Consider the following 118,816-nt stretch of genomic DNA (forward strand, 5'->3'; position numbering starts at 1 on the left):
AAGTAGCGGGACAAATACGGGAATTGGAGCATGGGAAACTGAAAATTAAGTTCGGAGATAGGACAATTGGAATTTCAAATAGCTAAATTTAGAAATCGGAATTTTGAAGAATTAGACTTTAATGATTGAAATTTTTAAGAGAAATAAATGGGTAAGTATGGAATAATGTTACTAATTAATCAAAACGATATTTGGACGGATGAATTAGTGAATAGTGAGATTTGTGAGATTAAAAATTAAATTGGAAAATCGGATTTTGAAGAAAGTGATATTTGAACGGATGAAAGTGAATAGCGGGATTTTGAAAATTAAGTTTGAAAGTCGGACCTTTGAATAATTGAACTCTAATTATTGGAATTTTTAGAAGAAAGAAATAAGTAAACGTGGAATTTACAATAATGATAACAAAGATGATATTGAAATGAATAAAAGTGAATGGTGGAAATTTTTTAGTCTAAAGGTTAAATTTGGAAATCCGGTTTTGAATAGTTAAATTTTAATGATTGAAATAAATAAATAAACAAATAAACACGGAATAATGATACTAATTAACAAAAATAATGTTTAAAAAAAGAGAATAGTGGAATTTTTCTAATTGAGAATTTGAATTAGGACGTTGTTTTATAAAGGATATGACTTTGAATAAATAGGTAGGTATGGGATTATAATACTAATTAGCGAGAATAATATTTAGGCGAATAAGGATGGATAGTAGAATTTTTGGGATTGAAGTTTTAATTAAGGCATGGGGTTTTCAGAAGATTGGACTTTGAATAGACATGAAATAATGATTCTAATTGATGAGGATAAAATTTAGACGAACTGTAGAATTTTTAGGATTTGAAAAATTGAGTTAAGACAAGAGATTTTTGAAGAACTAGGTTTTAAATAAATAGACGAATATGAGATAATAAACCTAATTAACGAAAACAAGATTTAAACGAATTACTGAGAAACTAAATTAAGACAGTGGATTTTTGAAGGATTAGACTTTGAATAACTAAATAAACATGGGATAATAATTCGATTTATGAAAATATAATTTAAACAAGAATTTGAAGAATTAAATTAAAAACATGGGATTTTTGAAGGGTTAGGCTAGATAATAAATGAATGTATAAGATAATAATTCCCATTGATGGACATAAGATTTAAACGAGTATTTGAAGAATTAAATTACGGCATGGGATTTTCTTAATGGATTAGACTTCGAACAACCAATAATGCGGGATGATGATTCGATTTATGAGATTAAGATTTAAACAAGTACTTGAAGAATTAAATTAAAGCGTTAGATTTTAGAAGGATTGGCATAGATAGATAGGAGAATATATGATAATAATTCTAGTTGATAAATATGAGATTTAAAAGAGTATTTGAAAAATTAAATTAAAACACGTGACTTTTTTGGTAGATTGGATTTTGAATAAATAATAAATACGGGATAATGATTTGATTTATGAAAATATGATTTATACAATAATTAAATTAAAACCTAGGATTTTTTAAGGATTAATATAGATAGATAGGAGAATATAAGATAATAATTCTAATTGATGAACAAAAGGTTTAAAAAAGTATTTGAAGAATTAAATTAAGACATGTGATGATTTTTTTTTTGATAGCTTGGACTTTGAATAAATAATAAATAAGGGATAATGATTTGATTTATAAAAATATGATTTAAACAAGTATTTTGAAGTATTAAATTAAACTTAGGATTTTTTTGAAGGATTGACATGGATAGATAGGTGAATATAGAATAATAATTCTAGTTGATGAACATAAGGTTTAAAAGAGTATTTGAAGAATTAAATTAAGACATGTGATGATTTTTTTTTTATAGCTTGGACTTTGAATAAATAATAAATAAGGGATAATGATTTGATTTATAAAAATATGATTTAAACAAGTATTTTGAAGTATTAAATTAAACTTAGGATTTTTTTGAAGGATTGGCATGGAGCCTATCACCCACACGAACTGGGCTTGGGCTCCAACTCAAGCCCAAGTCCAATGTCTTCATTGGGCAAGCCTAATACAATAACCCATCACCAACTTGGGCCTAGTGCCCCAATCCAAGCCAAAGTCCAAAGATGTCAATGGGCAAGCCCAAGGCAATTAAAGCCTTCACAAACTTGGGCTTCTCTTTTGGGCTCAACCCACTAAAATCCAAATCCATACCCATCTTCTCTTTGGGCCTTTCAGCCACGTGCTCTTAAAGCGGAGGTGAGAGAGGCATCGCCGGAGGTCCTGGAAGGTGGTCCAAGCTGCAACCGCTCCGCGCCGTTTCGCCGTGTCGCGCTGCCTCCTCCGCCGTCGAACACGTCCAACTACAGCGGCTTGGTGTCGGTGTGGAGCCTGCTGCTGCAGCCTTCATGGCATGGAGAGCTTCGTCGGCGGACATCACCCTCGACGTCGCCGCCGAGGAGCCCCTATAGCATGCGAGCCGTGCGGAGGATTTGAACCCGGCGCTAGTGGATGACGAGGCTACGGCGAAAGCTGACGGCGACGACGTTACGCGAAGTGCGAAAGTGCATGGGGCTCGTCGGAGTGCTGTAGAAGAAAACCACCGCTTCTAGAGCCGCGTCCTAGGCTGGAGAGAGTACAGACGTAGGGGGTGTGCATGAGAGATGATGGGCGTGTACATGGCTTCCAGAGGTGAGACATGGTGGGTAGAATCACATACAGGGTTGCAAGCATGAGGATATGAAATGCATGACTGCACAAGCCTCTCTTTCATGTGACACTCATGGGTTCAAAGCGAGGGGGACTCACGAAACTAAAAGAAACCCAAGTTTAGAACACGCATACAGGGGGTTCAGCTTAACGAAAGTGAATAATGGACCTTGTCTACCTTCACCAGAATAACAAATCAATACTCAAAATAGAACCAAAAACACCAAGAGGAGTTTAAATGTGAGTTAAACTTGGCTCCTCAAACATCACTTAAAAAAACAATATTCAGGAATCAATGGAAATAACTGAACGATGTTTAACATCTAATAGCCAAAATGATGAGAAAGTGATGGAGTACGAAATGTCTGGGGATCTAACATGCAAGTTGCCTCTGTTTTCCTTTTCTTCCTCCAAAAAAAACTATCTCCTCCTTGACCCCCCCCCCCCCCCTCCCCCCCTCTGGCAGCCGGTGCTATCTTCCTTTTCAAGCCATCTCCCCCCTCTTTCCTGTTCATGCCCTCAGCAGCATGGCCTCCTAACCACCTTCATGGCTGCCCGTCCCATCTAGCCAGGATTCATGGTAAGAGAGGGGGGTCCCCCTCACACTTCAAAAGGAATGCCATGAAAAATAATAAAAAGAAAAACCAAACTCTACTCCCCCCGGGTCTTCACCCTAACAAGGGTCTACAATATGATATTTTGTTTTGTAAGTTTGAATTAATGAAATAAAGTATTTGACTTTGAATTATATGGTCTTAGTCAACGGATTATAATTGTTGACATTTTCGGGCCTAATCAATGGGTTATAATAGTTGATATTATATGGTCATAGTCAACGGGTTATAATAGTTGACCTTATAGTCCTAGTCAACGGGATATAATTGTTAACATTTGGTTTTGTTTACCTTAACTAGAACAAATTTGAAACTAGTCACTCATTTGTGAAGTTCCATCTAATCGAGCACCATTTGCTATTTGATAACCAGTAAAGATATTTTGAATGTATTTTATTTGGTTTTGATGATAAATTGTTTTGAATTGGATATAAGAAAGTTTTATTGAAAAGTTTTGAATATATTAGCATGTTTAACTCAAAAGTTTTTATGAAAATGAATATATGTTATATCTCCTGTTTGTAATTATAATTAAAAATGTTTGATCCATGAAATTGTATTGATGTTCCTTATTGAGCTTTAAACTCATAGCCCTTCGTTGATATTTTTTTTTTAAATACTCTCAGTTTGGACGAGGAGTGATGGCTAGGCTGGAGAATTTTTATTTGTTAGGATTTGGTTCAAACTTTATTTTGGATATTATTTAGATGCTAAAATTTAATTCCTGTTTAAATTATTTGAATCTGGAGTTATTTGGACAATAACACTCTGGTTGATGTGTTAGTTTTTTTTAAAGTTGATACTTGAAGATTTTAGAATTTTGTCCTACTACTCTGAACAGGAATTTGGTAATTGGTAAAATTTCAGTTACAATATGAATGTTTATGTCGTTTCCAATTTGAGCCTTTGGGCTTGAGGTGTGAAATGACCTTCATGCCCTTGGAGTGGGTTTTGGGGCGTGACATGTATGGTCAATTTTGAGTCTTTATTTTTGAACTAGTATATTTAGGTTATAGGTTCGTAAATATGCTACAATTGTCATATGCGTTTTGAAAAGTCAATATATATAGAATGAGAGAGAAAATAAAAGAATTATAATTAATATTCTTTTTATTAATTTCATTTTAAATTTATGAGAAGTTGTTATAAAATATCAAAATTGAGATAATCTCTAAGAGTATTTTGTAATGTTTTTAACATTAGATCGAACATTGAATTGAAAAAGTTAATGATTCACCATTCACTAATTGGGTTGATGGTTGAATTATAGTCAAACCAGTGAAGTCATAAATATATAATTTATATTTTATTTAAATTAAAAATAATTATAAAAAATTTAAAATATATATATAATTCAAATTATTAATAATGTGTCATTTTGTATATTTGATATTTGAAATTAAATAATAAAGATAAATACAAATGTATTAATATATTGAATTTTATTAAATAGAATATGTATAATATGAAGATATATTTAAGATGAAAATAATATAAATATTTATGGATTTTTTTATTTTAAAATTTAAAATTTTATTATATATAATTAATTTATATTATTTTCATATTTATTATTTATCATTGATAATTACTATAAAAATAAACATAGATATAAATATTTATATTTTTTTAAAAGCTTTATATAATAAATATTTATCAACCTATATAGCACACTTGGTCCTCATCACCTTTTGTTAAACATTGGCTTGAGTTCCTATCATGCAAAATTCTCTTTTATTAAAGACAAAATCTATCCCACATCATAAAATGGCAAAGCAAATGTGTGATATAAATACAAATGTACAACTCAAAGGGTAATTAATTGTGATGGTGAGCTTTGGAGGGAAACAGAGAAAGTCCACCTAGGTTTTGGTCAAACAAGGGTTGATTGATTCATATGAAACTAGACAATCCATCCGACTCGGTGGTTCAAAGACGGCCCAACCCTTGGACGTTTCACCAACCAAACCGGATCGGAAATGTTGTTGGTCGACCATTGGATCGACTTCTGATTTTTAAAACAGTATTATTTTGTCATCTTTTTGGAATCTTCAGTAATTGATCTTACTGTTATCATCGATATGGACACTCCACTAAACAACATAAATTATTTGCATCTTCATGGTTTTGTTTGAATTCTTTTTTTATGTATCATATTTTGGATAAATTTCCCTATCAATTTCACAAATCCATTTACTTTCATATAACAAATTGGTATTAGAGTACACAACAACAAATTGGTATTAGAATGCATAACGAGGTTAAAGATCGATTGATCCAACATGATTTAAATGTGGCATTAGAATAGGAGAAACTTGTTGAGGATAGAAGAAATTGAATAGTTACACTTGTAGCACTATTATATCATATCTAACCAAGGATGTGAAGGCTTATATCTATATATATATATATATATATATAAGTTCAATATAAAGAAGGTATGATTATGACAACTCATTTAAAATGAATTTGATAAAATTCTTATTGACAGTAAAACTTTTGGATGTTAAAATTGATGATGAAGTTAAAGGTGTTATTGTTTCTAAATTCATCATCAAACTTATATGATCACTTGACTACGACCTTACTTTATGAGAGAGAAAAATGTTAAATTCAAAGATATCTCAAATACATTAACAAATAATGAATATAGAAAATCAGATGTTGAGAAACAAAATAACTATTTCTTAGAAGGTTAAACTATATGAAGTAGATTTGAGTAGAAAAAAATATATGGAAAAAAAAGAAAAATCTCATTCAAATTCAAAGGTCATTACAATAAATGAATTTTTATTTTTCCATAATAAGAGGTATTGGAAGAAAGATTCTCATAAACTAAAAATAAATAAAATAAAAAAGCTAGTGTTCCATGTGATGAAAATTTTAATGATTCAAATTTTGCCTTGGTGGAACTTCCACCTCATTGTCACATAGATGAGTAAGTCTTGGACTCAAGATATATTCACCATATGTGTCTCAATAGGGATTGGTTTTCTAGTTCTAAAAGACTAGATGGAAGAACTTTGTTGATGGGTAATGATAATGCCTATAAAATACATAAAGTAACATTAAGTTATATTTACATAATAGTATCATAAGGTGTTTGATTAATGTCCAATATGTGAAGAATGAAATTAGTTCTATTTCCCTTCAGGAAGAAGGTTGTTGGATGTAAGTTGGTATATGTATAGAATGAAATCTAATCAATAAGGAAAGATTGTATAGATATCTAGGCTAAATTGTTTACAAAATGATATATACAATAGAAATGCGACATTGACAATAAAGAAGTGTTCTCTCCTATAGTTAACCATTTTTCTATTAGATTGTTGCTAGCCCTTGTTGCTTAGTATGATCTAGAGTTGTCTCAATTAAATGTGAAAATTGTCTTTTTCCACGATGATTTAGATGAAAATATATATGTCTTAATGGAAGGATTATAAAGAATTTGAAAAAGAATAATAAATTAACCAAATAGTTAAAATAATCTCCTCAACAATGGCACACACGATTTGACCAATTTATGGTAAAAAAAAAAAAACATTAAAAACCAATTCGATTATTGTGTTTATTTTAGCATATTATCTTTTAGAAACTTTATGTATTTGTTAATATATGCTGATGATATATTAATTGTGTGAAACAGCATGACAAGAATTGAGATGTTGAAAAATCAATTAAGGATTGAGTTTGCAATTACGGATCTTGGAAATGAGCGAAATATTCTCTAAATAAATATAATAAGGAACAAAAGAAAGGGGCTTATTATAAAAACAACATTTTTTTTTTGTTGAGAACCTTGGATTACTCCGTTCCTTAGCCCTGAATCTTGTAAGGTGCATACAATTATTTATAGGCTCTTTAGATCTAATACAACGAAAAATATGACATTTAAAACCATATTAAAACTTAGATCTAAGGATTTAGAAGTCATACTTGTGATTTGGGTGTTCCCAACTTAAATCAAATCCTTAGAAGACGTCGTTTATCCAACGATTTTCCATCCAATCTCTCATTTCACACATCCTCATACTAGTACCCTCTTTCTCTCACTTGAGGATGGTTAGGGTTTGTTCTCTCTTTCTTGAATATGAATGACAAATGTCTAAAGCTTTAACCCCTAAATGGGTATTTATAAGTTTTCCTATGAGCTTAAAAGACTTGAGTTCAAATTGAGTTTGGATCACCTACTTCAGCTTACTTGGGTCTTAATTAATTAATTAGCTCTATTGAGCTTCAATTAATTAATTAACCAAATTCAAAAACTTCATTCATTAGATCTAATGCAACTTCCATTTTTACCTAAATGCCCTTATGTTTTTATTAAAATGCCTTACGTACACTTGTGAACTAAAAACCCAAAATCTCTCAAACAAAATATGTCACCATGAACTAGGAGCTCAAGTAAGGACCACTATAACCCATAGAAAAATAGTAGTTCCCAAAAAAAATCAAAATTTGAAATCAACTCAACACTCCATTAAAGAGAATAGATTGCATTTCGGTATTTATGTAATTATAGCAAGGCGAAGCTTGGACCTATGACTTACTATCCACTATATCCAAACTCCTTATGAATCAGTGTTTATTATTTAACAAGGTAGTGTTATCAAACCTCTCAAGATTACCTTTCTGATCATTAAGTTAAAAATGATCCTATTATGTAACAAATTGATATACTATAACTCATAAAGAGCTTATGTTAAATTCCACTAAAGAAATTGTTTTGGTCAAGTCTTGTCGATCACATATCCATTAGATCACCCAATGGTTTACTATCCTAATCACATAAGATATCATAGTATTTTTATCGAAAATACATGTTGCGACCAAACTCCATCAACATTGACCCAATTTGTAGGAGTATATGACCATATTAGGGTTTCAAATCATAGGTCAAAGTCTCTTGTTGACATCAACATAGTTTTAATATCCTCTTAAAGTTAAGAGTTCATGGAGTATAGTAGCTTGGTGAATCCTAATAATTGATAATTTTACATCATGACTCACCGTAGGTCCTATTTAATGTATAACCATACATACTAATGCACTTATCATGGAAACTCCTCTTGATGCTTAAGACAACTTACTTCTCTAATTAGAAGGTAGCATACTACAATTTATGTTAAATTGCACAAATTCATAAACCAAATATGAATTACTATCATCTTGTAAATAACTCACGACTTAGATCTTTTGTGTTATTCTTAATGCACTTAAGTTATATACAATATAAGTGGTATGAACATGAATGTTTGGATAACCAATCAATATATAAGGGATAATAAGAGGAATAAGAAATATAAATAAATATTTTTATTAATGAATTTAAAATCCGTTACATCATATCATGCTTTATATAACTCTATCCTAACAAGTTTAAAGTACTTTATCATATTGGTTTGATTTTTACAACAGAGTTAGTAGGTATTCATTTGGCACCTTATATGAAGCTTAGTGCAAAGATGTCTCCTTTCTCATATGAAGAAGTCGTGGAGGACATGAATAATGTTTCATATGATAATGTCATTGAAAGTTTGATGCATCTCATATTTTTGCACTAAGCTTAACATTTCACATGCTATTAGTAATTCATAAATCCAATGAAAAAACATTGACAAATACTTTGATATATGTTATTGCACGGTTGGTGTTAGAGTAGTGTTCTAACAAAAAAGTTTAGCACAGGCTACGAGTGTGATGGATTTGGAGTCTTTAGGTGAACCTGATAAGCTCAAGTCTACTATTTTCTATATTTATGAATGTTTTCAATTGTCAATTTATTTTCTATATTTCTATATTTTTTTATTGAGCTTTTATATGAGAATAATTAAAATATATTATAAAAAAATACCTTATTTCTAGGACAAGTTCTTGAAAAAATGTTTTTTATGGAAAAAATTATTAAATATATTGTTGAGTATGAAAGTCAATTTTAAAATACAATTTTATAAAAAATAAGTTTGAATTTACCAACCTAATAAGTCAAACCATCGATTAGTTGATGTTTCAATATAGAATTGACTCTGCATCGTCCAAATCAACAATACAATTTTAATTCGATGCCTAATTTAATTTTTAAAACATTATTGAATCAAGATTAGAGATCCGATGATGATTGATCTAACCATTAACCATGAATTTATAACATTTTCGTGCAATGACCGATTCAATTTTTAAAAGATTGTTGAAACAAGGTTAGAGATCGGACAATGGAGGAGATTATGATGTGGCAATAATGTCTGAAGGGAGGCAGGTGACCATATTATAAAATCATTAATTGAGGTAAGCATAAACAAATTAAGGTTGTAAAAAAGGAAAAACAAAAGGAATATTTAAAATTTTTCATTTAAAAAAAAAAGGAAAAATTGAAAATGAGAGAAGGAGGGTTATCAGAAGAGGGTGCTCTGCCTCAAATTAAAGATGGGCGTTGGAATTCTTCAACTCAATTCAAAAAGCACTATGAATGCAGCACTGTGTAATATATACCCTATCTTCAAATTCTCCGAGACTCACTCCCAACCGTCTCGCTGCCCTAGTTCCTGGATCGCTGGCAGAAGCTCTAACCGGCTGCCAACTCCTCGATCTCTGGTAATTGAAACTGTGGAAGACCAAGTTGATGAGGAAACGCGGTCGGAGTCAGTTGCTCGTCGCCTCATTCTGCTTCGGCACGCGAAGAGTTCCTGGACGGATCGTTCGCTGCGAGGTATTTGGAACTGGAAACCCCAATTCTCTATTTTCCCATCCCTCTCTTCAGTTCATATTTCCCACTCGGCGTTCAAATGCAGGCTAGCGCTTCTTGGCTTGTTCTGGAGCCGTTCTAGATCCCAGGTCTATAATTTGCCATAGTTCCCGTGCTGTTCTATCATACTCCAATCGAATCGATGAATTTGTACGTTTAAATGCCGCACAAGACAAAACTGAAATATTTGATTTCGTATCCACTTTCAAAGGCCCGCTCTTGTGATATAAGCACTTAATTAAGCGTAGCCTTGATTTGGGGATTCCTGGAAATCACGGTCCAGAGAGTAAAAATTGAATGGCCATGATAGCTTTCCATGTTCAGAACGAGTGTGCGCTTTGGGGCTTGAGCAAATATCATGAACTTTGTCCATTTCATTATCTTGTTTATATGCATTAGTGCACTACAGCAGACTTACGATCTCAAATTGTTCTTATGAAAAGCGGGTTTCAAATTGCAAGTTTGCTTTGTTTGAAAATAGCTCACAAGCACCATGCCTCCATAGAAAAATAAATAAACAAATATATAAAAGAAATGAAATAAAATTCAGCAAAGTGACTATCACTTAGATTATCTTCAGGCTTTGTGATTACAGTCTCCTCTTTTTGTCTTACACAGATCATGATCGACCTCTGAGTAAAGCTGGACGAGCTGATGCCATCAATATTTCTCACAAGCTCCAACAGTTGGGTTGGATCCCGGAACTCATCCTATGCAGGTTAGAACTTTCTCAGAATAGTTGCTTAAGTTTGTATGAAAGAAATCCATAGAGCACAGCTTATGGGTACCCAATAATCAATTGCACATCATTGAATTTGAGATTTTCAACTGGTGCAGCGATGCGATGCGAACAAGGGAGACACTTAAAATTATGCAGGAGCAAGTGAGAGGCTTTTCAGAAGCTGAGGTACATTTTATTTCAAGCTTTTATTCCATTGCAGCAATGGATGGACAGACTGCTGAGCACCTTCAACAGGCTATCTGTAAATTTTCACGGGATGAGATTCTGACAGTTATGTGAGTGCTGCTAACTGTATCAGCTTCTCTGAAATTGTGTATGAGTGATGCTTATTTGTGTCTTTAGTGCACATTTTCATTCCCATGGAAAAGAAGTCTTTCAATTGGTTTGTACATGGCATTCAAAGTGAGTTCATTTTCTTTTCCATAGAATTTCTACAATGAATCTATATTCATGTCTATAGAAGACGCTTTTATGAGTTGATGCATGACATTGTTCCACATAAGAAGGTTAAGTTAACAATTTTTAATCTAGGAGGCCCAATAAGCTAATCCCAGACATTTGTTTGGTGAGTAGGTTTAGTGGGGAGTCACTTGATCACTTTCATTGTCCCAATACCTATTATATCAGAGATTTTCTCCTTAGCTGGTGTTAAATGCATGATACCAGGGATATCTCTGATAGATTTATAATATCCTCTCATGGTTTTGGTAGACAGAAGAATTTTTGTGTTGTGGAATTCTGCATCTTAGGTACTTTAGGTGTGATTTGTATGGAGTGGAATGCTAGTTCTTTTAAGGTTGCTTCCAACATTGATAGAATACAACAGAACTTCCTGTTGTTTGGGATTGAGGATGTCAATTTAGAGTTAACTTATCGGAGTAAAATGGAAATCATATGTATCGAGGTTCTGAAACTTGATTTGTTGATGCAGAGGAGATATCTCCACAATGTTGTAATGCTCTTTCTTATGGAGACCATGCTTTCCCAACCAGTATGCAACTGTGTAGCCAAGCAATGTACTTCTAGTTGAGAGTTTTTCATGAGTGATTTCTTGCCCCCTTAGTTTTGTCTCTCCACTCTGTGCAATGGTCTACTAGGCTGTTTGTGGGAGCTCCCTTTTTGTTTTTTACTTGGTTTACTGCTTTCTTTGGCCTTTCTTGGTTCTTGTTGGAGTTGTTTTCTCTTTTTGGTCAGATCTTTTGTATTTCCAAGGGATATCTTGATTCATCTCCTGAGGGAAATTTTAGATTTGTCTGGAAGTCTTTAGGTGGCTTATGGATAGGCTTCTAGTTCTTCAACCAAACATGGACTTTGAGCTACAAGAAGGGTGCAATGTTTGGATGTTCTTGCTGGAGACTGCTAGTCCTTTTGAGTTGACTTCTTGCTGCCTTTTTTACTTTTGTTGTTTTTCTTGCTTTTTTATCTTAGCTTCTTTGTTGCCTTGAAGGGCCCCTCATCCTTTATTGCTCTTCCTTTTCCTTTTTAATGCAAATTGTGTTTCTAATAAACAAAACTGTTGTGGTTTTAAACTTTTACCAACAGTCCTGGTGGTGGCTCCATTACTTTTACGGATCCATTCCAGAAATTGGATTGGTGCCCTGAAATGCAATGGAAGGCTGACAGAGTAATTTTTAACACACCATATTTGCAAGAGCAGAACACTAGGACCTATGAGGGGATGGAGCATTTGGTGTTTGGTGCAAGCCTTGAATGATATTTTTATTGGTTCCTTGTTTATGTGGTCCAGAGGTTGCTTGGAAGCTGATTGTTCCTCTCTATTTTGCTTTTATTGATCGTAAAGGATCCTGCTAACTTTTATGTTTTCTTTTTAGCCTTTTGGCACCCTTTGTATACTCCTGGTGTACTAGGGCTGTGCTCCTCTTTTTAATTGATGAATGTCAATGTATCCTCGTTGAAAAAAAAAAAAAAAAAACCAAATGTACATATCAAAGACAGAATAATTTGGACTAGTTTTTTTAGTTCAGTACCAAAATCTTCCTCAGAGACAGTTAGGATTCTAAAAGATGAGTTACGATGTGGTTCCCTTCCCAAAAGTTTTTCAATTTTATTATCTAGGTGTCATAATTTAAGTTGTTCTTTCTCACACAAAAAAGAACAGTAAATTATGCTTTGATATTTACAATGATTGGACCTAAAACATCTCACACTAGTTTATCATCATAGAAATGACTTAAAATAGAAGAGAATGTTGACCATCAGGTAATTACACAGGTGTATGGGACATAATAGAGGATGGGAAGAGGCTGCCTCAATGTTCTCAGGTGCTTCCATAGAACTGAAGACATGTAATGCTGCTTTGCTTGAAGCCACTGGAAAATCATGGGAAGAGGTTGGAAATCTTTCTTTTTTATGAATTTTCCCATTATAGTAATACTTTGCCAATTTCATCTATATTAAAATTAATGAAGTGTATACCCCATAACTTTCACAAGTCCATTCTATATCGCAATAATGAAGAAAATCCAAAAACAACAAAGCTATACATAACCAACGAGTTAGTATATTTGTTGGAAATTATATTACCATGTAATATTATACATTAAAATTTGAAACCCTTAAAGTTGTTCCATGATGTTATGCAGAAATTATATTTCACATAAAAGTTACATCCTCAAGAAAGAGTTTTTGGTCTGTTGCATAACTTAGTTGGCCATAAATCTTGAGGTTAAATTGTTTTTGCTATTATGTGTTTTAGACATGTTAAGATATTGTTAAGAATGATATGTGCTGATTGTAGTGAATTTTATGGTGAGTGCAAGTGGAATCAAGCTCTAGTGCAATGTTTCTACCGAATCTCTAAGAAGAAATGGGTAATGAACATACAAGAGTTTTGTCCCATTAGCCTCATAAATAGTGCACATAAAGTGGTTGTTGAGATTTTTCAAAGTAAATTAATGAATATTTTTAGAAAGCCATCTGATTCTCTTATAGTGTTTATTCAATATTGATAAGTTCTAGTTATCATTCTTATTGCTCCAAATGCATATATTCTAGAAGGAGGTGAACCTTGAGCTTTGGTTAGCAATTTGACATTGAAAATTGTTTCAGAATATAAGAATTAAGATGTCCTTCTTTACTTGCTACAACAGATAGGTTTTGGGATTAAATAGAGAGGCTGGCTCCAATGATGCATCTTCCCCCCATTGATCTCTATCCTAATCACTGGAGTGGTGGTTTGCTTCTTCATAAGCTTTTGTGGACTTCATGATTGTCATGGAATGAGTAAATTGATCAAGAGGATGAAAATTCTTAATTTTATTAAAGGTTTTCTTTTACTTCCCTCCTTTGGATGGCAAACAAGAAAACTCAGATCTTATATCACTAATTTGCAGATAGTGTTTTGTTTCATAAGGCATCACCTTTTTGGTCAAGGATTCCTGTATGTTTTAATCTCTTTGCAAACTTTTGGTTAAAAGATTATGTTTTAAGAAATCAATTGTTAAGTCATGGTTCAAGGAAAGAGACAAGAATTAGAACATTTTTTTTTGTAGGATTGCCAACATAGAGGGAATTGTATTAGCAAGCTTAAGGTAGACAGTGTATGGATGTCCAAAGATAATGAAATGAAACAAGGTCTAAGGCATGGTCTTTCTTTGAGTACTTGCCTCTTGACCATTGGGTTTGAAGGTTTGTCTTGAAAATGAGCCTCTTTTTTGGGGATATAGCTCTGGGTCTGGATGGATTTTCCATGTCTTTTGGTGATGAAAATTAGCTAACAGTCAAAGTGGATTTTCTTAGGAAGTTTTACATTTCTGGGTTCTTTGAGAGGCACCTTAATGCTATCTTTCTTGTTTCTGTCCCCAAGAAAGGCTAAGCAAAGGATTTTGGGGTTTTAAGCTTTTGGCCCAATGTCTTGCCAATAGACTTGCAAAGTTGTGGGGAAGGTAGGGCTGTAGACTCTAAATGCATTGTGTGGGTAGGAAAGTCCATGACACAATTCTTATTGTCCATGAAGCTTTTGACTCCATCTTGAAGAGTTTGAGGGAGGTACTAGAAAGCAAACTTGATATAAAGAAAGCCCAGGGGTGTGCTAGGAAAGATAAGTTTGGGCAGAAGTAGATTGAGCATTTGAACTTTCTATTTTTACTGTAAGCCTTTTGCTCTTAATGGGTGGTGAACTGACAGGTTTTTTCATAGTTATAGTGGCACATGGCAAAGTGAGTCTCCCATTATCTTTTTGTGTTGGCAATCAAATCTCCCATCATCTTTTTGTTCATATTCTGGGTTGATGCGTTGTTGTTGGGTTTTATGTTTTCTATTCTGTGTTTCTTAGTTATTGCTTATTTCAATTGAGAGTACTTTGTGTCATGGCATGGTAGTTCTATGGGAAAAAATTGGAAGAAAATTTGGAGGTTTGCCCCTCTGTGTATTTTTTGGTTTATTTGGAAGGAAAGGAACATGATTGTTTTTAAGAGTTTTTGAAAGGTTATAGCTTCATGTATTAAAGTTAAAAGATTGTTTCCTTCAAATCTTGGTTTTCCTGGTTTTGGATTCTTTAATGGAAAGGAGTTTGACTCTTTGTTGATCAGAAGGTTGGGGGGGCATTGTCTACTTTGTTTTTTCTTTTCTTTTATCTGAGGCTTACTTTACACATCCTAAGTGCCAAGGTTTTCCCCCATTTTGGCACTTTAATCTACTTACCTCTTCTAGCTATTAAAAACCATCAAATTTTTCAGAGTGGGAGGATGGATAACAATGAAGAGTTGGCTGATGATTCGGGGTTTAGTACTTCCCCTGTTTTTTAAGCCTTTTCTTAATTTGAAGTGATTAAAGCATTTTTAAAGACATCCAGGCCTCAAAAAATTTCCAAATAGGTATTGAATAGCTCTCAAAACATCCAAAACTCTCTATCATTTTTTGTTCATCATCAGGCTTCCCAGAAGTAATAATCAATCATTAGCTGCATCAAAATGGGGTGTCTAGACTGTGACACATGTGCAGGTCTGCCAGAGAATGCCATGTTCAACATGAAGATGGGCTTCTCAATGGACATGTCTCCACTACCTATGGTAGCATATACAAAATTGTAAGGTAGTGCCAATTAGATACAAATTTGAGTTGCATTTCTAGAGCCACATTTAGAAATCATTCTTCTAATGCTAACTGGTAGGTTGAAGAATAATGACAATAGACAAAGTTTTGAGGATGGAATTAATGGGAATTTGATTATGGACGATCTGTATTTTGTGTGAAAGAAAGATGGGATTCTTTTTGTTTACCATGTTAGATTAAACAATAATAACAGTGTGGTCCCTTGTTTAATATAGGGTGCTGGTAACAATAATTAGTAGCTTTGCATCACAAAGAGGATGATTAAACATTATTATTATTTTTTTTCTATCAGGATAGGGCCTGAAATTGAACTTTCATCGTTCCTCCTGCAATCAGAAAACAATAAAATGGAAGTCTATAGTTGGAAATGAAGTAGAATGGAAGTATGAGATAAAGAATTTGGTTGCTATAGGAATGAATTTTTAGGTGATACAGCCTACAGGAAGCAACCTCATGTGACAGATTTCTACTTATCAAAAAAAAAAAAAAGAACTTGTGACCAGATTTCTGAATCTAACTTATAGGAGGTAAAATTTACCATATTTACTTGCTTTTGATTGCTTTGTAGTGTTAACAAGACCAGGTTAAAAGTTCTATTTATTTTCCTGGAGCTCTAACAGTATGTGTTACATTGCAGGCATTTAATTTGGCAGGACTTGGTGGGTGGAAGCTTCATGGCATTGTGAAACCGAATACTAGCCAGTAACATTGCATTAAGTTTTGGATGCTAACCAAAAACAAGCAGCTCTTGTTTTTGGTTGCGATGTACGTTTGGCTCTGCTACTTGCTACTTGCTGACTTGTCCTTCTTTCCCCATCTTCCCAAAAACCTTGTCTAGGTAACATTAGAAAAGAAAAGATCATTTTCACAGTCCAAGCATTCCCTGAATAGGGGAATGGAAGCGTGATGGTTGGATAACTATCAATTCACCTCTGTCGGTAGCATTTTTCTGTTGCAAACTAGAGATATTAGTCAGGGCTTTGTGAGGTTGGCATGCTAGGGTTGAGGGGTTGTATCTTGGTATGCTTTGCACTGGATGAGTTTCATCATTTTTCAATTAACAGAGGACATTCCTGGTTTAGCCATCATCTGAAGAATGATGCAAGATTGTGTCAAAATTTGTTCTGCCTGTGGAAGAGATCATTACCTGAAATTATGCTCTTTGGGTAGGATTGCTGATTTGTTACAGTTGTTGACTATATCCATGGGATTGGTGAACCAATAATGCCTTCAGTGTAAAAATGTAATCTCATTTCTCACCGGAGTCCTATGTAAATATCATACTTCATATGGAAAGAGGACAATTTTCATTTGATCTGTCATGGAAACCCTAGTAAAGCATCCTGCATCGTTACCTTATTTTTCTGCATTATGGGCTCAATTCAAGTGCCAGGATAAGCCCCTCAAATGGGCTAAAAGCGCTTTCTAATGCTTGTAAGCATTTTAGCAAATATTTGAAAATCATTTTTTCAAAATCCAAAAAATCACTTCAAGTGATACCTAAACAATGTTGATAGATTACTCTTCAAGCATTACTGATAAAAATGGCCAAACAGGTTCTTAGTTTTTGTGAAACCACGTCCTAGTTTTTCTATTAATCCTATGTATAAAAAAGGGTGCCACTTGCACTTGAGATGATGTGAGTCTGACCCAGCTCACAACCTCATTCCATCGCCGTCAAAGCTTAATGGGGCACACCCACGCCCTCACATGACAAAACAGTAGCAGTACTACACCCACCCTGGTTGGCACTTTTTGAAAGGGCAGGTGCATTGGCCTTTTCCTAGAAGCGTAAGACAAAGGAAATCCAGAGACAACAGATGGTTTATGAAGACCCAGAATCGACCAAAACCCAGTAAAAGAGGTACTCTCTTAAACCCCTCTTGGTCCTGCAAGCTGGATGCCTTCTGCCTTCTGCATTAATTCTGTGCAGGCGAGGTGAATCCTCATGTTATAACTACTGCCAGGCTGTTGAACAGGAATAGAGTTGACAAGCGGCCAGGGGTTTGTTTGGCCAGCTTCAAGATACTATTTCTTAAGATTGAAATAATTCTTAAATTCTCTAAAAATATGGATTAAATCCTAAACTTTTCTACATAAATTTATTCAACTTTTACTTAACTACGTCATTAATAAAAACGATGCCTCGTAAAAAAGAAAAGAAAGAATAAAAAATATACCAGGGGAGAAAAAGGAAAAGAAAAAAACTTCGTGGGGTGAAGGCTTGGCTTTGACGAAAGGAAAAAGAAGCAGCAGCTCAGCTTAGCTTAGCTCAGCTCAGCTCAGTCCCCTCTGTCGCTGCTCCCAGCTTCTCTCTTCCATTTCTCTCCGGTAAGACGATAAGCTCCTATGTCTTTGGTTCTCTGCAAACCGCATTTTCTCTCAAGAAAGTTCTCCCCTTTTCTCGTTCTCTTTTGTAATGATCTCCTTTTTATTTTTTATTTTTTATATTTATTATTTATTATTTTTATTTTTCTCAAAAAGGAACCTTTGTAGTTGTCCTTGTTCTTTTGTAGTTTGAGATCTGAAAATTGGGTAGGACGAGGGGATTTGATGACGATGGTTTGATTTTCTTAACTGTGATTCCGAGCCTACATCAACTTTCCAGTGTGTGTTGGATCTGGGGATTGGAGAAAAATGTTTTCGCTGCGCTGAACGGAATTCTTCACATCTCTCTCTTTTGGTTGGTGTGATTGAATATTTATGCATAGGAAAAAAATTTGATGTTGACACATGGTTGAATATTATAGAATTTGTAATGCGAGCGCCTGTTCGGTCTCTCGGATTCTGGTGCAATTACAGTTGTTTCAGACGAGGAAATCTACATAAAAATGATGATAACGTTGAGATGCCTGTGTCTTTAAAAGCCTGTCGACTTTAATAATTCACTTGATGTTGCTTGACCGATTTCGTTCTGCTACTGCAAATGTATTCTTGGAGTTCATGAGGAGTTCTATTTATGAAATGGTGGGAATTTGAATTTGTGCTTCTCTCTGACTCCGCCTTAGTTGCATTCTTGTAAGTCGGAGTGCCTCTGAGGAGGGCCGTCCTCTTGAAAGAAGATGATTGAACAGTTCATCAATTTTGTGATTCGCCCCCCAAGGTATTTTTCTCTGGCTTTGTTCCCTACTAAGAAACTGCCCCCTTCCTTTCCTTCTGTTTTTTCTTTTTCCCTAGACAATTTTACTATGACAACACAAAAAGTTTCGTTCTGCTTATTTTGGTTTTGAATTGTTTAGATTTTTGCATGTCACTGCTTTCTGTTGACTGAATGCATGATTCATGTCCTTGAATGTTTCTTATCATATCCATGATGGCTTCCATTCATGAGGCTTGTATTTGCATGCTAGTGATATCTCTATTATTTATAATTCTGAAGCTTTCAATTGTATTGTCATTTATCTTCTGTCAAATCTGATAATTAGGGTTGACATTCATGTTTTATAGCAACCAAATTTGTCCTTTTGTGGTGCCGCAGTCATTGATCTTTATTCCATGAGCTTCGTTAGACTATGTTTCATTCTTGGAAAGAAAGTAGAGAAGAAAAATACAAAGAAGGCAATATATATATATATATATATATATAAAACATTATAAGATATTTCTCTTGTTTCGCTGTTCATTGAAACATCAAGGGAAAGAAAACTAAATTTTTGAGGAATGCGCTTTCCCTGAACATTCCCTACCTTATTTTTTGAAGGAAATGAGGAGGAAAATCTTTTAGAATTTTTTTCCCTCTTTTCCTAAGTATTTTTTTTACTTACATTTTCCTTAACATGTTTGTCCTTTCCTTAGCACTTTCCAGAGACAAGCATAGCCTTAGTGCATTTCAAAGTTTTCATTTTTGTTACCTTTAACATCATGCAATGCAGCCACTGTGGGCTCCTTCAAGTGTTACTCAAAATAATCTGATCTCTCCTTCAGCTATTTACATGCCATCTGCTTTGCTGAATATACAGGGCAGAGTATAATCCAGATCAGTATTTATGGGAAAAGGATTTCACTCTTGCAGGCAGAACATACAAACGACAGGATTTGGAGGCAAGTATGGACAACAGTTACCAAAACTTTACAGTTTGTTCTTGCCTTTACTAATTTACAACTAGTATTCAATGTTCATGCTCATAATGGTTTCTGGGCTTTCTAGATTAACCAATTGTTCAACATTTTCAGCTTACCAATGGTAGGGGTCATACGTTGCATTGTAGTCATTATGTGCCTTCACCTTTCCCAGAAGACACTCCTCTTCCCTGTGTTATATACTGCCATGGAAACAGGTTAGTCATGCTCTTTTGGGAAATTCTATTGCAGGAAAAATAATTCTTTGCTTGGCTTGTATGCTGCCATAAAATATGTATTTTTCTACATCATATATTTAATGTTGAAGTGACTTCTGTTAGCCTTTCTCTGGCTAAAATTATATGTCACTTGTTTTACTTCTCTCGCTAGAAATTTCAATCCTTTTGAAGAGTTCTTCGCATGAGAGAGTTCAGAATTGATTCATTTGGCTCTTGTGGACAATATAGTGGATGTAGGGCAGATGCGAATGAGGCTGCTGTAATTCTTCTCCCATCAAATATTACTGTTTTCACACTTGATTTTTCGGGCTCAGGCTTATCTGATGGTGATTATGTCAGCCTTGGTTGGCATGAGGTTTGTTCTTCTCTCTCTTTCTTAGGTTTATTTGAACTCTGGTGTCTGAAATTGATCTGTTTTCATCTGTATGTCAGAGGGATGACCTCAAAGTTGTGGTGTCTCATCTAAGAAGCAACAAGCAAATATCACGTATAGGTCTTTGGGGACGATCCATGGGTGCAGTTACTAGGTATTTTGGCTTGTTACTTCTCAACTTGTTCTTGTGTTTCTTTCTTGTATAGTTCTTTTTTCTTGGAATTTTGCATCTTTGAGAACTTTCTAATTTGCTTAGAAACTTGTGATGCCCAGTGTTGAAACTGCTTATTGGCTGGTGGTCCAAGACAGTTAAAAATCTTTTCTTGCCCTTTTTAGGAAATATTGTTAGATGGTTTAGGAATTGCGATTTCCAAATTGCTTCAAGAAAAAGAACACTTTGCAGAGGAGAATTTTGTGCTGCAGTTGAGAGAGTTGTGGTTTTAAACCACCTAAAAGAAAAAAACTAGTTGCTGTTTTAAACTCACATCACAAGATTCTTGAGATCTTCCTGTGTCTGTCAATTTCTTTTTTTTCTGTGTCACTTTATTTCTTCCCCTTGAAAGACATATAAGCCACCTTGTCCATCTATCAATGTTTGAATACTTCTGCAGACGCTAGTGAAACTGAAAAAAGTTATGTGCTTATGAATTATTGTGGACTGCTAAAATTAAGAATAAGAAAATTGAATTGACCCCCAGGTGATGCTTAAAGTTCTGTAAAGATAGTAGATGCTAAATATTTTTGTGGGATAAATTCAGGACTTCTGATGTAATTAACTATTAGCTTTTCTTAAATGTGGTGCAGTCTTCTTTATGGAGCAGAAGACCCCTCTATAGCGGGAATGGTGTTGGATAGTGCCTTTTCAAACTTATTTGATCTAATGATGGAACTTGTGGATGTATACAAAATCCGACTTCCTAAATTTACAGTATTGATCTCTCTCTCTTTCCCCTCTCTCTCTCTCTCACACACACAGAGTCACTCACATAGGCACTCTATTCCTTCAATGCTCTAAATGCATTCAATTACTAGAGCTGTTGTACATATTGTATTTTGTATTGTTATATGTGTTAATTGACTTGAGGTTACTAAATCTCTCTCTCTCTCTCTCTCTCTCTCTCTCTCTCTCTTTATCTATCTAAATGCATACATGCAAACACACTATTTCTTCAATTCTCTTAATGCATTTGGTTAATTATTCATATAATGTTGGCTTATTATTAGTTTTCATTTTTATACAAGGTTTCTCCATAAAAGTGTTTCCCCAATGTTATATTCTGATTCAACTTTTGGTTTATGGACTTAAATAGTTGCTTAATTATAGTTTTCCTATGACTTCCAAGAACTCCTTTAAGCTTGATGCAGCAAAAGTATGAAGATAGGATATAGAATCCCTTAGATTTTGATGATGTATCAAACTATTTTAGTTGTATAGTCATGCCTTTGCTGGCCCTTTTAAATCACTGGCTTCTCATATTAGTAGAGTCAATGCCTTTGACATACTAGATGCATTGTCCCTGTCCTTAAGCCATAAAGCACTTCACTTTTGTTCCCAAACAAACCTCTTTCATTTCTGCTATCTGTTGTTGTGGTTATGGTTGCAGTAGAAAGTGTTGTAGTTTTGTCTACTTATGTGTTTTCAGTACCTTGTTTGGATTCTATAGTTACACTTGGATGGGGCACATGCAATGGCTGTTCCATCAACATATCTTTGGCATTACTAATGTATTGCCATTGCAGTACAAAAAGGGATTATGATCCTTCATCTGGTGGTCCTATACTGTTTGAAGTGTGCAAAAGTATCATGATTTTGATTTTTGAACCATCAGGTGTCTATTCAATTTTTTTTGAATATTTTGGAAGCTTTTGGTAATGCTTCATAAAGATACTACAATTAGATAGGCGAATCTCATCTAACCAGGCAAATATGTTGTATCATCATTGGATCTTTCCCTGTGGATGGGAGCATGTGGTGAAGTGTTAACCTTTTTTTTTTTTGATAGGAAGTGTTTAACTTTTTTTGGCAAATACTTTTGAGCATATATTGTTAAACTTTGCACATATATAGGGATGATTGGAGTTTGACTGTTAACATTTTTAGTGAAACTTTTCCCCCTTCCTCGAATCAGGTTAAGATGGCAGTACAGTACATGCGACGAGTAATTCAAAAGAAGGCAAAGTTTGATATTATGGACCTTAATTGCTTGCAGGTTTGTTTATGTTTATGATGTTGAGATTGATAATTTTGACCTTTGTAAGCAGCCTGGGTCTAATTTCCTTGTATCCATCAAAATAATGTTTTCATCTGTAACTAGAATTTTGATTGAGAACTTGTAGTTAATTAAATATGTATTTTCTTATAGTTAATTTGAATGCAGTGATCTGTTCATTTCCTTTTCCTGCACAATGCATCAACATAGCACTATACTTTAATGTTTTGTAACACTTGCAGGTTGCACCTAAAACATTTATTCCTGCTCTATTTGGCCATGCTATTGAGGACAAATTCATTCAACCCCACCACTCTGACATCATTTTCAAGTCCTATTCGGTATTATGTCATTCTGGAGGGCTTGTGGTTAGATTTTAAAGCAAGGCATTGCAATTGGCCTCTTTATGAAATTTTTACCATATTGTTTATCATGTGCAGGGAGATAAGAATATTATAAAGTTTGATGGTGATCACAACTCTTCTCGACCACAGTTTTATTATGATTCAGTTTCCATCTTCTTCTACAATGTTCTACATCCTCCTCAAGTTTCTTCTGTTTATCCGAGTAAGCTTGACAAATATTATGATTTAGGAGACCTGAAGATTGGTGCTGGTATGGATGAGGTGATTTTGATTTCAGAGCATTAGCTGTGTAAATTCAATTGTTGGCTTCAATAATTCATTACTCCATCATATGCTTTGTGAAATGCTTGAGGAGAGTCCTTTCGTTCTTATGCTTTAAAACTTTCTGCCAAATTTTGGACCAATGAGCTCTAGCTCAGTTGGTATCTTGGTTGTTCTGAAAGATCTCAGAGGAAGAGCTCAGGAGTTTGGGTCAGCTGTATGGATCTTTTTTCTCTGGGGTTGGGGTTGGGCAATGGCGTGAAGAATATATGGTATACCAGAGCTGCATATCATCTGTACAAGTTTCTCTGCAATAACAAAGATGGTTAAAAAGCCACCATGATTATCCAATAATGATGTCAGGGTCATAGTACCCCAACAAGAGGCATCAAATGATCATTCCATGATGCAACCGTCCAAAATTTAGAAAATCCATTAATTATCTATGACTTCCTGATTCTGATTTGATGATGACAAGGTGTCAATATGTTCTACCCTTAGTCATTCCTTATTGTGGTTGCTTGTCAATGCTTATGAAAGCTTTAGGTTATTTTAGAATGACCACTTATGAGATAATTTGGGGTTGGCAATAGAATCCTATTCTGCTACTTGAGGCTGATGCAATAATAGTATGCCCTGTATAAGATTTTATCTTCCTACTATTCCTATGTTTCTGTCATATTGAGATGAATTCTATGTTCTTTTTGTTTTTAGAGAGTGTTATATGAGATAATTGCCGGTCTTCGCACTGCTGGGACTGATGCTGCAAGCTCATCATCTGCTCCTCCTAGCATCTCAAGCACAAAATTCGTAGGAGAATTTCTTTCTGAAATTGCACCAGTCACTAGTGTATATGATCTTTCTTTCTGGTTTTAGTTGGATTTCTCTTCCCATTATGTTTATGCATTTATGATTTCCCTTTTCTTTTTATTTATTTATTTATATTTTAAATACAGGTTTCCATGCTCAATGAAGAAATTAGCATTAATGGTGATGATCCATTACACTTTCAGGTGATCTTATTTGCTGCTATCCATGAGATCTGATATAGGAAGTTTCTAGATCTATGATTAAATAGCAGTCTTTTAATCCAATAGAGGGTAGTGTGACATGTGTTTTGTTTCTAAAGGGAATCAACCACATTGTTTGTGTTGTCCTTAGGGTGATATATTTGTGTAGTGTAACTGCATAAAAGGGAGATACCAACGCATTTTTCATTTTGCCATCTGGGCGATATTTTTGCCTGTGTATGAGACAGGGAAAGATAAAATGCATTGTTCATGTTATCAGCCAGGTGATGTTTTGTGTCTATCGTATGTGTGAGAGAGAGATAAATTCATTGTTCATGTGTCTTTCAAGTGATGTTTGTGTGTGTGTAGAGAGAAAGATCAATGCATTTTTCATGTTGTCACACAGGTGATGTTAGGGTATATGCATAAGATATATGCACTGTTCATGTTGTCATCAAGGTGATGTTTGTGTTTGTGTATGAGAGAGAGGAGGGGGATCATGCTTTAATCCATGCACCTTTGTGTGGGGGGAGTGAATTAGTAAGAGAGAGGAAGAGAGGAAGAGAGAGAGAGAGAGGGTGGGGGGACTATGGTTGGAGTTGAATTTTAGACTACTTTGACCATTTCACTTAAATGGGTTCACTGGATGCGGTGGATGGGGGTTGAGGCCATGGAAACAATACATGACCCATTGTTGGAATTAAACTTTAGAGTGCTTTTTTACCATTTCACTTAAATGGGGGGTTCACTTGAGTTTTTCAATTGTGATTTCCCAGGATAAGCCAAATGGTCAGAATGATGAATGTTGCTCATATACAAGCTCAAATAGAGAGAGTTGGGGAAGATGCTCATCTTTAGGAGGCAGTGATGAAGAAACTTCTGCTGATTGTGCTGCTGCTAACAATAGCCATCAGGTCTCTCTCTCACACACATGTTCATAAAGTTTTCTAAATAAATTCTTGTTGATCATTCATATCTCGTTTATATATATAAGCTTTGGGTTGGGTCTGCCTTACAGGTAGATCAATTATAATCTCCTCTAAGCATTACTTCTTTTGTCACCAATGCACATCAGTTCTCATGATATTTTTGCTACAAAGTTAAAACTAAAATAGTGTCTGTCTATGCTACTTGATTGGGATTTGAATGCATTTTTGTTTTCAAATTAAGCTTCTCAATGAGCTTTTGTGATTCTATATTTGAACTATTATATGTAAAATCTCCCTTGATAAGAAACATGGGTATGGAAGATACTAGTATGTCGCCAATCGTGCTCTTTGGTTGCCTTTGGGATAGTCACCAGTAGTTCTATTAAAAAATTTTAGCCTTTAATCTTGGTTGCATAAATTGTTTCCCTCAAGTAATTTGTATTTTGAAGTCAAGAATTTTACTGTAACACTAAGGTTGATATAGGATACATTAGGATGGCTGCTCTAATAAAGAGAAGATAGAGAAGAAGAGGTGGGAAAACCTTACAGCCTCACTAAACCTTTTAAGAGATTCATCTAGAAAACTAAACAATAGAATTAAGTTTTTAGAAATTGGAAAGCTTGAAAGTATAGAAACTTATTCAAATAAGAAATTTCTAAAGAAAAATTTTAAATTCTAAGTAGGAATCAAATAATTAATTATTACTAAATTTGACTCTAAATAACCTAATATGAGAAATTATTGTAATACCTTTGAGGATTTCTTTATTTCCTTTTCTTTCTCTCTTGAGTAAACCCTGAAGGCTCATCCTCATCAAGGTATACTGTGTTTTTGAGAAAGAGAATATACAAACAAAATGAAAAAATCAGTGTTGTAGAGGAACTATGTATTTTCACTGTACCCTACACCACCTGGTAGAACCCCATGTATTTTCACTGTACCCCACACTACCTAAATACCAGGAAGGCTAGCAGTGAAGTAATCCTTGAGTGAGATGGGTCCAATCTTATAGCCTACATCACTTAAATACACGAGGCTTGAACTGAGAACCTCAGGCTCATGTCCAGAGGACACCACTGTTCAGCTACACCACAGGCTTTGTTTTGGTTCTTGAGGAATTTTTTAATGTTCATATTTATTTATTCTCTCTTTTTAGAGAGAGTGGTGGTAACAAGGACAACAGAGGAGGGTTTTAGAGAGAGAGAGTAAATTTAATTTTGCTGAAAGAGAGCAACAATGTTGAATCTTTAGGTTTAATATTCTTTTGTTTTAGAGAGATATGAGTTTAGTTTTGTGAGAAAGAAAACTTAGAGAGAACCTGAGTTTAAAGGGAAACCATATGCCTACCATTTTTTGTTTTGCGAGAGCTTCCTTAAGCAACCTGGGGCTTTAAAATTAATAAGCTAATGAAATTAGGTGTGTCTGAGCGTGAGTGTGAGAGAGAGCGGGAAAAGGCATAAAACTAATAAATTAATGATATTCACACAGAGAGAATAAAGCTGGAAAGCTAATAATATATTGGGAGCAATAGAGCAGAAAAGCATAAAATTGATGAAGAGAGCCTAAAACTTATGTGTGTGTGTGAGAGAGAGAGAGAAGACTCAAACATCACTTCAAGTAGTCAAATTTTTGGCATGACTACAAGAAGAATAAAACAATTAGTGAATAAAGACTAAACCATCTGAATGCATGTGATGTGATTGTTTTCTATCAACTAGTTCAAACAGAGGGGTATCAGCGACAACAGGAAAAGCAAAGTGGTGGTGTTTCTTTTTATGCAAAGGCTGAGTGCATAATGAGTTTTGTACTTGGACAAACCATCTGAATGCATGTGATGTGATTGTTTCCATCAATACTTTAAATGGATGACAGGAAAAGCAAAATGGTGACTTTTCTTTTATGCATTTTAAGATTCGAAGGCTTGGTCCAGAATGAGTTATAGTCAGGAATGAAAGAGTTTGTTAAGGTAGAGCAATAGACCTTGGTTCAAGTTTTGCTTAGGCTTGAACATGAAATATTCTGTTATGTTATCTTGTTACAAAAAAATGAACAATAATCACAATATCAATAGGATTAATTATCTCCAGAATGAAAGGTACGACAATGTTTGTATTAGTATGTGGGATCCTGCCATTCTGTGTTTACCACTTTGATTTAATGTGCTCAAATAATTTGCCTTTGAATGGTATTCTGTGCTGCAGTTAATTCATCTGCATCATATGTATACTCAAATATTTTTATCTTTCTTGATAAGAATTTTTTATCCTTTTATTTGATTCTAGATGACTCTAAAGGCACTTGCAACGCCTCTTAGAAGCACACAACAAAAACCGTCAGATCCACCAGAGGAAAAGAAGAAGAAGAAGAAGACAAAACCACCAACAGCTCCTAAGAAGCCTAAACGCGAGAAATTTGAAAAACTGGAGGCCCTTAGCCAACGGCTGCGTCTTTGCATTCTAAAGCGTGTTAATCATAGGAGACATCATTCTTCATGAATGCTTTCATACAACAGAATGGTCTTTGTAACTGTAGTTGTTTCTTTCACTTTTACTACCCTTCCTTGCATCCTGTATGTTTTCTTCCCAACAGACATGGGCTCTGATCTGATTAGTGGGTGCCATTTAGTTTGGAGATTCTCCTAATTTGCTTCATGTAGATTGAATGAATTTAAACCTTCAGTGACACTACACCTATCTTTGTATAGCATGAAAGGTGTTAATTTGCTTTCTGTAAATTGTATGAATTGTAAGCTTAACTTGCTTGGCATGAAAAGGCGGTGGTTGATGAATGAATATGGATTTTAAGGTTTAAGAATGGTTTCATCATGATTCCCATTGTTCATTGTTGATTCCTGGGGCGATTAATTGTGTCAAGTGATTGAATTGGCAACAACAAACTACAGCAACTCTGATTATTATTTTGGTTCTGGTCTGAAAACTACAGGCAGCCTGTGGCAGTAAATTAAATGGGAAAGGTCCTTTCCCAATTGTATAATCATGGCCATAGATGCATATAGCCATCACCAAAATGCACTTCAATTCTGAGTTTCAAATCTCTGAGTCCCATCTCCCATCCTTTTCAACCGACTACTGCTGCTGGTAACCCTTTGTAATGTTGCAGAAGCCCATCTTTTGTCATCAAATTGGAAATGTTTTGATCCGATTCTCTTTTTATACGAAAGTCGAGTTATATTTGCTCTTAAAACTGTACAGTAAGTTAATGTTTAGATTATTTCAACATGCTCTCTCTAGCAACTTACCATGAGAAAAGATGGCCTAACAGGGGTGTAACTAGAATGCTCTGGTGGGGATGAAACTTATACTTGTCATCCATGGTATGGTACTTAAATCAGCCAGGCAAGATCATTTGGCTAATCAGGATGTTCTCTCATCTACCAAAGTTACTGAAATAGAAGCATCCAACATTATAAATGATGCAATACCCAATGGGGTTTACGGTTATCTCAATCACATCTCCACCCCTGTACACAGTAATCATCTCATTTGATGAAACCCCAGGTTTTTTTTTTTTTCTAAAAAAAAGAGTAAGTTCCAATAAAAGTGTCTTAAACCTAATTGTCTCATGACATCTAAACTCAACATTGGTTCCTTGACCTAATGAAATTTTTTTCCTAGCAACTACACATACAGGGTATAAATTAAGCCCAGAAAATACCATGCAGCATACTGACCTAGTGATTGCTGCTTGGAACCTTTTCCAGTTGGTCTTCATTGCTGATTGATATCCCTGCTTGAGGATCAAATTGATCTCTGTTCAGAAAAACTGAATGTGGTTGATGGAAGGAGGAACTTAAGCTTGACTCTAGTATCTGGTGCGTAAGAACCATCTCTTGTTTGGCATATGCTGCACCTATGCTCACCCGCTGCTTCTTCACTGATCTCTCACCTTTTGGGCTCTCACCAGGGGAATTGACATGGCAACCGGAATCTGGTGTCAGTGGCTCATGATGGGATGAAAAAGATTCATCTATTGAAAGACTCTTGGCTGGAGCAGTTTCCTTTGCAGCCTTATCTAGGAGGGGCCCCTCCGAGGTTGGTGCAGGAGTTGCTGGGTCAGTCTTGTCGGATTCTAGACAGTTGTCACCTGATACTGGGACAGAAACCCCGGAACCAGGCACTTCTGTAATAACCCCACTGAGTCGCTGTTGCTCTTCTATTATCTTCTTCAAGTACTTTCCTTGGGCTTCTATTCGCAACTGAAGCTGTCTTTGCACCTGTTGTACTCAAATTCACAGAAATAATTTGTTCAATAAGAGTTCTGCTCATCTCAATTTCTGGTGCCTGGTCACATTCAGGCACCGCTTCAGAAACAAAGGAGATTAATTTGCATCCCTACACTATTTTGCTTCTAGTTTTTGCTCACATGAATCCTAAAAATTTTCAGCAGAATGACAACTTGCAATCTTTAGGCAACCAAAAAGCTGGGTAAGGCTTTTTTAACTCTGCCTGAAGCATATTTACATACTATACCTTAATAGCTTATTCTACTATTATAAATTACATTAAATAGTTGTTGAAATTTCATCATATACAGCATGTTTTCTAACACTTCTCTTCAAAGATTGGTCTTCTCGTGTTGCTGTAAAACATGTGAGAACACATCTATTAAAGAATCAAGTCTCTTGGAACAGCCTTACAGTTTTGGACCACCTACAGGCTACAGACCTCCAATTCAGTTTTCTCCTCATTTTACCATACTGGGATTTCATTAATTTTAAATGATAATATAATAAAATCCTAATAAGAACATATGTATTTAAAGTGATAAATAAGATCTCAACGAGAAAACATACCTCCAATTGCTCATGCAGTCGCTTTTGCACCTCCATCTGCAGCTTGAGTGCCTCAGTAATTTGCATCCCACTGCAAACAGAAAGAACACATCCTTCTCATGTCACATAGTGTGTAAACACAGCAGATATTGCATTATATGATTACAATGTATGGTAGTCTGCTTTTCTAAGTTGGTGGATGCATTGTCTTACACGAGCCCACAGAAGAAACACATTAAAAGCTTGGGGTCATTCAATCTGAATTATGTTTTGGATGAGGATATATAAAAAAATGGGAGTATTTTAATGGTTGGCTACTCTCTCCATTTCTGAACAGAGTAAAAAATATATTCAACTTATAAGAATTCAATTTTTTTCAATCAAAATTCCCAACTTCATGCATGTCTGACATGTTTATATCCCACGGCATGATTTTGAATATCTATTCTCTACAGGTAAATTAAAGATATACTAGATAGGTGCCAATGAGAATGTATATCATGTAAATCTATTTGTCTACAAGTAGCCAAACAAACAAAAAGCACAAGCAAAAGTGGAAGCTACTCACGAAGAACCATCCATACTGGAAAGCATATCCCCAGACTCTTTCTTGTCAGCTTTTTTCCCTTGCATTAACAATTTATTGAAGCATCAATATTTGATCATTGTACAGAGGGTTCTATTCTAAGCCATCTATTGAGTATATTTATCAATACAGAAAACCTGCCTAATTTATTGTTGGTTGGTAATAATCTTTAAAAGAAACTGCAGGAAATCAGATACGCATACCATCAGATGATGAGTCCGGAAGGTACTTTGCAAGTCGATATTTCTGGATGAATCAGTATAGCAGAATCAAAAATCACAAAGGAGAATCAAGAACATCAAGAAAGGACCTGGAACAGAAAGTTCTACACCAGAATGAATCAACAAATATATACCTGCAAATGGCTTTTGACATGGTATATTGTTAAACCTTGCACACCCATGACTCTAAGGACACCTTTGGGTGTAGCCCCTGAAAGAGACAAAAAGACACCTCTTACAACACTGTTACATGCATAAATTTTATTTATGAAACTCAATGTATTGCTCATATGAAAAATTTGAATTTCCATGCACTTAAGTGAGTTTCTGGAGCACTTAATTTAGCTGCTCACATGGTTCAATGCCTTCTACTTCTAGAATCTAAATAGAGTTTGAAAACCATCAGTTTGCACTATATTTTACATGTATTAAATTGCTGAGTATTTGAGGCCATCAAGCATATCTAAGCACTAAGCACAACTTTTGTTTTCACTAATTTAGGTAGTAACAACAGCTAACTTTTCCATTAAGTCTTTCATGGTAAAAACACTTCTTTTTTCTGCGAGAATTTTATGAGAATAAATAATCTAAAATTTACATAAGAAAGATGCTTAGGAAAGTTTTTTAAGAAATAATGTCTTATGACAGGTGAGGAACTCCATAACAGCACCCTAGTCCACTACGCTTATGAACAGGCAGTATAAAAACATTATTCATAATTGTTCAGTAGTCCTTTGCACATATTAATGAACAAATTGCTAAAAAATAGATTTAGGGAAAAGAAGACCAACAGAAAAACTAAAAACAAAATGAAATCAGCAATACAGAGGATGCAACTCACGGTCTGGACCACCAAGTTGTGCAACAGCATCAACAAAGCGTTCATGAAGCTCATGAGTCCAACGCAATCGTTGCTTTGAAGTGAGACTAGGGTTGTTGTTGAGACTGTTTCCTCCATTGATGGGATCCATTGTGCTGGCACCACAATCTGAATGCTGACCATGAACTAACGAGTTGTTGTGAACTAAACTTGGACTAGGAACAGCCTTAGGTTGATACATTTGTCATTTATCTAGAAACATGAATCCAGGAAGTCATCAAAAGCATGAAAAAAAATCTTTTAGAACATTTCCAACTTAACTACTACATCCATATACATTAGGGAAAAAAAAGGAAATAAAATTAACATTATAGAATCGATGCCTCAAGAAAAAGGAAATGATTAAGATTTTCTGCCCCTTAGGCAACAGTTAACATGGCAAGTTTCTGATCAGCAGGGTGACTCAACCCAACACTGCCCACTTGTTTATGATTTTTTATTTGCTTGACATGAGACCCTTATGCCTTTAGGTGAACTCAAACCTATTTGAATCTTATTTCTTGTTAGTATCGATGGAACAGTCTCTATCATATTGGTTCCACAGAACAAGTAAAGTTTTGAGTATGGCATGATAAGGGTAAGGGAAATGGATTAGGTAACAGTACATCACACAAATGGTAAGGAGATACATATACCATTCCAGGAGGAAAGAAGAAACTTCAATCTTTTCATGCTTTCAGAATCTTATAGAAAGCTAGACTGCAGAAATGGAACTTCCAAGATCGTTAACTTTTTTCTGGCCTACTAAACTATGAAACTTGGGGAATGTAGATGTCAGACAGCAAGCCAGCAAACCTTTTGATTTCAGAAGCTAAATTTGTATCCGTGACCCAAGTATAACCTGCTGCTGCCTAAACCAACTGAAATGAAAGAAGACAAACAGAACGGATTAGACGCCTCCCAGTCAAAGACAGAATCAACATAACCCCATCTTGAAAAGGATTAAAACAATGAAAGGAAGAAAAAAATAACAAATGTTTTCATCCAAGAAGAGAGAGAGAAAGCAAAAACAAAGAAGTTTAATGTGCACCTCCCAAGCTTAGTTAAAATTGAAGAGAGAGACAGAAATTTGAGGCCATCCATATCATCCACCCTAATACACCCCCATCCCCCAAACTCTAAGTTATCAGTTAGAAAAGAGTCAAAGAAAATTATTAAAATAGTGAAAATCGAACCAATCAAGTGTTTGTTTTATGAATTTTAAAATTAATTGTATTACATTGAAAATTTTAAATTTCTAGGCTCGGTTTGAATATTGGAAATTATCAGTGGAAGGAAAAAGGACTATGAAAATCAATTTCTCTCGTTTGGTTTTGATAGAAAATTTGTGGAAATGTAGACATTTTAAAATTTATTCTCTGTATAAAGAAGTGAAGGAAGTTGGAAAAGAGTTCATGAAAAATTTACTGGGCTCAATTAGCTTTCTGTTTTCATTTCTTTTTTATTTTCTTTCTTTTCCACCTTTTTCTTTTCTGTTACCCTTCCCTTATAGTTTCCAAAATCCAAATGGAACTATAGAGTTAATTCAACTTCTGGGAATCAAAGCTTGACTTGAAGTCAGATGTTAAAAATTTAAAATCTTTCATATCTATGCAAGGTGTTACCATTTTAACTTCCAGCCTCCTCCAATTTTCTTATCTTTCTTCTACAGTTTGAGTAACAAAAACTTACTCAAAGGTCAAAGGTTAAAACAGAGCAGGTGATGTTTATATTAAGTCAAACATTAGCATCTGAAACATAAATACTTCATTGTTAATCTCTTAAAAGGAAAAGCCATAAACACAATGACTAATGATAAATGAATAGAAGAAGGTAGAAATCAAAAGGCATAACAATGACATCAGGACTAATGATATGCTAATGTCAGGTGTTTGAGAATTTTACTCAATAGTTCCAGAACAGAAAAAGGAGCATGACTTGGAACAGGAGCCACACAAGAGTGGCTCATTACATGATCCATATAAATGCAACCCCATATCCCTTTCACCCAAACCCCACACCCTCCATGCAAACAAGCTTGGCTAAAAGCTGAAGCCGCCCAAGAGATGGACCAGATTGAGAATAAAAATCATATAGATAAAGCAACAAGGATCCTCAACCGGTGAAATAATTAAGGATGGAAATAACACCAATGATAGAACGGATTCAATGGAGTATAAGTTGATTCAGCTGGGTCGGTTTCTTTGGTTGACACTTCAAAGGGGAATCAGTAGATTATGTTTCATTTGGTTCCTCAATTACAAAGAAGTAACATTTATCACAAAACCCAATCTTCAAAAGTTCAACGTTTCAAATCCTAAGTTATCAGTTGATATAATTAGGGCTACAGAAACAAAAACCCCCATAAGCATGAGCTAGAACCTTGGTTATAAACATAGGTATTGTCCTGAAAAACCTAAAATTCGACCCACCGGCAGCTGACATATTTCCGTCAATTCACCAAAAAGTGAAGTAGAGCTCCATACAATTATCACAAACCAAGAAATTCAAGAGTCAAGGAATCAACAATCTTAACAATTACTAAACAAAACCAACACAGGGAACAAAAAGGGCTAAGAAGTAGAACCCACCCCAAGATCTATAATCCAAGAGAGAGCCCTCGAATAAACCTGGCCACTCAAATTTGATTCAGATTCGTTGGACGAGTAGCCCGGATTCCACCCTTCATTCCCTCTTGTGTTCCCTCGTGGAGTTGGCCACCATCTACTAAACTGGTTCGGAACGGTGGTTTGAGAACTGTGAAAAAAAAAATTGTTTTCCAGAATCAATCTTGTTTTTCCACGGAACCAAACAGGGTATGAGGTTAGCCAAACAACCAATCATGGAGTTTGGTCATTCAAAGACAAAGACAAAAGACTAAGATAAAATAAATAAATAAAAATAAAACTGCCCGGGGTCACCTATACGAGGCTGCCCGTCTGACCGTTCAAGGCCCGGTCACAGTCCTAGTATGATGACCGGCTTGGACGGAATCATATTCCATGCGTTTCTCTTTATATTTCCGGCCAATGCAATGTCCCATTTTCGTCTCTTCCCTCTTTCAAACTAACATGCTTGGGATTTTCTCTCCATCCAACCATACTCTCTCCCCCCTTTTTTCCTTTCTAATTTTAATGTGTTGATGATATTTAAAAGATAGGAGTGGAAAGGGAAGGGGGGATTTGGACAAGACTAAATATCATGGGCGATGAATAGGACAGGATGAGTGGCATGGTGGTTTGGTCCGTTTGGAGAAGGCATCTTTGTTTGGACAGGGAAACTAGCATTTGACTTCCAATTCCCACTCAAATTCATTCACTGGGCCCTAGTTTGTTGATCCATGGTTTTCGGGCAAAGGTTTACCCAACGGATAATTTTAGGGTTTAATTTGTCATCAAACTTTTGATCCAAAATGTTGAAAGTATATAATAAAATCTAAGTTGTTCGATGTAAATACAAATACAATTTGATTGTTCTTGTACGTATCGAATCAAATGGATTGGATGCTGTATTGGGACCCTAAATGGAGAAGATTATTGTGTTATGAGTTCACCATATTTGTTAACAGTAGCTGCCATGACATCCAAGAACAGCCTAGTGGGTCTTCCATGCTTCCCAGGTATTAAGCTCTTGTTAACAGTGGAATACAATTTTGAGAGCTAAAGAAGAGCCATTTCTTCATGAATTATTCTCCACGTTCTTCACTGGGCATGCAAGATGCCTTGTTTTCCTGGCTCCTGGCACCCTAATTTGCTTCTATCCACAGCAACTCTACCACAATAGAGATCAGGACCCAAAGCCTAACTACTCTCTGGATATAGATCATCAAAACAAAAGGAAAAGAAAGAGAGAAAAACGAAAAGAAAAGAAAAGCGTTTTTAACAATAGTAACCGAGGAGAAATGCATGAAGTTAAGATTGGCGTCTGAGAGTCTGTAGAAACAAATTAGATTTGGCATAATCAGAGCAACTGGTCTTAATATTAAACCACTAGCAGCTTCAATTTACAGCTTGGAACAAGTGGATTCCACTTCTATTCTGCCAACCTAATGAATCAGAACAGGTCACCAATGTTCTCACCATCAATCGGAAATTTGAGCATTTAAAGGCCATATCCAGCGATTCCATGGGTTTCAACTTGAGGCACATTGACATCTTGGGTTCTCATTTTGGCTTCACTCCAAATCAACGACGCAGTCATTGAGTCCAAGCTTAGCATCCTTTTCTTCCCACCTGCAGGAGATCCTTCCAGAGGCAACCCTGCAGGACTCTCGTGTGAAGTCAAGCAGCTTTCAGTGGAACAATCGGTCCTCTGGGAATGGAGACTAGGTAGCACTTCATCTTCAGGGCCATGCAATCTGACCAACTCACCAGATTGTAGAGAATAGAAGCCAAGTAAATTCTGTGAGGAACTTGTGGGTGTTGTAGCCCCCAATCCTTGAAGTTTCTGTTTGTCCGTATCTATAACTCCACCTCCTATAAATTGATCAGCAAGCATCTTACAAGCTCTCTCAAGCATGGCCATATATCTTCGTTCTGCATCCTGCCGAATCTGCAAGTGCTTCTCAGCCTGCATAACTAAGACATATTAACTCAACTGGCACATGAAGCCAGGCATCCAGTCCACAGACTACCTTGTGGAATAACAAGTTTACTTTTCCTCTAAACTAGTTATAATTTTGTGTATGTAAGTTGCCGTTAAGCCTTATTGAGGATAATCATGCTAATGCTAGGTGAAAAATCAAAGGGGAAAAAAGAAGGAAAAATATCAAATCAAATCAGATTTCTCAACTAAATATATTCCCTATCCACAGCAAATCCCACTTTCACCTGACCAAGTGCACTCTGAAACACTCAGCATCATGGTAATCCAAAGAAATCCAGCTCTCTAAAAAGGAAGGATGCTTACTTCAACTTGCAGATGTAGTTTACTTTGCACTTCCATTTGGACTCTCAGTGCTTCCTTGACTTCATAACCCCTAAACATGAAATTCATTCCCTTGCAGAATTTAGTAAATTCAAACTTTATAAATCGATTATGATACCTAAACAGGTGTTACAAAAGTTCTGAAGAATGGATGGAAGTTCAATCTTACTCATTTATATCAGAAGTTGGCAAGTTTGGAGAAGAATTACTAGTGCCGGGGCTTTCTGAAAGGTATGAAGCTGAGATTCCTTCCATTTAGTAGCAAAAGAAGTCAATTTAAAAATTAAGAATCTTATCACTGGACTCTACTTTCCCCAAACCAGTATCCTATTAAAAGATAATCAGTTGCTGGTGTATAACAAAAGAAACCTAAATGCACTTTGCTTTCAAATTTTCTTTACCCTGACAGCTGGAAAGAGAGAGAGAGAGAGAGAGAGAGTTTCCCAAACCAATATCATATAATATTATTCAAGGATAATCAGTCAACTCATTTCACTTCAAATTTCTTTACTCTGACAGGCCAATTTTGGTTTTACATGAGAGAGAAAGAGTTCCAAAACCGATATCCTATTCAAAGATAATCAGTTGCTAGTGTATAATTAAAGAAGCCCAAAGGTCCCAAACCATTTCACCTTCAAGTGTGTGTGTGTGTGCGCGAGAGAGAGAGAAAGAGACTGTTCTTTGTCGTAGCCAAAAGGAGTCAAAATAGTAAAATTCTGAGTGCTGAAATACATGATCAAAGAGTGTATAGAGGGAGGTATAAGAAAATTTACCATCTTTGGGTGCCTCACCCATATCCTTCCCTGATTGCTTACCTAGTCTGTATTTCTACAAAGCAGCAAGAATAATAAATTAATAATGAAGATATCAAAGTTTGAATCGTCTGCTATCACCAAGATAATGCAATAATGAAAAGAAACCTGGAGGTGACTCTTTAGATGGAAGAGAGTCAGTCCTTTTACACCCATTGTCCGCATGATTGCCTTCGGAGTAGCTTCTGAAAATATTTTCATAGCATCGTCAGAATGCTAATCATCTTAGTAAACTTAGAACAAATGGTGTATTTAGCCAAACAAACAAAAAAAAAAGGAAGGCCTTGGATAAACCAGATGACAATTCATGTAAGCTGTATATAGTTGGGAATAGGCATTTTTGAATTCCAACCAACAGATATGCCATCAGCATGTGCATTGAAGAAAGGATGATGTTGGGGGAAAACATAATATCATCAAATAAAAAGTTTTTTTGATAGGCAAAGATCAAATCTATTAAAAGCGACTAACAAAGGAGCGCACAAAAGTATCCAAGGTGCATACAAAGACACCAAAAGTGCATATGAAGTGGAGAGAGACAAAAAACAATAGTCTCTCCCTACTTACAGCTCAACCAATCAATGAAGTCCACCATGGACATTGAGTAATCGCCTATATACACTATTCATCAGATAAAAAGTTAGAAACCAATAAAAAACAAATATGCCACAAACAAAGGCTTGAAACCCATGGCAACCCAAAGCCCACTTTGTCAAATACCACTAAAAGGGCTTGATTCCTACACTCTCACTTGAGATCACAATTAAAATATAAACCTAGCAAAGATGCCCATAATAAGAAGTATTTATTCCTAAATGAGCATCAAGTTGGACAAAGAGGGAAAAGTTTCGCATCAAAAGAAATGGGGAATACAAAATGAATAATTATTCACTCATTCCTTCCTGCAGGTCTTAATTTTTAGAAGCAAATATTTTCAAAAAAGAACATCGATGCAATTCACATTGCGTAGAAGAGCTTCTAAAAATGAACCTGAAAATCCTAACAGAAAAGAAGACTACCACTGGGGACGAATTAGATCTTGTAAGAGGAGTGAAGCATTAAGTAACTTCTACTTTCATTGAGGTACTAATAAGATGAGCATATCTCTAAGGGCCCAATAGAACTGTTGCTTCTCTAATTAATGACAATTGTAAAATCACTTAACACCAGAAAACAAGAAAGGATTCCTTCCCCCCCACCACCGCTTTTTGAGACAAGTTTTTTAATAGAACATGTAAAATATCTTCAAAACCCTAAATTCTAACTGTTGCTGAAGAATAGCACCCACATTGAATTTGAATGCCCTCTGCTAGGAGAAGGCAACTAACCTTCTTTTCCTCACAAACAGAAATTTAGATTTGCCTGAACTCAAGAGTGAACAAACCCCGACAGACACTATGATTTTAACACTGTCAATGAGAATATTGACCCCACAGAGTAAGTGTCCTTGGAGGTCCTCTCATCTTGCAACATAGTTTGAGTGCAAACTTGTTCACTATGAACAAGTGCTCATAACATTTTCTTTGGTGTGAAATCATAGCTTATTTGCCAACAGATCAAAAAAACCCAGTACAGCATGATTTAGATGTGTCTCAAGAAAGCCAAATTTAACTATAAATGGGATATATCTGTAAACAATGATCTACATACATATAAAACCATTAGAGATGTGCTCCCGGGCTTGAAGATAACAAAAATTTTAAGGTTGATTCCATCATCATGACCCTTTATTACTTCTCTCAATGTATCAACATCAATTCCACAAGCCCTTCTAGGTGATTCCACATCAAATACTTATTCTCTGGACACACTTAGGTGTTGTAGCAGCAGACTGCTTTCAGAAAGATGCCCTCGTTAGCTTAAACTTAGAACCAAGAAAAGTTGACTTCTTTTTCTGCTTCAGGGAAAGCATTGCTATAGAGAACTATGTGAACCACATAGCAAAAGTTGGTTTCATTCCAATTGAAAACGAAATTTCTAATTTGTAGAACTATATTACCCCATAATTGCATTCCATGATGGTTAAAGGAACACATTGGCCAATCCATAAATTGTTATGTCGAGAACCAGATGCTGATGCATCATGGTGCTTCTAGGGTTAACCGAGAAGCATATCAAAACTTGGAAATTGATTATATGTAGTTCAACAAAGCTCAACCCCCAAGTTCCCAATTCTGACTAACAAGAGACGGCCACATGAATCCCTTCTGGGCATTATGCTGTCTATTTCTGTATACAACAAACAAATAAAAAAGGCCCATTTAACACAAACAATCCTCACCCAGTAATAAATAGAGAACCAAATTCAGAGCAGTTTAGGAAAATCAGAGAGTAACCCTAGAGTAAAACAAACCCAAAAATGAAGAAAATTTTGTTAAAGGAAAAAAAAAAGCAGCAGTAAATTACTAACTATTAGCCCCTCCGAGCTGAGTCACGGCATCCACGAAACGTTCATGGAGGTCAGCTGTCCATCGGAGGCGGGGTTTGGGATCGGAAGTCAAGACGAGGCAAGGGTCACCGCGGTGATTCGAGCCCCGTAAATCTTCCTGAGGAACGATCGATTCATGGGGCTGAACTTGGATCAGTCCTGGAAACATCTTCCTTAATATCAACGGCGGATGAATCCCAAGAAAAAAAAAAAAAAAAAAGCAACGAAAATAAAACCAAAAGACGAAAGACTTTTCCTTTGTATCAAGAAAAAGAAGTGGGGATTTTGTTCCCTGGGGTTGAGGAGGACAACAGGGCAAGGCTAAAAAGAAGACACTATTTCTCTGCCACACTTTATCAGATTTTGTTCCTTTCTCTCCTGCTCATCTTCATCACAATAAAAACGAGTTTTATTTTCCACCTAAAACTCAGCTTAGTAATTTTCCAGCAATAAACACATGGGAGGTCCTTACTCTCATCAGCACACTGATGATTTCCATTTTTTTTTGGGTTGGAAAAGATGGGGTACAATTTATATAAAAATAATAATAGAAAATAGAAATGGGGTTGACTTGGGCATGGCTCTTTGGTGGTGGTGGTGGTGGTGGTGGAGCAGCATGTGGTAGAAGCCTGTTTTTGCCTTGAGACACTTCGAAATAGTGATTAGCAAAGAAGTGCTTTGGTGGATTTACTCAAATGCAAAAGGAATCAGCCTCATGCTTCCTGTTTTGACTTTTTCCCCTTTTTTTTTGGGTGTTGTCTGTACTCTCTAGCTCATCAATCTGTTTTATTTTGGAATACCCTCCCTAAAAGAGATTCTTCCTTGATTGTCCAATTGTTGCCTATGGCAATGATATTATGATAGTTACTTGTCCTAGTTTTGAGCATTGCCTGTCTTCTTACCCTTGTGTTTAGGTATGATAATCTGTCTCTTGCAGGGTTTTAATTTGATTAGCATTGTTTTGTTACTCACTTACTCCATTATAAATCTCTTCTATTCAACCTAAACCTAGTCACTTTCTTTAAAATTCCATTTACTGTATTGCACAACCGACAGGTTCTTCAAGGGTTGCATTCAAATATGTGGTTCATTCAATGAACATATGATGACCTCAGATTTCAATTCAGGAATTTGGCATTGCAGTTGAGTCCAGCTACCCATGAAAAGAGGAGTGACCCATCATTTTCTAATGTTCCTTGTTTTTTATGCCTCAGGCTTGATGAGCTTAGAACTTTTACCAGGGCAGGGTTAGTAGACAAGGCTTTTTAAGGAGGCACATAAGAGTAGTACTTCGATCTTCTTGTGAAATTCAAGTGCCACTAGTCGGTTTCTTTCAATGTTTTTATGAAATGCTTGCAGGTTGATGAGGAGGCTCACAGTTCCTAGCTAATTCAGACAATTACTCTTTAAGGCAAAGTTAGTAGCACAACAATTTCTATCCATATCAGGTAGAGCTATGCTGTATTTGTTACTTTAAATGTTGAGCTACCATTCACTTTTGAGTCATCTAGCAGAAACCCAACTGTACGTATGTATGTGTGTAAGTACCTGGTTTCTAGTTTTGAAGGGAGAAGAGCATGGTAGAATTTCAAGTACTGAACATGCATGTTTCCAGACAGTCCAATCAAATCCTTTGTGGTTCTTTGACCTTTGTTTTATTTTTAAAAAGGTTTGAACTGAAAGCACAATTGTGAGATACAAGTTTTACGTAATTCCCCATTTCCCATAGCCCCATGTCTTGAAACCTCATTTTCTGCAATGCTCCATTCCCCATACTTCCATGTTTACAAAACCTATATCCAGTTTTATATCCATTTAGAACCAAACCCTGTAGAGGTTGAAGAACAAGCTGCTAGTGCAAATTTTAAGGAAAAAAAAGGAAGGAATTTATATCTTTGGAAGGACTTTAATATCAAACAATGACATCTAGCATATAAATGATATTTTCCCTACAAGACAACAGTGGAAACAGAATTGAATACTGAATTTGAAAGATTAGGATATGAATTTCTACTGCTTACATAGACCTATATGCACAGGGTTTGTGAATTTGTTTTATGGATGCTAATGCTAGAGGATCTGGGGATTTGGTAGTTTACGCATTCAGTATGTTTTGAAGCAAATTTTATTTTTTTCTGCTCAGTTGCTTCATTCTGCCCTTTGGTCTATAAAGGTTTGCATTATTACTGAGGAATGGATAGCTCTTTTGGAAAGCTAAACAGTTCCACTGTAAAAGGAACAGGATGGTGCAGGTCTTAACTCATATCTTTACCTTTTAACTTTGATGCACAACATGAGTAGCTGGCAGTTATAGCCATAATCTGATAACTTAAATGTAATGCAAAACAATGGAGTTTTGGAAACAAGGACAGTGGTGGACTTCTACATAGTAGATATTAGGAATTAATAAGAAGCGAGTAATTTGTTCTTGTTGGGAAAGAAGAGATTAGCTCAAGGCAAGGCTAAGGTAAAAGCCCTGCTGTGGGGGCTCTAGAATTTTGTTTCGTTTCACTGTTCCTGTAGCAGCAGAAGCCAATCTTTTTTTAGATTTCTGAGTCTTGTTTCTCTATAAATGTACATTGTAAGGAGGGAGGAAATATAAAAGGTATGTTCTTCTCCAACAGGAATGCAAATCCAATACTACTGCTTTCCACAAGGAAACCAAGCAGGAAAAGAGTAAGGAAACATTTCTCCTCAGTATCATAATTTTTACCATACTATTATTTTGTTTTGGCTTCTTATCTTCTTCATGTACCTCTCTGCAATTGACGTGCCAGTGCCAGTGCCGGTGATTGTTTACAGGCATAAGAAGAAATACAAAGTTTTCTGATCATGGCTGTTCTTCTTTTCTGTCCTTTAGGCATAAGAAAATTGCAAGCACACAATTGTAGCGACATAAAGTTGTTTTTGTGTAGAGAATGTAAGCAACAGTGGCTTATCAAATACTCAAAATTTCAGCTAAAATCACATTTCTGGAAATGACATATATCTGTAAGATTTACAGCACTACAAAGGGTGAGTATCATTGCTATTATTATGATGACTGCTATTTCCTTTTTCTTATCATATAAGTATCATCATGCCTAATTCCTCAATTGAATACTATAGCTGGTTTGCTATGATTGTCGAAAATTGGTTTTTTCACTAACAAGAAGGGAAACTAGCCAAAGTATGGAAAAATGTGAACAAGCTTGTCATAACAATTTTGCAAATTGTTCTTTCATAAGACCTATATGATTCAACCATAGACAAAGCACAATGTTAGCCGAAGGCATTATGTCCTTTTGGTGAAGTTAACTTAAAATCCACATTCATGGAGATATACATCATTGAATTTTGGATCTGAGATCTTGTCTCTGCTCAAGTTACTTTGATAACTGGTCTAATCTCAATCAAATGATGCAGGAAAAAGCAAGGAAAAAGAAAAAGGAAAAAGGAGGCAAGAAGTAAAAAAATAATAATAATATTGCAATTGGAATTGCCATGACAGCAAGAGGACATGAAATTAAATCCTTGCCTGTCCCTGAAGTTTGGTAAAACTGGAAAAACAGTAGACTATCAAACAAATTTCTTCTATACCTTCCTAGAAAATATATAGTTGGGGTCCATCAAAGCAATTCTAAATCACCACATGCGGTACTTGTGGAAATGGTTGATGAGTATGTATCTATCTTATCTTTGTGGCCATCGAGATGATTCACAGTCTGTATCCATGCAAATGTTTTGCCCATCTTCTCGCCATATAAGGATCATGGTAATCCCAGCTTTCAACACTACTAGTCCTCCCACCTAAGCTCACATCCCCCCCTCCTACTTCTGCACTTTCACTTGTTTCAGTCTTATCTTCCGCACATACCACAGTTTCCCCTGTTCTGATGCAATCGTCAATCCCACCCTCCACGTAGCTGTATCCCACACAAACATGTTCACAATCACCCATGTCTAATGGAATTCGCCTCTCTTCACCACCTCTTAATTCTCCAAGTCTTATAATCCGGCCATCATCCCCAATCCTCAATTGGATATCTCTGATCACACCTCCCAGCAATCTTGCTAGGAACTCTTCAAATTCATGCATCACAAATCCATTTGAAGCGCCAAACCCAAATCCCACATGAAACCGGTGGATTGGAATGGGCACTTGCATGTTCATGGCATGGTAAGATCTGGTTGGACTGTCAGACAGGTGTAGGATACATGACTGAGGATTTTTGTGGGCACGATCTTCAAGTATCTTAATACCCTTTTTAAGCCCTTCAATTGGATCAGCTTGCCCCATATAGAAAAGCCGATCAATGACTTGAAGAGCAGTTCGTTTCCCATAGGATGTCATGCGCCTAAGAGGGAACACACGAGCTGCAGCAGATGAGTAGGTGACAATGGCCAACCGATCAACTGGTCTAAGAGAGAAAACGACTAATGCCATGGATTGCTTGAGAAGCCTTAGGTGAGGTCCATTGGGGCTTGCAACTAGGACCAAGTCAGTTGCTTGCTGGTGTGCTAATTTAACAGAGAGATAAGCTCTATGATAAAGTGTTTGCCCCGTTGCTGTGTAATGTTCTGGTGTTGGCAATAATGATGAGGAGCTGGTTAAGTTTTGAAGTGGAGAAAGGTAGGAGAATGCGCTGTTGAGCGTGTATGGATGAAAGGTAGGGTGAGTGAGTGGGAGGGGTATGAGAGAGAGATGAAGGCGGGGATGGTTTGGTGAGTGGTCTGGTTCGATGGGGTCGTCATCATCATAACGAGCAGAGCGTAGAAACGAACGCCTGTGGACCCGAAAATTGGCAATGGAGTCGTCAAGGATCCGGAGGATGGGATCAGTTTGGTTGCCAGCCAGGGAACAAGGGGGTGGATTAAGGTTGCGGGGCAGCTGGGTCCAATGTGCACGGCAAATGGGGCAGGTGACACTACCATGCCGAACATTGGAGGAGATGCAGGCAAAGTGGAAAGCATGAGAGCATTGAGCGGTGAATATAGCCGGGCCTGGGCTGGTGCCGGTGCTGTAACTCAGGGGGTCAAGACATATTGCGCACAAGTTCTGCCACATAATAAAAGGCACTAAATTACAAAACAAAGCCACATGTACACCAACACTAACATGCATGGTCATGGAAATAATTTTGAGGTAAAGGGGGGGAAAGGAGCAAGAACTGAAACAACTTTTTGCTGCCGAATTGTTCTGTATTCATAAAAATATAAGAAAATGGGGACGCAGGCTAATCAAAGTTGGGGCGCAACTACTTCTGACCCACCCATTTTTTTTCTCTCAAAACAAAGAAAGAAAAAAAGCCAACCCACAAAGCAAAAGGCAGAAAAAGGAAAGGGGTAGTGTGGTTGCTGGCATATATGTTAAAGGAGAGGAAAGGTAAAAGAAACTGCTAGAGTTGCCTGTAAATAAAGTGGTCCTTGTTTTACAACATAACATATTGACCGCAAATGGGCGTGGTTAAAGAGATGAAGGAAAGTGTAGACACAGCTACACTCAATTTGAAGACCCACCCCTACCCCCACCCCAAACTGTATTACACGTGGAAATATTTTGTTTCTTATTTTGTTTGGTAAAGTAAGAAGTTGTTGAAGTCCAAATCAAATTAGAGCGGAGTTTAAAACAATTAAATCACATACAGAAAGAGGCGGGTGGGGTCGGTCATCTGGGAGGAGAGCGCATACGCGCAGGTGCTTTTTGGAATGGCATGCTAGTCTTCACCTAACATTAATTGCCTCTTTCATCTGATAAATGGGTAATTTCTTCGGGATTGCTGAGATTTGAAGCCCCACAGCGGGGTGTGGGTATGGATTCTCAGAGGGAAGAGGCTAAAAAACAAAAGAAAGGGCATTTTATTTATTTATTTGATGAGAGTGAGAGTGTGTGAGTATGGAGATGGGACTTGAGAGGAGGAGCAGCAGCAGCAGGGACGTACAGGCAACCGACGAAGGGAGGGGCGGGGGTCCACTCCAGCTACTCGGCCTCCCACAGGCCACATTTGCTCCCGTGAAATTCAATCATTGCCCTCTTTCTTTAAACAAAAACAATTAATCAATTAATTTTTGTTTTAAAATTGAAAGACAACCAACCAACCAACCAACCAACAAAGCATCTATGAATGTGGAGGAGGAGGAGGAGGAGGAAGATCAAAGATGAAGTCACTCCCTTCGTCATTTTTTCCATTTCTTTTTCTGAATTGAGTAGATTAGGTAGGGGATGGGTGAAGCAGAGGGGACTGAGGCTAAAAACAAAAAGGGTACCTTAGTAAGCAAGGCGTTGCAGGATTCTGCTTCGTCAGCTGCGTTCTCTGAGACATTCCCTCCCCACTTTGGAGAACTCGAGATCTGCAAACACCACAACTCACCTTATCACACTTCTTTCTTCCTTCCCCATTTCCCTTTTTTCCACTTTTATTTTTATTTTATTTTTTATTTTTTATTTCCAAGTCACAACATTGTCCAAGGGAAATACACACAGAATGCACAATATTTTCTGAGCAAAAAGAAAAAAAAATCACATTGAAATAATCTCCTCTTCAATTATCACTTCTTCTTTCTAAGAAAATGCAGATTAAATTAGCATTAGAACCGATTGTCTGATTGAGCAGAGAAAAGCTTACAGTGAACGGAAAGTAAAGGAAAAAAAAAAATAGAGAGAGAGAGAGAGAGAGAGAGAGAGAGAGAAAATGAGAGACAAAAACATACTGCGGCAGTGGCAGTGGCAATGGTGGCGTCGGCGGAGGTGTCGCCGAGCACAGGGTCGACCAGCGATTGCCTCCGCGAGAAGGATCCACAAGCTGTCACCATCTTCCTTGCCGCTTTTCTCAGTCGTGAACCTCCGCCTCCTCCCATCCCTAGAACTCTCTCTCTTTTTTCTTTCTCTCTGCAAATATATCTTCTTCTTCTTCTTCTTCTTCAAATTCTATTCCCTTCTCTGCTTCCCACAAAGAAGAAGCGAAGGAGACAAAAGCTCTAAAATTTGTTCTACTGCTCCTGCTCCTGCTCCTCCTGCTGATGCTTTATTTCCTCACCCATCTCCACATGTCTCTTTATATACCCCCAAAATCAGGTGGTCCAAGATTTCCCAAATCTATTATTTTTATATTTATTAACTATTTTTCAATCCCCCTTATGTTCTATCCACCACCATACTTTTTATTAATAGAATTTTCACTAAAATTACTTTTTGTCTCTTTTCCTTTTCGTCCTTCCTATTCGGTATGATAGATGATGCCTATGACATCTCTCATCCATAACCCCAAACCCCAAGTCCCAACCCTTCATCCCACTCTCATCCCTTCCACTCAAACACACCCAACTCATCCCTCAACCTTCTTCCACAGAATTAGTCATGATTGTAACTTAAAACAACAGCCTGCTCATGCTTTAATTTCATAATTAGGAAATTTCAAATTAATTAACACATATTTTAGGGGTAATTAATGATAATTAAGAGCACCCCATTCTGTTCTTTTTCTCTCACAGTGGGTAGAAATTAAAAAGGATATTGAGTCCAAAATTCCATATGCATAGGGGAAATAAAGCAAAAGTGGAGGACTGAGGAGTGGAAAAAAGGACCGTTAGATTTGAATTTCAAGTTAGGGAATCAATGATGGCTCCCTCCTTTGCTTTTGTGGTCTTTGTCTTCCGCATACGGCACACACAGGAATACAGCAGGTTCGCGCCAAAATACTTTCCCTCCCCCAGTAGCCTTCCACTTGGCTTCACTCGCCACTTGACACGTGGGCCCTTGTTCATTCATCTAACCCAAAAATGGGCGGTTGGGGCCATGGGGGCTTAAAGGACAACCCCATTTTGAACATTAAAATCAAATCAAATCAATCTAATCTATTCTCATGCATTAAGAATCGAATGAACTTAACATAAAGATAGAATCGATGGATTTGGCTTGGTTTGGTTCAATGACAACCTCAATCTAAATCTAGTTTTTTTCCAATAAATTTGGTTCAACAATAGATTTTTCCCTCCTCAATTTGACCCATAGCTAAGTTTGTAACTAGACACTATGGACTAAACCTATTTGAATGTAGCGGGACCGAGAATTGACGTGCATTCAAATCATGTTGGTGATGTTATTGTTATTACGATCAAATAAACAATACCAAATATACCTTTGAAAAGATCAAAAGTAATCAAAGTTATAATTATACGTATTTATAAAAAATTTAAATGTGACAACGATACTGATAATAATATGATTTAATAATAAAAAGGAAACCAAAAAGATTTGGAAAATAACTTTATAATTAAAATTCAAGAAGAATGACTACATATTCTTACTAAATTTTTAAATAGTTTAATTTAGCTTTACCAAAATTATTATATATATAAAAAAAATCTTTAAAACTTTGGTAGAATCCATCAAAGCAGGCACTTGATTGGAGGGAGGTATTAGCAAGTCAAAGTAAGGATGTGATTTAGTCAATTTTGCAATGGAAACCTCAGCTTGAGTTCAAACTTCAATCACTGATTTTAAACAGTGTGTGTAGGTGTTTTCAAAAAAGGCTTTTTCAAAACGAGAGCATTTTCTTTTTCACAGTAGTTCGAAATATAATATTTTATTGGGTAATAGCAAAATTCGAGAATAAAGGCATCCGGATGAAAAAGATTGATGGTTGAATACCCACTTGAAAAAGAGAACTAATTCAATGAAGGAATCGATTTGGGAATGGACCAATCAAAAAGATCAAAAGCCCTAAAGGCATTTCCTGTTGCTGAACCCACTCATCAATCAAATTATTAGTCAATTGATTATGTTGACACATCTAAGCTTAGCTAGCGACCGAGTCAGAATGATATTCTCATCCCGGATGTTGCTGTTTGCTCTAGACAAATAAACCCCCAAAAAAATGAGAACAGAGAGGGTGAATCCTCTTAATTAATATTGTGGGAATAGATTGGGATTTTGTTGCAGAACCCAGTTTTGGCAGTGTTTGATAAAGAAAATGAGAAAAAGGGAGAGTCTAAGGAAGTTCAAAACAAGATCCCTGGAGACCAGGAAAACTGGCTGACAAAAAAAAAAAAAAAAAAAAAAAAAAAAGGGAGAGCATTAGCAGTATTGAGAGATGGGGAATCTCTCTTTTGGGCCTGACATATGGAAAGGCTTTTATCAATTCTTCTTGCCCATCAAAAGAAGGAAAAGATGAAAGGGTTTCTGGTCTCCACAACAAAGCGGATTGCCTACCCAAGGCTCATCAGCCATTTGACCCAGTCAAATCCACTTAACATATTTTTTTCTCTCTCTCTTCTGTGAACGTACTGATTGATTTGGGTATGTTTAAGTTTCCCTCTGTTTCCATATATAGTCGTTGATCCAAGATTCATATAGTATAAGATATGTTTAGACCAGATTTGATGTTCACTTTTAAATTCAATGCATAGAAATACCTTTTGCTTCTGACTGCTCTCCCTTTGAACCAACCCAGGTTTAAATCTTTGGCTTTCATGCTGCAACATCAAAAAGGATTTATTGAATTAGCAGGGTTTTAGGATATGAAATTAGAGCTTCCATTGGCAATTGGGGAGGTACAAATTTCTTGATAAAGTTATGGTTGCAAGCAACAATTTAATCTAATCAACTAATCTAACCACTACAACTAAACTTCATGGACAAAGATATCGACAATATATGAGTCTCAAATAAAAATTTGTGTTTAAATCTTAAGATTTATGGGATTCAACTAACTACTACGAATTGAAGAATATGATATACATACTGACCCTTAATATAATAACCTTAGATTTGGTTACTCAAGGTAATATCAAGATGGGTTTGGTGGGAGGTTATACATTCCAACCTCATCATAAAAAAAGAAAGAATATTGAAGAACATGATATATATCATGAGTCTAAAACTTTTTAAGTTGTAAAAATTTAATAGGTATGATAAGGAGGTAACATGAGATATAATACAAAGATGTTACAAATCTAACAACAGTATAAAAGATAGTATTCAATGATAGCGACTTATTAGGGATTATGTGTAAATATGACCTATTCTAACCATGTGTACTTATATTTTTTAAAAGCTTTGTATATTGTTCTTGATTATGAAACTTCAAAGATCAAATCTCAGGATTAAAGATTGATGGAAGGTTGCACTGACAACACTATTCCATACAATGTTATTGACAATCTCAAAGGTTATTACTTGTCGGTAATACATGAGGTGATCAATATTACTAACTCCAATTGAGGTCATTACTTGTTATTAATACATGAGGTGATCATAGGGGTTAAAGCTCCCAATGAATTGTGCTCTACCTTTATGGAATAAATATACCTCATTTATTAGTCATCCTCATATTGGAATTATACTAGTTTATCCTTGTATTTGATTAGGTTCTAAGAGAGGGAATTCTTAAATTGTTTTGTAAACTAGGGAATATGCAACTTTATATTGTTACATATGATTTGTCGAATATGTACAATATATTACAAAGTTAGAAATAGGAAGTGACTTATAAAACAACTTGAAATTCATGAGCAAATCAAGCAATACACAATTAAGATTCAATAGGAAATTTGACCCAAGTAAATGAGATTTGGTCTTTCATCATGTATGAGTAGATATTATGGAGATCAAGGAAAAGAGATTTTTCATAATTCACTCCCCATAAGAACACAAATCTTGAATTGAAGATAAGTGAAGTGTTGAAGACCAAGAGGTTTAGTGGGTGTATCCATGAGTTGCTCTTTGGTTGGGACATAAGAAAAATGTAGTAAACCCTTAGCATGATTCCAAAAGGTTAGTGGTAGGAAAGTTTGATGAAGAAGAATGAGCCTTATTGAAGAAGCTTGGTGAAAAAGGGTCATCATCACCACATGATGATAACACCATTCAATAATATCATTGTTGAAGTAAGATTTCCAAGCAAGATTGGTGACCAAAGAAGAGATGTCTTAGGTGTTTCGATTTAGAAAATACTCATACTTCATTGATTTGTCATAAAGATCTTCAAAATAGATTGATTGTTGTCTTGTATGGACAACTCCAGAGATCTTTTTTAACTCTTATTTGACTCTAATCCAATACCATTAAGGTTAGAAGATAATAGCTAGTTGATTAGTGACTTTTTTATCATTTGAAAAAACTAATGTTTTGAAAATTAGACTAGATAGGCCTGTTCGATCACCGATTGATAACCTTTTTAGTTTGGTCTGGTTATTTGATTTATCAACCTTTTGAATTGATTTTGAACCATCGAAACTCATGATATGATCGGACCAATAAACTGGGTGAACTAGATGGTTCTTCAAATAGTTGATCTTCAAGAACTAAATAGTGCAATGCATGATTTTTTATTTTCTTTCAAAACAATGCCATTTTGATGCATTTTGCAACAAAATGACATCGTTTATACCAACTTCCCACTCTGTTGCTAACAACCTTCTGTTTCAAAATAATTACACTATGGGACCAATATTTATGGGCCTAGTCACACCATCCCAATGGGCTGTCCATTAATTTCATGCATGCCCTTCTATAGGTTGCCTTTGCAATTTTGTCTGTCTTAATTTTCGATGTGGAATTCACTATATTTAAGGCCAAAAAGACAATCCCAAGGGAGTGAATTGTGGACGAGAATGAAGGTGTCTTGTGAGAAAAAAAGGAGGAGCCTCCTTGTGTATATATATTACCAATATATTATAGGATTATAAATATCAAAATAATATAAAAAAAACGAATAATTTTAAAAATAATAAAATATAAAATACTTTAAATGATAAAATCCTATTTTACCATAATAACTAAAATTTAAATATATTTAATAAAATTAGAAATACTAATAATTTAATATATCTTCATATTATCTTTATCATAATTTAAGTTATTAGTATTAATGATAAAATGAAGAAATATATTTTAATTTTTAATTATTTGTATTTTTTTTCAAAATTTTTAAAATTATTTTTTATTTTAATAATATATAAATTATATATTTATGATCTCACCCTTCAATTGTGGTTCAACCACCGGTCCAAACTTTTTCGATTCCATTATCAATTTGCTTATAAAAACATTGGAAAAAACTCAGTAACCGGTTTGTTACCAGAATAAAATTATGAGTAAGGATAAAAATATTAGTAATAATAGATATATACGTATTTGGATTTTACAAATATATTAGCGGATATTTTAATACAAAATATTGGTGGGCCAAAAATTGATTAAAACTCATGAAAATGTAAGAAAAAACTTAAAGAAATGAAATTAAAAATATAATATACATTTTAAAGTTGTTTTGTTAAAGAAATTGATATATATATATATAATATGATTTGCGGTATTAAATTTAATTATATCGTGTCAATCGATAAGAAATATGAATTTTGTAAGTATACACTCATTATGAAACTAAATTATTACAAATATACTAATTATGTGATTCAAATGTATTACTATGCTAAGTTAATTTACTTATATATATATATATTAAAAATATACTGATTAATTATAAAAATGTACTAATTTAAATTCAATGTTATACTAATTTATAAATATGCTAAATTAATTTATTCTTAATGAGCTATTATTACACTTGAATATCAAAATAAATTAAATCATTAATTTAAAACTAAATTATTACAAATAAAAATATATTTTTTTAAAATATTGATAATTTTATTTATGATTTTATATTTGTCTTATATTTAATTAGTATATAAAAAATTTATAAGATAATTAAAATTAACTTATTTATAATACTTTTATTTTAATTAATTTATAAAATATTTAAAAATATACGTATAATAATCACATATATACCTATGGACCCCGCATTTCGGCTCAATGCGTTTCTCACTCGATGACGAGCTCGATTTTTATCTTGAAAAATGATTTTATTTATAAAATCAAAAATGAGTTGGAGTCGCCACTTATTTTTGTTTTATTTTTAAAGGGTAAACAAATAAGAAAGAAAAACCATAAGTGTGACTCCTTATTTTGGAAAAGGTGGTATGTGAAAAACCGGATCGGGTTCAGGGGTCAGGTTACTCATCGGGAAGGTACGGTAAAGACCGTAGCACCCCTCTAAGCCCCTAAAGTCGGGTCTCTACTAATAAAATGAAGCAATCATGGCAACGGACGAGTAAATCAATAAGTACCCAGAATAAATCATGCACACGTGAGAATCAAAATATGCTTAGACAATGATCAGAGTGAAAGTAGGTGCGTACCTGGGCAACGAGCCACCATGCGCTAGCAAGAGAGAGGTTAGTGCACAATCAAGGAATAATTTCGAGCATGTCATAGAGCATAATAAGATCAACCATGCATGGCAATTAAATTAATCAATCAATCAATTGTAAAGTCATATATGTCGGGCCCCCACCAAAGCCCGTTTATTTTTGCATGAATTAATTCCATAAACTTTATTATCGGAATTACGGGATTAAATCTATGCTTATTTCAAAACATTTTAAAAAATAGAAGAGTTGTGAAAATTGCTTGCCAGAAAGAAAGATGACAGTAAAATTTTATTGGAAATGAGACTCTTGGGTAATCTTAAAACCTCTAAGGATGAAAGATAGGATGCTTTGAAATGGTTTAAAAAAAGAAGTTATAAAACGAGGATCCGGACATGTCTGATGGGGGAAGTTGAATCGCCCCCCTCTCCCATCCGGCGTCAGGCGCCAGACGCGAGATATCCAGAGAATGCGGAACGTCGGCCGGACAGAATTCCGGATGTGAGACATCCGGAGAAAGCGGGGGATGTCAGCGGACGAATTCCGGATGAGAGATATCCGGAGAAGGTGGGATGGCGCCGGACAGATCCCGGATGTGAGACATCCGGATAAGGCGGAATGGCAGCGGACAGATTCCGGATGAGAGACATTCGGAGAAAGGTAGGAATGGCGGCGGACAGATTCCGGATGAGATACATCCGGAGAAGGTGGGATGACGCCGGACAGATCCCGGATGTGAGACATCCAGATAAGGCGGAATGACGGCGGACAGATACCGGATGAGAGACATTTGGAGAAAAGTAGGAATGACCGGATAGGATTCCGGATGTGAGACATCCGGATAAGGTGGGATGTTGGCCGGATAGGATTCCGGACGTGAGACATCCGGATAAGGTGGGATGTTGGCCGGATAGGATTCCGGACGTGAGACATCCGGAGAATGAATGAGAGGAAAATGGGTGTGGTGGAGGATGCTTGATTCCTGCAAGCTTGAGTGAGGAAATGGGTATGACGACCTAGAGAGAGAGAGGTGGATAGATGAACGATGGGTATGGTGGGTAAGGAAAAACAAAACATGGGGATGAGATGACGATGCGCCTGCATGAGAATATAGACAGGGGTCATGCAGAGTGAAGACATGTGCCCGGACATAAACACAATGGGCAGACCACCAGCAGACGTGCCTCCACGTCTAGTCGACGAATATGCCTGGTAGCATGCAACCTCGGGTGTTTGCTGACCGTGAAAACTTGGAGAAAACTGAAAAGGTCTGTTCTCATCATCACTGAAAACCCAGATTCTAGCCACAAGGTTAAGAGCCTTGAAGCTTCACGGAAAGCAGCTGAGACTTTGGAGCCTTGAGTATGCACTCAGGGAGGAAAAGAAAACAAAGGGATAACAGGATAGCCACAAGAAGAAGAACATGAAGACTTTAACCAACATATTGGACTCATTTCATCATTTCATCCATGGGTCCAACATACAGTGAGTTAAGATGGAAAAATACTCGTCAGAATAGGGCATAAAACACAACAAACTCTTCCAATATTCAATCAATAATCACCAAAACAGAACAACCTAACAAGCATAAATGAAAAAAAACACTGAGAATCAGACCTGGACAGTCTAAAAAAAAATGGTCATACCTGGAAATCTTCCTTCTCAGCTCTGTGTCCTGGGCTCCCCAGCAACTCCACGCTCCTCTGTTCTTAGCTTTTTCTTCAAGTTCCACCAATACACTTTCCCTCCAAACTCTCCGAAAAACTCCTCTCTCTTCTCTCCTCTTCTCTTTTTCCTCCTTTCTTTTTGTTCCTCCTATTGCAAGCCACTCCTCTGCTGTCACCTCCAACGATCTCTGCCGCAGCCACCTTTTCCTACACCACCCCTTCTGCAGCCACCTTTCCTTCTCTCTCATCCGCGCCTCCTGACGGCCTGCGGGACCCCCTTCCAAAAAGTCCCTCCACGTGTCAAAGTCCTATTGCAGCTTCAAAAAGCGAGGTTGATTCCTTATGGCCACTAAGGATGTGACACATGGCCCGCCGGGATAGTGATACCTGGCTAAAAATGTAATCTGCAAAAACAAAATGGAGAAAAAGCGATCGACCCATGCCTAAATGGGGGTCTACAATACCATAAAATATAAATAATTCTAAGCACACACATACCACAAAATAAGTTTAGTTTATATAATAGATGGCGGGTCAAGCCTAAGTCTACCTTTGACCCATATTAAAGTTTAAAATTTACATATATTAAGTCGGATGTCATCCATCTTTTCACTTATTAGAAAAGATTAAAAAGGTCATTATTGATCCAACATTGACCCATTAGACAAAATTAAAAAGTTTGGGCATTAGACCTCATTATTTTTTAATCAATAATTCGAGGATTTTTTGCTTGTATTGTCCATGTATTGGAAATCACTGACACATCGTTGACATATTGTCAATATTTTTCGATATCTTTGTTAATAAATATATCTTACCTATATTTCGTATCTATATTTTCTGATATATGATGTATTCCGATATGCCTTGCTTATGGGGGAGAATTCTCTTTCAAAAATAATTCATTGCTATCCCTTGAAAGTTGTATACTCAATTTCTTCCCCCAGTGGTCCCTTAGAAAGGTTAGTCAGCCACTGGGCCTAATTTATTCCAAGGAAGAATCCAGGGTGGGGTAAAGTTGGCTGGTGGAAGACAACCCATTAGAATTAATTGTGAACCCTTAAGGTAACTCCCAAGCAGAACCTCCCAAGAGAAAAGAAAATGGTCGAAGCAGTTGTTGCATTAGCTGTGGAAAAGCTTGGTGGTTTGCTCATAGAAGAATTTGGATATGCAGTGAGGAGGACTCATGTCCAAAGTGAAGTGGAGTGGATTGAAAGGGAATTGATTCGGATCAACTGCTTCCTAAAAGATGCGGACGCGAAGCAGAAGGGAGATGAGAGAGTGAAAACTTGGGTCAGGGATGTAAGAGATGTGGCTTACCAAGTTGAGGATGCTATCGACACTTTCATCATGATCAAATCGACCGATCCAAGAAAGAGAGCCGGATTCATCAAAAGGTGTGTTTGCTGCTTCTCCTTCCTGTTGAATGAATTAGCACTTCAACATAAACTTGGAAAGGATATACGAGGGATCAAGGTGAAGATCTCTGATATATCCGCCAGCAGGATTACATATGGGATTGAAAATATAGGTGGTGGTGGGGAAGGGAGCAGTTATGTGTCTGAGAAGTTGCGTGAGATGAGGCGATCCTCTCCTCGAATGGACGATCATGATGTTATTGGCTTTGATGAAGACATCAACATGCTGGTGGCACGATTGCTTGACCAAGAGACGCCCAGGCGGAGCACAATTTCTATTGTTGGCATGGGTGGTTTGGGCAAGACTACTCTAGCTAAGAAAGTTTATAATTGTAGGAGTGTCAAGAGGCGCTTTGATTTTTGCGCTTGGGTTTATGTTTCTCAAGATTACAGAGCCGGAGAACTTCTACATGAGATTGGAGAAAAGATTCTGAGGATTGAGAAAGGCAGATTGGCCATGATGAATAGACAGCACCTTGAAGAGAGGGTCTCTACGGCTTTGAGGAAGAAGAGGTATTTGATTGTCCTGGATGACATATGGGAAACTGAAGTTTGGGATGACTTGAAAACCCTCTTTCCAGATGTGATGAATGCAAGCCGGGTTCTGTTTACCACCCGGATCAGAGATGTAGCCATACATGCTGATCCCAGGAGCGCCACCCATGAATTACATTTTCTAAACCAGGCCCATAGTTGGGAGCTGTTCCTGAAAAAGGCCTTCCCCATGGAAGGTGATTCAGTCACTTGTCCTCCAGAATTGGAGAGATTGGGGACACAGATTGTTGCTAAATGTGGAGGCTTGCCACTTGCAATTGTTATCATTGGAGGGCTCCTCTCCAGAAAAGAGAAAACACCCAGTGTATGGTTAAGGGTGCTGCAGAGCATAAGATGGCAGCTGAATAATGATTCAAGGCAATTGATGGAAATATTAGCTCTCAGTTACAATGACTTGCCATACTATTTGAAGCCATGCTTCCTTTATTTTGGTCTTTTCCCTGAAGACTTGGAGATCCCTGTTGGAAAACTAGTTTTGTTGTGGATAGCTGAGGGATTTGTTCAACAAAGGGGTGAAGAATCCATGGAAGATGTTGCAGAAGATTTTCTGGAGGAGTTGGTTGATAGAAGCATGATTCAAGTGGCAGAAAAGAGGTATAATGGGAAAATCAAAACGTGTCGCATCCATGATCTCCTCCGAGACCTTGCAATGTCAGAGGCCAAAGAATGTAAGTTTCTTGAAATCCTTGACAGCACAAACATTGACACCTCTGTGACTACTAGAGCACGTCGAATCTCAGTCCACTCAAGTCTTGAAGAGTACATGAAATTGAGGCATCCCAATCCTCACTTCCGTTCCATGTTACAGTTTTCAAGATGTGAAGAATCCCTTAGGAGAGACCAATGGAAATCACTTTTTGAGAGCCTCAAATTACTTAGGGTGCTAGATTTAGAACGTGTTCAAACTCATGCATTACCAAAAGAAATAAGAGAGTTGGTGCACCTGAGATACTTGGGGTTAAGGAGGACAGGGTTGCAAAGGTTACCGTCCTCCATTCAAAACTTCTGTAATCTGCAAACTCTAGACATGCGGGCTACTAAAGTTAGCAGGCTTCCAATTCAACTCTGGAACATGCCAGGATTAAGACACCTATACTTAGAGAAGACTAGTATAGCAGGTCATCCTCCAGTTCATGTTTCTGTAATGCACCTTCAGACACTATCAACAGTATCTATTTATGGTAACCAATGGATCACTGATTTATTGGGCAAATTAACCAACCTCCGGAAATTGGGCATTCATGGATACTTTGCTTCACAAACTGAGGCATTGTCTAGATGTCTAGTTAAATTGAGCAATCTTCAAAATTTGCAGTTGAGGGGAACTGAGCTAATTCTGGAGCCAACAATTAAGTTGCTTTTGAACCAACCCAACATTCATAAGCTGCATCTTTCTGGGCCCATAGAGAAGCTTCCTGACCCACAAGAAATCCAACCAAATCTCACCAAAATAATCCTGGAGAAGTCCCTACTTGTGCAGGACATATTTGTGATATTAGGGAAATTACCCAATCTTCAGATGCTAAAATTGTTAATAAATTCCTTCTTTGGAAAGGAAATTACTTTCTCTGCCAGTGGGTTCCCTAAACTGCATGGCTTGGAACTCAGTGAGTTGGTCAACTTAGAGGAGTGGAGAGTGGATGATGGGGCAATGCCCAGCCTTCGGCATTTGATTATCGATCACTGTGACCAACTGAAGAAGATTCCAGAAGGATTTCAATATCTGACTGCTCTTCGAGAATTGTTCCTATTGAATATGCCTGACGAATTTGAAATTAGGATTAAGGGAGATGATTGGTATAAGATTCAACACATACCATCTATTGTGATGAGATAGAGCTAGTGATGGCACAATCAGAGTGATGGAATCCTGTAACTTCTTATCTGAAAGCTGTGGTAGCCATTCAGAATATTTGTGAAGTTGAAGAAATCAGAGCCTCTCAAGGGAAGTCCTCTGCTTCCAGTTGCCTTTGAATTCAAAACATTTTGGGAGTCATGTACTTGCTCCAATTTTTTATTCTTCAGCTTGACAAACACGATGAGGGGACAGAAAAAGGTCCAATGGTGGAAGGACTTCCCATAAATTATCTAGTATTACTTACATTCCATTCTTCTCATCTTGAGTGATGGATATGTCCAATTCTGTTTCTTTTTAAAATGTTAGTGACTCCTCCAAATCAACATGTTATTCAGGAGAAATGATACTAGATGACAACAAAGTTATGTGAAAATAGAATGAATTCCATCTTTCTTCAAGAGCTTGTAACCCTGCCTTTGAATTTTGGTGCTACAAAACAAACAGGACTGAGAAATGACTTTGGTTTGGAAGTTGAAACTCCCCAAAATGATAACAATATATGGTGATGGATATGTATTGAATGCTTTCAATCAAGGTGGGGGTGGTGGCAACCAAACCAGTATGTTACATCTCATGGTGTTGATGTGGTACCACAATCAACTTGCTAGTTTCTACTACTAAGTAGCACATCTGCTCTTTACTCATAGAATCGATTCTGATCAAGCGGAAAAAGCCCTTTATTATTAGTAGGCTAACACCCTGCAATCTTTCTAAAGCGCTAATGAGCAAGAAAAGGCCCCTTACTATAGAGAGGGCATTACTGCTTTAAAAAGATTGCAGTTTGCGCGTCCCCTTCTTTCTCAAAGTCAAGTTTCTCGCTTGTTAGTCAAGCTTTGAAGCCCCTACCTTTATTTATGGGATATTTGAAGAGGCACAGGTGCTTAACACCCGATACAAGAACTTGGATACAGAAATGAAGCTCAAGGACATCGCTATTGTCAAAATATTGTGTGAATGGCCGAATTCCCTTGGCCTTGAGTTTTGTATATTATATATAGACTTTACAAAGATGCTATACATGGAAAGCAAATAAAAGTAAATAAATCCCCGCATGATTCTAGCCCTATACATGTAAACTATAATCTGTCAAATAATATATGCTAACTGTACAGAATAATAAATGGAGAAATAAGGAAACAATTGTGGGCTAAAATGAGGAAAGAAGTGTGGGCTAAAATAAGGAAAGAAGTGTGGACAGCAAAGCTGTCCTTTGACAGCTATAACACACAAGGAACAAGCTCCTAAATATCTGAATGAATCCAAGATCATGGTCTCAGCCTAAGATTTGTCCATCCTTTCGGTTATTTAGTTTGACTAGTATGGTTTTGATGAGGGGGTCAAAAATCATTAACTGTTTACTAGTAGAGCTGCAATGCATCATTCTTGATCTATTTGTCAGTTACTCCTCCAGGCCACATGTAAAGGAGCAGAAAAAATTCAAGATTTTTTGAATCATTCCACATCAAGGTACTTTAGAAAACAAGAGAGTTAGTGAAGGAAGTAGCAGAGGGATAATTTGAAGAAAGTCTTAGAATAAGTCTGAGGCAAAGAAATGGAATCCATGTCAAGAAACTGACCAATCTGTATTGTTCTTCTATCATTATGCGGAAACTTCTGCTGAAAAAAGATTGATGTTCATTGGTTAATTCAAAGGAGTAAATTTGAAGGATTATTCAGTGGTTTAAAGCTGATGCTTGGATGACATCAAGCTCAAGCAAAGGATTTTGGAGAGAAATGTTGGAAAGAAATTTGGAGGACCATTTCAGAATTTAAAGCTGATGCAAGGACCACCTCTGAGCTCATCTCTGGCTGAGGAAATGTTCATTTTGTTTTTCTTCACTCGCTTTGGACCTTTCGCATATTAAACAATGCATACAATAAGCATATTCTAAAGCTAGTGAACTTGAAATTGCCTGATCAGTCATTCCTCCTAGAATTTTATTCGTAAAATGGATTATTATACGGATACAGATCAACGAGGTCAGTCACAAACTTACAATTAGAAAATGTTGGCTATTTTTCTTATCAACAAGGTCTCCATCCTCCTCAAGTACCTCCACCATCAGGTTCATCACTAACCTATTTCTCTCAAGTTTTAAAAGCTCAAAAAGGATTGTGGACTCACGACATCTGTAACTGAAGTGTCAAAGGATTTAGCTAAACAACGCATCAAGGAAGGTGCCCATAATCTTATTGCCTAGGAATTCCTATGGTCAGTCAATACAAAGCAAGGCAGGGTGACCTTAGGCCAACCGTAGCCAGTATCTGCTTGTGTTCTTTAGGGGTCTCCTTTGATGTCATTGTCCTGTTGAAAATGAAAGAAAACAAAGGGCCAATGTGCGATGAGTTCAGTGATGTTTCTCCTTCCAGGAATCATGATAATAATACTGAAAGCGGGGTCATCTTACACAGCTAAACTAGCCTGGGTAGCATAGGAATATTTAGCCGTTGTCCACTGAATATTCGTCCTTGGGAGCTGACCTTAAGCCCTGACTGGTACCCAAACAACCATAATCTGGTTGTCTAATTCTGTCACTAATGCACACATGCCTGTTGGATGCTGGGTTCCTAATCTGAAAAACCAGCTGCTTAACACAGTGATGAAAGAGATGGGTAGTTGATCAAGGGCAGGATTATCCAAGCCAATAAAAGATGTAACAGCAGCTTCGTCCAAATCAGTCATCCATTTCCTTCAGGACAATTCTATGGGTTTCCAAGAAGTGGGCAAGAGGTTGAATAATCACAATCAATTCATTCATCTTTCAACTAAACATGGTGATACGTTAAAAAAAAAAAAAAAAAACAAACAAATAGGTAAAGGAGACAACCCGTGAAGAACCAGGGATGCAAAGGTGGCGACAACTGTACCCACGCGGTCCTGTTTCCCTTGTCCACTTCTAGCGACAGAAGCACACGCCACCAGCAAATTTGGGGTAGGGACAGTGATGGATGTCCCTTTAGAGGTCTATGATGGGCCCCCACCATGTGCCTTTCTTTCAAACTGTAGCTGTGATGTGCGATGCAACAGCCTGTCATGCGCAAAAACCCAACACTTCCTGCCCAACCCCATCAACTATCCTTTTCCAACACCAATCCAACGCTTTCCTTTTAACCCATCCACAGCCACTCTTTAATATTTTCATAAATTGGGTAAGTTCTGGTAGGTAAGGTCTTTTATGTTCTTAGCTAAAGGGAAGGAACAACAAAAGAAACTTGTGAGCAAGGGTCCACCAAGTATTTTTCCCTTCTACCACCAGCTGTCGGTGGGCTAAAATATATCAAACTTCAGAGAATCAGGAAAAACATAAAAGCAAAATAAGTAGCAGCAGATTGTACAGCTATAGCCCAGGTGGATGTTCAGTTGAAGAAGGTTTGTTCAAGCATTGCAGTGAACTCATCTGTAAACCAACAAGTGAGAAGAAACTATCATTTACGTGACGTTGAGAAAAAATGAAATATGGTTTCATTGATTTATAGCAAAAAATGTGGCTTCCAATCATTTACAAACGAAACTGCACTTTCGCAGGTCTGTAAAAAGGATGCCAAGAAATAAATATATCATGAAATGTGTCATCAAAATTAGAATAAAAAACATATACAATAAGAATTAAACTCAAGCTTTTGATTTGGAAGAAAATAAAGCCTACAAAATAAAATAAACTCATGCAGACCTGTTAAAAGACATATTGACATACAAAGTGTTGGGGGATATTTAACAATTGGAAATACTCATGGGTTGATGTTGCAGTCTCGCAGATACTCGTTATCAAAATCGGCGAATTTTGCCCAGTAGTTTCGGAACTTTGGCATGCCTATCTCAAGCCATGGTTTCAAGTTCCCATTGTAGTGTATGACAGCTGCTCGTTCAATTTCTCTACGGTTTACACTAGGGTTGTAGCCAAGGCCCAGAACATGCCAAGACCGATCTATGGGGAAAGTGCGCTTCCAAAATGTTATGAGCCCAGGAGGTAAAGTTCCCAATTTCCACAATTGTCTGTCATGATTCAGTTTCTGCACAAAAAGAAGTTCATTTCAGGATTTTAAAAATATGCAAGAACAGTTCCACTTGGCGTTTCATGCACGGTCTGACATTATTCTGCACAAAGGATTATAGACATGACAGAACACTTCCATTTAAATTTTTCATGCATTCCACCACCAAGTCCTAATATCTGTATGACAATTGAATTCCCATCCCTAGCTTTGAAACCAAAAGTTGAACTCAAAGTATGATTTCAATTACACACCCAACATGTCTGCTCAAGTGCCATGTAGATCAGTTTCAATTATAATAGTCATAATCCAGTGGTTTTAGTCACTTTTAGACTGAGTATGCTTCTATGTTTCCAATGGACCAATATGCTAACGTGTTATAAGAAAAGTTATCTTATGTTTAATTAGCTCAAGACATAGCTCACAATAAACACAAAATCAGCACAACTGATCTCAAATGGTTGGGACTTTGGATGTATCGAGTGCTAGTGCTATTTCCGTACCAATGCTATGTCCTCTCAGTCTTCATGTCTATATTTCACTTTTGAGGATTTAGGGTTTTATGCAGTGCCAACCAAATACAAATAATCAGGTCAAATTAGAGTCATATCTACCCAAACATAATTTAAGACTGCATCGCTTACCAGTTTCTGCCATGTGTGGTACACCTCTGTGATATTTTGCTTCTTCCACTGGTCCAAATCAAAGATATTCATTCCATATGCCCATCCACAAGCATGGGAATCAAAATTCTTTGAAATGAGAGGATTTGAGAAGTTGAGATAACGATCAAATCGATGGAAGCTTTCTCCACAAGTCTCAACTGCACCATTAACATTCCCTTTCAGATCAATTGACCAAAGGCCGGTGAGATCCTTCTGCACAACTATATCATCATCCAAGAACAGCACTTTGTTGAGCTTTGGGAAGATCTCTGGCAGGTAAAAGCGGAGATGGTTTAGGATAGATAAGTACTTTGGGTTCCGGAACTTCAAATTTGAATCAGAATTAGAACGATGAGCCTTGAAGTAGTAATCTATCATGGATGGAGAACCCAACTGCTTGAGAACTGGACTATAACTTGAATTTAACCATGTAAATTCATCAATACTCTGAACCTGAATGGTGGCTTTGCCTGGTGGATTTGCAAGAAACCACATCCTCATTGCTGCATAATTGAGTCTATCAGAAACAATATGGAAAACATGCTTTGAAGGGTCCTGCAATGGATAGCACACACTATTAACATAAAAGGCTTTTGATGTTTACAAAAAGCAAGAAGAAAGCTTTGATTCTCAAAGTCAAAACCTTACTAATGTTCCATTTATTAAAAGAGAAAATAGAGTATTGCAATCCAAAACCAACTATAATAATTTTCTTTTACTTTCCTCACTCTTACCCTGCAACCAGAATGAGCACAAGGTAACATCTGTGTGGGTGAAAGGAATTACCTTTGCATTGGAAACAGTTGAGTTCACAACAACTGCCGCAGCTAATATGTTATCCGAGAATAGTGCATAGTGGAATAGCCTGGGGTCTTCTAATTTATCTTGATTTGGGAATTGCTGCTGAGCAGAATCCAAGTTATAGTACTCAGTTGAAAGGCGTAAAGGAAGACAGTGAAGACCCTTAGGAAGTGTTTTTGCAGTTAACTGAGTCAAATACATGGTCTGTTTCTTGTGCACTCGAAGCTGCTCTTCTGCTGAGTGAAGGATAGCTCGGAGCTTCTTTACCACAGCAGCACAGTCATCTTGGATTTGCTTGCCTTTGGCCAATGTTTGCTCCATTCCCTTCAATTTTTCATAGGCACTGAATTTGAAACAAAGAAGCATAACCACAAATTAGATACGGAATCACAAACATTACATAAGGATGTCAATAATAAAACATTTAAATAGAAGACAGGTGGAGAAAGAAAAGAAGAAAACTTACTTCTTGGGAAGCTCAGAGTCCTTGGTTGCATCCCCAAGTGCTCGTTGAACTTCCTTCATCCGCGCTCGAAGCTCCCTGATAAAGTGGGCATTGTTTCGTGTAGCTGAAAGGGAAAGGAATACCTTTGCCCTGATGAGCTGATCCTTAAGTTGCTGAACCCGAGCATCTAGTATAACTGTTTGGTTAATTGGTTTCTCGTTTCTAGTCTTCACAGGTTCTTTATGATCACCTTTGCCAGAGGTTTGAGCAGATTGTTGCCCATGTTCTGTTTCCTGGAGCAAGAAAGAGAAGATAAAAGAAAAAACGCTTGTTAAAATCAGGTTAGCTTGTCATTTGCAAAAAGCAGGTTACTTTTAACAAAGTCATCATCAATCATGGAGTAACAGTTATTGACAATTGCAAGTGACTTCAGAAATTTTAATGGCAGAAGTTGTTCAGGGTCATGAGAGAAGTAGACGTCTACATAAGGTAATTTCAAGGGATTGTTTAAATGAATTATGTCAAGCGTGCTCAGAAAGATTAATTTTTCCTGGCCAGCAACGATGTATATCTAGATAACAGAGAATTCCATATCTTATTGAAAAGAAGTCTAACTAACTGAAATTGGTATTTAAAAAGGTAGACTCTACCAGAATTGATATCATAATAAAAACCCCAAATCAACAGCACATAAAATTAAAACCTTAAAAGAGAGAAGTGAACTTGCAATTGATAAAAGGTTCAGACTTGAGTAACCCAGCCAAAAAAAAGAACAAAAAAAAAAAAAAAAAAAAAAAAAAAAGAAAGAAAGAAAGAAAAAGGGAAGAGAAATAATTTACCAAATTTTGAGAGGCATTGTGAGATGTGAGCTCAGATCCCCTCTGCAGGCTGTCATCTTTTCCATCCGTCACCTGTCGTATGGGGTTTTCTCTTTGAGATCTGTCTCCTTCTTCATATGTTGTAGACAACACTCTAGTTTTATGCTCCACCGATCCCCCCAATTGCAAATCTGGTTCGAAAAAGTATAAGATTTAAGGGACTAAAAATTACGCCTTTTATCTATTTCACCAATTTTTCTCAGAAAAAGAAGAATTTTACAAATCCACAGAACTTTAATTAATTAATAGAAAAAAAATAAAACAAAAGAATTACCCGCAGCGGATTCATCGACATCCAGCGAATCATTATCGGAATAAACGATTCCGATTGGCTCTTTAAGTGTCGTGGAGGACTCCTGCGCATCCAAACCAAGATGTTAGAACTCAGAAAATGCAGAAAAACAACAACTTCTGAAGGAGAAAAGTAATAACCTGGGGAAGCAGATTTAGTTTGGCGTCGACGCCGCCCAGAGTCTGAAAAACAAAAGTATAGGTAAAAAAACCTTAGAGCAAGGCAACAAAAGATGGAAATTTAATGGAGGAAATTGACTTACAAGAGCTGTAACATCCTCATCGAACTCGTCTGCAGCTGCTGCACAAAATCGAAAACAACCAAAAATAAATAAATAAATAAATAAAAAGAAAAAAAAAATATAAGATGAGGGGGAATGGGATTACGGGATGGAAACTCACAGAAGGAAGTCTTGAAGCTTCTCCCGAGTGTATCAGTATAAAGAACAATCGGAGAAAGAACCGTAACCAAGAGCAAGAACAACACTGTTTTCCTCTTAATCATCTCTTTTCCTCGTAGCTTTCCTCCTCTACCTCTAGAATGATTGTCCCATGCAGCAGAGTGTGTGGCGTTTGTTGAATGTACTACGTAAGATCTACAGGCCCAGGCGCCGCCGCAGTCACCGCCGGAAACCTAGTTTGTGAAGACCACAGAGGAGAAAGTGGGAAAGGAGAGGATTTTTAAGAATGTAATGAAGCAGAAGAAGAAATCTGCATTTCAATTTTATTAGAGCAAAATTCACTTCTTTTTCTGGAATCCTTTTTACCTCTCTATCCTCAGTCCCCACCAGATACAGATACAGTGAGAGAGAGAGAGAGAGAGAGACACCTATTCCCAAAGGGTGCTTTTTTGTTGTGTTTTTACTTTTTAGGATTAATTAATAATATTTTTTGATAATTAAAACGACACGTAAGGTCAAAGGCTCCACGCGTGATTGATGGCTCTCTCGCCACTTCACCCAGGTCCGATTCCACTGCTTCCTTCTCCAACCTTTTTTTTTTTTCTAAAAAAAAAAAAAAATTATTTTTAATATTTTGTATTTATTAATAAAAATAATAAAAGGCGGGGTAATTATTATTAATCTTATGTTTAGAAATAATGGTTAAAATACGAGTAAGGAAAATAATTATAATATTTTGATTTTTATTTATTTAATTGTGAAATAAAAGTAGGGTAAAGGAAATTGAGACGTTGACTTTGTAATCAAAAGGAAATCATAACGACATCTGAATTAGATATCCATCTTCACATGTTTTTAGCTTCTCTACATTTCCACTAACTCAGGATTCCCAAAATTAATATGATTTTAATTTTAGTTTTTGATAACAAAGCGTAAAATTAATTTTTGAAGACCGACACAAATTTAACCGACATTAGAGCATATGAGGTTGAGAATGGGTTGGTCGGGTCAGGCCCACGGAGGGATTTGGCCCAGAAACATCTACGTGATTGTGGGAGCATTGGGCGAAGATTCCCGCAACAGTAAAAGTGGGGCTCGGCCTCTCCCGCAACACGAAACTGTCGGCACAACGGCTAATGCACGAGCGCAATGGTTATGCTCATGGGCGGGTGTGGTCGACTGTGGGACCATGTCAATTATATTTGTGTGTTCAGCATCTTCGTTATCGCCACCAATTTTAAATTCTTTCGGTGTACTAATCTAGATAGTACAACCAAGTGGGGGCATCATATTTTTTTTAATGCCAGAAGTGTCACCTTCGTATTGTTCATGGGTCCATCCTCCCCGACTGAGACAGCAAGCAATTTGATTGGAAGGAGTGACGAGTGGGATGGGGGGAAGCCAAAGAAAGTAAATTAATACTGTCAAATCACCAAAGCAAGAAATGCGTAGGATTGTAAGAATGGTAGAAAAGTAGTGTAAATAATGAGCCACATACCCCAAATATCTGTGACAGTAGAGCGCAATGAACGTATTAAATAAGTTACCAAATTAAAGAAGACCCACTCGACAAGCATTCAAAAGGAAGTAGAATCCATCTCTTGTGAAGTATACATATTAGGCAAGACGGTTTGTTTTCATTGGTTTAACAGCCATCTTACTAGGCTGTACTTGAATTAAGATCACTGTGACTCTCTACCCTTGTTTATGAGGAATGGGTATTTTAATTATTATCTTTTATCCGTCCTCGTATAGAACCAGTTTGCCCATGCCTCATTTTATAGAGGAGTATAGGTAAGTTAAGATGCATTCAACATGTGAAGACCAGAGACACCCAATGTTCAAAATAGAATATTCTATCTTTTTCTTCCTCTTTCCTTTATTTTGTTTTTTTGATCTTTTCTTTATGTAATAAGACTGCTAACTTGACTCCGGATCTCCCAGACATTTCCCTTTAGGAGACAAGTTGAGTTGTGGACGGAGATACTATTTGAACCAACAAAAGTTACAGGGCAGGAGTTTTTGATGTATTTGATGTGCCCGTTTATGATGTTTGCAAATTAGACTCGACCACATGCCTGATGCAAATGTTTAAAGAGTTGGGGGAAGAAACTGAGATGTGGTTTCTGGATTCCTTTTCTCTTGTCGGGTTTGGCTGCTAAAAGCCAAGGTGCAGGCTCCGCTTGCTTTAAAGCCACGCAACTGAGACAATGCTCTTGTAAGACATGATTGAGCTTTGCTCACAAGCCAAGTGATTTGAAGCCAAGCTATCCCAACCACTCCCACGCTCGCAGCACAATGCCAGTTCATAGCCAATGCTGAACTTGCAATCCGAGGGCATGAAGAACAACCACTAAACTCATAAATCTATTGGATGTGGCTCTTATTTAAGGCATGATTCATGTCCGTATTAGGGATCTCATCAATGCTCCAAAGGGAGCAAGGATCATCTGGGCATCATGAAAACTACCCATGTGATCCCAGACAAGGGAGATCGCTGTCCACAATATTCCTGAAACTATTTGGCTGGAGCATCCAGTTGATATAAGCTCCTTGGTCCTTGATTTTTCCCCTGTCATCTTGGATTCCTCAATTCAGGTACTGAAGAATCTCCCAGCCAACATCTCATTTGGGAGATAGCTTTGGACAAAATGGTTTACCACATGGTTCGGTCACTGCCAAGCCAACTTAAAACTCAGAAGATGGGATGTAGACCAACATCATTATTAGGAATCACTCTCCCTTTTGGCATTTTGTCAATGTAATTAGCTGCTGATTACTGGGACTACCAATAGTCCCCACACGAACAAGAGCCATCACGGAAACGATGGAACCGGTTGGTGTCTCTCACAATGATTTCTCTGTCCACTACCTTTGATACAAACTTGATTGCTGCATGACAATCACCACATACTCTGATATTCTTCTTGATCCGAATAGGAGATCCGGTGGGCGTGTTGAGAAGTGCAAATGCTAGAGCAAGCTTCTCACTATGATACTGCAATTTTTCTTCCCTCTCCTGCTGGTCGACAAACAGAAGCACATGGCTGGTGTCTGGGACATACCCAATCTCCTTGATCTTCCCACTGATCTCCTCCCACTTCCCACGGATTTCCTTTATCTGTGGGTGGGTCTCGTCATTTGCTACGAAGAGATGGACTGCATTCTCAATCTCCACCCAACTACAGGCAGGTTGCTTCTTCACCCCGCTCTCTTTCATCATCTTTCGCACTTTTGCAACATCCCTCCATCTACCAGCAGAGGCATAGATATTTGAGAGCAACATACGCGGGCCTGAATCATGAGGGTCGAGCTCAAAAGCACGCTCAGCAGCGTAAACACCCAATTCCATATTCTTATGCATCCTACAGGCTCCAAGCAAAGCTCCCCAGACAGCTGCAGTAGGTTCAATTGGCATTTCTCTTATGAACCTCTCTGCCCGATCAAGAAGACCTACTCGACCAAGTAGATCAACAAAAGTGACATAGTGTGGCACATCTGGCTCAACCTTGTACTTCTTCATTAGTTCGAAATAGTATAGTCCTTCATCCAAAAGCCCAGAATGGCTACAAGCAGTAAGAACACATAGGAAAGATATTTCATTAGGTTCAATTCCAATCCTAAGCATTTGTTCAAAACGGTCTAAGGTTTCCTTCCCAAGCCCATGCTGGGCACACCCAGTAAGCATTGTATTCCAAGAAACTACATCTGGTTTCACCAACCTATCAAAGACTCGTTTAGCATCATCAATGCTACCCGCTTTTGCATACATGTCAAGAAGTGTGTTGCCAGTAAAAGCAATAAGCTTTAAACCAGATTTTATCATATGGGCATGAACCCATTTGCCTTGCTCCAGGGCTCCGATGCTGGCACAAGCACTGAAGACACTGGAGTAGGTGAAATGCGTGGGTTGAAAGTTTTTCCTTTGCATCTTCCAGAGAAGGTGAAGAGCATGTTCTCCTTCACCTTTCCTAGCATGCCCAGAAATCAAAGCATTCCAGGAGACCTCGCTCTTGGTTGGCATCCCATCAAAGGCCAACTGGGCTGCATCCATATGGCCACATCTAGCGTACATGTCCACAAGAGCACTTCCAACATAAACACTTGATTGGTAACCATACTTGAGGCAAAATGCATGAAGTTGCGTACCTGGGTCAAGGTCATGTTCCGACCCAGAAGCCTTGAGAAGACTGGAAAGAGTGAAGTGATTGGGTTGAAATCCGAGGCGAAGCATTTGAGGGAACAAGAGGAGTGCATCGCGGGGTCGATTATTCTGAGAAAAGCCAGCAATCAGGGCGGTCCAAGTGACCATGTCTTTGGTAGGCATTTCATCGAACATCCTGCGAGCATCATCTAAACAGCCACACTTGGCGTACATGTTGACGATGATGTTTTGAAGAACAAGGTGATTATCCAAGAAATGGGAATCGACCAGATGGGCGTGAACGATTCTGCCTTGCTCAATTTTGCCCAAGCGGGTGCACTCCTTGAGCAACTTACTGTACAGATTATAGTCAGGTACCAGAGAACCGCGTTTGATTAGGTCAAGAGCATAAAGCCCAGTTCCCCCATCAGATTGGCTCTTTCGGAGGAGATCCTTATCTTGGAAGACGCAGAAAGAGGCAGCGTCCCCATCTTCGACCTCAGAATCGTTAGAGTCGGAGAAGGGAGCGGCTGGAGCGTGAATTGTGGCGAACCCAGACGGAGGAGATCGAACAAGTATTTTACGAATAACAGCGGCATTGAACAAGGTTGAATTACGAAGACGCATGTTCATGCGCCGAAAAAATTATGCCACAAATCTCTTAAATACACCTCAACGCGTCTCTGAATAACTGAATCGGCGCCACTGTCAAATTTCCTAACCTAGACATACTAATCAGTTTCCTTCTTAATTTTGAGATTTGGACAATACCCAACCCTACAGAGTCCATAGCTGCAGGAGGGTTGTGATTATTAAGATCGCCACAGGCTTCCACCCAATTCTGCAGAGCATGGAGCGGCTTGTCTCTGATTTTAGAATATTCTTATTCCAAGTGTCCAAGCGCCCACCATCCTTCTTGCCTGGTGCCTCCACAAAAAGGAGACCCATTCAGTCACAGGCAAAGCGCAGGGTGGAAGCGCCCTGGCGCTGAAGTTCCATTGATTATACTGAAAATCTTACAACACTACTTCCCAACACTGTACGCTGTGGCATTGGCCATTATTCATTTGGTGCTCCAAAAAGAACCACTGGATGAGACTTGGGACAAGAGAGAGAGATTGAAAATAAGGAAAATGTTTTGTATTATTTAAGGAATGTGAGTGGAAATGGGAAGATGTAAAAAAAAAATAAGATAAATAATATGTTTTAAGTCAAAATGGTATCCTAGAGAAGCAGTATATAACACTAACAAATTTGGCACAAATCATCAGAACACCAACTTGATACACAAGTAATCCCTTTTTTTCCCTAAAAGTTCCTAGATTATCTATACAATCCGGACGTCCCAGTAACAATTCTGCACAGGTAGGATAATCATTTACAGCTCAGCAAAACAGAGTTTACGACATGCATGAGAAGGCGGATGCTTGATGCTTCTGCAGCAGAGGTTGTGGGTAGGTTTCGCTGATGGCCCAGTATCTGATAAACCTGCTCGAAGATTGGCCGCACATGCAGTGCGATCATCGGATCTGCAGGGTTTATGGCAACAGCCACATCTGTCATCCATGCAAGCTTTCTGGGTGTTTCCTTGCTGATGTCACAGGCCAATTGTTGGAGGAGGGCCAGCAGAACTCCTTGGCTTAGAGGTAGAGGTACCAATGACAGAATCCCCTGCAAATCAACCTGGTGAAAGAAGGGGAAAATGAAATGTCAATTGATTCTTACCCTAAAGCGACCGCCAGTCAGAAAACATGCAAGACTCTCCCCTGAGCAATACGATTATCCAACTGCTGGCCCTCAATACCAATACATTAAGCTGTAACTGAACATGGTTTTTGGTTTTTGGTTTTCTGAACATCAGGCAGGGGCTTTTCATAATATCAATCAGGATACTTCTACATGGAGCATCCTCCCTATGCCTCTCCCTCAACCACATGCCCCGTTGTAGCAAGTGTGTGTCAACTTATAGGTGTGAACATGTGCACACATACACAAGCATAGGCAGAACTTACCAGAGAACATAACCATGATACTATTGAGACATCACTTCTGTGCAGAGCTCCAGTGAATGCTTCCTCAAATTTGCGCTCAGATATCAATCTGGATAGTTCTTTGGTCGGATCCAAAGGTGCTTCAGCCTGTTTTATAAATATAGCTCCCTTAATCTCAGAAAAAACTAAATGCCTCACAATAAGTAATAGCTGGAGATATCTAAAGATAGTCAGGAGTGAGTGCATATGCATATTACTAAAGAAAGACTGCATACCATCTCATGCAGACCAGCCAATGGCCCATTACTCAACTGTGTAACCAAGGGATTCACTGCTTTTGAATTTGCACCTGCAGCGGCAATAGCTAGGATCTGGCGTTGGCCATCAGCCAACTCTCCGCTTAGGGTTTTTGTGATTGATGATGCTGAATTAATTGCATCCTGTAACTCAAATTGGCATCACATGTAAGAGCGAAAAAAGATATGGTTATGTATCTATATGAGACAACATCACAAGAGTGAAAAATATATGGTTATATACCCAGCATGGAACACCAGCAGCAAGTATGAAAGACATTCAAACCTACAAGTATCATGTCCACTAGTTCTGTTATTTCACCTGAGTTGCAATTGTACAAATAGAATTGCCATTGTTTATCCTGTGTAACATCCGCAAAAGCACAGCAGTTGACAATAACATTGAGTCTACTCTGATCCAGCAAACACAGAAAATCTATGCTGAAGAAACTACTACTTTTAAGAAAACATAAACTAATTTTGGAGCCTGGTCTTGGAATAGGATTTTGGATCACAGTCGATGGATCTCTAATGAAACACACATACACAAACACAAGCAAACAAATTGGGTATATGAAGCATATCTAATCTGCATCTTATTATTCATATCATGCTAAGCTATCCATACCCTCAAAGCAACAGCCAGGGTTGAATGTGTAGACTCGAACTGCTGCTGAACACCAGATGTATGTTTGATAAGCCCCTTCTGAAATGTAGAATCAACTTGATCAAACATGGTTTTGCATGCAATCTCAAATGCTGGAATAACTGCAGCTTCCAAAGTAGACCTCAATGCATCCTGCAAGATTAGGTTCAACTATTTTATCATTAGAAGTTAAAACAGTGGAACAACTTCAATCCATAAAAAGGATTGCATGACTATTCATTTCAATACAGAAACAATCAACCAAAGCACTTACACTCTTCAAGTCAATAGAAAGGCACCAACAATTGAAAAATACCAAGGTAAATACGAGCTACTAGAAATTCCCTCAGGAGTTTGATCACTTCAACATGAATTAAAATACATATAAAATGCAAAACAGGGAAAAAAAAATATATCCTATTTGTACACCTGGGCTCTACAAATGAGCTGCAAAAAGAATGATACTGGAGGAGTCTGATTCAGTAGGATAGAAACAATCATATGCAGCACTTTCTGGATGGATATGTGCAACTTCAGCACTCTAAAAATTCATTCTCTGGAAATCATATTAAACACCAAAATTTTAGTTGGCTCAAACCATATCAAAAGCTATTGAAGTGGCATGTGTTAACACCTAGAGAAGACACATCACTGAAATATTTCAAATTTAAATTTCAATATATTCCCTCATCAAAAAGTCAAATTCAAGTATATCAAGTTATCCAACTTTCCATATTCCCTATAAAAATAGGGACTCTCCATTTCAGGGAGAAGTATAGGTCTTCTGAAAAGCCAAGATCATTACAAGACGGGTCATAGGAGAAGAAGATCAAAACACTTAACACAATTGGCCTTCCTCATCCCTTCAAGGCTCAAGACCAAGAAAGACAACTTAATTGAGATCAGCCATTTTTTGTGCCCTAATTACATTTTGATTCAAGAACAAGCATCTATCAACCTAGAATCAAAATCAACTTGGAAGACTAGATCAAAATATTTCAAAATTAATCTACCCACATCATTATCTTTTTCTTCAAATTAATACAAATTGATTCTGTACCACTTTTTTTTTTTATAGATAAAACACAGAAAATTTATTAAAAGAAGGGAGCAAGAAGGCAACCCGAAGCATATAGGGAGTATACACGAGAAACCCCTCAACAAAAACACAAGAAAGCAAATACTCACCAACCCTCAATTTTTTGATCAATACTCACCAACCCTCAATTAGAACCCAACCAATCAACAAAGTTAATTAAGGAACGGGGTTCTCCATCTAAACAAGACTTAGACCAAGAGAAAAGATTACAAACGAAGGAGTTTTTCATTCTTTGGATCGACAAAGCCTCATTATAAAAAACTATCCTATTTCTTTCTTTCCAAACCGTCCAAAATAAACAGAGAGGAACTGTCCGCCAAGTCTTTCCTCGCTTCTTGTCCACAAAGGAAGCGGACCAACCAAGGAGAGTGTCTCTAACCGTAAGCGGAAGGACCCAATTAACACCAAACAACGAAAACACAAGATTCCACAGCACCCTCGCCTTGTGGCAGTGAATAAGGATGTGGTTTATTGTCTCCTCTTCATCACAACACAAGAAGCACCTGTTTGCTAAAATCCAGCCCCTCCTTTTGAGTTGATCTTGGGTTAGAACCTTCCCCCAAGAAGCTTCCCAAGCAAAAAAGCCCACCTTTGTAGGCACACAAGGGCTCCAAATGATTCTCCAAGGAAACGGGACTGCACCACTAGAATCAAGAGTATTGTAAAGGGATTTTACAGAGAAAATCCCATTCTTAGAAGCATTCCACAACACTCTATCCTCCATCCCAACAAAAAGCCTCTTTCCTTGAAGGAACGAAAGGAGACTCACCACTGCCTCCATCTCCCAATCATTAAAGGGTCTAGAGAAACAAGGATACCATCCCCCCGCATTCCCCCATAGAGTCCCAAAAATCCGCTACCCACGCATCTTGAGAGACCGCAAAGGCAAACAAAGTAGGAAAAGCCTCACAAAGGGGAATGTTTCTACACCAAATGTCCTTCCAAAATTTCACCCTTCTACCATCCCCTACAGTGAAGGAAACGTTTTTAAACATCAGAACGCCTTCCTTTCTAATTTCCTTCCAAAACCCCACCCCATAGCCCTCCCTAACCTCATGAGAGATCCACCCTCCTCCTTCTTCCCCGTACTTCCTACTGATAATAAGCTCCCTAAATTGATTCTGTACCACTTTCTCTTGTCCATTTGATTTGGATTAGAAATTTGCATGGACAATCATATCAGACACCAAAGCATTGTGTGCCACATACATTTCAACAGTTTCTCAGAGCTTCAGACAACCAAAACTGAGTGTCTCCCACAGGACCAGCAAGACAACTGATTAATATTCTTGTATATAAAACTAGGTTACACCTAATTGTCCATATTATACAAATATGTGAATCAATTTTCATTAAACTTCTTTTGCAATCAGGAACTTGAATTTATTGAGTTTGACTAGAACTTCCTTAGAACCAGCATAAGTTCTTGCTGAGACCAAACAGGTGAACATTTTGAATGTAGACATAAACAATTGAAATGCAAACATTTAAATGCATAAAATTTAGGCTAAACCAAGCCATTCCACACTCAAAGGTAAATGTTTTCACAAGTGCATTAATAGACATCTCAACAATGTTGAAGTTGTACTTACTTGAAGAGCTTGCTTGCCAGAAGTTTGAAACTGTATTTGAATTTGCCTAGCCATTGCAGATTCAAGTTTTGAGTTAACTAATTTCTCTAGTTGATTCACCACCTTATCACCCAACCCTTTCTACACAAGACAAATAATAAAAGCACATGAGATACATCTGGACACTCCATGGAAATTGCATGTCTGCATTGTGTTTAAAAAAGCATTTGAAGTAGTCAATCCATCATATAGAATAGAGGATTGTGTCATTAAAGAAAATAAGTGCCATCACTGCAAATGATGATGAATGACTTCTAGGAATTTTCAAAATAACATTCTCTATTTATTTCTGTCATTCATAATGATGGCTGCATTTCCTGAAACAGCACTTTCCCAATGATTTGCACAAGAAAGCAAACATAAAACAGAAGAATGAACAATTAAAACTCAATTGAACATCCAAAAAAGATCTAGATATTGATAACCATCAATGTCCAAACCTGGAATGATTCAGAAATAGCTGAAGAAATGGTTTTCTCTATAACTGGAGTAATTGCACGAGCTACAGCTGGTCCTACTGCAGCTATTTCCTTCTTTATTGTTTTCTCTAACATGGATGGCAAGTCCTTGTTTATACAATTGGTGATCAGATTTGTAAGCTGCTGCATACGGTCTCGATCTAACTTCTCATGTTTTGTATTTTCTTCTTGGAATCGAGCCCATAGGGCATCGCTGTTGGCCTTAACAACCTTCTCCATACTTCGGCCTAATGATGCCTCCAGTCTTCTACTTTCCTTGGTAACAGGAACAGCCACCATCACATTCATCTGCTTCTGCATCTCCTTTTGCATGTTCACCAACTGTAAAATATTAAAAAATCATAAATCAGAATGGAATGAGACTAAGTATATGAACTTACCCAAGATACATAAAAGCTGACTAAGGATTTGACATTCTTAGAAATTTCAAGGTCTCAAATTATATTATAGTAAGTCAAAATGGGGATAACATTCTAAGCATATATTAATTTACCTAAGATACATATACGCCAAACAAGATTAGAGAATCTCAGAAACCCTTACGGTCTCTGAATTAATTATAGCCAACATTTATATTCACAATACGCAACAAAGATGGAGTCATAGGGAATAGAGGATAGTTTTCATGTTATCATGCCAGTCTCCAGTAAAAAGCTCAAGGCATGCCTGTAAAAATAAGACTGCTAAGCATAAATAGCAGCAGTTCTTTTGGGGGTGGTCTTGGAAATGCACTCTTTATCCTAAATTTTTTTATATATTTAAACCCAAACCATCTCTTACAAGAAAGATACATATCCATGTGGTTGGTTAAAGTTCTGCTTGCAACCATTCAAGGCAGTTCTTGAATCATCCTGCTCTCTTATCTTATCTAACTTAACAATTCCAAACCCCTCATTGGGGATATGTGAGTACTCTCATCACTGTATGCTACAATAAACGAAATATATGAAAATTTTTAATGATAGAAGAAGAAAAGATACAGAGGAAGATCCTTCAATGTTTTTCAGTGGAAGTATGAAGTATCACAGTCAAAAGCACATGGAATGTTCAGAAACCCTATTCATTGTGCTAAGAAATATGACATCCTTGACTGTTAGTGTTGATGAGTACACTGAATGAAGAAAGATACGAGCTCAACCCTTAGGTAATAGAAGACATCAAAATCATCCCTTGGGAGAAAAATATCTTATATCATGATACAAATTCACCTGAGCCTTAAAAAGGAAAGCACATAAAAAAACCTAGCATCCCTTTGCAGCTCCAATTGATTACTTAGCTGAAAGAAATTACCAGGCTAATCACTGCATCCACATATACAAGAACTGATAAAAAAGAGAATCTTATTATCCACCTTAGGTGCACAGTTTAACTGACTAACAAAAATGCTTACTTTAGAAGTATAGATCACCCATGATTTACGGAATGTAATCAATAAAGCAGAAGATTTCAATGATCACAAAGCATAACTAGATATCTTCAAGATATTTTGTGACCGATATACCAATATTTGGGACTTCATTCATCAAGACCAATCTAAATAATTATGAACCATACATATAGAAAATTCCTACTTTAAATTATTACCTGGTCCAGCATCTCCTGCATAGAAAATAACTGAGAAAAAGCAGCATCCATAGATGGAGGACTTGAACTGCTACTTGGTTCGTTGGATGAATCTGTGGAGTTGAAAGGACTAGGAGAGGGACTTGATGGACCAGAAACTTGAGAATTTTTTCCTTTCTGTTTTTTCCCCTTGGATGGGATGGAGGATTGTGGCACTATCATGGGAGTAGTTGATTCACCAATCTTTGCAGACACATCTCTTGTTGAATCTTGGACATCTTCATCAGCAGTGTTGGGAGATAGGTCTACTGCTGCAGTAACATTAGCATCACTGACCTGCCGAGCCCCCTCAATGGTATAAGTTTCCACACAGCAATCTCTAGTCATTTGAATGCTAAGATTGGAGGCCTGTGAGCAAAAGGATTTCTCCTTTTTCTCTGCAACAATAACGTGGGATTCTCTCTGACACTCAAGCTCATCATTTTTGCTGATTCCTGGAATTCCTGTCTCACCTACAACTTTAACCTCTAACTCAATGCTTTCTGGATCATTGTTGACAACCATATCATGGATTTTTGCCTCTCCCACATTCATACCCTGAGTAATCTGAGAACTCTCTGATGAAGCAGACAATATCTCTGATGGAGTTATCAGATGAGTAGGATGCTTAAACATTATAGGAGGATTAGGAACCATTGAAATATCATTTTGTGCAATATTTTTTTCATCCTTCCTCAAATTCTCACCTGAAGGAGGTGCATCAGCGAAGTTTTCTCTAACAGTGTCCATTCTCCTGTCAATTGAATAATCAAGAATTGGCTGGTCACCACCATGATTGCTGAGTGGTGGACTGGGGTCAAAGCTATTTGATGGACTTCTAAAACCAGATAATTTTCCAGATAATCTTGGACTCAAAGGAAGAGGAGGTGATGCAGCATGAATATTTTCAGAACTGATACTCGATGGTAAAGCACTTGACTTAGACTCCATACCTGAAGTAGCAGTTTCTCGCAAGCTTGTGACCTCAGAAGAAGCCAAGTTTACAGGATGGCTAGCTATAGGACCATTTTCAGAGCTGCTTGAAAGTATCGATGGCAAGGGGGGTGCACCACCTACAGACATCTCAATATGTTTACTTCCATGAGATAATTCCAAAGTATCACAAGCAGCAGAATTAGCAGTGTTGAAACCACAAGAAGTACTGGAGTCAGTTTTCTCCAATTCCAAGTTCTCTAGAGGTGGTGGCAGGCACTGTGATAAGTCCAAGGCATATTGCTGAATAGCATGTGTTTGGACACAATAGACCTGTACAACATGTTCTCCATCTGGTAAGCTATCACTTGTTCCAGTAAGACTCAAAATTGGCATAGTGACTGTAAACTCAGCTATGTAATCCAGGCGAGTTGCAGCAGGATAAGGCCCATATTCTATGTGCACAGCATACATAGCATTTTTCTTTGCATTTGCCAGTAGAAAAAGACCAGCATGTGGCAATGCTACAACTTGATTAAAGAACGCATCCTCAGCCCTGGGTTCAGCTGAACTCCTTAAATCCAAAGTCTGCGTACACTGCCACGATTCAATATCACTAGGCAACAGCCATCCTTCATCACTTGCTGAGGCCCATAACTTCACTTCCCGATTCAGTGGTCCCTGCAATCAAAATTTAAGCAACTATTAACACAGTATGTGTATATCAATGTAAAGGCGATCCTTGACAGTAAACTAACATGAATAGATTAATACTATCCATGTGAAATCAAAATACTTATTCTATTCTAACATGACTAAAAACACAATTCCACAAAAGAAGACTGGGGGCACATACTGCAGTGATAAGAATAATATGATCAGGACGGTGAGGAGCTGTCAAGAATGTAACAGAATTAACAGGTTGACCATCATGTGGCCTCAGTACTGCAAGGGGTACCAGTTTTCGGTCCTCCCAAATCTTCACCTGTTACACAAGATGACTGGTTGATGAGAGAAAGTCACATGAAATAAAACATAAAATAAGATATTTTTTGCTTGCCTGCATGTATACCCAGCCTCATAAGAAAAAAAAAAAAAAACTCCACAAAATTAGGCTCAGACATTTTAAACTTCTATCCCTATTAGAGATACTTCCTACAGTATGAGGATTCCCATGATTAGTTAGGGTGGGTGTGATTTTCTGTGACCATCATTCGTTGTCATATAATGGGTAAATACATCCTAAAAGTGGACCTACGTGCCTTAAATTTTAAGTTTTGTCCACTTCCCCACCCTTATTATAAGTCTCACCATGGTGTCACCATGTCAGTATGGAGAAATATCCTCCATGAGGATCTTAACTAAGCCAACTCACACAAAAGTCCAACATTTTTATCTCCCTTACAGATGGAAATTTTTAGTCAAGCCAACTCTTCACAACCCAGATTATACCATACAGGACATGGTTTCATGTTCAAGTTTCAGATTCAAACATTCTGAATTTTCCAATACCAGAACCAAGTGATCCAGGTCTAAGCTTGAGTAGTTGAGATCATCATCTAAGCAAGCAGCAGCAGCATCACCTAGCCTCAGTCATTTGACGACTATGCACAAACATTAAATTCTTGTTGACAACCTTCAAAACTTTTAGTTCATCAAATGTAGATTTGATAATTAAACCTTATTGGATTTATTTATTCAATAGCACTATACCAACCATTTGAATGATCTCTAGCATCTAAGAAAAGACAATATCTCACTAGGGAGGTAGACTCACTCTTATAAAAAACACCTTGAGTTTGCTATTGTATTTCATGCCATCTTTTGTAATACTAATAGAGGTGTGTGATGGATTAGAGAACCTGCAAAGAGACTTTCTGAGGGAAGCTGGAGAATATGGAAGGAACATCCACCTAATCAACTGGTTGACTGTTCACTCAACAGAAGAGGCAGGTGGTCTAGGGATTTACAGGTTGCTTGTTCCTAATAAAGCTTTCTAGGCAAGTGATTATGGAGGCTCGTGAGAGACTAGAGATAGATTTTGGAGGAAGGTAGTGGTAGCCAAGTCTAGGGAGTTGGTGGTGTCTGGTATTCTAGATATGGAAGTAGGGTTGTAAGTTGAGCAGGTTCAACCTACCAACCCTGTCCACCCAATGTTCAAGTTGGCACAAGCAAGATTTGAACGGGCTAGGTTGGGCCTAAGTTAGAAAAAAACCAACCCAAAAATATTAGGATTGGTGTGGGTTAAAGGTTCAGGCAACCCACTGAAACCTGAACCATATTATTTATTTATTTATAATTATATTATATATTATTTTATTAAAATATATATAAAAAAAACATAGATAAGAAAGAAATTTAACCTCTCTTAGTTTTTAATTATTTTAGATTAATGATGCTATCATTTTCCTTTAATTGTTAAGTATCTTTGAGAGTTGAAGTTTGAGCTTATAAATAATTATCTATATTAAATTAGTAACTAATGATTTATTTTTACAATTTTGAGATATTCATGTTATTTAATAATATAGCTTATATTTTTTTAGGCTTTAAAATAATTGTTTTATTTGGTACCGTAACCCGTGGGGCTTGGTGTGGGTTAAAACTTCCTAACTTGACCTTGGTTTGGCATACGTTGGACATAGTAATGTGTGGGTTTGGCGTGGGTTAACCTTCTAACTCGCCCAAGTTGCAGCCCCATATGAAAGGGGACCATTGGAAGTGCATGTTTGGACAACTACTAGAATGGGTTGGGATGTTTTTTCAGGTTTGAGTTGTATCTCAATGACCAACAGGCTAGGCACTAGATTTTTAGAAGATTGCTTTGTGTAGGGAGATACCACTTAAGGATGGGTATCCAGACCCTTTTGGCTTCATTGCAAACAAAAGGCTCTAATAAAAAATTATTGGTGTTCAGTGGAAGGGAGTGATCATTGGAGTTGCTGCTTGTTGGATATTCCAATAATTGGGAGCTGGAGCAAGTTGTGATATTTCTCACTTACATCTATAACAATGGGATCAAACAGGAAAAGGAGGACGCTTTACCTTGAAGATTTCTCAGAACTGTAATTTAGGTTAAATCTTTCTACAATGAACTCTCTTCTGGGCCTAACATTTCTTTTCCAGCATCAGTTGATGAAAGAAAAGGGAGAATATTGGTGAAATAGTGTAGTTTGTGTAGAAAGGGAGGAGAACAATTGACCATATCCATTAAAAGTGGCCAAAGATTTTGTTATTGTTCATTTTCAATTTTACATGGGGTTACCCGATTTGTTGTTCAAGAAGATCTTGTTGAGATGGCATGAAGGTTTTTTGGGCAAGCAGAGAAGGAATGTATCAAAAACCATGCCGGTGAGCTCTTTTTGGTGCATATGGAAAGAAAAATCCCACAAAGCTTCTGAAGCGATGGAACCATAAGAGTTTAAGTTGAAAGATGTTCCTTATAGCACTTGGTTCTCTTGGTCAAGTGACTCTCTGGTAAGGGTGGTCTAATCCTTTTTTTTTTTTTTTTTTTTGCTAGGTAAAGGGATCTTTTTTCTATTTCATCAAGAAGGTTGGGATGGTTTAAGCCCGTTTTATTGGGGCCTTCTTTCCTTTGCTTGTTTTGGATGCTCCATGCATACTTCCTACATGCCAGGATTGTGCCACTTCTTTGGCATTCTTAATTTTTTTTCCCTGGCTTGCCTATCAAAAATAAAATAATTAAAAGAAGAAGAATTTAATCATTTTTTTTTTACCAGAAAAGAATTTAATCTTTTTTGGATTTCATCAAGAAGGTCGGGATGGCTTAAGTTTTTTTTATTGGGGCCTTCTTTTCTTTGCTTTTTTTGGATGTTCTTTTCTTTGGCTTCTTGATTTTTATTTTCCCTGGTTTGCCTATCAAAAAAAATAAAATAAAATATTTAGAAGAAGAAGCCTCTCTGGTGTTCATATGTTATACAAGTAATAACCATAAGAAGATGCATTGAAAACTATAGAGGCAATCCCATGTAAATATAAACTCACAAATTTAAAAGGAAAAAAAAAACGAATAAATACCAACCGTGCCATCTGTTGAAGCTGAAGCTAAACGGGTAGTCATCCATTGGCACATTGACAGCTCTGTAACTTCACCATCATGTTTACCAACAAACTGAACCCCATCTATTAGTTTATCAATGGGACATTTAAGAGGCTCCTCTGCAGAAAACACTTCACCCTTTCCTACTTTTGTGGAATCAATTTTCAGGATACGATTCCCAATTGCAACAACCAAAATTTCCTGTGTAACATTTTATGCAGATGACTTACCAAGATAAGTACTTCAAAAAAATGGAATAAAATAGTCCAAAACCTTGTAAATACTAAACACACATTAGAAATAATTCTTTGGATGCATTACAGATTAATTATTACTTGTTTGTGAGAATGCCAACACACTCGTGGATGCACTGATGCCCCTCCTCCTACTATTTGAATGGCAATAACAATTTTTCCAGTAATGTGGGCCTTATCATCCTCGTTCGGGCCTTCATTGATCCTCCATATGAAAACCAGGCCATCAATACTTGCACTGCAGAAGATGGAAGTTAGAAAATTCCAACAAGATCCATATGAAGAACTGAGCAATCGCATGTAAAGAGCTACCTGGCCAGAAGGGGAACATCCTCAGCAAAAAAAGCCATGTCTGTTACCCTCTACACAAGAAAAAGAATGAACACAAATGATAGAAAGAGTAAATATTTATCAAATTTTGATATAATATGTTCAACAAATTATTAAATCAAGCAATTGCGTGCAACAAACAGATACAGAAATTGAACCAAATATACAGATTCATGAAGGACCAGACTTATGCAATCCTTGGTGATGAGAATGTCTTTCCTTAGGAAGGAGGAGATGGTAGCCTCTCTTTCAGGGTTGGAGGCAATAAATGCCAGGTCCAAATGAATTTTTCTTGGCACTTTGCAAATTCTGAGTGAGAAAAGAAGTAACTTATTCCTAAAAAAAGGAGGGAATGAAGATACAAAGGACTTCAGCCGATTAGCCTTGCTGGGAGCCTCTACAAAGGCATAGCCAAGGTTTGGCAAATAGACTGAAAAGGTTGATTGCTAAGGGGGTGCTAGAGCATCAAAATGTATTTGTGGAGGGAAAACAAATTCTTGATGCAACATTGATCACTAATAAGACTATAGACTCGAAAAAAGAAGCTCCAGTGCAGGTTTGGTGTGTAAGCTAGTATGAGATTCGATTGAGGAGAGGTGCAAAAGAAGATTGGCCCCTAAGAAGAATCAATACTTATAGAGAGGAGGAAGATTGACCCTCATAAAAAGTTCACTGTCAAGCCTACCCATGTATTTCATTCCCAAAACATCAAAGAGATTTCTTGTGGAGAAGTCATTCTGAAGAGAGGAAAATGCACCTCATGAACTAGAGAATAGTGTGCAAAGATAAGAGGAATGGTAGTTTGGGGATTAGAAAGTTTGGAAGTTCTTAACAAAGCCTTGATAGGCAAATGCTTGTGGAGGTATGCTCTTGAGCGTGATAGCCCATGGAGGATAATCCAATGCAAATATGGAGAGGTGGAGAAAGGTTGGTGTACTTTGGACGTGAGAGAAGCCTTAGATATGGGTTTATGGAAAGCAATGAGAAGAGGATGAGAGGAATTCAACCCTAGGACCTCTATTCTGGTTAGGTGTGGCCTCAGAACCAAATTCTGGTTGGATAGGTGAGTGCGATGTGAAAGAAGTGTTCCCTTAGCTGTTGAGGATTGCCTTTAATAGGAATGCAACCATAGTTGACTTATGGGTGGCAAAGGAGGGAGAAGTCTTTTGGTTCATCTTGTTTAGAAGACATTTTCAAGACTGGGACTAGGGAGTTGTGATGCAATTCACGGAGCTCATCCACAAGGCAAGAGTGCTAGAGTTGGGGTGGGATAGATTATCGTGGAGGGAGGAGAAGAAGAGAACATTCCAAATCTTGCTATAACTCTCTGAAAGTTAGTTTTTTTTTTTCTTTTGGAGGTTGTGTGGGAGAAGATTCCAGCCATCAATGTTCTTATGAGGAGAGGATGGTTGATGATCAATAGATGCAATCTTTATAAAGCTAGTGAGGAATCAACAAACTATGTCATTTTCCATTGCGGAAAGACCAGAAAAATGTAGAACATTTTGTTAGCAATCCTTAGGTTTCAATAAGTATTTTCAAAATCTGTGAAAAAGCTCATCCTGGGTTGGAAGGCAAAATGCACGGACAAGGGGCAAAGGAGGGCGTGCGTGTGAGTATGGCCCCTCTTTGTTTGTTTTGGTGTATGTGGAGGGAAAGAAATAAAAGGACCTTCGATGGGTAGAGTTCAATGACCTTAAGCTAAAAGAATATCCCTTATTAGGTCTCTTATGAATTAGTTTGGAATATTGTTGGGGAGGGATTGCGCTTCTCTATTGGACTTTATTGATGATCTAAATTGTGGATAGTGGCTTATAGTTTGTTCTTCTAGTTGGTGCACTCCCTTTTTGTCTAGGTGGTTCCTATTCTGTACATAAGGTGTGCCCCCCTTTTTTTATTAACGTTTTTAATTTATCTTTTATTTTCCATAAAAACAAAATGCAATGTTTAGTGCATCTCATACAACACAAGGGATAGCAATGACCATTGTAAAGCTAGGGATTTAATCTCAAGTACATGCTATTAGGGAAAAAAATGCCAATAATGAAGGCCTTATTAATAGATGTTTTTTTTTTTTTTTCCTCATTTAATATTTTGAGTGGAACAGATGCACAGAACCCCAAAAGCGCGCCCCCCCCCCCCCCCCCCCTCTTTAGTCACCAAGAACTACTTCATGAATCACCAGCAGTAAAGATGGCACTCCATGTCCACAGTCAAAGAAATTCTAAGCTTCTCATATTCCAAACGTATCCTCATAATTCAAGCTTCTAGCTTTGCAATTCTTTATGGTCTAGGGATCATCAGCCAACACCACAATTATGTGAAAATTATTTCTTTGATAACTTTATTTAAAAACAGAACATAATTTCTTGAGAGCAAGGTTACTCATGCGATTTCTTTAGCAGTTCAAATAAAAAACGAAAATCATTTGATTTAGAAAACATGTTTGCATTGCCATGTGGCAGTTTTTTTATTATATAACTTACAAAGATAAAAATAACAGAAGGAGGTTGATCAATGAATTCCATTTTATTTGTTCATACAAATATGAAGTTCAAAATGCCAATATCACTATCCTACCAAAACCTTTTCTTCTACTTTTGAAATCAGATTCAACATTCAGCACATTACAATGATAATACAATCCAACAGAAGCCTCTTTTCTTTTCCTGTTTTGTTGATGGGCAAATGAAAAGATTAAATTAAGAAAGGCCTAACAAAAGAAAGAATCCAACATGCGCTCTGGGTTGAAATTAGGAATCTTGAGCCACAATGCCATTAAACTACTGCCAATGGCATGAAACCAGCCCAGGAAAGTGGAAATACCAGTTAGAAATCAAAATAACATCAGCGACCCAATATAAAGGTTTTAGTTATAATGACCAAAAGGGAAAAAGAAAAAGAAAATACCCCAGTGGACTTGTAAAAAGGAAGCAATGTAGAGAAATAAGTGAAGCAACCTGAGTGTGGCCGCGAAGCAAAGCTCTCAATGCAGTATTGATATTAAGAACCCTTATGTTTCCAAGCTTGAGGCCGTAGCATATATAGGTCCTGTTAACAGCAATCTGACGACCCACGACAAGACCAGGATCGGAGACATACTTGGTGATGGGAGTGACTTCCAGCTGGGGCTGAACCTCGCCTTGCAATCTAACATCAACATCGTAAACAACACGGTCGCCAATGAGATGGCGGCCCTTGGGGAATTTATTGCTGAGCAATCGCAAGGGAGGGGGCTGAGGGGTGACCAAATTGATGGGAGTGGTGGTGGGCATGGAAAATTCAGGAGGGGCTGTGGCAGGAAAGGGCATGGGAGGATTGGAGGGTGTGGTAAGAAGAGCCATCAATCGGGCACCCGAATTAGGGCTAGGGGAAGGGAGGTGGGGTTGTTGCTGTGAAGTTTGATACGAGATGGGTAAGGGTTGGGGCTGGGGCTGGTAAGGGAGGTAGTGGGTGTGAAATGGTAAAGGCCCAGTGGGAGGAGGGTAAGAAGAAGATGAAGTTGAAGGAGAAGGCGTGGCATAGGGTTGGAGATTTGAGCTTGGGGATGAAGGCGAGGGTTGGATTATAGTAGCAGGACCCGGATTGGAGGAGGGTTTGAAGAGCTTGTGCAAATCCGAGGGTCCTCCCGCTTGATTCGCCATCCGATCGATTGGATTCAAAGCCTTCCCAGTGGAGAAAACGTATAAATATAGATATACATACGCATATATCTCACTTGAGATCTATCCTCCTGGATTCCACTCTTCACTCTCCTTTTCTTCTGTATGATCACTAACAATTTGCAAACAATATTTTATTCAACTCCAAATGTTCAGATACAAAGACGGCTACAGAGATAAGTCCCAAAACGCAGCTGGAGGTGAGAGAGTCAGAGAGAAAAATAGAAGGAATATATATACACACCCAAGTTCCAACATCTATAGACTATAGAATAATACTAGTAATAATGCTTCATCTTCTTCTCTTTTCTGTTCACGTCACTCACTGGCTTCCTACACCACCCCAAAATTGGGCTCATCGTCCTATTCTATTAACCAATTGAATTACAATTTACATCGTCTTTCTCAACTTTTTCCAAGTTCTAAGGGCATCTACTGTTGGCACTGGGTGCCCATTTCCTTTTTCTTTAATTTATAATTTATCCCTCATTTCCCCTTTTAGATGTCCAAGCTTTGTAGACCACCTAATGTTAGGGTTGTCTACCATGGTTTAAATCCTTATACTAAGCAAGGGTACTGGGTGCATGATCAAGGTTATTGTTAATGACGTCCGACATTCTTTTTCATAAAGATGGGAATTGAGGTTTTCAAATAATGCATGATTAGGGCTTGCGGTGTGGGGTGTGGGTCCAGATATGGTCTTGTTTTGTTCTTCTACATATCAACTCCAAACTTGTTGCCCAAGTAGTTGCCCTGGTGATTCACCTTCTGCTGCTTCCTATTTGGAATCATACAACAAAGTCCAATAAACATTATCCCCTGCCGGCAGCGATGCGATAACTACGCATATTGAAAGGACTCTTAAGATGTAACAACACCACTCATAAACCTAGGAATGATTCACCCAAATCACAACTTTTACAGTAAGCCTAAGGTTTTTCATGGGTTCCCAAATGAAATGTTGTGATACCGAATGTCAAATGAAATGGTATAATGTTGAATTTAATAAAACATTTTACGACCGAATGGTGTGATGTTTAATGCTATAAAAGGTTTGGACACCGATTAAGTTTTGGATGAAAGGGTCTAGGTGCTGTTTGTTTCTAAAATTCACTTTAATTATGTTGGTTGAAATCAACATATTACTTCATTCTGAATATAAAAAAATTACAATATTTGACTTTTTTCATTTAGCCAAAAAACAAACACCACCTTAAATTATAAAAAAAAAAAAAAGACCAATCCAATTACGTTCCAAAGAATTCGAGCTACATCTCCATATGGAGCTTTGGGATCATACTACCCCAGACCAGGCTACAAACGACAGCCATCAGAGATGGGTGCATGGAAGCCCAGGCAGATATTAGATTGCAAGTCTCTGCTAGTATCCCACCCTATGTTAGCTAGTTACGCTGCTAAAATGCTCACTGACATTCTTGATTCATCCAAGCAAATGACGGGTCCAGAGCAGCAAGCTAGTTAAGCTGCTAGCATGCTCACTGACATTCTTGATTCATCCAAGCAGATGAAGGTTCCGGAGCAGCAATGGACATATCATTTGCCATAGCTAAAACAAAGTGAGAAGAAGAACAGGCAAGCCTTCTATATATACGAATTCAGATATCAGCAAGGATTATACAAATATATTGTCATATGCACAAGACATTCATATCTGCAAAACAAGTTAATATGCAGACAACAGAATAACAAGGGACAGAACTAAAAAAGACATGAGCAAGTAGAGAGAATGCATTTAGCAAGTGGAGTCTCAAATTTCAATTGCAACAGCCTCCAGCTTGAGAAGAAGAGCCATCTCTGCCTCCTGATGGCCCTGGGATTCCACCATATCCAACCTTTATCCCTTGAGACTGCAAAAAAGACCAAAAGTACAACATCAGCAACATCTCTCATCTGCAATTAAAATAATAAACATATTTCCATGAAATATGAGTTACTTTATCGTAAAGTCAAATTAAATTTCAATAGATCTATCCAAAAGTTTGCAGATTGGAAAATATAATAAGAATTATTTATTAACAATTCATATAAGCTCAGATGAAAGCATCAAATCCGTGTCAGTTTTTTCTACCATGCTTCATGAAGGTGCACCAAGCAAGAGGACGATAAATTTTTTTTTTGATAAATGAGCGCATATATATAAAAAAAAAAAGGCAAAAAGCCCCAAAGCATACAGGGAGTATACATAGAAGCTTACGCCAAAACAAAAACAAAACTCACCATCCCTTAGGGAGTGGCAAGCCATTCCAAAAAGCCTAAAAGCGAAGAGGACTCCTCTCCCATATACACCCTAGCCCAACTCCACAAATTACAAACAAACGAATTCTTTAATTTCTGAATAGCTAGAGATCCCCCCTAAATGCTAATCTATTTCTCTCCTTCCAAACCGTCCAAAAAATACACAATGGAATGGAAGTCCAAATCCTTTTCCTCTTTTTCCCCACAAAAGGGCCCCTCCAACTTTCTAACATCTCTTTAACTTTCTCTGGGAACACCCAATTGGCCCCAAACAAGGCCAAGGCAATCTCCCACAGAGTCTTTACAACTGTACAGTGTAAAAGAATATGATTTACAGATTCCTCTTCACAACCACACAAAAAACACCGGTTTGGAAGGCCCCTCCAACTTTCTAACATCTCTTTAACTTTCTCTGGGAACACCCAATTGGCCCCAAACAAGGCCAAGGCAATCTCCCACAGAGTCTTTACAACTGTACAGTGCAAGAGGACGATAAATTTTGTAAGCATGTCTTAAGAGTGGGAGAGGAATTAGGAATGAAAGAACACAAATTTGTCCTGATAAGGAAAGAGTTGGCAAACACACAGAAAAAAATCATGTGGGAACCCTGCTTTTTCCAACCCTAAACTCTGGAAAGAATAGTAATGAGAAATTTTGTGAGTTGGCAAACACACAAAAAGAAAGCTAACCTCATTTGACACGTCAAAAACTCCATCCTGAATCTTCTTATATATTGTTGCAGCCGTTTTCACGAATGCCTGCAGAAAACTTCTTGATATTAAAAGATTGACACCAAGAAAGGGAGGAGAAACCAACCTCAATTTTCAAGAATAATTATTGATGATCATTTTTTGTTACAGAATATTTTTGGATAAGAACTATTTTCATCACCTCCTCAACATTCTGAGCAGTTTTTGCAGAGGCCTCCATGAAGATCAACCCGTTCTCCTTTGCGAACTGCTCACCTTCCTCTGTGCTCACAGCCCTTCTGTGAGCAAGATCACACTTATTACCAATGAGCATAATCGACATGTTTGCATTTGCATGCTGTCTTGCATCTTCCAGCCAGCTAGCCAAATGATTGAAAGTTTCTCTCCTGAAGAGTAAAATAATAAAAAATTATTGTTCCTGATACATTACGTCACTAAATGGTGCAAAGATGACACTGCCATAAGTAACCAGTCAGATAATGTCAACGCATAAGAAATTCATGTCTTCTATTTAAATGTAACGACTTGCCCCCTAGCTGGTACACTGTTAAGAGGAGTGTACTATATATATAATACTAAGAACGTCTTCGCCTAGCCAATACGGGATATGACAATCAACTTTAGGTACAACGCCTTTTTTGTGTCCCATGGTATTTGCATGACCAGGCAGATAGAGATCCCTTGTAGGACCAGATAGAATCTCGCACTGGAATCAAAGATTTAGTTCTAATACAATTTGTAACCACCTACTTACTCCTATGTAAATATTGTTCGTTTTGAACCTCTTATGACTTGAAAATGTGTCTATATAACTAAAGAAAGTCCAATACATATATTGTGTTCAAAATTTCTTCTCCTAACTGATGTGAGATATTAAATTAAACAAAGTATGAAATTAACTCATAGCCCAAGTCAAGCAGGACTTGCAGTTTGTAGCATTATTGGTAAGTGCCTTTTGATGCCTTTCCCACTAAATAGAAGAGTTACAGGGTGTTGTACCTCATCTGTGGTCAAAATTCCATTGACTATACTAATTTCACTAAGACCAAGAATTCTTTTTGATAGGTACTAAGATTAAATACAAATAAGGAGACTCCTCAGCAGCCAATTCAAAGATTCCCACATTAAAAACATTTCTGGTCAATTGGAAAGAGTCATTCTTTTTTCTTATTCCTTTTTTTTCCCTTTTGCAAATAGGAATTAAAAAAAGTGTTTGTTTAAGATCCTCAAGTGCATTCCCAATTAACCATAATAAAATTGTCCATAGGATCAAGAAGTCCACAAGGATATATCTTCAATTTTTTCAAATATTATTAAAAAAGCCAATATGCACAATATCTTCATGCATCCATTTTCCAGCACTAATAGGAACTGTATTCTTGTACAAACATAAATTAAACATCTTTTCAAAGCATAGGTTGAAACACCTGCATAGCATGAGATAAATTCAAATAGAAATGATACCTGGTGATATCATAGACTAGCAATGCACCGGCAGCCCCTCTGTAGTAGGACCTTGTAATTGATCTGAATGATTCTTGACCCGCCTGATACATTTCATGGAAAATTTAACATCTAAACTTCTAGCAGAGCCGCTAAAAAATAGATTTTTCCTATATTATCAGACATGCAATTACGGGAGGACAAATTTCACCACTATAAATTATCATTACCAGTGTGAGTATGAATCATAGCCCAAGGTTTAGCATGGCAGAAATGACTGTTGCAACAGTGTACAAATTGTTGAAATAGTTATCCATTTAGTTTTTCATCATAAAGTGATATTTCATAGTCAAGAAATTTATACTTTTTTTTTTTTTCCAATTTCTGATGTAATAGTCTGCAGTCAGTCATTATTGGAATCACATAAAAGGCAGAGATCTACATGCTTCCATGGGAAAAAAAGAATCAACCCAGGAACTAAATCCACAATTACTAACAGTTTGAAATTTGAAAGCAGTAAAACAACAAAGATCAAAGAAATTAGGCTAGAATTTAATATCAAGAAGAAAGGCAGAAAAAAAGAGAGAAGAAGAAACAAACAGTATCCCAAATTTGGAGCTTGATGGGTTTGCTGTCAATAGTGATGATCCTGGCCCCAAATTCAACCCCAATGGTTAAGTCGTGGACTGGCTGGAACCGCTTGTCAGTGAACTGAAGAAGAAGACACGATTTCCCAACCCCTGCATAACAACGGATCAAAATAGATATTCAAGTTGGACAAACAAAATTAGAAAAAAGAAAACATGAATCAAAAAACGGGAAAAGGGGTTTGAGATAGGGTTACAGAAATTGAGAAAAATACAAAAGGAAATCAGTAGGGGCAAGTGGAATGATAATTAAAAAGAAAAAAAAATGAATATGAACACCTACCGGTATCGCCGATTATGATGTACTTGAAGAGATAAGCGTATGACATCCTCAAACCTGAATAAGAAGGAAGAAGAAGAAGAAGAAGAAGAAGAAGAAGAAGAAAGAATCGTTGGTTTGGAGAAGAAAACCAAAGGAAAAATGGCGAGCGTGAGTCTGAGATAACTGAGAAGAAGGGAGGCTGCTTCGGTTTTGTTGGCCGCTCGCCCCGTTTTGTTCTTGTTGTTTTATCTTTTTACCATCCTCGTCCTCACGATCAGGATAAAATGCAAATGTAAATTACATGTAACTGAATTTAACTCTGAATATATTTGGAAATAAAATTTCAAAATTAAATAAATATAGAAGATTTTTATTTTAAAATGGGTTATTTAATTAAAAAGATTGTTAAAAACTTAATTTTATAAATCTACCATTTATCATTTTTTTAACTGTCTTTTTACAAAAATATCATTATTCTTTTCTAATAAAATAATTATTTATTTTAAAACTATATATAAATATTTGAAATAATTAAGGATATTTATGTCAACAATTGTTTTTTTTATTTTTTTTTAACTAATTATCAAAATTCGAACATGTTGATACCAAAATTCAAACCATGAAACGAATCTATTAAGACTATCACCTTCTTTGGCCAAATCTTTAAAATTTTTCACAATTATAATTCACTCAACTCTTTATTAATTGAGTCTTTATCTTTAAATTTAATATGTTTTAAATTGGTGGGATATTTTTTTTAATGGTTATAAGTATATAAATTATTAATAATTAATTAAATTATTGATATTATTTATAAATATGTTTATAAAATTGTCAAATCTTAATCTTTAAGTCAAAATCACTTAATTTTTACTATATTATTTTTTAATTTTTAATTTAATCAATATGTTATGAAAATTATTCACTTTTTATTTTAACTTGATATTTTTTTTCCTTGTTTTTTATACACTAAAAAAAATTTCTTAATAAGAAACGATTAATGCATAGAAGAAAATATAAAATATAAACCTAGATTATAAATATAAAATAAGAAAATGAAAAAAAAACTTTTTATCTTTTTTTAAATTAGAGAAATATAACTAAAGAAGAGTGAAGTGAAAAATGAAAGAGAGAAAAGATGTAAAATAAGAGCTTTTTCATTATTTTTTTAAAATATTAATTATTAAAATGTATTTTAATATTTTTATTTTAAAAAATAAAAATATTTGTATAATTTTTTTTTCAAACACCTCCATTCTAAAAATGATCTCATCAACTTAATAATAGTATTTTATGAAGTAAAAAAATCATGCAAGAGTAGATGAAATTCTAAATATTTTTAAATTTATAAAAATAAATTTAATTTTAAAAATTCACCTTTTTTACTTTATTTTCAAGTGAGTATAAAGCACACTTTTTCCTAGAATTAAAAACTTACATCAAATTTGTAAATATAAAAAATCTTAAACTAAAAAAAAAAAATCACTAAAATATGTGAATTTAAAACCTAAGCAAAATTGCAAGAGGGGGAGTATAGTCATTTTTCAATCATAAACATACAGCACTTGCACTTGCATCAATATTCAATACCCATCTCCTTCTCTCCTCCAAAATAGGTGGGTTGTTACATATATGATTAATAACTAGATAAATGACTATTTACAAAAATCATACCATACTTGGCTAGATATGAGAGGGTAGGCTTTTTCTCTAGTCATATGGCCTTAATAGGAAACAACAATTTCCCAAAAATTGGTGCCACTTGGGATTGTTATGGTCAAAAGATTATCTTCATCCCTAAATGTGAACGCCTCTTCCTTTGAGTTCACAGAGCAAAGCTTTGGCTTTTCATTGGAGTATGCCCCAAACCGACCTGCCCCTCTTCCCTTGATGCTTATTCCACCATTATCAGAAGCATTCAAAGCTTCAACTGTCTCAACTGCTCCACCTGAATTGTACATATCTATTAACCCAATTGCTGCAAAATGGACCTTTCCATGGTAAACCTGCAGAAATAATGACAAAAAAAAAGGGTTTAGATCATCTCCAGGAGGTAACAAAGCTGAAGGATTGATCACCAACCTTAATGGGAGATACAGTGAATACATCACACTCCAAGATCTTTAGTTTGACATCAAATGATCCTCTCTTTGGCAATCGGGACAAATACCCTGAAATTGTACAAAAATGACGTTCAGGACTAATATTATAACCATACACTCCCAACAGTGTAGATATATCTGTTTTGATTTGCTTTGAGCTAAAGGGTTTTCACAATTTATGAGATTACGGGGAGCTCAAACATATATGTATATATAGGTCTAGGAACTCCTTTCCCTATTCAAGTGGGATATCAAAATCACTGACACAACGTCCTTATTGTATCTAATGAGATTATGTGGTCAAATGAACTCTTATAGGTTCAAGATCGACTCTGATAAAATTTGTAATAATTTGTTTCTAATTGTATAGATATTGCCGCTTTGGGTGGGGCTCAATATAAAAAGCGTCTACAATATAACTGTATTCAGTGATATGGTGAAGGAGATGAATTTTACCTGCTTTAAAGGAAAAAACTGCACAATCTCCTGTCCATGGGGTTGGAGCAACTTCTTCGAAGTATTCAATATCTGCAGGAGAGACCTGCCCAGAGAGCTTGGGACTGACATCTTTCTGAACAGGATTGTCCAGACAAGGCCAGCTTCCTGCTCCTTGGCAATTGAAGACTCCTATAACTCCTGTGACTTTGTTCAAGTTCCAAATCTTCAGAAGACTGCAGTTAAAAGGAAACACAGAAAGGTGATGAGCAAAGGAAAAGAAAGAAACAAAAACGGGAAAATCAAACCATATACAGATATAAGAGTGGAGGAAATACCTCTCTCCATCCATTACTGGGTCATTGAATAAACAATCTCGTGATGGTCTTCCAGGGTATTTGGCTCTCAGCACTGATCCATCAGGGAGTACAAGTCTCCTAAGTATCTCGAAGTCATGCTGCCCCGGTTTGTCACTGTGATCAACAATTGCATATTATAAAGACAGTATTATGAGGTGACACACAAAGCAGAAGCTTTTATGCTTCTATGGATAAAACTAACTTACCTAACATAGACCCCACAACCCCCAACAGCTCGAGCAACTGCATGAAATTCAGCTGCACTGTGAAGGCTCTGAAAGGCATTCGAAAAGGTTAATACAAAATGCCTAGACTAGAAACATGAAGCAGGAAATAATACTCAAGAAGGTCATTTCATACATAGAACATGTCCCAGTCTGGGACTACAACTTCTCCCAGAAATATGCTGTTAAAAGCCACAGCAGCTATGTGCAGTGACTGAGTAGTTGGGATTTTCGGATAGTAATCATCAGATGCCCGCGTAATTGCACTTCTTCTTGCACTATAATATAATGAAAAGCAGAGTTATGGTTTGGCCGGAGAAACATTGGAGGAATACAGTAATCTTTTCAACTAGAAGGCATGACATGTTAAGTGAGCTGATCCCTAAAGAGTAGCTTGCTAAGATAACTGTATAGTTCATTTGATCCTACTGGAAGATGCCTGAAAATTAAGGTGTTTCATGCCCAAGGACATCTGATTTTGAAAGAAGAATTGGCAAGGAGTGGGGGTGAAAAGTTCCTTACTTGTAAAGGGTATCTGTGCTAAGACCCATGCAGCAGATTATGCTATTGTCTTGGAAGTTGGCGGCAATTGACTTCTCAAGAGCTTGTTGGAATTTTCTGGTAAGTGAGACTCTGCCTCCTAAACCTGTTGCCAAAGTTTCCAGTATGTTCTGAACATCAACCTTAACCCCATCCACATCCTGTGACACAAGGTAACTGTGTAGATCATCATAGAATTCAGATGCTTTAGCTGGATCAATTGCTCCAATACCATACTTCTCCATGCAATCCATTGATATGTCCCTCATATTTGCCAGATTCCCTGGTGACTGTATTGGGAATTTTAATTTTGGATTATACTTTCTACCCTCTGGAGCATCTGGATGAAATCCTCCCCAGTACCCCAACAGCGCATGCCATACATAAACATACCTGAGAATTTGAAGGAAGAAAAGGAAGATGAAACATCTGAAATTTGGCATCGAAGATGCATATGATGCCGGTGATTGTATACATGGTAAATATGTAGGAGAGTTATGGAAGAATTATTCAGCATTTCCTTATCTAATGTCAAATGGAAAAAAATGCAACAGGGGATCATAGATCATACTTAAGGCCAAAAGTGCTCTTAATATCTGAAACAAAGTCTTTAAGACCACTAGGTGCCTCATTTAGATCTTCATTCACAGTTTCCCGAAACTTATTATTTTCTTTGATGCTGACTAATCTGGCTCCAAACCTGTAATCAGGAGAAATCAGAAGAGAGAGATGTGCTTTCTGAACAAACAAGAAAATGAATGGACAAAACCTACTGTGACCCTTCAATAAATGGCTCTCCTTCTTTCTGAAACTCGTTAGTAGTATCTTGCCATCCATCATCTATTATCAAGAACTTTGCTGGAGTCCCACCCTCAGATAGGCTGTGTGTGAGATAGAGGGAGAGCTATTAGAAACTGTGTTGAGAAAGACTTTCAAAAGATAAAAGAGACTACATTTACCTTTTCAGGCCATCTCTAATTCCTTGAGGATTAACCCCATGGTAGAAAGCATCCCATGTGCACCAACCAAACCAATCTAACATTCCAGGCATCTGCATGAGAGCATGGTATTAAATCTGCAGCCAAATAAAATGGCTCTCTAAGTTAAAATGGCTAGCTGACCTGTTTGGTCTCTCGATGTGAAAAGGTTCCAAGATGCTTCTCTAGTGTCCTGCATAGGGGCAGAAGTCCATAGGTGGTTAGTGAAATAAACTGTAGATTGGGAACCCATGCAGCAGGCTTGGGAATCATGACAGCATATGCAACTGAAATCCAAGCCTGCTGCAAGAGACCCCACAGTACAATGCGATACTGGAACAGCAATGCAATTCATGCCCCTTGAACAATTTTCTAAAGTTACCAAAACTGGATGAAACTCAAAACTTTGCTCAGACCTACTTCATAGATTGGTTCATCAGATCAAATGGATTGTCCCCACAATTCACAAAAACTGCTTTTAGAGACCGTGACGTGACTATAGCTGGGTCACCTATCATAATAACATGAGAAAGGCCACATGAATTAACTAAGCTGAAGATTAGCTTTAAACAACAAAAGAAAAATGGGTGAGAAAACAGAGCTGCTAATTAGGGTTCCATTCCAATAATTCTGAAGTGAAGCCAGATTTCATGGGTAACTGCTTATTCCTTTCTAGTTTATTGAGGTGATAGAATATCACCCCTCAATGGCTTTGATGTTTCATCTCAGAATTTTAACACAGAGACTGGATATGCAGGGGCTAGGACTATAGTCCATACCAGATTGCAGGGTATTCATCAGAATCAATAAAATAACCGAAAAGATGTGAAACATTTGAAGCTGAATCTAATGAAATCTTACCACTTTCAACGCACAATTCGAGTTCATTTGATTGGTTCCCCTGCAGGCTGCTTCTAAATTCACCATCTAACACCGGCAAGAAAAGGATATAAGAGGCAGGTCCATCAGGTTCTTCCTTTGCTTCCAGAAGTAGCATCTGAGTTTCAATGGGAATGTCCTGTCCAGAATTTCCCATCCGAGGTATCATCCACCAAAGCTTAAATCTGAACAGACATAGCAATCTGATATCCCTGCAACAAGCACAAACATGGACATTGCTTCCGTTACTGTAGATGGATTTCCATTTAATATGATTGGACAGGAGAAAAAGACACATGAGGTTCCTTAATCCAGAGGAAGAAACACCAAAAGAAGTAAGAAAATTGGAGACAGAAGACGGAAATGCATACTGAATAAGTCCAAGCCTAAACACATGTCGAGAATCGGGAAGAGTGGAAATGGCTCCCACAAAAGCAGACGAATTCGACAATGGGGTGACGACCACGTTGTCCGGCACGCCAGTGAGAGTATCCTTGCCGTTGATACTCAGAACCCCATCTTTAATAACAGGTTTGTTGGTAAGAAACATGGAGGGTGGTCTCCTCCAAGTCTTATGGAGACACACGCAGCCAAAGCCATGCCCATGTGGAGATGTAAAGATAGTGTGCTTTGGAGATAGAAATGAAGAAAAAGGGGCATTGAGTTGCAGAGACCCGAGCGATGGGGGGATCAGCGCCATGGTGATGGTAAAGTCAGAGGTGTGTGTGTCTATTGGTTTTAAGGTTCAAATTCGAAGGGGAGGCCTCACAAGGACTTTTGTGAACTTAGTTGATTCCCAGTTGATAGGAGAGGACTGATTTGGCTGTGAGGATGGAAATTATCATCATTATTGGCCACATTTTTTACTTCTGTCATCATCCTAGTCTTGTTTTTTTGCTGCTTGGACCACTCTGCCACTGCAACCAGAAACAAGGCTTTCCTTTGCTTTCCGATAGTGGCAATGGTATCATAATGTAAATTTCTACACAAGTACAAAGCATTTGCACCATCTATCTATATACAACCTACCATTCAGCATTACTCTGACATCAAACAGAAGATAGCAAACCTTCTTTTAATTTACTTCTTAATTTAAAGGAGTTTCTAGCATTTCCAGTGTTTGATGGTTCCTTGCATATCACTTTATTAACAATTGTTTTGGAGATAAAAATAGTATTGTTATTAACAAATGTAATGAAGACATTCCTTTCTTTCTAATCTAATCAGCCTGCCCTAAACTTGCATTATCCAATTGTTAAAAACCGTTGAGAAAAATGGTCTCTCTATTAGGCAGCAGCTGCAACAACAATTGGGCTCCTCACATGATGTTTGTCATCTGTCCAGATGAGTTGTCCAAATACATAGTCTTTAGCTTCAGCATTTGTGTTGGCTTTCAGAGTCACCTTAAATTTCTTCTCTTCACCAATTCTTGAAAATTTCAATATACTGGGCTCAACAGTAACTGAAACTCCGGTTGGTTGACTGATGTGAGCTGCATATATGCCTGGAAAACCAACATTCTTCACCCTTCGAGTCAGAGTGACTGAACCTGAGAGGTTGGGAACTGTTATTGAAGGATAGTTGAAATCCAGGAGACTGACTGAAGCAGGACATTTGTAAGGATTGTCAGAGAAGGCTTTAAGCATGGTTTGGTTATAGCCAAGGGCACAGAGGAAGTCCAGGTAATCGTTGACAGTTAAGTCATAGACCAAGCCAGGATCTGCTGCTTGGTTTGGTTGCATATGTCCTGCACCGTAAGCGAGAGGTGTGGCCTTATCAGAGGAGGAATCTTTCATTGGACTCTTAGTGTTATCGCTTGTGCTAGCTGTAGATGAAGAAAGAGGAATGATTAGAAACAAAAGATTTAGCACAAAAATTAGAGAAAATGTTCAGACCAATTCATCAATTTTTCAGACTAAACATAGCCTGCATCCCCACACTATCAGACTGAGGTTGTAACCTGTTGTCATGATTGCAGATTTAATAGCAGATGGACTCCAATGGGGGTGGATTGTCTTGAGAAGACCAGCAACTCCAGCGACATGTGGGCAGGACATAGATGTACCAGATAATGAGTAAAAGGGAAGTCTGCGCTCGTCAAAGTCCTCTTCTGTTGGACTTTGTGCTTCTGTGAAGGCAGCTATGATATCCACTCCTGGTGCTGTAATATCAGGCTGAACATCAAAGGAAGAAGTAATGAGTCTTGTCAACCAATAAATAGATTCTCTGGTACTAGTTTATATCATTTGTTCATTTAACACAAATCAACAATTCATTTCAAACCTTGAGGATCTCTGGAGTGACAGTGTTGGGTCCCCTGGAGGAGAAAGCAGCCATGACTGGAGCAGGTTTTGTGTGGATTTTTCCCTTAGGGGGTGTGATAAGAGCCTGTGGATTCCTGTTAAAAAATGCAACTGATAAGAAAACTAATAAAAAGTAGAGGCACAGGTGAGGTATAGGCAGTGTCCAGAGAGATATACTTGGTAGAATTGATGTAGGCCAAGACTGCAAGACCATCTGTATAATTGATATGTGTTGCTGGAAGGAAGTGAGGATCAGCAACAAGAGAATTACCATCGTACTCATCATTGCAAAGAATCATCCCAACTGCGCCAACTCGAGCTGCTTGCAGGCCCTTTTCAACTCTATCAGTTACTCCTCTAAGACAGACCAAGATCTTACCTTTCACCTTCTCAGGATCCAGTGTTCCTTCCAAACAGAGGACACTGCATAAAAGAGGCAGATTACAACAAAGACACCCTTGGTTATGTGTAAGTACGAGAGAGCTTTTGCAGCAGTTCGTTCTTACGAATCAGCAGAAGTAGCATTTGCAGCTGTAGCCTCTGCTCCACTAATTAGTGAATAGAATTTATTTTTCGGTAGTGGTTGAGACAAACTCATTCCCTGGTATTAAAAAGAGATGTATAAGATCTCAACCAATTCAAAAAAACAAATAGGAAGAAAGCTGAGGGAGGAGGAAGAAGAACTAGACAGAAAACTGAACCTCAAAAAAGGTCCCATTCTTGAGCTGAACATTTGCTTGAAACTTCCTATCCATGGTGCTTGCTCCAACAGTAAACATCCAGGGTGCAGTATTTGAGACACTTCCCTCACTCGGCCCGGAATTACCCGCTGAAGATACTACAAGAATGTTGTTCTTTACTGCATGGAATGCTCCGATTGCAATGCCATCATCGAAGTAGTCACTAGGATCCCCACCAAGCGACATCGAAATCACATCAACTCCATCATGTATAGCCATATCAAAGGCTGCCATGATGTCAGAATCGTAGCAGGATGGCCAGCATACCTTGTAAGCGGCCACCCGGGCATGAGGTGAACCACCTTTGGCAGTTCCTTCGCCCACACCATAAACACTAGCCCCAGGAACAAAGTTCCCGGCCGCTGTAGACAGTGTGTGGGTTCCATGGCCATCATAGTCACGCGCAGAGTTCATGGAGGAGTTGAGAGGCTCTACATTGGCAGAATAGCCTTTATTGAAGTACCTTGCGCCTATGAGCTTCCTGCATATAATTATCAGAAAAACCAAATAAGGTTTAGCAGACTCCTGCTTTCTTTTTGGTGGAGAAAATCTGCTGAATGATAGAATAGACTGACCTGTTGCAGGGGACTCCTTCTCTGGTGTCATTCTCACAGATTCCTTTCCACCTTGCCGGAACTGGTCCATACCATCGATCACTGAAGCTCTTTGATTCAGGCCAAACACCTACGACACCATTACCACATTTTAATAAAAATGGTAGAAGTGATAAGGATCACTGGATGCTTTGGCAATGAGCCAGCAAAGAATTGACAGCACCCAATATATAAGAGCCCACTCAAACATCTGTATGAACCCATGCAGGATCTTCATGAAAACGGGTAAAATTGTAAAAGAAAGATAAAATTAAGCATTACCAGTGTCAAGATTTGCTATGATTGTATCCATGCCAAATCTGGCCCTTCTCCAGAGCGACCAGGGTCTGGATACACCATTGTGCTCCATAAGCATAAAATCCCACGAGTGGGTTGTGTGTAATTTTCTCTCTCGGTTTAAGAAAACTGAGACCACACTGGGATCCCCTGAAATGAAAATATGATGAGAGTTTCATTAAAACCGATCAGAAAGAGGACTAGAGGTGAAACCAACATGTCATACTTGCAATTTCAGCAGCATGTTCCTCTTCAAGGATGGCAGCAAAACCATTGATGTGCCTTCGGTACGAGTAAAAGATGGCATCTCTGGCCTTCTCATGGCTGCCAAAAAACAATTCCAACAAACATTGATTTTTCCCAAGGAAAGAGAACTGTGAAAATGTAATACAGAAAATCACATACCTTCCCAAGAATGATGCAAGAAACTGGTGATGACAGTCAGCCACCCGGTCGAAATCAGCCTCAGAAACTTGAAGGCCATGTGAATGGGACCCCAAGTAGACTACATAAGACTATGCCATAGCAGTACCAACGCCAGTGAAAATAATTAGTTCAAAAACACAGTGACAAGCAAAAAAGAAAGCTAAACTTTACCTTGCTTATGGCAGAAGTGGGTGTTTGTAACACAGAGAAAAGAAGGAACAGAACAAGGAAAACTAAATGCCTTGGCACCCACATCTTGCTTTGGATAGTGGTAGTCTCTGGTTTGAAAACAATGTAATTAAGATATGTTAATTTGCTGGAAAATAATCCCCTGACTCCTATTTAAAGACCCGTTATGATTCTTAGAGTGCGTTTGACAGTAATCATACGAAATGTTTTTAACATTTTTAATACTTAAAAATGAAAATTTTCAAGTGTTATAGACGTTAAAAACACTTCCTACAATCACTATCAAACCACTAATCACTACCAAACGCACTTTTAATTTGTTATCACAAGTGGTCTAGAAAATAGAGTGACTTAGTAAACTAGAAAAGTTGTTGGTTGTTTAAATTTAAAAATCACATTTTCTGGGTATGATATCAGTTATAACTTCACTCTAAAAATCAGGCATCAGTAGGAGAGAAAAGAGTAGTGCACACAACAAACATGAGATTTTTTGGGTTGATTGCTTCATGAGTTAGTCCTATCTTCTTTCATGCTGTTAACATTTGGGACAATTAGTGTTATTTTATTAAAATGGATAAAATAACCTTAGAAATCACAAATCTAATCTCCTACTTCGTCTAAACTAAAAAAATATTATTTTTCAAAATAAAATTACTCTTCAACCCATTCCATACTTTTCAACTCATTCCTTACCCTTCGGGTCATTACATATAATAAACCTTCATGTGAGTTTGACAGTACTTTTATATTTGAAATTATTTTTAAGAGAATCATGGATAAAATGCTTTTCTAAAAAATATTATACATGATTTTTTAAAATTATATGTAATTTTTATAACATTGATTATATTAATAATGTGGTTTTAAAGAGAATGAAATTTATAACTTTTAAGATATTTTTTGAATGAAAAAAGTGAAAAGTAAATTAAAAAATTAATGATTTTCTATACACTTTCTTTTAAAGAAATAAAATAAAAAATTTATATTAAATTTAAAAAATCTTATAAAAAAATCATTGACTTATATTATGTTGTTAAAAATTATATTTTTAATTTGTTTTTAAAAACCAGTATATACTTTGTAAAAATTATTATTATTTTTTGTTTGTAAAGATAAAAAATAGAATTAGATTAAATTAAATAATTTTATATTATAAAATAAATTTTAAATTAAATTAAATAATTTTATATCAAAGAAAAATATATAATATATCAAATTATTCAATCAAACGAAAAATATATAAAATAAAAATACCTTTTGTTCTAAAAATATTTTAAAAAAATCAAAAGAATTAAAATCTCAATAGAAAATTTTTCATCATTTTGGTAAATTTTATATCAAAATCTTAATATTTTTAAAACAATATAGTAATTTTCTTAATTAATTTAAATTTGTTTAAATAAATAATGTAAATGAGTGATGAAACTTTTTATTCAATAATTATCTATAATATAATAAGTGTTATTATTAATTCACTATTATTTAATTAAAAATAAAAATTTAAAAGATTTAAATATCTCAAAATAAATGGAAATCATTATTATTATGGTTATAAAAAGTAAAAAGTTTCATGTAATTTTATTTTTTTAAAATTAATTTATTTTGTTGAAGAAATGAAATATAAGTTAGGATAAGAAGAAAAAATTAATAATAAATATAAGTATTAAATACATTTTATTTATTTTCCCAAAACACACTTAAATATGATTTAAAATACTTCAAATTTGTTATTAAGAAAAAAAAAAAACATGATTTATGGGAGAGTTCTAAACAAAACTTAACTGTTTTTCATCTCAATTCTAAATCCAAAATGGAAAAACACTTTGTGATGATCTTCTACTATAACCTGACTTCTTTACATACATATTATAAATAAACTAGAATCAATAGTTGAAACTAATAAACATTATATTGATGCCTAGTTTGAGAAGTTTACCACAAATATTAGCATTTTCTTTTATAATTTCCTGAGAGCAGTTTTCAGGATTGAATTTGAATATAAAATTAAAATAAAGTATTGAATTTGAATATAAAATCAAGATGAAATTATGAACATACATATTTCAGTTGTGTCAAGTAATTAAAACCTTAAATTAAATCTCCATTAAAACGGTTGATGAAATAGAAATTGGAGGCAAATGAAAAGATTAAATTTTCCATTATCTTTTAGGTTTGTGATGTAAGTTTAGGAATGACTTTTGCTAACCCTAAGAAAATGAAAAGATTAAATTTCCATTTAAGTTGATTATGAGTATGAAAAATATTAAATTTTGAATTACCTTTTAGGTTTGCAATGGTAATTTTAACAATGGTTTGCGTTAAAGTCAAATAATTAAAATTGTAATAAAATGAAAATATTAAATTATTTTGAAAAGATTATTAGTATTGATAAGAGTATTTCAGGAAATAAAAAAGTGAAAAACAACTTATACTTTTTTAAGTAATATAGATTCAACTCATTCCTTACCCTTGGCCTCATTGCATGTAAACCTCCGAGTGAGTTTGACACTACTTTTATATTTGAAATTGTTTTTAAGAAAATCATCCATAAAATGTTTTTTCTAGAAAATATTACAAGTGCTTTTTTAAAACTATATGTAATTTTTCAAAATTTTAAAAGTATTTTGTCAAACATCTTATTTTTTAAAAAAACATTTTTTATACTAACAACTCTTCTTAAAATCACCGTTAAACAAACTCTAACTTTTAGGGTGTTTTTCCTCCATTTCAGTTGCTTTGAACTTTGAATCAACTTTCATGCAGTTCAATGTATTCCTTAAGTTTTATAAAGATTTCAAAATTGAGTGAAAAGAAACCTTAGGGTCCGTTTGGGAATTGTTTATTTCTGATGGCTGATTTAAAAAATAATTATACAAACATATAGAATGATTAAAAATAAAACATTGGATATGCAAATTATTTTTAAAACATATTTAAAAATATTTAAAACAAGTTTAAAATATTTTAGATTTCCAATTAGACTATTATTGGTTTTACAAAATTCAGAAAACAATCTTCAAAAACCATTCTCAAAAATTATTATTTTTAAATCATTTTTTAAAATAGTTGCTTGTTTTAACAAACCCTAAGTGCCTAGTTTCAGTTCCAATTCTTTTGAAAATAATGTATAATTAAACACAAAACATAAAAATTGGTATATAATTGATATAGAGAGTATTTGACTTATTAAACCACCTCATAATACCTAAAATATATTTAATAAATAAAAAATAACTTTAAAAAAGGCATATATAAAAAAACACTAGAAACCTACCATTCTCAAATTCCTCTAGATCAATTGTAACCCTAAAAATCATGAATGTTATGCTTCTCCTTCTAATAGTCATATCTAATAATAATCAATGTTGTTCACTACTCCTTGTAATGGATAAAGTGCCAAAACCTATTAAATAAGAAAGGATAGACATGGACAACAAAAGATTTTTTAAAAAAATTTGAATATTAATTTCATATTTTTTTTTATTTTTTTAATTGGTATTTTGTGAGTTAATTTATTTTTTTTAATAAATTAATTGAATAATAAAAGAGAATATCCCATGGCAAAAGAGAAGAAGGTAAAAGAAAAAAAAAATTCTATATGTATATATGACTATATTTTGATTGAATGTTTATCTTTTTTTAAGCACATTTTGAAAATTGGTTATGGTTTGGTATTCATTCCCTGCCTTATCCTTCATTTCAATGAGTTCAATCATACTGAATCAAAAAAGTCTTGAGTAGCAAGCAAGTTGTATTCTGCAACCTATTATAAAATTTAAAGACATGCAAAATTAATAAATAAATAATTCATGACAAACCGTAATATTCCCACACTCAATTTGCTAGCTCTTCATCACATATCTTACATTTTTATCTTTATTATATATCTTATCACTTTCATCATAATCATAGTTTTATATAGATAAGTATTTGTGAAAATAATGAAAAAATATTTCTAAAATAGATTAATAAGATATTGGAGGATATTAAATATAAGAGGTTGATAAAGGTATTAATTTCTTTCTTGTATTCCATTTTAAGTAAATGATTTACTCAATATTTTATTCTTAATAGATACATCTTCACATCCATAATATTTGATTTCAAATTGAGTTGGGGGTTATTGATAATATTCAAAAAATTTATATCAAACAGATATTCCACCATATAAGTATGATTATCATGATTAGGGTTACAAGAATTATTGGTCAATAATTAGCCTCAACTTCTTAGATAGGGGGTTTGGTAAAGGGATTAGCCACAACTTCTTGACTCCGGTTTGTGGTACCATATGTGCTACCACCATAATAGTCTGAGTACTAAATTGTATAATTGGTTGATTAATATTTATTCATTTACTCATTCAATTTTAAAACCATTTTCCAAGAGTTCGGTTTAGTAAGTCCATTTATTCTAAAATGCTTCTTACGAGGGGTAAAGAAATCCATTTTATGGTTAAAAGCCACGAAATCCATTTTATGGTTAAAAGCCACGCCTACAATTTTTGTAAAGAAAAATATAGTTATAATAATAATTTTTGTAAATTAATAAAAATATTTAGTGTACTAATGCTATTAATATCATATAAAACTATTTCTTTTAAAGAGTCATCATAAAAAAATCATATAAAAAATATTTAACATAAATAATTTTAACTTATCTTAAAAAATCATATAAAGAATATTTAGCATGATATCACAAACTTAAGTGTTTTTCAAGGGTAACACTTTTTGCCCGAGACTTGTGTATTTCCTAAACTCACATGCAATACATACACATGAGTTGTTTAAGTATGCATGTGAGTTTAGAAAACACCTAAATTCGTGATAAAAGCTATTTTAAAAAATCATATCATTTTTTTAAAAAAAGAATTTTCATCAATCGAATCATAAAAGACATGTTAACAACTTCGAAAAAGAATTTCCATAGCTAAAACCCTAAAATAAATTAATTAATAACTTCGAAAAAAAGAAAAAAATTAATATTTCCATACTTTGGAGTTGTCAAGGCTTGTAGTAATAAATATTTAGTTATTTGATAATACCATCCCGAAATTGTCATTATTCAAGGATACCCATAAATATTTATTTATGAATTCTTCATTAGTAAGCAAAAACCTCGTACCTACACTCCAAGTGCACTCTATATTACAAAAGCTATCTTTCAAACATGGACAACAATTTTCAACTTTACATATTTTTTTTTTAAAAGGTTTCCTCTATTTATAAGAGAAAGAACCTAGTATCATAAGATTACTTAGAAGTTTAAAATATCTTTATATCATAATTATTTATTCAAATTTAAATTTAAAAAGAATTTTTTTTCCCTTTATTTATAAAAGAAATAACCCTAACATGAGAAGGCTTTTTTAGAAGTTTAATATATGTATATATCTTAATTATTTATTCATTTTTATTAAAAAAATACAATAATATTATCCTTCCGAAATTATATACTAAGCAATTATACAAAAATTCAACAAGTTGAAAAACATGAAAATATCTTGAGAAAAAGCAATATCATGAAAATATCAGTCTCTAATAAAATTGAAATGAAAATGGAATTGGGATTTGAGCCAACCATGCTTTGCTTACCAATTCCCACATGTATTAGTCTAGATGGATTAATTTATCACATATTTCTCTTCTCAAGAACTTTATATTATATTATATAGTTGAGTGTAAAAGTTTTGAAGGTGGTCTTCGTTATCCAATTCGGTAGGTTATAAAATTCAAATAAAAAGATATTGGGAGATGAACCGACCATGCTTTGCTTCAAAACTCCCACGGTATAAATCTAGATGACTTAATTTATTTCATATTTATCTCCTCAAATATATTGAAAATGTGACAACTATATTTTAGCTCTTTGTAAAAGTTTAAAAAATGGTCTTTATTAGCCAATGTAGGGTATAAAAAGAAATTTAGAAATAAGGATTAAGAGAAAATTTAAAATATTTGGAAAATTAGAGGAAATATAAATATATATGGTATTATTAAGAAAAATAATATAAAAAATAAAAATAAAAAGATTATATTACAAAATAAATAATTATTTAGATGATGGTCTATTTGGAGTATGGGGAAGGGAGTTTGATTGAGACAAGTATTTAAACATAATAAGGTGTTTTTTTTTTAAATTTATAAACAATATATACTTTTAAATTTAAAAAAATAAAAAATAAACAATAAACAATAAATTTTTTAAAATAAATACCTATTTGTTAAAAATAACAAAAAAATTAAATTAAATTGTGTGGAAAGCAAGTTCCTAAATTTTATGAAAAATTAATTTTGTAAGACAATTAATTTGATAAGAAAAATTATAATTTATGAATATAAGTTTTAATAATCTTTATAATTTAAAAAAATAATTATGTATGCTCATATCAAGGGAGAAAAAAAAAACCTTCTCTTGTAAATTTATTTATTTTTCAATAGAATCCAAAATTATATGAAATATATTATTAGGATTAATATATATATATATATATATATATATATATATATATATATATATATATATATATATATATATATATTCTTAAATTTTAATAATCAGTTCTCCCCATTTTGAAACTTCTAAAACTTTTTATTTTTTATATTTTATTGAATAATTGTAAATTTTCAATAACACTTCTTATATTATATATAATTTTTAAATAAAATGCTTCATCACTCTCAACTAATTTATATTAATTATTTAAAAAATGTTAAAATTTATTAGGGAAATTGTGGAATTGTTAAAAAAAATTAATTTCTTCTATAAAATTTAATCATTAAAAATTTTCTAATGAGGATATTTTTTTTTTTGCTATTTTAAAAAAAATGAAAAATCTTAAATCAAAATGAAGTTAAGGTCTTGTCCTTTTTCATTAATGGTGATTCCACATACTATAATTTAAGGTAATGACATTGCATAAAATTCAATCAAACATGTTTACATTTGAAGAGTGGTTGCATTAACCACTATAGGCTTCTCATATAGTGTCCAAGTAGCAAGCCAAGTTATTAAATACATGTAAAATTAATAAATAATTAATTAATCCCATTAAAAGTAACAATATTTCACACACAATTTGCTACCTCTTTATCACATATCTTGCATTTTTTTCTTTTGTTATATAGACAAATGTTTGTGGAATGGATTGAAAGAATGAAAAAGCATTCCTAAAATGGATTAATGAGATATTGGAGGGTATTAAATATAAGATGTGCTAAAAATGTTTCATTTATACACTTTCTTTTCTAAATTCCATCTCAATGACATTAACCAAACATCAGAAATTTCAAAATGGAAAAAATCAAACCATACAATGTTTTTTAGATATTAAAAATCTGTAACAAAACATGAAAATTGATGTTGGTGTACATTATCTAAAAAATCTTTTTAGGACATTTAATTTGATTTAATTAATGCCAATGGTAACTAATTCAATCTAAATGTAGGTCAAAGGTTTGAGGGGGTGTGAACTAATTCAACCAATATCTATGTCAAGGTGAGAATGGTAGAGTGGAGTTACAATGAAAGTATGATCTATATTCACGATTTGTACTGGAAACCATTTTGAAAAATCTTATTATTTTGTATTTGGCCTAAATATTTTACAATTTGGTTTTTTTATGCCACGAAATTGTTATATAGAATCAAGTAACTAATAAAAAGAAAATAAGAAGTTATTAAAAAAAACATTTTTTAATATGATTATATCCATAAAATAAAGGAGATCAACTCACTATATTTATGGTTCAATCATGTGATTATATCCATTAAAAAAATCTAACTCATTATATTCAAAGGAGCCGTTGTCATCATAAAACTTTCAAATACAAGAGTTTCAATTACACCCAAAATAACTATTTCTTTTTGTTTAAATTCCTTCCTATTTTTTCTTGTGAGCATATGGAGATATTATATACAACATAACCCATTTTTATAACAAAAAAATCTCATAATATAATACTTCTTAAAAAATATTATCAAAATAGTAAACATCAAACAATTAAAAGTGTACTCAAAATGAAATTTAAGACACCTCAACACATTTGATCTAAATTTGATTTGGACTCCAATTGGGCTTCAAGATGTTGAATCTGCAACTTTTTGAAGCTTTATTTATGAAATCTTTCCGATTATTCTGAAATGTAATTATGCATGGTATTCCATTAAGTTCAATCAAACATGGTTACATCTGAAGAGTGATTGCATTAACCACTATAGGGCTTCTGACGTAGTGTTCTCCATCTGACCATATGAGCCTTCCAAAAATATACCCACTTCCCTCACCATCTCTCTTGGCCTCCAGTGTCACCTTGAATGTTTTCTCTTCATTAATCTTTTTAAATTTCAGTCTCTCAGGTTCCACCTTCACCAATAGTCCACTAGGCACCGCAGTTCGAACCGTGTATGTAGCTGGAGTTCCAACATTCTTCAGGCTCCTAGTCACTGTTACCTTGCCTGAGAAACTGGGGACAGTAATTGAGGGGTAGTTTAAATCCAGAACGCTCATAGGATTTGGTGGGCATTCATATGGCTCGTCCACAAACCTTGACAGTTGGGTTGCATTATAGCCAATAGAGCACAGAAAGTTTAAGTAGTCAATGGTGGTCAAGTCATAGACCAAGCCTGGGTCCATTGCACGGTTAGGCCAGAGATGTCCTGCACCATAGTTGAAAGGGTTTGCCTCCTCAAGTGTACCATTTGCCATAGGTTGTCTCACATTATTTCTGGTTCTCGCTGGGATCCATATTGTAGTCAACATTAAGCAACAGTTGTTCATATTAACAATAATTAAAAAGCGCAAACTATATAATATGCAGCTCTGCTGAAATTTTAACATATGGTACTGACCGGTGGTCATGATTGCAGATCTTATGGCTGATGGACTCCAATGAGGGTGAATCTTTTTGAGAAGGCCTACAGTCCCAGAAACATGAGGGCATGACATTGAAGTACCAGATACGATGTTGAAGAGAACACGACGATCATCTGATTGAAGAAACGTAGGCCCCTTTGCTTCTATGTATGCAGCTAAAATGTTCACTCCGGGTGCGGTGATGTCAGGCTGTAGATTAACATCAGTATATTTGGTTCTTTACAATAATGTTAAGAAAATTAAGAAAATAGTTTTAACAACTCACACTTCTTGCCTCAAATTTTTTGGTATGATCCTTAGATAGTCTTGTTACTTGTTTCACTCAGCGGATAGTTGGTTTCATGCCAAACACCAAACCATGCTAAACACCAACTCTGGATGCTTGCAGGAGTAGAGTCTTTTAATGCAGGAGTGGAAGAATAAAGCTAAAATTAAACTCCTCTGAACTATTAGTTCATTTACTTGGGACTATAATTTGTAACCCACCTTGAGAATTCCTGGAGTGATCGTATTAGGACCCTGAGACGAAAAGGAAGCCATGATTGGTGCTGCTACTGTACCTACTTCAGTTGCTCCTCTGATGTAAGCCACTGGGTACCTGAATGAGAAAACAATAAAAAAATTTTCCTCAAACACTAGAATGGGCCATCTCAGAAATGGATTTTACATGGTATCAGGAAGCTAACAATCTGGAATTAAGCATTTAGAGACAGAAAGATCTTTACTTTGTAATGTGGATGTATAACAAAATGGCAAGACCATCAGCTGCAGAGACATATGAAGTGGGAACAAAGTGGGCCTGAGGAATCAATGTACTAGTGGACAGACGGTTAGCAAGAATCATCCCGATGCCACCTGCCTGAGCAACCACCCAGCTCTTCTGAACGATTTCATTGAGGCCAATCAGGCAGTATACTATCTTCCCTTTCACCTTCTCGGGGTCCAGGGATCCAACAAAGCAAAGTTGTCTACAACATTGAGAGAAAGCAAATACAGTAAGAGTTAGTCATACCTATATAGTGAGATGGAGGATTTGGTGATGAGAATTAACAAGATCAAGATTGAATTTGAATGGAGGATCAGTTTACTTACGCGTCTCTTGCAGAAGCATTAGGAGCTCTAGCATCTACAGAATATACCAGGGGATAAAACTTCGCAGCCGGTAAACTATTGGTATAGAAGCTCAGGCCCTGATTCAAAACAATTCATAAAAGTTGAATCAAGAAAAATATACTTAAGGATTTACGGACCATGAAAACTAAAAGAAATATGTTTTCCTAAACTGTTAGCCACCTTGAATTGCTCGTTATTGCCCAACATGACATAAGAGGGAAAATCCCTATCAATTGTACTAGCTGCAACAGTTATAATCCATGGTGCCAAATTTTCAACACTCCCAGGCGTGGGGCCAGAATTCCCAGCTGAGCAGACAACAACAATTCCCTTCTTGACAGCTTGAAAAGATCCAATTGCGATGCTGTCCAAGAAATAATCACGAGGAGGACCTCCAAGTGAAACAGAGAGGACATCAACCCCATCATGTATGGCAGCATCAAAGGCAGCCAATATATCAGCATCATAGCAACTTGGCCAGCAAACCTTGTACGAGGCAACTCGAGCACTAGGAGATCCGCCCTTTGCAGTTCCATAGCCTGAACCCAAGAGGTTTGCTCCACCAACAAATCCACCACCAGCTGTGGACAGTGTATGCGTGCCATGCCCATTTGTATCTCTTGCAGTTTGGTAGGAAGAATCGAGCGGCCTCCCAAGGCTGCTTCATACCCTTTGTTGAAGTACCTTGCTCCAATCAGCTTCCTGATCATTTAACATTCCATACACCAACCAAAAATACCTTTTGCTTAATTACACAAGAAAGTTTCTGTTTTCCCTTTTCATAATTACTCAAATTTTTTTTTTTTGCATATAATGTTTCTTGTGGAGTTCACGTTGAGAGCATGTGAAGAGGGAAAACCTGTTGCAACCTGTTGCACTTAACACCATCACTGGGCTCACAGTAACCTTTCCACTTGGATGGAATTGGCTCCATTCCTTTGTCATTGAAGCTGTCCGATTCTGGCCAAACACCTACTCTCAACCACCATGGATTTAGAAAAACATTAGGAAAATGAAAAATAAGACCAAAGTTGATGAATAAGGGTGGATTAATGTCAAACTTGTGAGGAGGAAAATGATCAAGAGTCAAATTTTCTTTAACATAAAGTTATTTTAACCCTTTAATCACCTAAATAGCAGCCGAGAATCGATTAATATAAGCCACTAGTAATTACTAACGAATAAATATAACCCTATGCTAAATTTTTAATTCTATTTAAGTAATTGCTCAAGGTTGACCTACTACATAATTAATTTCAATTTATATCAAATGTTAACTTCATTAGTGACCTAAAAGGGAATTGATTAATATCGATCACATCTCGAACTAAAGTATTTATTTCGTCTAGTTTGAAATCTCAACAATTAGCACCAGATTAATCAGGCACCTATTTAAAATGGTTAAAATCTTGTTTACTAAGTCAAAATTCATCACAATTAGGATTGCAGCTAATATGATTAGGTGCCAGTTTAGTTAAGGAGTCCCCATCTCTACACTGTAAGCATGCAATAATCCTAGCTAGCTTATTGATTCCTGAAGCTTTTTCTGAAAGACAAGACGAGAAATATTTCAAAACAGCAATGCTATTGAATGAAGATAGCTCATTGTAAGAGTCAATAAATTTATATACTTCACCAAATCTCAAAGCTATCTAGCAATCAAGACTACCAGTGTCAAGGTTCCCAATAATGATGTCTTCGCCAAATCTCGCCTTCACCCAGATAGAATTTGCAGGAATCTCTCCATTTCTCTCTAGTCCAAGGAACTCCCAGGACCTAGTCGTGTGCAGTTCATTTTTCTGGTTTAAGAAAACAGATAAAACTCCTGGCTGCTCTGCACTCAAACACAATATAGAAATATTATAGTGCTTAAAGAGATCAAAGAATGGGAAGGAGAAGAATTATAAAGAATGTAAGAGTGTGTTTGACAATGATTCTTGTAAGGGTTTCTAGTATATCTATCACTTGAAATTTTTTACCTCTTAAGTATTAAAAATGTTAAAATACTTCCTAAAATCACTGTCAAAAGTACTCAAGTATCTTTAGGTGCTGTTGTGTGCCAGTATAATACTTGAAAGCTCAGCTGCCTCTTCATCTTCCAGGACAGCAGCAAAACCATTTATGTAACTTGTGTAAGAGTAAAAAATTGCTTCTTGTGCCTTCTTCTTGCTGCAGCAACAAAAACAGAGTGGAAATTAAGCAACTAATATAGTAGCCAGTAGGATGGAATTAATAAGTACATTAATGCTTTATCACCTGCCCATGCAAGAACCCAAGAGATCATAATAGGAATCGGTTATTTTGCTGAAGTGCAATGAAGAAGTAGGTTCAACCCCATGTGAATGACTGCCTAGGTACACCACATAAGACTGTAGAATAAGGGGTACATGAATATCAAGTTACATCACATGACATGAGGTTCCATAGAAACAAGCTAAAATAGGTAGTTAGCCACTGAGAATTGAGGGAGAGAGAGAGAGAGAGAGAGAATAATGCTTGCCTGTTTGAGAGCCAGTGTTGGACATTGCATCACAGAGAAGACAGTGAAAGAGAGAAAGACAAGAGAGTCTCTACTAATCCCCATCTAATCCCCTGTATCCTTGTGGTTAATTAGGACCTCTGCTATATGTTCTTCAAGTAAGAGAGTCTCAACTATCCCTTATAAAAGGTCTGCTTCCACAAATCATGGATAATTTATTAATTATATTTATATATTTTTATCGAAGATGTGTGATGGATAGGTAATATTAATCAATAAGAACCGTCTGCAAATGATTGTCCACTTTTAGAAAATTTTACCCAGCACTATCTGATGTCCAAATTTGATTTCTTCCCAGATCCACCTAACTCTTCAAAGAAATTTACCTTAAATAATGATCATTGATCAAAGAAATATATTTATGTCAAGTGGGGTTTTGAAAGAGACCCTTATGAATATGTACAACTAAACTAAAATCAGATAAAAGTTGCAAAATTTGAGAAAATGCATAATCAAGTAAATGAAGGAAAAGGTATATTATAGAAGATACATGTAATTAATATGCACGTTCATCATTTTTTTCACTCCATTATCTTTAAAACATGTCATTACTATATAAGTAAGTTGGAGATTTCAGTTCATACATTTTTCTACTGTTGTGGAACTGATAGATCAGACAAGGTGTCCTAGAAGTAGAACTACACAGCAGACATGGTTGGTTTAGATATGTATATTGCCAAAATAGGTAGTCCTTACTCCTGGTCCCATTCTGCTTCATCAATGTCTTTGTTTCATGCCTTCAAGGCTCCTATTCCAATTCTGCTTCATCAATGTGGTTGTTTCATGCCGCCATCTCCAGTATTGGTACTTTTTGAAATTGGCAATGTAATGAAAATCTCATATCAGGCTCTTTAATATCTAGAATTCAGGCATCACCCGTATTACAGTTTTCTGGTAGACATAAGTTTATAAGCTCATTGGTTTCCATGGAAGATGTTAGATCAAAGGGAAGTTCAAGGTCTGTCTTTTTTATTAACGATGCTTCCACATGGTAAACGTAGATTTATTTATGGTCCTTACACTTGATGTTACATAAAGTTCAATCAAAAGCATGGTTACATATGAAGGGTGGTTGCATTGACCACTATAGGGCTTCTGACGTAGTGTTCTCCATCTGACCATATGAGCCTTCCAAAAACATACTCACCTCCCTCACCATCTCTCTTTGCCTCCAGTGTAACCTGGAACGTTTTCTCTTCATTAATCTTTTCAAATTTCAGTCTCTTAGGTTCCACCTTCACCAATATTCCACTAGGCACCTCAGTTTGAACCGTGTATGTAGCTGGAGTTCCAACATTCTTCAGGGTCTGGGTCACTGTTACCTTGCCTGAGAGACTTGGGACAGTAATTGAGGGGTAAAGGGCTCGTGGGCTTTGATGGGCATTCGTATGGCTTGTCTACAAACCTTGATAGTTGGGTTGCATTATAGCCAATAGAGCACAAAAAGTTTAAGTAGTCAGTGGTGAAGTCATAGACCAAGCCAGGGTCCATTGCACGGTTAGGCGATAGATGCCCTGCTCCATAGTTGAAGGGGTTTGCCTCTGAAAGTGTACCATTCGCCATAGGTTGTCTCACATTACTTCTGGTTCTTGCTGGGATCCATATTGTAGTCAACGTCAAGCAACAGTTCATGTAAATAATAACCTTAAAACAGCACAAACTTTATAATAAGCAACTCTACTGAAAGTTTGACATATAGCACTGACCGGTGGTCACAATTGCAGATCTTATGCCTGATGGACTCCAATGAGGGTGAATCTTTTTTAGAAGGCCTACAGTTCCAGCAACATGAGGACATGACATTGAAGTACCAGATCCGATGTTGAAGGGAACACCACGATCATCTGATTGAAGACCTGTAGGCCCATTTGCTTCTGTGTAAGCAGCTAAAATTCACACTCCGGGTGCGGTGATGTCAGGCTGTAGATTATCATCAATATTGTTGGATCTTAAATTAATAGAAGAAAATTAAGAAAATGGTTTTAACAACCGACACCCCTTGCCTCAGATATTGTGGTATGCGCCCTAACTAGTCTTGCCATTTTTTTTCACTCAATGGACAGTTGGGGTTCATGTAAAAACCAACTCTTGATACTTGCAGGAGTTTTGTCTTCCAATGCAGGAGTGGAAAAAAAAAATACTAAAACTGAATCTCCTCTGAACGTAACCCACCTTGAGGATTTCTGGAGTGATTGAATTAGGGCCCTGAGACGAAAAAGTAGCCATGATTGGTGCTGGTACCGTACCCACTTCTGTTGCACCACTGATATAAGCCACAGGGTACCTGAATGAGAAAAACAAAAATAAAAAATCCTCAAACACTAAAATGGGCCATCTGACTAAATGAATTTAACATGGCTTCAGGAAGCAAAGAACCTGGAATTAAGCATTTAGAGACAGAGAGAACATTACTTCGTAGTCTGGATGTATAACAAAATGGCAAGACCATCAGCTGCAGAGACGTGTGAAGTGGGAACAAAGTGGGCCTGAGCAATCAACGCAAGATGGTTAGCAAGAATCATCCAAACGCCACCTGTCAGAGCAACCACCCACCTCTTCTCTACAATTGCGTTAAGACCAACCAGACAATATACAGTCTTCCCTTTCACCTTCTTTGGGTCCAGGGATCCAACAGAGCAAAGTTGTCTACAACACAGACATAAAGCAAATGCAGCAAAATCTAGTCAAACCTTCTCTACAAATTATGGATTGTTGCTATTTGATGATCCCCTTTTCTTAAAGTCTGAAGGCACAAAGAACCAACATGACCAGATGAGTCTTGACCACCTGATCCTTAGTTTTGTATTTTGGCGGTAAGATATAGGTCGTTAGCAAATAGCGAATGGTTTCATCAAAGCAGAAAAATCCGAATGCTTCTAGAATGAGACTTAAGAGTTGATGATGCCAATTAACAAGATCAAGATGAAATTTTGACAGAGTATCAGTTACTTACGCTTCTCTTTCAGAAGCATTAGCAGCTCTAACATCTACAGAATATGCCAGGGGATAAAACTTCTCAGCCGGCAAACTATTGGTATAGAAGCTAAGGCCCTGATTCAAAACAAGTCACAGAAGAAGATAAAAAAATATATACATGCGCATATACGGACCATGAAAACTAGAACAAATATGTTTTCCTAAACTGTTAGAATTAAAGGACCCACCTTGAATTGCTTGTTATTACCCAGCATGACATACGAGGGAAAATCCTTATCAATTGTACTAGATGCAACAGTTATAATCCATGGTGCCAAGTTGCGAACACTCCCAGGGGTGGGTCCACTATTCCCAGCGGAGCAGACAACAACAATTCCATTCTTGACAGCTTGAAAAGATCCAATTGAGATGGCATCTAAAAACTAATCACGCAGAGTGAATCCAAGTGAAATAGAAAGGACGTCAACCCCATCATGTATGGCAGCATCAAAGGCAGCCAATACATCAGCGTCATAGCACCCTGACCAGCAAACCTTGTAGGCAGCAACTCGAGCATTAGGCGACCCGCCCTTTGCAGTTCCATAGGCCGAACCCAAGAGGTTTGCTCCACCAACAATCTACCACCAGTGTATGGGTGCCATGCCCATTTGTATCTCGTGCAGTTTGGTAGGAAGAATCGAGCGGCTTCCCCAAGGCTGCTTCATACCCTTTGTTGAAGTTCCTCGCTCCAATCAGCTTCCTAATAATTACACAATG

General features: G+C 36.4%; 12 protein-coding genes and 2 pseudogenes across 24 annotated transcripts; 3 read left to right on the top strand and 11 right to left on the bottom strand.

Moving 5' to 3' along the window:
- The first annotated feature begins 9,693 nt into the window (after window positions 1-9,693).
- LOC117924321 (uncharacterized protein At3g52155, chloroplastic) lies at window positions 9,694-17,172 on the top strand. Of its 2 annotated transcripts, XR_004652755.1 has the most exons (6): window positions 9,694-9,999; window positions 10,654-10,753; window positions 10,873-11,052; window positions 13,010-13,127; window positions 16,143-16,377; window positions 16,488-17,172. XR_004652755.1 is itself a non-coding variant. In XM_034842928.1 (5 exons), the coding sequence occupies exons 1-5, from the start codon at window positions 9,717-9,719 to the stop codon at window positions 16,554-16,556; spliced, it is 750 nt and encodes a 249-aa protein (XP_034698819.1). In that variant the 5' UTR covers window positions 9,694-9,716; the 3' UTR covers window positions 16,557-17,172. The 2 variants fall into 2 exon arrangements, 1 of the variants encoding a protein (XP_034698819.1); XM_034842928.1 differs by lacking the exon at window positions 16,143-16,377.
- Window positions 17,173-17,809: 637 nt separating this feature from the next.
- Window positions 17,810-28,108, top strand: LOC117923500. Of its 3 annotated transcripts, none has more exons than XM_034841814.1 (14): window positions 17,810-18,181; window positions 18,347-18,953; window positions 19,810-19,891; window positions 20,024-20,127; window positions 20,377-20,503; window positions 20,581-20,675; window positions 21,326-21,449; window positions 22,651-22,731; window positions 22,974-23,072; window positions 23,172-23,357; window positions 24,072-24,206; window positions 24,314-24,370; window positions 25,144-25,281; window positions 27,580-28,108. In XM_034841814.1, exons 2-14 carry the CDS (start codon window positions 18,913-18,915, stop codon window positions 27,790-27,792), a joined length of 1,482 nt encoding a protein of 493 aa, XP_034697705.1. In that variant the 5' UTR covers window positions 17,810-18,181; window positions 18,347-18,912; the 3' UTR covers window positions 27,793-28,108. The 3 variants fall into 3 exon arrangements, with proteins under 3 accessions (XP_034697705.1, XP_034697706.1, XP_034697708.1); XM_034841815.1 differs by having other exon boundaries at window positions 18,367-18,953; XM_034841817.1 differs by lacking the exons at window positions 17,810-18,181; window positions 18,347-18,953; window positions 19,810-19,891 and having other exon boundaries at window positions 20,040-20,127; window positions 20,300-20,503.
- Window positions 28,109-28,684: 576 nt separating this feature from the next.
- Window positions 28,685-34,883, bottom strand: LOC117923501 (myb family transcription factor PHL7-like). 4 transcript variants are annotated; one of them, XM_034841818.1, is made up of 9 exons: window positions 34,677-34,883; window positions 34,347-34,512; window positions 32,572-32,636; window positions 31,738-31,968; window positions 31,031-31,107; window positions 30,879-30,921; window positions 30,658-30,715; window positions 30,111-30,180; window positions 28,685-29,531 (listed from the first exon to the last, which is right to left on the bottom strand). In XM_034841818.1, the coding sequence occupies exons 4-9, from the start codon at window positions 31,955-31,957 to the stop codon at window positions 28,989-28,991; spliced, it is 1,011 nt and encodes a 336-aa protein (XP_034697709.1). In that variant the 5' UTR covers window positions 31,958-31,968; window positions 32,572-32,636; window positions 34,347-34,512; window positions 34,677-34,883; the 3' UTR covers window positions 28,685-28,988. The 4 variants fall into 4 exon arrangements, with proteins under 4 accessions (XP_034697709.1, XP_034697712.1, XP_034697710.1 ...); XM_034841821.1 differs by lacking the exon at window positions 34,677-34,883 and having other exon boundaries at window positions 30,658-30,706; window positions 34,347-34,621; XM_034841819.1 differs by lacking the exons at window positions 32,572-32,636; window positions 34,677-34,883 and having other exon boundaries at window positions 34,347-34,621.
- Window positions 34,884-35,613: 730 nt separating this feature from the next.
- LOC117923502 (protein PHR1-LIKE 2-like) lies at window positions 35,614-40,591 on the bottom strand. 3 transcript variants are annotated; one of them, XM_034841823.1, is made up of 6 exons: window positions 39,904-40,591; window positions 37,602-37,675; window positions 37,455-37,509; window positions 36,851-36,929; window positions 36,664-36,733; window positions 35,614-36,324 (listed from the first exon to the last, which is right to left on the bottom strand). In XM_034841823.1, exons 1-6 carry the CDS (start codon window positions 40,088-40,090, stop codon window positions 35,857-35,859), a joined length of 933 nt encoding a protein of 310 aa, XP_034697714.1. In that variant the 5' UTR covers window positions 40,091-40,591; the 3' UTR covers window positions 35,614-35,856. The 3 variants fall into 3 exon arrangements, with proteins under 3 accessions (XP_034697714.1, XP_034697715.1, XP_034697713.1); XM_034841824.1 differs by having other exon boundaries at window positions 36,851-36,920; window positions 37,602-37,678; window positions 39,904-40,589; XM_034841822.1 differs by having other exon boundaries at window positions 37,602-37,678; window positions 39,904-40,587.
- A 2,777-nt stretch (window positions 40,592-43,368) lies between these two features.
- On the bottom strand, window positions 43,369-46,930 carry LOC117923499 (probable E3 ubiquitin-protein ligase EDA40). Of its 2 annotated transcripts, none has more exons than XM_034841812.1 (3): window positions 46,612-46,930; window positions 46,168-46,251; window positions 43,369-44,959 (listed from the first exon to the last, which is right to left on the bottom strand). In XM_034841812.1, exons 1-3 carry the CDS (start codon window positions 46,756-46,758, stop codon window positions 43,619-43,621), a joined length of 1,572 nt encoding a protein of 523 aa, XP_034697703.1. In that variant the 5' UTR covers window positions 46,759-46,930; the 3' UTR covers window positions 43,369-43,618. The 2 variants fall into 2 exon arrangements, with proteins under 2 accessions (XP_034697703.1, XP_034697704.1); XM_034841813.1 differs by lacking the exon at window positions 46,612-46,930 and adding an exon at window positions 45,843-45,938.
- An 8,947-nt stretch (window positions 46,931-55,877) lies between these two features.
- LOC117923393 (putative disease resistance protein At1g50180) lies at window positions 55,878-59,011 on the top strand. Its single transcript, XM_034841653.1, has one exon. It carries the CDS (start codon window positions 55,884-55,886, stop codon window positions 58,590-58,592), a length of 2,709 nt encoding a protein of 902 aa, XP_034697544.1. The 5' UTR covers window positions 55,878-55,883; the 3' UTR covers window positions 58,593-59,011.
- A 1,954-nt stretch (window positions 59,012-60,965) lies between these two features.
- Window positions 60,966-66,471, bottom strand: LOC117923592 (probable galacturonosyltransferase 4). Of its 4 annotated transcripts, none has more exons than XR_004652648.1 (10): window positions 66,089-66,471; window positions 65,950-65,987; window positions 65,828-65,869; window positions 65,670-65,751; window positions 65,357-65,526; window positions 64,539-64,810; window positions 64,058-64,415; window positions 63,251-63,826; window positions 62,285-62,618; window positions 60,966-62,011 (listed from the first exon to the last, which is right to left on the bottom strand). XR_004652648.1 is itself a non-coding variant. In XM_034841953.1 (10 exons), exons 1-9 carry the CDS (start codon window positions 66,189-66,191, stop codon window positions 62,343-62,345), a joined length of 1,917 nt encoding a protein of 638 aa, XP_034697844.1. In that variant the 5' UTR covers window positions 66,192-66,471; the 3' UTR covers window positions 60,966-62,011; window positions 62,309-62,342. The 4 variants fall into 4 exon arrangements, 3 of the variants coding, with proteins under 3 accessions (XP_034697844.1, XP_034697845.1, XP_034697843.1); XM_034841953.1 differs by having other exon boundaries at window positions 62,309-62,618; XM_034841954.1 differs by lacking the exon at window positions 60,966-62,011 and having other exon boundaries at window positions 62,054-62,618; window positions 65,950-65,984.
- A 1,582-nt stretch (window positions 66,472-68,053) lies between these two features.
- On the bottom strand, window positions 68,054-71,301 carry LOC117923939 (pentatricopeptide repeat-containing protein At3g24000, mitochondrial). The gene has a single exon (XM_034842446.1). The coding sequence runs from the start codon at window positions 70,862-70,864 to the stop codon at window positions 68,873-68,875; it is 1,992 nt and encodes a 663-aa protein (XP_034698337.1). The 5' UTR covers window positions 70,865-71,301; the 3' UTR covers window positions 68,054-68,872.
- A 105-nt stretch (window positions 71,302-71,406) lies between these two features.
- LOC117923938 (enhancer of mRNA-decapping protein 4-like) lies at window positions 71,407-87,629 on the bottom strand. The gene is made up of 12 exons (XM_034842444.1): window positions 86,513-87,629; window positions 83,535-83,584; window positions 83,304-83,460; window positions 82,951-83,169; window positions 79,765-79,893; window positions 77,958-79,589; window positions 76,335-76,694; window positions 75,856-75,975; window positions 73,147-73,317; window positions 72,498-72,662; window positions 72,244-72,369; window positions 71,407-71,914 (listed from the first exon to the last, which is right to left on the bottom strand). The coding sequence occupies exons 1-12, from the start codon at window positions 87,194-87,196 to the stop codon at window positions 71,606-71,608; spliced, it is 4,122 nt and encodes a 1,373-aa protein (XP_034698335.1). The 5' UTR covers window positions 87,197-87,629; the 3' UTR covers window positions 71,407-71,605.
- Window positions 87,630-88,792: 1,163 nt separating this feature from the next.
- LOC117922909 (ras-related protein RABB1c-like) lies at window positions 88,793-92,741 on the bottom strand. Its single transcript, XM_034841124.1, has 6 exons — window positions 92,554-92,741; window positions 92,224-92,363; window positions 91,645-91,727; window positions 90,362-90,566; window positions 90,160-90,228; window positions 88,793-89,082 (listed from the first exon to the last, which is right to left on the bottom strand). The coding sequence occupies exons 1-6, from the start codon at window positions 92,597-92,599 to the stop codon at window positions 88,990-88,992; spliced, it is 636 nt and encodes a 211-aa protein (XP_034697015.1). The 5' UTR covers window positions 92,600-92,741; the 3' UTR covers window positions 88,793-88,989.
- A 1,306-nt stretch (window positions 92,742-94,047) lies between these two features.
- LOC117922925 (probable galactinol--sucrose galactosyltransferase 2) lies at window positions 94,048-98,782 on the bottom strand. The gene is made up of 14 exons (XM_034841156.1): window positions 98,420-98,782; window positions 98,031-98,260; window positions 97,590-97,680; window positions 97,314-97,362; window positions 97,152-97,243; window positions 96,966-97,073; window positions 96,764-96,892; window positions 96,175-96,585; window positions 95,789-95,930; window positions 95,635-95,702; window positions 95,408-95,542; window positions 95,091-95,305; window positions 94,615-94,703; window positions 94,048-94,538 (listed from the first exon to the last, which is right to left on the bottom strand). The coding sequence occupies exons 1-14, from the start codon at window positions 98,746-98,748 to the stop codon at window positions 94,257-94,259; spliced, it is 2,370 nt and encodes a 789-aa protein (XP_034697047.1). The 5' UTR covers window positions 98,749-98,782; the 3' UTR covers window positions 94,048-94,256.
- Window positions 98,783-99,168: 386 nt separating this feature from the next.
- LOC117924162 (subtilisin-like protease SBT5.4) lies at window positions 99,169-102,773 on the bottom strand. The gene is made up of 11 exons (XM_034842743.1): window positions 102,579-102,773; window positions 102,387-102,496; window positions 102,208-102,305; window positions 101,967-102,131; window positions 101,667-101,775; window positions 101,053-101,572; window positions 100,858-100,952; window positions 100,529-100,774; window positions 100,332-100,446; window positions 100,009-100,222; window positions 99,169-99,873 (listed from the first exon to the last, which is right to left on the bottom strand). The coding sequence occupies exons 1-11, from the start codon at window positions 102,660-102,662 to the stop codon at window positions 99,335-99,337; spliced, it is 2,295 nt and encodes a 764-aa protein (XP_034698634.1). The 5' UTR covers window positions 102,663-102,773; the 3' UTR covers window positions 99,169-99,334.
- A 7,954-nt stretch (window positions 102,774-110,727) lies between these two features.
- On the bottom strand, window positions 110,728-114,924 carry LOC117924079 (annotated as a pseudogene).
- Window positions 114,925-116,064: 1,140 nt separating this feature from the next.
- The window catches only part of LOC117923196, a 3,015-nt pseudogene continuing 263 nt past the window's right edge, over window positions 116,065-118,816 (bottom strand).

Source organism: Vitis riparia, chromosome 10 (genome assembly GCF_004353265.1).
Source record: "Vitis riparia cultivar Riparia Gloire de Montpellier isolate 1030 chromosome 10, EGFV_Vit.rip_1.0, whole genome shotgun sequence".
In the NCBI taxonomy this organism is placed as follows: domain Eukaryota; kingdom Viridiplantae; phylum Streptophyta; class Magnoliopsida; order Vitales; family Vitaceae; genus Vitis; species Vitis riparia.

Coding starts and splice junctions, on each gene's coding strand:
- LOC117924321 (XM_034842928.1), top strand. CDS start 9,717: ATGGGCGTTGGAATTCTTCAACTCAATTCAAAAAGCACTATGAATGCA. Junction 10,754..10,872: donor CCGGAACTCATCCTATGCAG/GTTAGAACTTTC, acceptor CAACTGGTGCAG/CGATGCGATGCGAACAAGGG. Junction 13,128..16,487: donor CTGGAAAATCATGGGAAGAG/GTTGGAAATCTT, acceptor GTTACATTGCAG/GCATTTAATTTGGCAGGACT.
- LOC117923500 (XM_034841814.1), top strand. CDS start 18,913: ATGATTGAACAGTTCATCAATTTTGTGATTCGCCCCCCAAG. Junction 22,732..22,973: donor TGGACCTTAATTGCTTGCAG/GTTTGTTTATGT, acceptor TAACACTTGCAG/GTTGCACCTAAAACATTTAT. Junction 24,207..24,313: donor AAATTGCACCAGTCACTAGT/GTATATGATCTT, acceptor TTTTAAATACAG/GTTTCCATGCTCAATGAAGA.
- LOC117923501 (XM_034841818.1), bottom strand. CDS start 31,957: ATGTATCAACCTAAGGCTGTTCCTAGTCCAAGTTTAGTTCACAACAAC. Junction 31,108..31,737: donor ACAACTTGGTGGTCCAGACC/GTGAGTTGCATC, acceptor TGTCTCTTTCAG/GGGCTACACCCAAAGGTGTC. Junction 30,716..30,878: donor TCCGGACTCATCATCTGATG/GTATGCGTATCT, acceptor TGTTAATGCAAG/GGAAAAAAGCTGACAAGAAA.
- LOC117923502 (XM_034841822.1), bottom strand. CDS start 40,090: ATGTTTCCAGGACTGATCCAAGTTCAGCCCCATGAATCGATCGTTCCT. Junction 37,510..37,601: donor ATCTAAAGAGTCACCTCCAG/GTTTCTTTTCAT, acceptor GCTGCTTTGTAG/AAATACAGACTAGGTAAGCA. Junction 36,734..36,850: donor CCAACTTCTGATATAAATGA/GTAAGATTGAAC, acceptor TTTCATGTTTAG/GGGTTATGAAGTCAAGGAAG.
- LOC117923499 (XM_034841812.1), bottom strand. CDS start 46,758: ATGGGAGGAGGCGGAGGTTCACGACTGAGAAAAGCGGCAAGGAAGATG. Junction 46,252..46,611: donor TTGCCACTGCCACTGCCGCA/GTATGTTTTTGT, acceptor TGGTGTTTGCAG/ATCTCGAGTTCTCCAAAGTG. Junction 44,960..46,167: donor GCAACGCCTTGCTTACTAAG/GTACCCTTTTTG, acceptor ATTATGTGGCAG/AACTTGTGCGCAATATGTCT.
- LOC117923393 (XM_034841653.1), top strand. CDS start 55,884: ATGGTCGAAGCAGTTGTTGCATTAGCTGTGGAAAAGCTTGGTGGTTTG.
- LOC117923592 (XM_034841953.1), bottom strand. CDS start 66,191: ATGATTAAGAGGAAAACAGTGTTGTTCTTGCTCTTGGTTACGGTTCTT. Junction 65,870..65,949: donor ATGAGGATGTTACAGCTCTT/GTAAGTCAATTT, acceptor TTTGTTTTTCAG/ACTCTGGGCGGCGTCGACGC. Junction 65,527..65,669: donor TGTCGATGAATCCGCTGCGG/GTAATTCTTTTG, acceptor TTTTCGAACCAG/ATTTGCAATTGGGGGGATCG.
- LOC117923939 (XM_034842446.1), bottom strand. CDS start 70,864: ATGAACATGCGTCTTCGTAATTCAACCTTGTTCAATGCCGCTGTTATT.
- LOC117923938 (XM_034842444.1), bottom strand. CDS start 87,196: ATGGCGAATCAAGCGGGAGGACCCTCGGATTTGCACAAGCTCTTCAAA. Junction 79,894..82,950: donor CAGCTTCAACAGATGGCACG/GTTGGTATTTAT, acceptor CTTGTGTAACAG/GTGAAGATTTGGGAGGACCG. Junction 71,915..72,243: donor TATCATGGTTATGTTCTCTG/GTAAGTTCTGCC, acceptor TTCTTTCACCAG/GTTGATTTGCAGGGGATTCT.
- LOC117922909 (XM_034841124.1), bottom strand. CDS start 92,599: ATGTCATACGCTTATCTCTTCAAGTACATCATAATCGGCGATACCG. Junction 90,567..91,644: donor CTAGTCTATGATATCACCAG/GTATCATTTCTA, acceptor TTTACTCTTCAG/GAGAGAAACTTTCAATCATT. Junction 90,229..90,361: donor CTGCTCAGAATGTTGAGGAG/GTGATGAAAATA, acceptor AGTTTTCTGCAG/GCATTCGTGAAAACGGCTGC.
- LOC117922925 (XM_034841156.1), bottom strand. CDS start 98,748: ATGGCGCTGATCCCCCCATCGCTCGGGTCTCTGCAACTCAATGCCCCT. Junction 96,893..96,965: donor CCATTTATTGAAGGGTCACA/GTAGGTTTTGTC, acceptor TCCTGATTACAG/GTTTGGAGCCAGATTAGTCA. Junction 95,306..95,407: donor CCAGTAATGGATGGAGAGAG/GTATTTCCTCCA, acceptor TTTTAACTGCAG/TCTTCTGAAGATTTGGAACT.
- LOC117924162 (XM_034842743.1), bottom strand. CDS start 102,662: ATGTGGGTGCCAAGGCATTTAGTTTTCCTTGTTCTGTTCCTTCTTTTC. Junction 102,306..102,386: donor CTTGCATCATTCTTGGGAAG/GTATGTGATTTT, acceptor GTTTTTTGGCAG/CCATGAGAAGGCCAGAGATG. Junction 100,447..100,528: donor GCCTACATCAATTCTACCAA/GTATATCTCTCT, acceptor ATTTTTTAACAG/GAATCCACAGGCTCTTATCA.